Source organism: Pongo pygmaeus, chromosome 19 (genome assembly GCF_028885625.2).
Source record: "Pongo pygmaeus isolate AG05252 chromosome 19, NHGRI_mPonPyg2-v2.0_pri, whole genome shotgun sequence".
In the NCBI taxonomy this organism is placed as follows: Eukaryota; Metazoa; Chordata; class Mammalia; order Primates; family Hominidae; genus Pongo; species Pongo pygmaeus.
Window position 1 is genome coordinate 76,549,855 of NC_072392.2, and position 142,034 is coordinate 76,691,888.

At 46.8% G+C, this 142,034-nt stretch overlaps 2 protein-coding genes, 3 non-coding genes and 1 pseudogene across 22 annotated transcripts; 4 read left to right on the forward strand and 2 right to left on the reverse strand.

The window, feature by feature from the left end:
- Positions 1-7,375: 7,375 nt before the first annotated feature.
- Positions 7,376-7,482, forward strand: LOC129018440 (U6 spliceosomal RNA). Its single transcript, XR_008495270.1, has one exon. It is a non-coding gene; the product is annotated as a U6 spliceosomal RNA (small nuclear RNA).
- Positions 7,483-32,499: 25,017 nt separating this feature from the next.
- On the forward strand, positions 32,500-32,605 carry LOC129018435 (U6 spliceosomal RNA). The gene has a single exon (XR_008495266.1). It is a non-coding gene; the product is annotated as a U6 spliceosomal RNA (small nuclear RNA).
- Positions 32,606-35,105: 2,500 nt separating this feature from the next.
- LOC129017325 (large ribosomal subunit protein eL29-like) lies at positions 35,106-35,607 on the forward strand (annotated as a pseudogene).
- A 7,220-nt stretch (positions 35,608-42,827) lies between these two features.
- On the forward strand, positions 42,828-86,619 carry DHX8 (DEAH-box helicase 8). Of its 7 annotated transcripts, none has more exons than XM_063656394.1 (23): positions 42,828-43,105; positions 48,336-48,421; positions 49,285-49,357; positions 50,056-50,141; positions 51,088-51,197; positions 51,593-51,946; positions 52,351-52,495; positions 52,589-52,792; positions 55,104-55,191; positions 58,703-58,800; positions 59,794-59,941; positions 64,498-64,679; positions 66,857-67,051; positions 67,357-67,542; positions 67,663-67,873; positions 68,172-68,353; positions 73,171-73,311; positions 76,999-77,154; positions 79,964-80,101; positions 80,589-80,717; positions 81,197-81,393; positions 81,871-82,050; positions 86,046-86,619. In XM_063656394.1, the coding sequence occupies exons 1-23, from the start codon at positions 42,958-42,960 to the stop codon at positions 86,059-86,061; spliced, it is 3,453 nt and encodes a 1,150-aa protein (XP_063512464.1). In that variant the 5' UTR covers positions 42,828-42,957; the 3' UTR covers positions 86,062-86,619. The 7 variants fall into 7 exon arrangements, with proteins under 7 accessions (XP_063512464.1, XP_054313746.1, XP_054313742.1 ...); XM_054457771.2 differs by having other exon boundaries at positions 86,324-86,619; XM_054457767.2 differs by lacking the exon at positions 86,046-86,619 and adding an exon at positions 83,457-84,146.
- On the reverse strand, positions 45,314-45,374 carry LOC129018481 (U7 small nuclear RNA). Its single transcript, XR_008495303.1, has one exon. It is a non-coding gene; the product is annotated as a U7 small nuclear RNA (small nuclear RNA).
- A 1,055-nt stretch (positions 86,620-87,674) lies between the features above and the next one.
- ETV4 (ETS variant transcription factor 4) lies at positions 87,675-106,288 on the reverse strand. 12 transcript variants are annotated; one of them, XM_063656405.1, is made up of 14 exons: positions 106,080-106,288; positions 105,443-105,553; positions 105,160-105,253; positions 104,860-104,907; positions 98,042-98,107; positions 96,277-96,330; positions 93,752-93,878; positions 93,077-93,238; positions 92,561-92,826; positions 89,929-90,003; positions 89,708-89,776; positions 89,328-89,500; positions 88,960-89,061; positions 87,675-88,566 (listed from the first exon to the last, which is right to left on the reverse strand). In XM_063656405.1, the coding sequence occupies exons 2-14, from the start codon at positions 105,500-105,502 to the stop codon at positions 88,342-88,344; spliced, it is 1,521 nt and encodes a 506-aa protein (XP_063512475.1). In that variant the 5' UTR covers positions 105,503-105,553; positions 106,080-106,288; the 3' UTR covers positions 87,675-88,341. The 12 variants fall into 12 exon arrangements, with proteins under 12 accessions (XP_063512475.1, XP_063512467.1, XP_063512466.1 ...); XM_063656397.1 differs by lacking the exon at positions 106,080-106,288 and adding an exon at positions 105,758-105,902 and having other exon boundaries at positions 89,944-90,003; XM_063656396.1 differs by lacking the exon at positions 106,080-106,288 and adding an exon at positions 105,758-105,901.
- Positions 106,289-142,034: the final 35,746 nt, after the last annotated feature.

Consider the following 142,034-nt stretch of genomic DNA (forward strand, 5'->3'; position numbering starts at 1 on the left):
AATTTTTATTCTCTTAACCTTGAATATTTAGTTCATTTCCATTTTTTAATATTACAGAGAATCACTGCAAGTAATATCTGTGTATCTTTGTTCCCTGCCCCTCCTAAGATAAATTTCTAGAAGTGTATTGATGGGCCATGGGGTTTGCCTAATTTTTAGAGCTTGTGACTCAAATTGCCCAGTGGCCCTTCAGGAAGTACAGGAGAGGGCTGCCCACTTCTTGCATCTTTGCCAAAACTGGGTATTAAAATTCCTTTTAATCTTTGTCAATATACTTTGTCAATATACTTTTTTTTTTTTTTTTTTTTTTGACACGGAGTCTTACTTTGTCACCAGGCTGGAGTGCAGTGGCGCGATCTCGGCTCACTGCAACCTCTGCCTCCCGGGTTCAAGCAATTCTTTCGCCTCAGCCCCCCAAGTACTGGGACTACAGGCGCACGCCACCATGCCCAGCTAATTTTTGTATTTTTAGTAGCGACAGGGTTTCACCAGGTTGGCCAGGATGGTCTCGATCTCTTGACCTCGTGATCCACCCTCCTTGGCCTCCCAAAGTGCTGGAATTACAGGCGTGAGCCACCGTGCCCAGCAGATATATACTTTAAAATATTTTTAACTGTAATTTTAATCCCATGGCATCTTAATTTAATGGTTTTTGTCACCACAAAACCGGTGTTTGCAGATCATGAAGCAAAGATACATGTGTCCTTTGTCTCCAAGGTGTTGGCTTTTGACATGCTGTGAAACTGCCCTAAGGGACAGTTAGATAAAACAAATTACTTGCTTCAGAAGCAAACCCTGTCTGTCAAGTTATTGGATACAGGCTGAGACCCCAGAGCCCTGCTCACAGATAAGTATTCAGTAGAGAAAGTAGGAAGATTACTGTAAGTCTGAAGTTAAATATCCTCTTTTTCCGACCTCCAGTAAAGGGAAATGTATTTTGGAACTTATGTAAAAATGTCTTTGTGATTTTTGCCCTAGAAAACAAACCTGACTCCTTTGTTTTAAGTCCAGGGGCTGATGGTCCACCCCCAGGGATGGGGGGTGTGTCCTGTCACACAGGAGGTGGTGCTTTGTGTGGCTTCCAGTCTCTGCTGGCTCTTTAGGAGTTCAATTTGGGAAAGGGAAAAATAAGGCAACTTAAGTTGCTGCCATCAGTTCCTGGGATGAATGGCTAAGTGATGATGCTGATGAACAATTTGCATCTAAGAGGCTGTTTGGGAGTTGGAGAATAGCCTATGATTGCAGATAAACACCACCTGCCATGCTGTCCACCGCAGCCCCCCTTCTGCTTGGGAGGCAGAGGTTCTCCTTTTCCTTCTCTCTCCATTGCTTTTATGCTAATGCTTTGGAGCTGGATGAGAAAACCGGATTTATAGAAAGTCTAGTTGGTTCCTCTGGCAAGAGCCATTTCCAATTGAAGCTTGTCTACATTTTAACTAAATCAGAAAAATGGTGGCTGCAGAGGCTCTTTAAAAAAAAAGAAAAAATTATTGGCAGGGCGCAGTGGCTCATGCCTGTAATCACAGCACTTTGGGAGGCCGAGGGGGGCAGATCATAAGGTCAGGAGATCAAGACCATCCTGGCTAGCATGGTGAAACCCCATCTCTACTAAAAATACAAAAAATTAGCTGGGCGTGGTGGCGGGCGCCTGTAGTCACAGCTACTCGGGAGGCTGAGGCAGGAGAATGGCGTGAAAACACAGGAGGTGGAGCTTGCAGTGAGCCGAGATCGCACCACTGCACTCCAGCCCTGGTGACAGAGCGAGACTCCATCTCAAAAAAAAAAAAAAAAAAAAATGTTTACCCTACTTTCAAGCCAATGAGTTAATTTTTTGTTTATTATTATTATTATTATTTTATTTATTTATTTGCTTTTTGCAGAGGCTCTTTCCTGGTCCTTGATGGTCCCCTTTGTGTGGACTGTGGACTGTGGACATCATGATTGTTGGAATGCAGATTCCATGGCCCTACACCGGCTCCCTGGTAGGCTGGGAATCTGCATTTTGACAAGCTTGCCTAGGTGATTTCATAAACTCTAAGGCAGTGGGTCCTAAACCTAGGTGAGCCTCATAATTAATTGGAGGTGTTAAAAACTATAGATCGTCAAGCCCTGGTCCCTGGAGATCCTGATTCCACAGGCCAGAATCTGTGCATGGGAAGAGTTCTCCCAAGGGACTCATGGAAGCAGCCAGGTCTAGGAATCACTACCTTAAGGAAATTACTGGAGGTGAAATATTCAGACTCTCTTATTCATTCTACAAGACCTAGAGCAGAAGAGGCCAGAAGGGGGCCGGAGGTGCCAGGATCCTTTCTGGGGCTGCCTTTGTGTTTATCTTTGGACTTGGGCTGATTGCTTGGAACCAGGCAAGCAGTAACTACAGAGTTTAGAAGCACTTTGGATCAGCCCCTCATTTGCTCGTGGGAGGGAATTGCAACCTCAGACACTCATTTCATCATGAGCATGTCTGAGCTGGGGGAGGATATGGGGTGGGATGGCAAGGGCATTGGACTAAGCAGGCCTAAAATATTTTGGGTTTTTTTTTGTTGTTGTTTTTTGAGATGGGGGTCTTGCTATGTTGCCCAGGTTGGTCTCAAACTCCTGGGCTCAAATGATCTGGCCTCAGACACCTGAGTAGCTGAGACTGCAGGTGCACACCACTGTGCCCGGCTAGAAAATGTTTATTCTAAGTTTAGTCAATTCTGTCAACTTGAGCAACTTTACCTAACGTCTCTGATCTTCAGAGTTTTTATTTGTAAAATGAATATAACTCTCATTGTAAACATTATATATGGCCAGGCGCGGTGGCTCACGCCTGTAATCCCAGCACTTTGGGAGGTTGAGACGGGCATATCACGAGGTCAGGAGATCGAGACCATCGTGGCTAACATGGTGAAACCCCGTCTCTACTAAAAATACAAAAAAAATTAGCCAGGCCTGGTAGCGGGTGCCTGTGGTCCAAGCTACTCGAGAGGCTGAGGCAGGAGAATGGCGTGAACCCAGGAGGTGGAGCTTGCAGTGAGCCGAGATCGCACCACTGCACTCCAGCCCTGGTGACAGAGCGAGACTCCATCTTAAAAAAAAATTATATACAATTTATTAATATAAGAAGAAATGGAAATAATAAATAGCACTATGGCAATGCACTAAATCACAGAAATGCAAATTCAAACCAACTTGAAGTACAATTTCACATATATGGACTTTTTTTTTTTTTGAAATGGAGTCTCACTCTGTCACCCAGGCTGGAGTGCAGTGGCATGATCACAGCTCACTGCAGCCTCTGCCTCCCAAGTTCCAGCGATTCTCCTGCCTCAGCCTCCCAACTAGCTAGGACTACAGGTGCCCACCACCACACCTGGCTAATTTTTGTATTTTTAGTAGAGACAGGGTTTCACCATGTTGGCCAGGCTGGTCTCAAACTCCTGACCTCAGGTGATCCCCCCGCCTCGGCCTCCCAAAGTGCTGGGATTACAGGCGTGAGCCACCGCACCCAGCCAAGATTTTTAATATTAAAGTAGTCTGGGTGTGGTTCATGCCACTGGATGGGTTACACTCTATACAAATGAAGGATTCTGCCCAGGACCAATAAGTGGCAGAGCTCTGCCCAGGACCAATCAGAGGCATCCCACCTATGACCTATGAGCAAATGAAGGTTTCAGAATGGACCATTTACAGAAATTCCCGTTTTTGACATAAGGGAGGGGAGGTTCAGAGAGGGAAGGGCCTATCCAGTGGCTCATGCCTGAAATTCCAGCGTTTTGAGAGGCTGAGGCTGAGGAGGATGGCTTGAGGCCAGGAGTTTGAGGCTGCAATTGAGGCAGGAGAATAGTGTCTGGCGGCAGGAAACCTAAGGCCAACCTACGGCTGCCTTCTTGGAATTGGACTGAAAGAAAAACCCCACCTTTCCATGACCAAGTAATGAGGGGCCAAAGGCCCCTCCCTCTCTGAACCTCCCCTCCCTTATGTCAAAAATGGGAATTTCTGTAAATGGTCCATTCTGAAATCTTCATTTGCTCATAGGTCACAAGTGGGATGCCTCTGACTGGTCCTGGGCAGAGTTCTGCATCTTATTGGTCCTGGGCAGAATCCTTCATTTGTATAGAGTGTAACTTATCAGACGCTGCTAAAGGGTGCTTAGGGGTGTTACCATGCTCATGAAAACCCCAAGAAACATTACAATCAGGGTTCTTGAGCCACTCTGTGGAGTGCACTTTCACTTCAATAAATGTATGCTTTCGTCTTCTATTGCTTTGTCTGTGCATTTTGTTCAATTCTTTGTTCAACACGCCAAAAACCTGGACAACTGTCAAGGCTTCCCATCCTATAACACAATGAGCTATGATTGTGCCACTGCACTCAGCCTGGGCGACAGAGTGAGACCCTGCCTCTACAATAATAATAATAATAAAAAAAAGTAGATTTGTGCAATGGAACACTATGCAGGCATTAAAAAAATCATTCATTATGAAGACCATGTAGCAACAAGGAAAACATTTATAAATGTTAAGTGAAAATAGCAGAACCCCAGATGGTACACTCTTTGACTATAACCGTGCACACTGAGAGAGAGCATGTAGACAGGGCCAGGAGGTAACATGCAAAACAGGGTAGTTGTGCAGAGGACAGGCTTATAGTTACTTTTTTCTTTGCCAAAATTAAAAACAATTTTACTGTTACATTCTTTTTTCATAATAGGAATGACTAATTCCTGCCCTTCCTACCGTGCTGGCTTGTTTGGGGGACCAAATGAAAAACTGAGAAAACTGTTGTGTCTTCCTGTAGGATGTTGGAGTGAATGTACCATGCATGACTTATGTTTCCATCCCTATCATCCTGGGTAGGGAAGCACCAAGCTGAGGACTCTGGGCCCTTTCAGGCTCTAATGACAATGCACATCCAGCATTTGTAGAGTATGTATACAGTTGTCTGGGCCAACTACTGTGGGAGAAGGAAAAGAAGTCACATTGCTACAGGCCATCAAGAGCTCACAAAATAGATGTAGACATCATTTGGGGCTATCTACTTATCCTAGTGATTCTCAACTGAGGTTGATACTTAAAAATTTTTTTTTCATTTTCTTTTTTTTTTAAGTTTCAAGAGGTTGATACTTTTGATTGTCACAATGATTGGCTTTTGATTGTCACAATGATTGGGAGTGTTACTACCACTCACATATAGTAAATGAAGGATGGGATAGTCCTACACAAAAAATTATCTAGCTCCAAATGTCCTCAGTGTCTCTGATGAGAAACACTGATCTAGTCCATAGTCAGGGCTGCCCAGGTATGGGTGTGCAGGTTGCCCACTGTACAACTCTTAAGGGAACCATTCACCTGGTGGCTAAGTGTGTGAATTCTGAAACCATACTGCCTGAGTTCCAGTGCCAACTGGAACCGCCCCCCACCCCTACTTCTTTTTCTTTTTGAGACTGAGTCTTGCTCCACCACCCGGGCTGCAGTCCAGTGGCACAATCATAGCTCACTGCAGACTCTACCTCCCAGGCTCAAGTGATTCTCCTACCTCAGCCTCCTGAATAGCTGGGACCACAGGCACCACCACCACACCTGGTTACTTTTTAAATTTTTTGTAGAGATAAGGTCTCCCTATGTTGCCCAGGCTGGACTCAAAACTCTGAGGCTCAGGTGATCCTCCTGCCTCGGCCTCCCAAAGTGCTGGGATTACAGGTATGAGCCACCGGACCTGGCCTGGAAGCTCTTGAACATACTGTTTCTCTTCTGTGGACCTCAGTTTCCTCATTTATAAAATCAGAAGAGTAATAGTAACATAACTCATAATGATAACATAAGAATATGTTATCAATAATATATGTGCCTGCACATACTAGACATTCAATTCATGTTCAATGATTATTATTCTCTGAGATCTGACCTCCCCATTGACTGGGGTGGGGCCCTGGTGTCTGCTCCCTAATAAAGACCACGTATGCCTGGATTCCTGCTCTCCCTGAGGCTTAACTTTCCTGGTTCCACCTGTAATCTTATTGAGAACTCCCATTGTTGCCTAAACTTGCTTGAGATGGTTTTTGTAATCTACAACCAGAAGTCTTAATTACTAAGACAAGGTGAAAAAACTCACCTGTAGGAAACACAGTAGATAATACAAAAGGGCTTTCAAGTTAGTGTGAGATTGCTTGGCATAGAAAGACCATAAATGCCATAGACAAAACCTAATCGTAACTCGAACAACAAATTGTTAAGTGAATGGAATGCAGCTAGGTAGGATCCCATGCTCTGTTCTAAGAAAACAGACAGGTCAAGCAATCAGGACCAGTCCAGACATGTGTCTGGAAAGTTAAAGGAAAGAGACCCCGTCCCTCAAAACCTTCCTTACTAGTACCTGAAATTTCATCATTAGTGATTCATGTCTTCGTTTACCAGGAGGTCTTCTTTGAAAATATGAATGTCTCTGGGAAGGGTAATCCAGAAACCTACTGAGGCTCACCCTACTAGGAATGTATTTACCATTTTTCTTTTCTTTCATGTCTGTTCATTGAGAACACAGAGAATGTATTTATTAAGTGACTTTCTCTCTCCTCCACTTCTCCACCCTAGCTACAAATGGGGACAGCAAGAGAGAGAAAACCTAGGGAGAACGGAAGAAACCATGCTTTGTAGAATGGATCCTGTTTCGGAATTGCTGATCTCATCAACCACATGTTTATAGAGAGAGCAGTGGCCCTTAAGGAACTGGAGAGAATGCTCTGATTTACTTCTGTCCGGCATGGTGAACAGCAGGAATGACTGTAGCTGTTCTCTTTGCCAAGGACAGATCTGATCTGATTGCCTTGAGGTGAAAGTGAGGTAAGGAGGGGCGGGGATTGGCTTTTGGCTCCCAAGAATGGTTGTTCATCAACCTTTTGCTAAGCCCGTGGTTCTCAAATTCTGCTGCATGTTAGAACCACCTGGGAAGCTTTAAAAAAACATCTCAGTACCCAGGTTGTACCTCAGACCAATTAAATCCGAATGCCTGGGGGTGGTTGCCAGGCATCAGAAGTTTTCAAAGACCTCCCCCAACCAGGTGGTTCCCGGATGTGGACTACTGTCCTCAGCATTTATTGTATGAGGCAACTTAGGTGACATACAACAGGTGAGAACCTGGCTCCTGCCTTTCAGACACAGGACTTAATTTTTTAAATATTTTTTAAATTATGCAGTAAAATTTTTTCTGTTGGTGTACAGGTCTATGAATGTTTTTATACTGAGTTTTTTACACTGCCTGAGTACAATTTAATGGTATACCATAACATTTTACATACCATAATTTTATTTTTATAAAGTATACCCACAATTTTATGGTATACCATAAAATTAGTATAGTATGCCATAAAATTTACCGTTTTAAATTATACAATTCAATGCTCACTTCAGCAGCACATGTACTAAAATTGGAATGATACAAAGAAAATTAGCATGACCCTTGCTCAAAGATGACACTGTAATTTGTGAAGTGTTCCATATTTTAAAAAAAGTTTTTTTTAAAGTGTACAACTCAGCCATATGCAGTGATTCCCACCTGTAATCCCAGGGTTTTGAGGCCAGGTGCGGTGGCTCACGCCTGTAATCTCAACATTTTGGGAAGCCGGGGTGGGTGGATCACCTGAGGTCAGGAGTTCAAGACCAGACTGGCCAACATGGTGAAACATCATCTCTACTAAAAATACAAAAACTAGCCGGGCATGGTGGTGTGCGCCTGTAATCCCAGCTACTCGGGAGCCTGAGGCGAGAGAATCGCTTGAACCCAGGAGGCGGAGGTTGCAGTGAGCCAGGATTGTGCCACTGCTCTCCAGCCTGGGTGACAGAGCAAGACTCTGTCTCAAAAAAAAAAAAAAAAAAAGGCTGGGTGTGGTGGCTCATGCCTATAATCCCCAGCACTTTGGGAGGCCAAGGCGGGCAGATCACCTGAGGTCGGGATTTCCAGACCAGCCTGACCAACATGGTGAAACCCCATCTCTACTAAAAATACAGAATTAGCCGGGCATGGTGGCGCATGCCTGTAATCCCAGCTACTCAGGAGGCTGAGGCAGGATAATTGCTTGAACCCGGGAGGTGGAGGTTGCGATGAGCCAAGATCTCGCCATTGCACTTCAGCCTAGGCAACAAGAGTGAAGCTCTGTCTCAAAAAAAACAATCCCAGGGTTTTGGGATGCCTAGGCGGGAGGCTCACTTGAGGCCAGGAGTTGAGACCAGCTTGGGCAATGCAGTGAGACCCTGTCTCTACCAGTAAATAAATAAATAAATAAATAAATAAATAAATAAATAAAATTAGCTGGGGATGGTGGCAAGTGCCTTTAATCCTAGCTGCTCAGGAGGCTGAGACAGGAGGATCACTTGAGCCCAAGAGTTTGGGGTTACAGTGAGCTATGATCACGTCACTACACTCTGGCTAGGGTGACAGAGAAAGACCTTGTCTCTAAAAAAAAAAAGGAAAACAAGTTACCAAATTATACAATTCTCTGTTCAGACCTAGATTTACAAGAAAAAAAATGTAAAATTTCGTGGTTTTTAGTATATTTGTAAAGTTGTGCCACCATCACCACTAATTCCAGAACATTTTTATCTTGTATCCCCAAAATACCCCGAATCCACAGTAGCTTCTCCCCATTTCCCCTTCCGCCCACCCCCTGGCAAATACGAGCCATAGAGACTCTCTCCCTCGATGGCTTTGCCTACTCTTGATATGTCACATAAATGAAATCACACAATCTGTGGCCTTTTATGTCAAGCTTATTTCACTTAGCATGCTGTTTTCAGGGTTTTCTGTGTTGTAGCATGTATTAGTACTTCATTCCTTCTTGTTGATGAATAATATTCCATTGTATGGATATACCACATTTCGTTTATCTATTCATCAGCTGATGGACATTTGGGTTGTTTGCACTTTTTGGCTATTGTGAATAACGCGGCTATAAACATTCTTGTACAAGTTTTTGTGTGAATGTATATTTTCATTATCTTGGTCTTGGATACTTTTTTTTTTTTTTTTTGAGACGGAGTCTTGCTCTGTTGCCTAGGCTGGAGTACAGTGGTGCAATCTTGGCTCACTGCAACCTCTGCCTGCTGAGTTCAAGCAATTCTCCTGCCTCAGCCCCCCAAGTAGCTGGGATTACAGATGTGCACCACCACACCCGGCTACTTTTTGTATTTTTATTAGAGACAGGGTTTTGCCATATTGGCCAGGCTGATCTCGAACTCCTGACCTCAAGTGATCTGCCTGCCTTGGCCTCCCAAAGTGCTGGGATTACAGGCATGAGCCACTGAATCCGGCCCATAAATCTTTTTATATAGGGGTGATTTCAGCTTAACATTAGTAAAAAAAAAATTCATAAATTTCTTTTCATTTGAGCTATTTTGCAATAGAATGAATGACTGGCTGCTTCACTGGGACTATTAATTCTACAAATATTTATTGAATGCCTACTATATGCCAAGCACTGTTTTTCTCCCATTTGGTGATTATTTATACTTTTACTTTTAGTTTACATGTAATGATTGTACATATTTATGGGATTCAGATTGATACTTCTGTTTTGTTTGTTTGTTTGAGACAGTCTTGCCCTGCCTCCCAGGCTGGAGTGCAGTGGCACAATTATGGCTCCCTGCAGCCTTGACCTCCCAGGCTCAAGCAATCCTCCCACCTCAACCCCCTGAGTAGTTGGGACCACAGATGTGTGCCACCATGCCCAGCTAATTAAAAAAAGTTTTGTAGAGACGAGGTCTCACTATGTTGCCCAGGCTGGTCTCCAACTCCCGGGGTCAAGCAATCCTCCTGCCTTGGCCTCCCAAAGTGTTGGGATTTCAGGTTTGAGTGACTCTACATGATGATTATTTCTTTTTTAAAAAATTATTTTTATTTTTTTGTAGAGATGAGGTCTTGCATATTGCCCAGGCTGGGCGAACTCCTGGCCTCAAGCAATCTTCTTGTCTCAGTAATTGTATTGGAAGTGACCCATTACAGGCATGAGCCACCTCGCCTGGCTGTTGAACATCTTTTCAGGTGCCTATCTGCCATATTAATATTCTCTTTGGTGAAGTATTTGTTTACGTCTTTTGCTCATTTTTAAAGTCAGTAATCTGTTTTCTTATTTAGGTATGAGAGTTCATTATAAATTCTGGTTTTTGTTTGTTTTTGTTTTGTTTTTGAGACAGAGTTCTGCTCTTGTTGCCCAGGCTGGAGTACAATGGCGTAATCTCGGCTCACTGCAATCTCCGCCTCCCAGATTCAAGCGATTCTCCTGCCTCAGCCTCTTGAGTAGCTGGGATTACAGGCAGCCGCCACCAAGCCCAGTTAATTTTTATATTTTTAGTAGAGATGGGGTTTTGCCATGTTGGCCAGGCTGGTCTCAAACTCCTGACCTCAGGTGATCCACTCACCTCGGCCTCTCAAAGTTCTGGGATTACAGGCATGAGCCACCACGCCTGGCACATTATAAATTCTGGATACAAATCCTGTGTTGCACATATGATTCATAAATATTTTCTCTTAGTCTGTGTTTTGAACACAATGCTTTTGTACATGTGTCTGATGAGAGAAAGGTATGGAATTAACATTTACTGAGCACCTACTATGTGCTGGACATTGTAGTGGATTGCTGGAGGAATAGGGATATAAGTAAGATAGAGTCCCTATCCTCAAGAGAGGTTTCCTGGAGGAGGGGTGAAGTTTGGACACTACTGTCTATACTACAGGCAGAAATTTTTGTAGAGACGTGGTCTCACTATGTTGTCTAGGCTGGTCTTGAGCTCTTGGGCTCAGGCGATCCTCTGAGCCACAATAAGGTAGAAGAAGAAAATGTAGAGCCAAGTGGTTACAAGTAAGGACTTTGGAGTCAGTTTGTCTGGTCCCAGCTGCAGCACTTACCACCTGTATGTCCTTGGGCAAGTTACTAAATCTCTCAGTACCTCGGTTTCTTCATTAGCAAAATTAGGGCCGTAATAATGCCCATGGAAGGGCTGGGGGGTACTAAATGAGAGGGTGTAGGTGGCAGATGGAAACTCTCCACTGTTAGCTACTGTATTATCATTTATTTGGGTAGCAACGTTGTTCTGTGGCAATCAGGGGAAGCTACCCTCCACCTCCTGGAGGAGGTGTCATTGGAGCTGAACCTCAAGGCCTGGAAAGACTTCCAGAAGCTGAGATGGGTGCATTGAAGAGGTGGAAGCTGCTCTTTAGAACCTATATTTTGCCCCAAACCATATATTCCTCCCCAAAGAGAGAAGTTTTCCTCTTTCTTGTTCCATCCCCTCCTCTCTTCATCCTGCGCTGTCCTCTCATCAAGTCTTTTTCTTTCTTTTCCCTATCTCTCCTTCTCACCTGCCAGAGGCTTCTATGGGCCCCTCTCGTGTCCTTGGCCTTATGAAGTCACCGACACCTGGGTTATGGGCTGCTGCTCTGAGGCTGCGGACTTTACACTCCACTCCAAACAGAAGCAGGATGCTGTCTTAGGGATTTTTTCCCCCTGCAGTCTGGTGCCCTGGTGCCAGTGCTCAGGGAATGAATTTAGTGCTGGGTCACTTCCAGTACAAATTATTGAGCAATTTTCTGTGTGGACATCAGGCCTATGTTGAGACAACAGCTCTGCCAGTTCGAGCTTATTCTGTTAATAATTTACTGTCGGAGAAATGGGAGTTAAATGAGCCAGGAGGCATATTTTGCATGAACTTTGGGGGTACCTCTAACAGCAGTTCATGTAATTTGTCCAGGAAGATACTAAAGCTGCCTGAAATCTGATGTCCTGCCTGCCACACTGACCCTTTGGATCCATTTTATTAACACGGTTGGCTTTGATTTATGTTTATTTTATTGCTTTGGTTTCTCTTCTGAACTCATAACCAGAGTGGTGGTGCATGTGGAAAATGGCTCTGTGAAGAATTAGGTTCCCAGGTGTGATTGTGGAAGGAAACCTAGCAGCAGCTGTGGGTTTTTCTCAGCTTTGCAGGACTGGGGTGTCTTGCGGCAAAACTGCCCCTTTCTGAGTGACTGGCCACTGTGTGTGCGCAAGGCCAGCACCATTGATGTGTGACCTGTGCAGTTAAGCAGGGCCCCATGTTTAGAAGGACCCCCTGCTTGATTTAATGCTCTGCTGTCACCATTTAAACTTCTTAATAATTTAGAAATAAGGAGTCATCCTTTTTTTTTTTTTTTTTTTTTGAGGCAGAGTTTTGCTCGTCGCCCAGGCTGGAGTGCAATGGCGCGATCTCAGCTCACTGAAACCTCTGCCTCCTGGGTTCAAGCAATTCTCCAGCCTCAGCTTCCCGAGTAGCTGGGATTACAGGCACCCACCACCACGCCTGGCTAATTTTTGTGTTTTTAGTAGAGAGGGGGTTTCACCATGTTGGCTGGGCTGGTCTCAAACTCCTGACCTCAAGTGATCCACCCACCTCGGCCTCTCAAAGTGCTGGGATTACAGGCGTGAGCCACCACACCTGGCCAGAGTCATACATTTTATACTGGCCCCTGAAAACTCTGTAACCAGCCCTGAGTGTGTGCCGTGGTCCACATTCCCAGTTCTTTATGTTGAACCTAGGTGATTCGCCAAGTTCATTCTGTTCTTTCTGGGGCCATCCCAAGATCCTTAAGGAGGCTATGGCAACTCTGTCCCAGTGTCTTACAGGCCCACCAGCCAAGATATCTGAAAACACATACAGATAAAAAGTTTGCTTTAAAAAAATCAGTTACTGCCTGGCTCAGTGGCTCACGCCTATAATCCCAGCACTTTGGGAGGCCAAGGAGGGTATAAAGAACGTGGCTGTGCATTGGTCAAGGATAGGCCGAGGTAGGATGTTTACATCCTGCATAACTCGCAGGTGTGTAACTCCACATATTATCACAGCCATATAGCCATAACGTGGGAAAGCCATCCCTTGGCCCTACGCCACTCTTGTTTGTAAAGGTATAATTGCCCTGCTGACACTGTACACGTGCTCACACCCAGACAGACAGAGAGAGTCAAAGCTGTCTATCTTGAGATGGACAGGAGGGAGCCAGGACACAGCTCGGCTCGCTCGTGCCCAGAGAGAGAAAGAGTTAAGCCACTAACCCTGAAGGCAAGGGAGAGCCAGCTGTGTGCAGCTGCGTGTGAGAGCCATTGTACTAAGCAGCCGAGACAGGGAGGATAGTGTGAGAAAGTTGTTAATGAAAGTTGCTGCTGAATAAAATAATCTTTCACCTGCCTACGGCCTCCTGAGTATTCTTTCTGCCCATCCACCCACTTCCCTCAGACCTCAGCATGACAATTGGTGTAGTCATAGACCTAACAGCGGGCAGATCACTTGAACTCAGGAGTTCGAGACCAGCCTGTCCAAGATGGTGAAACCCCATCTCTACCAAAAAGATACAAAAATTAGCCAGGCATGGTGGTGTGCGCCTGTAGTCCCAGCTACTCAGGAGGCTGAGGTAAGAGGATCACTTGAACCCGGGAGGCAAAAGTTGCAGTAAGCTGAGATCGTACTACTGCACTCCAGCCTGGGCAATAGAGTCCCTGTCTCAAAAAAAAAAAAAAAAAAAAAAAGAAAAGAAAAAAAATCAGTTAAGTATAGATATATTTCAAAATTCAAAAGGTACAGAAGGCCAGCCTGGGCAACATGGAAAACCCCCTACTCTACAAAAAATACAAAAATTAGCTGGGCATGGGGGTGCGCACCAGTAGTCCCTACTTGGGAAGCTGAGGTGGGAGGATCACCTGAGCCCAGAGGTCGAGGCTGCAGTGAGCCGAGATTGCGCCATTGCACTCCAGCGTGGGTGTAGATTAATGCTTCCCTATTATTCCCTAGTTTTCTTTTTCTTTATTTTTATTTTTATTTATTTATTTATTTATTTTTGAGACGGAGTTTCGCTCTTGTTGCCCAGGCTGGTGTGGAATGGTGCAATCTCGGCTCACTGTAGCCTCTGCCTCCTGGGTTCAAGTGATTCTCCTGCCTCAGCCTTCCGAGTAGCTGGGATTACAGGCATACGCCACCATGCCCAGCTCATTTTGTATTTTTAGTAGAGACGGGGTTTCTCCATGTTGGTCAGGCTGATCTCTAACTCCTGACCTCAGGTGATCTGCCTGCCTCGGGCTCCCAAAGTGCTGGGATTACAGGTGTGAACCACCACACCCGGCCTATTCCCTAGTTTTCTTGTTCCCTTTCTGCAGAAGCAAGCACTGCTACCCATCTCTGAGCATCTTGCAGAAAGTCTATGCTTTGATGAAATATATGTACATATCTCCATATTTATTGTTCTTTACCAGATGGTGGGATAAGTTGTACACTATTTTGAACCTTCCTCTTTTCACCTAACTATGCATTTTGGAAAGAATTCCAAGTCATCATATAAATCTATCTCATTATTTTTTTGGTAACAATTTCCTGTTGTTTGGATTTACCATAATTCACTTCACAGGTCCCCTATTGATGGACACTTAGGTTATTGCCTAACCTTTCCTTCTATAAACAATGCTCTTAGAATAGGCTTGCCAGATTGAGCAAATTAAAATACAAGCTGCCCAGTTTTGAATTTGAGATTCGATTTTTTAATTTGAAATTTCAATTTTGAATTTGAAATGCAGATAACAAGGAACACAGTAGAACCCCCTTATCCATAGTTTCACTTTCTGGGATTTCAGTTACCCACGGTCAGCTGCAGTCTGAAAACATTAAATGGAAAATTCCAGAAATAAACAACTCGTAATTTTTAAATTACATGCTGTTCTGACTAGTGTGATGAAATCTCACACCTTCCCACTGTGGCCTGCCTGGGACTTAAGTCACCCCTTTGTCCAACGTATCCATGCTATGTATGCTCTTTGCCCATTTGTCACTTTGTAGCTGTCTAGGTTATCAGATTGACTATTTCAGTATTGCAGTGCTTGTGTTCAAATAACCCTTATTTTACTTAATAATGACCCCAAAGTGCAAGAGTGGTGATGCTGGCATATTGTCATAATTGTTCTATTTTATTATTGTTGTCGCTAATCTCTCGTACTGTACCTAATTTAGAAATTAAACTTTATCATAGGTATGTATGGGAAAAAAAAACATAATGTATAGAGGGTTTGCTACTATCTGCAGTTTCAGGCATTTACTTGGGGTCTTGGAAAGTATCCCCCCACGATAACAGGGGACTACTGTAATTCCTTAGTATAAACACGTTTCATACTTTTGACCCAAAAGGGTAGGATATTTGAGGAATAGTAATACTAAACAAAATGTTGCTGTTTATCTGAAATCCAAATTTAACAGAGAGACCTGTATTTTATCCGACAACCCTATCCCAGAACTAAGCCTGGTACATAGTAGGGGCTCAGTAAAAATTTACTGAGACAGAGTGCTGTGGCTCAAAACCTCTGGGTACTTTGGGAGGCTGAAGTGGGAGAATTGCTTGAGCCTAGGAGTTTCAGACCAGCCTGGGCAACAAAGTGAGGCTCATCTCTACACAAAATTAAAAAAAAAGAATTAGCTGGGTATGCTGGCATACACCTGTAGTCCCAGCTACTTTGGAGGCTGAGGTGGGAGGATCGCTTGAACTCAGGAGTTTGAGGCTGCAGTGAGCTATGATTGTGCAACTGCACTCCAGCTTGGGCAACAGAGACCTTGTCTCTAGAAAAAAAAAAATGAATGAATGAATAAATGATCCCTCTCCTGAATGAAAGCCCGTGAGGGCAGCTACTTTGTTATGTCCTCTGTGCTTTCTTCAATGCTTCTTAGGCATTTGTTCAATACCTGGACAAATGCTGTAGTGAATGTCTTCATGAACGCTTCATTTGGCCCATGAGAGAATATGTTTGCAGAATAAATTCATTTGTTTGAATGCCTGATGGATTCTGCTGAATTGTCCCTCCACAGGCCTCCAACACTTCTTAGCCAAGTTGTCCAATTGTATTCCTGCTGTCACCTAAAGTCATTTAACCTTTGGGGAACTTCCTCCCTGAGGCTGCCCTAAACAGGGTTTGGAAAGGAACTGAAAGTGCCAAACCCATTATACCACCCCTTTGTGCCCCTTCCGTCAATCCACGCCAGGAAATGAGGAATTTTAGATGCAAATGGCAGGACATAACATCTGGCTCATCAGAGCCCCAGACGGTCTTGTCCCCAGAGATGCTGAGGAGCCCAGTGGGCTCTGCCAGCTCCTGATGATATATGGTTCATGTGGGTTGAGCCATCCCAGAGGCTCACTCAGTTCATTGTCCACCTGCCTCCAGTCTTACAATCTGTCACCAGCACAGGACGATTTAATCATCCTAATGAGGCTGTCACTGACAGCATGCTCCACCACCTCCCAAGGGAAAGTTGGTTCTCCCTCTTCCCCCAGCCAATCTAAGCACATGTGGTCTCTGTTTGCCAACCACAGAGATGTGGGTGGAGGAGCAGCTGAGGTTACACGGAGCAGAGGGGACACAGGGTTCAGCCTTTGAACTAGGAATTGAGAAGCTTGGATCCGGGTCCCTATTTCACCACTTCCTGTATTAGCTTGATGACTTTGGACAAGTTACTTAACCTCTCTGAGCATCAGTTTCCTCTGTACATTGTCCAGTGTACAGCATGGATACACTGGACAAAGGGTGACTTAAGTCCCAGGCAGGACACAGCAGGAAGGTGTGAGATTTCATCACGCTATTCAGAACAGGATGTAATTTAAAAATTATGAGTTGTTTATTTCTGGAATATTCCATTTATTTTACTACATTTATTTCTGTAGTAAAATGGGACTACTAGCCCTGAACTATTATCTCATGGGTTCATCATGAAATTACATCAATAACTTAAGGGGGAAAAGGATGTATAAATTATGAAGCATTCTATAAATACAAAATACTTTGGGGTTGAGAGTGTGGACGGCAGACGGTCTTAATCAGCTTCCAAGCTATTGCTATTATTATTTGTACTAGTGTGGCTTCAAAATTTCTATCCAGTAGGGCATAAAGGGTGAAAACATGTAGGGTAGGAGCAGGGCTTGCCCTTTACAAAAGACTAGGGAACAGTCAGTATCAATCAATAGCACCCATCAAAGTCAGGGAGCAGGGCTGGCTGATTACAGGACAGGGGGAAGCCTCTCTAAACCATCTTTTGGGGAACCCAATGTCTCTTCCCAGGACTAGGCATTGGGGTCCTGCTCTACTGGGGTCCTCTTTCTCTATGTAGAAGCCTCTCTCGAGGCTGTTCATGGAAACAGAAGATATTAACCCCATTAGCTTCTGAAAACCTGCTATTCTAAGAAGGCAGCTGTCCAACCTAATTTAAGATGGGGCTTCTCCTACATTCTCTTGCACTTTAAGAAGCCAGTTTCTCAGCACCCTTGGGGAAGGGAGAGCCTTCCCAGAAGTGGCTGGGAAGCAGAGGAAGTGCTGAGCCCTAGGGCAAGGGAGGGTGGGTCATTCTTACATCAGTGAATGTTGAAGAGAAGGCCCTGACCCACCCCGTTGTGCCTGCCAGCTCTGGGGTGTGGCTCTGAACTCCCTTTTCCCTCTAAAGTAAATGGAAAGGTGGCAATTCACAGTTGTGTGTGTGTGTGTGTGTGTGTGAGAGAGAGAGAGAGAGAGACAGAGAGAGAGATGCAAAAGGCATCAGTGACCTGGCCTAGAGGGGCCCCTTTCTGGGAGTACCACTGAGTTTTATCATTGTGTGAAATGCCAGCGAGCTGCAAATTAAGAATAACTTTCAACATGTCCTTTCAGTGCAAATTACCCCCAAAAGCATTATGTTACACCTTTGCAGGGTGGCTGCTGGCTGCCCTGTGGAGATGCCTTTGCCAGTTGTTGGCCCTCACACCCAGAGGTGGAAAATACACAAGACTGAAATGGGTTTGTCTAGGCTGCTTAGGGGGTGGGAGGAATTCCCTAAGTGGAGAAAACAAACAGACCTAACGAAAGCAGATCAAAACCCAGCTTATCGCACATTGTTCCGCACCTGGGGGCAGAAAAAAAATCAGAGCTCTAACAAAGCAGGGAAGTGAGAGGCGGTGTTCGGATGCTGGAAAAATTTAGTATACCTATTATAGCATGTGGCTGGGTGCCTCTACTCTCTCCAGAAAGGGAAAGGTAATGCACCCAGCAGAGGAAGCCTCTGTAGTTTGGAGAGGGATGACTGGCTCCCAACATGGCAGGCAGTAGCATACAAGTGTCTCCTCATCAGCACTCTCACTTCCCTGGGAGTTTGGGATTAGAGAACTGTTCTGTTCCTTTCAGGGTCCTGTCCCAGGCACAGGAACTAGGTAAGTAGAAGGAAGTGAAAGCTTTCCTCCTCCCCAGTGCCCCAGATCCTCCTGTCCAACTACAGTTTGAAAGTTTGGGGACCTGGGGCAGGAGCGGTGGCTCATGCCTGTAATCTCAGCACTTTGGGAGGCCGAGGTAGGAGAATTGCTTGAGTTCAGAGTTCAAGACCAGCCTCGGTGACATAGCAAGACCTTGTCTCTATTAAAAAATAAAAATAAATTATCCAGGCGTGGTGGTGCATGCCTGTAGTCCCAGCTACTAGGGAGGCTGAGGCAGGAAGCATCACTCAGGAAATCAAGGCTGTAGTGAGCTATGCTCATCCTACTGCACTCCAGCCTAGGTGACAGAGTGAGACTCTGTATCAAAATAAATAAATAAATAATAAAAGGGGGCAGGTGCAGTGGCTTGTGCCTGTAACACCAGCACTTTGGGAGGCCGAGGTGGTCAGATCACAAGGTCAGGAGTTCAAGACCAGCCTGGCCAATATGGTGAAACCCCGTCTCTACTAAAAATACAAAAATTAGCCAGGTGTGGTGGCGGGTGCCTGTAGTCCCAACTACTGGGGAGGCTGAGGCAGGAGAATCACTTGAACTGGGAGGCGGAGGTTGCAGTGAACCAAGATCATGTCCCTGCACTCCATCCCAGGCGACAGAACGAGACTCTGTCTCAAAAAAAAAAAAAAAAGAAAAGTTTGGGGGACTTGAGAATTTTTTTCACAAAGTATGAGTTCCGCGAAGCTTTGCTTCAGCTCCACTAGCCTCTTTTTTTTTTTTTTTTTTTTTTTTGAGATGGAGTCTTGCTCTGTCACCCAGGCTAGAGTGCAGTGGCATGATCTTGGCTCACTGCAATCTCCACCTCCTAGGTTCAAGCGATTCTCCTGCCTCAGCCTCCTGAGTAGCTGGGATTATAGGCATGCGCCACCACACCCGGCTAATTTTTGTATTTTTAGAAGAGACAGGGTTTCACCTGTTGGCCAGGCTGGTCTCAAACTCCTGACCTCAAGTGATCTGCCCACCTCGGCCTCCCAAAGTGCTGGGATTATAGGTGTGAGCCACTGCACCCTGCCCAGTAGCCTCCTTTCTATTCCTGGAAGCTGCCTTCCTGCCTCAGGGCCTTTGTACCTGCTGTTCTCCTTACCAGGCTCTTAGAGAGGCTCCCCCTTCAGCTAAAGTTCCTTTCTCAAAGAAGCATCCCCTGCCCACTGCTTCTAAAATAGGATTCCCACCTCCAACCCCACAACAACTGTCATCTATAGGAGCTGGAACATAAGGTCCAGTGAGCAGGGATCTCTGTCAGGCTTTGCTCATTGATGTGGCTCCACTATCTAGCACAGTGCCTGGCCCATTGTTGATGCTCACTACAGCTTATTTGAATGAATGTTGGATGGATGAATGAATGAATGAATAGCCATAACCATTATTGCTATTGTCAGGGCTCAGAAAGTGATACCCCCAAAATATGGCACTTTGGCATGCTGAGTGCATTGAATTAAAGGAGACTGGAAGGCCTCAGAGGCAAAGTCTGTCCGACTTTCTCCTGCCCTCCTGTCTTCCACCCCTTTTTCTCCCCTGAAGTGGAGAATTTCTCTTCCCGATGGCAACTCATAGAAGCTAGAACCCCTCTCTCCCAAAGTAAGACATAAAACTTAGAAAGATCACTCTCTTCCTTCTCCCTGGAAAACCCTCATTCCAGAAGGATCCTGCCTCATACGAATTGGGGAGGGAAGGGGGAAGAAATGCTACACAGAGAGGCCAGGAAGAATCTGAATGGATGGATCTTGCTGGGTTTTCTCCCTCAGTCTATTGCCATTAGATCATACTCTTTTCTTTCTTTCTTTTTTGAGAAAGTGTCTCACTTTATTGCCCAGGTTAGAGTGCAGTGACATGATCATGGCTTGCTACAGCCTCAACTTCCCGGACTTAAGCAATCCTCCCACCTAAGCCCCCTGAGTAGTTGGGACTACAGGCACACACCACCATGCCTAGCTAATTATTTATTTTTATTTTTTATTTTTGTAGAGACAAGAGTCTCACTATGTTGCGTAGGCTGGTCTTGAATTCCTGGGCTTAAGCAATCTCCCTGCCTCAGCCTCCCAAAATACTGGGATTACAGACATGAGCTACTACTCCCGGCTAGATCATATCTTTTGTGCAATCACTTCTACATGGCTATCCATTCTTCATAGAATCTAAGTGTCAAAATAGTTTTCCCTGGGTCTATGGGCCATTATTTCTGAAGGCAACCGTATCATGTAAAACTTTGATTAAATTCATTTGTTATCCTTTTCTCTTGTTAATCTATCTTTTGTTTTGAGTGTCAGCCATGACCCTTATGATAGAAGGTGAGGAAAGGTATCACACCTTTCCACCCCATGCTATCAAACACCATCCTGTTTACTTATTGATTTGTGGCCAGATTGGAAGCTCTATGAGAGCAGAGATATTTCTGTCTTGTTTTCCAATGCTTATCATCAGTGCCTGCAAGAAGAGTGCCTGAAACATAAAAAATTCTCAGTGTTTGCTGAATGCATGGTCCTGTTCAGGGACCATGTTTGTCACAGACAGATGTGTCCAGATTAAAGAGAATATCCTCTTTAGAAAAAAGGAAGAAAATGCTGATGCACAGATAGATTGCGATTGTGGTAGAGCTATTCCCATTAATCCAGAATCATTTTCTATACTACAGCATGGACTTAGGGTTTCTTTGGCTAAATTTTTTTTTTTAAAAAGCTTATATATGTTTGGGAATAGACGAAGTTCCAGATAATGGATTTTTCTGGTTAAAGGAGGGCTAACAAAAATCTCTTTTTTTAGACCAGGCCCAGTGGCTCACACCCATAATCCCAACACTTTGGGACACTGAGGCAGGTAGATCACCTGAGGTCAGGAGTTCGAGACCAGCCTGGCCAACATGGCGAAACCCCATCTCTACTAAAAATACAAAAATTAGCTGGGTGTGGTGGCAGGCACCTGTAATCGCAGCTAGTTGGGAGGCTGAGGCAGGAGACTCTCTTGAACTCAGGAGGCAGAGGTTGCAGTGAGCCGAGATGATGCCATTGCACTCCAGCCTGGGCAACAAGAGCAAAACTCTGTCCAAAAAAAAAAAAAAAAAACAAAACCCTCTTTTTTTAGAATGCTTCTTGTAAATTTTTATTTATTTTTATTTTTTATTTTTTTGAGACAGCATCTTGCTGTCACCCAGGCTGGAGTGCAGTGGTGCAATCAGGGCTTACTGCATGCAGCTTCGACCTCCCAAGCTCAAGTGATCCTCTCAGCTCAGCCTCCTGAGTAGCTGGGACTACATATCTGGCTAATTAGAATTTGTTTTTTTTTGTAAAGATGAGGTTTGTTTTTTTTTTATTATACTTTAAGTTTTAGGGTACCTGTGCACAATGTGCAGGTTAGTTACATATGTATACATGTGCCATGTTGGTGTGCTGCACCCATTAACTCGTCATTTAACATTAGATATATCTCCTAATGCTATCCCTCCCCACTCCTCCCATCCCACAACAGGCCCCGGTGTGTGATGTTCCCCTTCCTGTGTCCATGTGTTCTCATTGTTCAATTCCCACCTATGAGTGAGAACATGCGGTGTTTGGTTTTTTGTCCTTGCAATAGTTTGCTGAGAATGATGGTTTCCAGCTTCATCCATGTCCCTACAAAGGACATGAACTCATCATTTTTTATGGCTGCATAGTATTCCATGGTGTATATGTGCCACATTTTGTTAATCCAGTCTATCATTGTTGGACATTTGGCTTGGTTCCAAGTCTTTGCTATTGTGAATAGTGCCACAATAAACGTAAGGATGAGGTTTAACTTTGTCGCCCAAATTGTTGTTCTCAAGCTCCTGGCCTCAAGAGATCAAAGTGCTTAGATTATAGATGTGAGCCACCTGGCCTGGCCTACTGTAAATTTTTTTCTTTTTTTTTTTTTTTTGAGATGGAGTTTCACTCTTATTGCCCAGGCTGGATTGCAATAGTGCGATCTCGGCTCACCACAACCTCCGCCTCCTGGGTTCAAGAGATTCTCCTGCCTCAGCCTCCCAAGTAGCTGGGATTACAGGCATGTGCCACCACACTGGGCTAATTTTTTTGTATTTTTAGTAGAGATGGGGTTTCTCCATGTTGGTCAGGCTGGTCTCGAACTCCCGACCTCAGGTGATCTGCCCGCCTTGGCCTCCTAAAGTGCTGGGATTACAGGCGTAAGTCACCATGCCCGGCCTATTGTAAATCTTTCTACATTGTCCTGGCCCATGATTCTAGAAGAGTGTAGTAAAGATGATGGGATGGATACTTTTTGATTCAGTATCAAGGGGTTTGCTTCGGAGTGATTATGTTCAGCATCAGCAATGATATACATGACAGCAAATGTATGTAAGTGATTTGGGCTAAAACCATAGCAACACCTAAGACTAAGCCTGGACTTTACATTTGGGGAGAACAAACTATTGGCTTGTTCTGCTTTTGTACTTCCAGTTAAAAGGGAAGTACTAAAATAAAAAATATATATTTTTTTGGTTAAAAATACAAAAAAATTAGCTAGGCGTGGTGGCGGGCGCCTGTAATTCCAGCTATTCGGGAGGCTGAGGCAGAAGAATGGTGTGAACCAAAGAGGCGGAGCTTGCAGTGAGCAGAGATCGTGCCACTGCACTCCAGCCTGGGCATCAGAGCAAGACTCCACCTCAAAAAAAAAAAAAAAAGATACAAGTTAGAATGTGTCTGGTCAACAGAGATTTTATTTTATTTTTTTTAAGAGACAGGGTTTCAGCCCGGCGCGGTGGCTCACACCTGTAATCCCAACACTTTGGGAGGCCGAGGTGGGTGGATCACCTGAGGTCAGGAGTTTGAGGCCAGCCTAACCAACATGGTGAAACCCTGTCTCTACTAAAAATACAAAAATTAGCTGGGCATGGTGGCGGGCGCCCATAATCCCAACTACTCAGGAGGCTGAGGCAGGAGAATCGCTTGAACCTGGGAGGCGGAGTTTGCAATGAGCAGGGACCACACCATTGCACTCCAGCCTGGGCAATAAAAGCGAAATTCTGTCTCCAAAAAAAGGAAAAAAAAAAAAAAAGAGAGAGAGAGACAGGATCTCACTCTGTAACCCAAGCTGGAGTGCAGTAGCATGATCACAACTCACTGCAGGCTTGAACTCTTGGCCTGAAGAAATCCTCCCACCTCAGCCTCCAGAGTAGCTGGGATTATTGGTATGAGCCACTTCACCCAGCTAATAACAGGGATTTTATTGTACATTCAGATTGTGCTTTGATATTACACAACTTTAAATCAGTAATAGTGGGTGACATATGTCATGCAGATACCATGTCCCAGATAATATCCTGAGCTGTGTTTACATTTATTAACTCATTTAATTCTCATAACAATCCTGCGTAGGTACTTGTATTGTCTCCATTTTACAGATGAGAAAACTGAGGCTCAGAGAAGTTAAGTAATTTGTCCAAGGTTACACAGTTAAGAAACAGCAGAGTCAGAATTTGAATCCAGGAAGGCAGGACTAGGTGGGGTGGGGGCAGAGCTCGGACACTGGGCTCCTCCACAGCTCTGCCTCCTTCAGCCACCACGTCCCAAAAAAAAAAAAAGAATTTGAATCCAGTTTCCAGAGCCTACATTATGCTCTTCTGCCTATGGTGACCAATTTGTCCCAGTTTGCACAAGACTTCCCTGATTTGGGCACTGAAGATCCTGTGTCCTGGGAACCCAGTCAGTCCTAGGCAACCCAAGATGGTTGGTTACTTTGGTCTTTCAAATACAGCTCTTCAACGTCAGCTGTTTTGTAAATAAAGTCATAATTACCTCTAGCCTGTGTGACATTCAGTTCGCTGATCACTAACACAAGATAAGGGGGTTGTGAAAATGACCTTGTTAGGCTCTTGCTATTAAAGTAATATTTGGAAATAACATATGGATAATATATGGAAAAAATATGTGCAGAGGACAGAAACAGGAGCCATGGAAAATATTTCCAAATGAATAATAAATAGTGACTGAGAAAGAGTAGGATTGGCAAAGAACTGGCTGTGAGGGAGGCAAGGACAGTTGGAAATACCAGAAATAATGATGGTGATGGTGGTGTCATCTCTAACACTGGCTGAGTGTTATGTGCTAAGTTCTGTCCAATCACTTCACCAGCGTTAACACATTTAATCCTCAGGCAGCATGTGAGGTAAGCACTACCTACTATAATCTTACTGTGCAGGTGACATAATTGAGGCTCAAAGAAGTTAGGTTAGGCAAATCCTTTTAGCAGCAAAGGAAGCAACCAGCCTCAGCAGGGGATTGCTTGAGAAAGCGCCAGGTGCTGGGGCGGGGTGCAGTCGCTTACACCTGTAATCCCAACACTTTGGAAGGCCGAAGCGGGTGGATCACCTGGGGTCAGGAGTTTGAGACCAGCCTGGTCAACATGATGAAACCCCGTCTCTACTAAAAATACAAAAAATTAGCCAGGCGTGATGGCGGGCACCTATAATCCCAGCTACTCTGGAGGCTGAGGAAGAAGAATTGCTTGAACTCGGGAGGCGGAGATTGCAGTGAGCTGAGATCCCACCACTGTACTCCAGCCTGGGCAACAACAGCAAAACTCCATCTCGAAAAAAAAAAAAGAGAAAAGTCACCATAAAAAGGGATGTGGACTCAAGTTTGTTCTTGGCTCAAAGAGCTTTTTCAAAATGTTGCCTGCTTGCAATTTTTCCAGAATTTCTGAAGACAGACACATTTTTTCTAGCCCTGTAATCTTCTCAGATTTGAACTGGAAATCAGAATAAGGACTGAGTACTGCCCCTTTCACTCACCAAACAGATGACTTCCCTGCAATCAGTAAAAAACTTCTTCTTCTCCTTCTTCTTCTTCTTCTTTTTTTTGATGGAGTCTTGCTGCCACACCCCGGCTGGAGTGCAGTGGCACCATCTCGGCTCACTGCAATCTTTGCTTCCTGGGTTCAAGTGATTCTCTTGCCTCAGCCTCCTGAGTAGCTGGGACTACAGGCATGTGCCACCATGCCCAGCTAATTTTTGTATTTTTAGTGGAGACAGAGGTTTCACCATATTGGCCAGGCTGGTCTCCAACTCCTGACCTCAAGTGATCCGCCCGCCTCGGCCTCCTAAAGTGCAGGGATTACAGGCGTGAGCCACCATGCCCGGCCCAATAAACATCTTTTGCCTGCAGAGCTTGCCACATGTTCCAGGTTTTTCTGAGTTAGTAGGAGTCAGACATCTCCTGAGTGACTTGGCCAGACAAGTGGATGTTAATGAGTGACTGATGAGAAAACATGGGAACAATTGCCCCCGTTGGATGTCCCAGTGTGCAGGAGAAGCTGTTCTGATATGTGTGCTCAGGCCTCTTTGGAATGCCATTATGATTTTATGCACCAAGGTGTATTATTGTATTGTAAGGGTTTCGGTTACCCTTAAGGGTTTGCAATTAATTTTCATTTGTCCTAGTCTTTTACAAGAGGGTTACAAATGGCTCCTTTCCTAGTGTTCTACAAAAGTCTTTCCTTTTAAAATAGTGCCCTATGACAACCGACACGTGGTCCTAGAGCCTGTGTAATTTTTTTTTTTTTTTTTTTTAGGTGGAGTCTCGCTCTGTGCAGTGGCTAGATCTCGGCTCACTGCAAGCTCCGCCTCCCGGGTTCACGTCATTCTCCTGCCTCAGCCTCCCGAGTAGCTGGGACTACAGGCGCCCGCCACCATACCCGGCTAATTTTTTGTATTTTTAGTAGAGATGGGGTTTCATCGTGTTAGCCAGGATGGTCTTGATCTCCTGACCTCGTGATCCGCCCGCCTCAGCCTCCCAAAGTGCTGGGATTACAGGCGTGAGCCTGTAATCGACCGCGCCCGGCCGAGCCTGTGTAATTTTAGGCTGGAGTCCTGCTAGCACTGGAAAGCTTTGCCCTCATTATAAATGGTCAACTTGGCCTTCTGATTTCTAAGTTCGTCTCTTGATGATTTTGGCAAGTATCAATAAATTATCTGGAGACTGCTTACCAACCTAGGAGGACTGACATGATTTAAAATCCAGTCTCTTCACTTGAGGTTTGAGTGATCAACCAGAGTTTAGCTGTCTTAAGAAGCCCTGCTTGAAAATCCTTTCCTGGCTGGGCATGGTGGCTCAAGCCTGTAATGTCAGCACTTGAGGAGGCCAAGGCTGGAGGACTGCTTAAGCCCAGAAGTTTGAGACTAGCCTGGGCAACATAGTGAGACTCTGTCTCTACAAAAGATAAAAAAAAAATCCTTTCCAGCATGTTCTCATCTTTCCTAGTACTTGTTCTTGGAAATACTTGCCATTATGTGATTTGCCTCCTTTCTAGATTATAAAAAGAAGGCTTTTCCCAGACAGGCACAGAGGTGCACACCTGTAATCCCAGCACTTTGGGAGGCCAAGGCAGGCGGATCACTTGAGCCCAGGAGTTCGAGACCAGCCAGGGCAAAATAGTGAGACCCTGTCTCTACAAAAAAAAAAAAAAAAAAAAAAAATTAGTCAGGTGTGGTGGTGCATACCTGTAGTCTGTAGTCTCAGGTACTCCAGAGGCTAGGGTGGAAGGATTGCTTGAGCTCAGGAGGCAAGGGTTGCAGTGCACTCCAACCACCACTGCACTCCAACTTGGGTGGCAGCATAAGACTCTGTCTCAAAAAAAAAAAAAAAAAAAAAAAAAAGAAGACTTTTCTGGGAGGTTGCAGTTAGCCATGATTGTGCCACTGCACTCCAGCCTAGGCAACAGAGCAAGACCCTTGTCTCAAAAAAAAAAAAGAAGAAGAAGGCTTTTCGCCACTGTTGAATCTTCCACAGCACCTAGTACATACTGGGTGCTCAGTTGCTTTTCTCATTTGCTTGCTTGCTTGTATGACCAAATGCCTCCAGCCACCCTGTGACCTGGGATACATTTGAGTTCTCATTTTTCCCAAAGCTGACAGGGATCCCAGGCTGGTCTTGGTTGACCTGGAAGAGTCTGTCCAAAGGAGGAAATTATCTCCCCATGAGGATTATTCTATTTATTTCCTCAGGATTGGGTCTGGTTGGAATCTAGCCAGGAACTCAGATGGTCCAAGACAGATTTGAGTTAGATATTCACACCCAACTGATTCTGCCTGCCCAGGGAACAGGAGCATCTGTCAGGTGCCAGGAAAGTCAATGACAGATGTCTCCCCGTGGGTGCAGGGAGAGCTTCTGCAACTTCAGTCGAGGGAGATTCCCCAAGTGACAGCACTGCCTCCACCCCCATTTACATTTTGATCTAATTTCTGCATGTGATATCGGAACTGATATTCTTCTGGTGGGAAGGGAATAAAGCAACGACAGGCCTGAATCATCTTCATGTGCTCATCAGGAGAAATCATGTTTTTCTACTGCTGGGATTGCCTACTAATAGAAGGGCAGGGTTTTCCCCTCCATGGGTTTCAGGCAATGGAATGTCCTGCTGCCTCCTCAAATTAGCTTCAAATGCCACTAGGAGCAGCAAAAGGAGACTGGGCCGCGTGTCTGGTTCATAAATTATTTGCTAGCTCCTGTGGTATTCATTTTTTTTTTTTCTTGAGCGTTTTTGTGCTCGAGCCATCGGTTTCTGATACAGCTTGCTTGAGAATCAAGATCTTTCAATGCTGGAAGATCTAATAATTTCAAGGGCCAGCAAGCATTTATTTGAAGAATTTTCTGCAGGGCTGGCAGGCATGAGAAATGCATCTTTCATGCAGTGGGGAATTAAGGTCTCTGAACTTGCAGTGCATGAATTCAAGAAGCAGGTAGAAATGCTCACAGTTTGGGATGCAGCTTTGTGTAGTGTGGCCCAGGGTGAGATAATCCAAGTTTAAGTGCCTCCTCTGCCCCCTTATTAGCTGTGTCACATTGGATGAGTCACTTCATGCCACTGAGCCACATTTGTTCATGCATCGTATGGTCACTGAGCATCCAAACCGCATGGAATGGAGGAAGGAGTTTACTTTGCATCTGCTCTGCCCCTGGCACTGTGGCAACTGTTTTTTTCGTAGTTTTATTTTCTGTAAAATGTAGTTGATACTATATCTGCTCTTTGTCCCTCCAGGATTGCCATAAGATTCAAAACAAGATAACGTGGGAAAGTATATTGGGAGCAGCAAAGCATATAACCATGTAGAGGCCTGTTACCTTTGCCTTAATTCAGATTTTCCACATTCTCTCACTCTTCCAAGTATGTACGAACTTGCCTAGGTGTGGCTTTGTGGGACTGATTATTCACCATACCCCATCTAAGTTCAGTGTAGACACGCAGCTGGGAGTGTAGTATTTCCTTCTGAACCCATGCCCCTAGGTGCACGTGTCATCTTGAAATGTACAACACCAGTAAGAACAGCATCTTCCCACATGCTGTAGAAGATTGAGGCTGAAGTGGGTATGAGTCACGTGAAATTGAAGGGCTGGGTTTGGTACCTTTGTGCTGTTCATTCCCATGTTGTCAGGGATAAGATCTGAGTGATTAGATGAAACTTGGTCTCCTGCAGTGAAAACAGCATGGGCTCAGGAGTCAGACTTACCCATCCAGGCCTCTTTGCTCTGCCAGTTACTAGTTATATAAAGATGGCTTGACTCAGCTTGGGCAAAAAGGAGAATGTAGTGGTAGGATCCTAGGGCATCTAGAATAAGGGATAACTGGAATGACGACTAAAATGTCTCCAGGATACTTTCTCCTGGTTTTGTTTGTCCCCGCCCCCCCTCCCGACATGTTGGCTTTACTCTTTCAGTCCAGCTTTTTCCCCAGAGAGGGGATCATGGCTTTTGGTATCTGTCGTGTCTCATGGATCTAGCTTCACTATCAAAGAAGGCCTGGTTTCTTCCCTCAATTCCAGTTTCAAAAATCCTGGGGCTGAGTGTGGTGGTTTTTGCTTGTGATCCCAGTGCTTTGGGAGACCAAGGTGGGAGGATTGCTTGAGCCCAGGAGTCCAAGGCTGCAGTGAGCTGTGATCGTGCCGCTGCACTCCAGCCTGGGTGACAGAGTGAGTCCGTCTCAAAAACAAAACAAAACAAAACTTAGGCCAGGCAAGGTGGCTCACGCCTGCAATCTCAGCTCTTTGAGAGGCCAAGACGGGCAGATCACAAGGTCAGGAGATCGAGACCATCCTGGCTAACACAGCGAAACCCTGTCTCTACTAAAAATACAAAAAATTAGCAGGGCGTGGTGGCAGGCGCCTGTAGTCCCAGCTACTCGGGAGGCTGAGGCAAGAGAATGGTGTAGACCCAGGAGGCGGAGCTTGCAGTGAGGTGAGATTGTGCCACTGCACTCCAGCCTGGGCGACAGAGCAAGACTCCATCTCAAAAAACAACAACTGCAACAACAACAAAAAAACCCAAAACAACAACAACAACAAAGCAAAAAAAAACAAAAAACAAAAACAAATCAAACTTATCTTAATAATATTATTACAGAACTGAAAAGAAACCCAAAAATACTAGCATAAGTATATAAGAACATAATTGAATGTGAAATTGTTCTGTTTTATGTAAATTATGTATAAAGCAAATAAAGGGGAAATGTAGAAAATTATAAAGAATTTAAGAAATAAATCAGGAATTTCAAGCTATAATAAACCAATACATTAAAATAGATATCATTGTATATGCAACTTATAATATACAACAGTATGTGCAATTAATCAGTTTTTCTTTTATATTTATAGAAATAGCTGAATGACACCCAAAGAGCATATTTCTCTGTGTTCCGGAGGAAGAAAGTTATCATAAGCAGAAATTATAATAACTTTGAGCACTATGTCCTAAGTGGCCAAGGTAACAGTTTCTTGATCACAAACCCAGCTGGCATTTACAGGTACTGTGAAAGACTAGATCAGGCCTTGGCAACTGAGGGCAATATGGCTCTTAGAAAGAACTGAAGGATATAGTTCAAGGCTTAAACCAGCCCTGCTCAAATTTGCCGCTGAAAAGCAACCAAAATTGAGGCCCCATTATTTGAGGTCTGGCCAAATGGCCTTGCTGCCTGTCTCTCCACCTCCCTGTATCTTCTTGTAGTTCCTATCTACTTTCTAGGGTGATGGTAATAATGGTCAAAGTAGCTAGTCACATGCCTAAGTACGTACTCAATAAATACTGCTTCGCTTTCTTTCTCCTATGGCTCCACACATCTTTTTTAAAAAAATAATGAGCACACAAACAAGGTTGGCTGTAGACATTTCATTTTAAGAGCCAGCTACATGGCTCAAATATTGGTTGTGGTACCCTCTGATTTGTTTAAAATTCACCCAGGGATCCCACAATGATTCTCAATTTGATCTGAGCAAGCACAATTTGAAATATATCTTAGTATTCTAAATGGTTTCCTGGCCCATAAGGAATCAGGCAGGCTACAGCATGTTTGGATAAAGATTCACATCTAACCCATGAACATATATAAAATGCTTATATCAGTTATCTTGTGTTACACAGACACAGGGACAAAATTATAGTGTATGGTATGCCAAAGGCTCAAAATAGCAGGATGGTTATTTAAATTGTAGTTTAGAATTCCTCAAATCACTACCTTTTCCTAAGAAGTCCATATCCTTATGACATTGTAAGCCCAATAAAGAAAGGAGGAAATATAGTGCCTATCATCTGAATGTGCAGACTCCATCATATGGCAGAACATTTGTAACTAGCCACGTGGCTTGGGGCAAACCACTTTATTTCTTCAGTCTGAGAAACATTTGCATACCTACCTCATACAAGGCTTTGAGATGGACTTCTGAGGGATGACTCAGACATGACTTTAAAGAGAAGGGCCTACTGGGTATGGACTTTCAGTAGAGTTAAGTACAGAATCTGCAGTAGTTCTAGAAGCAGAATGGTATATTCAGGAATAGGGATAAGCAAGTGGTCTGATTTGGTTGAAGTATATGGGGCATGCAGAGAGTGCAGGGGACTAAGGTTGTTGGGGGGCTATTTATTGGATGTAGAGGTCATAAGAGGGGAGGCATCACAGATTTGGAGCCTAGGTGACTTGGAAGATGGGTTGCCCTTTTTAAATTTAATTTTTTTTTTTTTTTGAGATGGAGTCTCGCTCTGTCACGCAGGCTGGAGTGCAGTGATGCCATCTCGGTTCACTGCAACCTCCTCCTCCCGGATTCAAGTGATTCTCCTGCCTCAGCCTCCAGAGTAGCTGGGATTACAGGGACCCACCACCACACCTGGCTAATTTTTGTATTTTTAGTAAAGACGGGGTTTCACCATGTTGGCCAGGTTGGTCTTGAACTCCTGATCTCAGGTGGTCCGCCCACCTCAGCCTTCCAAAGTGCTGAGATTACAGGCATGAGCCACCGTGCCCGGCCGACTTTGGTTTTAAATGTACATCCTAGGTTTTAAGATTCTAGTTGGACATTCAGCTGGAGAGTCCAGAAGGTAGCTGAAATGTGGGATTGAATCTTGGGAGTATTTCAGTGGACATATAGATCTGAGAGCTGCTGAAAGTGAAAGTTGAACCTGATTGGGTCTACTTACCAGGATGTAGGTCCAGTTAATGCAGTCACGATACCCTATTAATGGTAGGCTTAAACCAGACAGAGGGTATTTTTTTTCTCTCTTTTTTTTTTCTTTTTTTTTTTTTTGAGAAGAAGTCTCACTCTGTCGCCCAGGCTGGAGTGCAGTGGCATGATCTCGGCTCACTGCAACCTCTGCCTCCCGGGTTCAAGCAATTCTCTGCCTCAGCCTCCCAAGTAGCTGGGATTACAGGTGCCCACCACCACACCTGGCTAATTTTTGTATTTTTAGTAGAGACAGGGTTTCATCATCTTGGCCAGGCTGGTCTTGAACTCGTGACCTCGTGATCCACCCACTTCGGGCTCCCAACGTGCTGGGATTACAGGTATGAGCCCCCGCGCATGGCCTTTTTTTTCTTTTTCACATAATTCAAGAGTAAGCAGTCTAGGGTTGGTGTGGTGGCTCTGGGATGTCAGAGACTCAGATTCCTCCTATCTTTTTGCTCCACCAAGCCCGGGGTCATGCCTTTTCTCACATTGTCCAAGATGGCTTAACACTACTGTACTTCCAGGCAGTGGGAAGGAGAAAACAAGTTAAAAGTATGACCTGGATGTACTGTAGGACTAGAACCCTGGTTTTTAGCTAAACTCATGCTAAACCCACAATAAAGATTACATTTCCAGTCTCCCTTACAGATAAGTGGCCAATCAGAGGTGAGCCAAATACACATGAGCAACTTCTAGATCCATTCTACAAACATCTTTTGAATATCACTATGTCCTTCCATACTGAGTCACAGAGAACAGTGCTGTGAAAGCCAAAGGAAAGGAGAGCGCTTGCTTCAGCAGCACATTTACTAAAATTGGAACCATACAGGAAGATTAGCATGTCCCCTGTGCAAGGATGATGTGCAAATTCGTGAAATGTTCCATATTTTTTAAAAAAGTCCAGGCACAGTGGCTCATGCCTGTGCTCCCAGCACTTTGGGAGGCTGAGGTTCAAGACCAGCCTGGGCAACATAGCAAGACCTCATCTCTATAAAAAATTTTTTTTAATAACGAGAGGCTTCTGAAAGAGGGGTTTCACAATGTTACAGACAGATCAAGGAGGAGGAGAACTGAAGACACGAGGGCAGAGCTACTCAATCAGGGCCTATTTTGCCACTTCCAGGGGACATCTGGCCATGTCTGGAGACATTTTTGGTTTGTGATGACTGAAAGGAAATGTGTGTGCTTCTATCATCTAGAAATTAGAGGACACAGGTGCTACTAAACACTCTGCAATGCATAGGAAAACCCCCAACAACGAAGAATAATCCTGGCCCAAAATAGCAATTGTGCTGAGGTTGAAAAACCCTGCATCAGGAGATTAGGACAGGCTGGGCCTGGTGGCTCACACCTGTAATCCCAGCATTTTGGGAGGCTGAGGCCGGCAGATCACTTGAGATCAGGAGATCGAGACCAGCCTGGCCAACATGGTGAAAACCTGTCTTTACTAAAAACACAAAAATTAGCCAGGCGTGGTGGCATGCACCTGTAATCCCAGCTACTAGGGAGGCTGAGGCAGGAGAATCACTTGAATTCATGAGGCAGAGGTTACAGTGAGCCAAGATCACGCCACTGCACTCCAGCCTGGGCAAAAGAGCTAGACTCTGTCAAAAAAAAAAAAAAAAAAAATCCTGAAGCCCAGGTCACACCCAGGCCAATTAATTCAGAATACCTCAGGGTGGGACTCAGGCATCAGTATTTTAAAAAAATACCAAGTGATTCCAATGCACAGCAAAGTTTGAGAACTATGAGATCAGGAGGTAACTGGTAAACTCTGAGGCAGAAGTTTTGACAATTACTGGCATACAGAGGGTTCTTGACAACTATCTGTTGAGTGAGCGAATACATAAATGAATAACACCACGAGGATAGAAGCAAATGGTCAGTGGTTGAGGAAATAAGTTGGAAGTGGAGGTTGGGGGAGAGCTTTAAGTACAAATTACTCTTCCCTAAACTCTGGTTGCATCAGGAAAAAGAGAAGGGTAGCACATTGAGGGAGAAGCAGATACCGAAAAGATTTTTGTATTTTTATTTTATTTTATTATGAGACAGAGTCTCACTCTGTCACCCAGGCTGGAGTGCAGTGGCACAATCACAGCTCACTGCAGCCTCAACCTCCCGGGCTCAGATGATCCTCCCACCTCAGACTCCTGAGTAGCTAGGACTACAGGTGCCCACACCACACCCAGCTAATTTTCGTATTTCTTATAGAGATGGGATTTCACCATGTTGCCTTGGCTGGTCTGGAACTCCTGTACTCAAGTGATTCACCTGCCTCAGCCTCCCAAAGTGCTAGGATTACATGTGTGAGCCACTGTGCCCAGGTGGGAAAAGATTTTCTATTTTTAGGTTGATACAGAATTGAGCATGTTTGTGGGAAGAGGGTAAGAAGTAAGGAGAGAGAAAAAGGGTAAGGACATGAGGGATAAGAGGAGTCATCAGTGGAGGGGATGAGATGAGGCATGTGCTTTCTGCAGGGGAAGAGATATTCCTAGAGACAGAAGGTAAAGATATGGACTAATTCTAAGATAAAGGTGATGGCAGGGGTGGGGGTGGGGTCTTGAATGACCTCCATCTTCCCTATAAGTAGAAAATGAGGTCTTATAATAAGTGTGGCAGGGGTGGATTTTGGGCTTGAGGGAGTTGAGAAGTCTTAGGCAACACTGTATAGAAAGCCATCGTCAAAAAGATCCCAGGCCAGGCGCGGTGGCTCATGCCTGTAATCCCAGCATTTTGGGAGGCCGAGGTGGGTATATCACCTGAGGTCAGAAGTTCGAAACCAGCCTGGCCAGCATGGTGAAACCCCCTCTCTACCAAAAATACAAAAAATTAGCCAGGCATGGTGGCAGGCACCTGTAATACCAGGTACTCGGGAGGCTGAGGCAGGAGAATCACTTGAACCTGGGAGGCGGAGGTTGTAGTGAGCCAGTTGCAGTGAGCTGAGATCACACCAATGCACTCCAGCCTGGGCAACAACAGGGAAACTCCGTCTAAAAAAAAAAAAAAAAAAAAAACCACAAGTGAAGCCCAGGTTTGGAATTGTGAATCTATATTGGGTCAAACCAGCGTGACCTTGGGACTTTCTCCAGCAATACCTTGCAGTGTGGGAGGGGAGAAACCGGGCAATAAGAGCCAGCTGGGGCTGGGAAAACACGGACAGTAGAAAACCAGTGAAGGGAAGAAATCTTTGGCATTTATGAGCAAATTTCAAAATGGCTGAGCATGAGATCTAGGCCAGGAGGAAATATGAGTGAAATGAAAAGAGTGCTTATAATTGAAGAGAAGAGCGTAGATGAATGACTTAGAGACACCATGAAATGTTCAGTGGTAGAGAAAAAGAAGAATATTTCCAGTTCTAGGTGCTTTGGGAGCCACAGCTTAAGGTGCAGACATGGCCAAGTCCAAGAACCACAGCACACACAACCAGTCCTGAAAAAGGCACAGAAATGGTATCAAGAAAACCCAGTCACAAAGATATGAATCTCTAAGGGGATGGACCCCAAGTTCCCGAGGAACATGTGCTTTGCCAAGAAGCAAAACAAGAAGGGCCTAAAGAAGATGCAGGCCAACAGTGACAAGGCCATGAGTGCACGCGCTGAGGCTATCAAGGCCCTCGTAAAACCCAAGGAGGTTAAGCCCAAGATCCCAAAGGGTGTCAGCTGCAAGCTCGATCAACTTGCCTACATTGCTCACCTCAAGCTTGGGAAGCGGGCTCGTGCCCACATTGCCAAGGGGATCAGGCTGTGCTGGCCAAAGGCCAAGGCCAGGGATCAAACCAAGGCCCAGGCTGCAGCTCCAGCTTCAGTTCCAGCTCAGGCTCCCAAAGGTGCCCAGGCCCCTACAAAGGCTTCAGAGTAGATATCTCTGTCTGCCAATGTGAGGACAGAAGGACTGGTGTGATAACCCACGAGCTGCCATCTGCATGGGGCTGGGGTCCTCAAATAAACCTGAGGCAGGAAAAAGAAAAAGAAGAATAAGTTGGGTCAGAGGGAATTTCATAGAATGAGATTTAGAAGTCAAGCCACTTTAAATAATGACAGAATCTAACGTGTGGGTTTGATTACATTATCTCTTAAACCTCTTCCAACTCTAAAACTCTATGAGAAATATGAGTGAGTGAATACTGCACTTACATCCAAATTTCCAAGTGGCTGACAGCGTGACCCCAATCGATCCTTGTTACATGTAAAGTCCCATCAAGTACAAGTCCATGGGGATAGACTTGGACTATTTTAGGAATTTCTGCATGTGCTCAATGCTAAGGATAATCAATCACTATTGGACCTACATGTCTTTCAGAAACAATTTTTTTTTTTTGAGACAGGATCTCACTCTATTACCCAGGCTGGAGTGCAGTGGTGACATCATATCTCACTGCAGCCTCAAACTCCTGGGCTCAACCAATTCTCCGGCCTCAGCCTCCTAAATAGCTGGGACTACAGACATGAGCTACATGCCCAGCTAATTTTTAAATTTTTTGTAGAGATGAGGGTTCTTACTATGTTGCCCAAGCTGGTCTTGAACTCCGGGCCTCAGGGAATCCTCCTGCCTCAGCCTCCCAAAGTGCTAAGAATGGCTGGGTGTGGTGGTTCATATCCGTAATCCCACCACTTTGGGAGGCCAAGGTGGTTGGATCCCTTAAGCCCAGGAGTTTGAGACCAGCCTGAGCAACATGGACTCCACCTCTACAAAAATTACAAAAATTAGCTGGGCATGGTGGCGCATGCCTGTAGTCCCAGCTACTCAGGAGTCTGAGGGAGGAGGATTGCTTGAGCCCAGGAGGTTGAGGTTGCAGTGAGCCATGATGGTGACACTGCACTCTAGCCTGGGACAGAGCAAGACTCTGTCTCTAAATAAATAAATAAATAAAACAAAGTGCTGGAATTACAGGTATGAGCCACCATGCTCAGCAAAACTTTTAATATAAATTCTACTGTCACCAGTATTTGAGAGTAGACTGTGGAAGTTAGGTAAGATCAGAGTCTGTGTCACATAAAAGCAAATGTATGACTAAAAAGAAAAAAAAACCTTTGCTTCACACGTATCCATGTGATAGAGGTTTATCCTCACTTCCCCCTTTCCCTTCCCTCAGTCAATTTGCAATAATAATAATTTAAAAAGGTAAAATGGTGATGTCGTGGAACAAATTACTTTGTTTGAAAGACAGAACCGCAGGTTGGTGTTTATGGGAGGACTCAGACTTGGCATGGTATTGTGAGGCAAAGAGGACGCTTGTTAGGAACTTGTGATCATTATTGAACCAGGCAGGGGAACCTGGGCCCCTGAACTCTGTCTCTTTATACTGCATTTTGAAAGCAGCACTTGGCTCTCCAATTGCCCCATATGCTGGTTTTATTCGGTGGCTCAGCTGGGTGGAGTGAACTCTGGGAAGAGATGCATTCATTTTTAGTTACCTCACCAGATTGCTAATTTTCACTCTGGAGGCATAAATCACCATAATTACTGTAATCCCAAGACGAAGGGGCTGCTATTCTGGCACAAGGGCAGCAGCTATTTGTACCGCCAAAGCTGTTCTACCTGAGAGCTGGGGAAAGAGTTGCATATGGCTGGTTCTGCAGGACACTCTTAGATTTGGGGTGGAGGGTGTGCTGGGAACCCATTCTCCTTTACCTGGGAGAAATGGAGATCCTGGAGGAGCAGTTTCTTCTGTGTTAGTGGCAAGCCTGTGGCTTAAGACAGAGCTTTGGCCCTCAGCTCACTGCACAGCCCACACTGCCCAGCTGTTGACATGTTTGACTTGCAAACAGAACGTCAACAGAACTTCAGAACTTCAGTTCCTCTTCTCTCATCTTTTCCCATCATCTCATTCCTTGGTTTGTCTTGGTTTTTGTTTTTGCATTTCTCCTGAGGAAATCCTCATTAATTTCTGAAGAAATTACCTCAAATAGAAACCAGAGGCTATAAAAATCCCTAGTCCCCTGGAGCAGAGGCTAAATATCATTAGAGAGGGGGAAAACAAAAAAAGGCCAATGTAACTTGTCACTTTGTCATTCATACTTATAATATTGATTAAAATTGTTTTCTTGTTCTTTATTATTTTTAATAGAGATGGAGCCTTGCTATATTGTTGAGGCTGGTCTCCAACTCCTGGCCCCAAGCAATCCTCCCACTTTGGCCTCCCAAAGTGCTGGGATTGCAGGTGTGAGCCACCATGCCTGGCCATTTTTTTTTTTTTTTTTTTTTTTTTTTTTGAGACAGAGTCTCATTCTGTTGCCCAGTCTGGAGTGCAGTGGCACGATCTCGGCTCACTGCAAACTCCACCTCTCAGGTTCCAGCGATTCTCCTGCCTCAGCCTCCCGAGTAGCTGGGATTCCAGGCGCCCGCCATCATGCCCGACTAATTTTGGTATTTTTAAAGTAGAGACTTGTTTTCACCATGTTGGCCAGGTTGGTCTCGGACTCCTGACCTCAGGTGATCCGCCTGCCTTGGCCTCCTAAAGTGCTGGGATTACAGGGGTGAGCCACCGTGCCCAGCCCAGTGTTTTTCTTTTTAAATAAAATCAACCTAAACTGAGTCTAAAAAATACCAACTAGATCCTGAATCAAGGTCGCTTAAAAGATGAGTAACTGGTGCAGTGGCTCATGCCTGTAATCCCAGCACTTTGGGAGTCTGAGGCGGGCAGATCACAAGGTCAGGAGATCAAGACCATCCTGGCTAACACGGGAAACCCCGTCTCTACTAAAAATACAAAAAATTAGCCGGGCGTGGTGGCAGGCGCCTGTAGTCCCAGCTACTCAGGAGGCTGAGGCAGGAGAATGGTGTGAACCTGGGATTCGGAGATTGCAGTGAGCCGAGATCGTGCCACTGCACTCCAGCCTGGGCAACAGAGCAAGACACCATCTCAAAAAAAAAAAAAAAAAAAAAAGAAAGAAGAAAAAAAGAAAAAAGATGAAAAACTGATAAATAAATATGAAAAAATTCCTTGCCATTTCCACAGAAGGTGGAGAGGCTGAGATGGGGGAATAACATTTTCTTGACAAGCTCACATCATAATGGTGTCTGGGTGCCTGGCTTTGTGTTTGTTTTTGCCTGACATTTTGAAGAGTCTTAAAATGCAAGAGAAAGGGGAAACTTGACTATACCAAAAAAGAAAAAATCTGCTTAGGAGGAACATTTTTTTTTTGCCTAATATTGTAAAGCCTTGGAGAATTTAGAATCTAAAGCATCTGTTATTGCTGATGGTAGGTTGATGGCCTAAAAAGAGAGGGAATTGTAGGTCAGGAATGTTTTGAGCAAAATGTTTTGCGCAAAAATGAGGCTGCGCTTGGGTATTAGAAAATCAGGCAAACAAATAACAGATTGCAACAGGATAAACTGCCCTGTGAAGTAGACTTGCCCCCCAACCCCAATCTGCCTGCCCTCGGATGACAGGAAACAGACCAGCTTTTTTTTTTTTTTTTTTTTTTTTCTGTCTTCTAATCACCTGCCCTCATGTTTAGGCAGCAGAGATCTAAGTTATAAACACAGCTCTGCCAGGAGACCCCTTGGCTGAGAATGGCATTTAGAGTATTCTAGTTCTTCCTTGATGTTTTTCACTTTCAGACCTCCTATCCTTTTTAGAACTTGCCACAGTGCCTGGTCACAAGGTTGATGTTTAATACAAATTTAATAAGTTTGTCCAAATTTGGAGATGAATTCTGGGGAAAAGTCAAACAGTGAAAAATAAGGAATTTTACTTTCTCTGGGGGCTCCCAGGCTCTCTGGTTGGGTCAGGGCCCAAGTGGAGCAGGGAAGAAGGGGCCACTCTTTCTGAAGTCTCCCTGCATGAATGACAATAACAGTTGAGTGGCAGTCATATGCTTAGAAGCAAACCATTCTGATTTTGCCTTCTAGAGCAGAGATGTCTCCCCTAAGATCCATTTTACCCCAGCAGAAAAAGCCAGGGTTGTCTGGGTTGTGGCAACACTGTTTTGACAGAAAGCCCTATGATTTTTCTCACAAACTTCCCTAAGGATGCTGTCTTTCAGCTACACATACTTAGATAATTTCTTCTCCCTCACCAACTCAACCTAATGTTGCTAAGAGTTTCAGTACTTTCTCTCTGCTTTCTACCTCATCCCAACCCCCAAGTTCTTTCCCAAATTCCAGCAGCTGGGACCAGTCTCTGGGACAGAGCAGAAATAACATGCAAATTGGGGGTAGGGTTAAACACATCTATCAGTCTAGGAACAGGCAGAAAAGCAACATCCCTGTTACTACAAGTTTGTTAGCGGGAAATAATTTCTTATCCATCATGAGTGGTGGTATGGGTAGTAACTGAGCATAAGTTATTTGTAGAGATAAATTATTTACTGGGCTGTTAAAGGGCCACATGGAGGCTGTCCAAGGAAAGTCATACAATAATAACGGAAATTTATTATTATTATTTTATTTTTTGAAACAGAGTATCACTCTGTCGCCCAGGCTAGAGTACATTGGCATGATCTTGGCTCACTGCAACCTCCGCCTCCTGGGTTCAAGCAATTCTCCTGACTCAGCCTCCCGAATAGCTGGGACTACAGGTGTGTGCCACCGCACCCAACTAATTTTTGTAGTTTTGGTAGAGTCGGGGTTTCACCATGTTGGCCAGGCTGGTCTCAAACTCCTGACCTCAGGCGATCCACCTGCTTCAGCCTCCCAAAGTGCTGGGATTACAGGTGTGAGCCACTGCACCCGGCCTAATAATGAAAATTAATTATATCTGACATTATGTTGAAAAATATTCTATCCAAAGGACAGTTAGGAAACATTCAGTTTTGCGCTGCGTTCGATTCACGGTCTCTTATGGGGAGGAAGAGTAGAAGGATTCCATGTGCATCTGTGTTTGGGCTGTCAAGTTATCCGTATCTACATAACTATTTGTTTTCCTTTGGCTTCAAAGAAATTTTTGGTGTTGCAAGAAATATGTATATTGCAGAAAAACTGTCACTTCTTAAAATGTGCAGTTAATGGCATACGTAAATAAAATGTAGTTTTGCAGTTAATATTTACTATCGATATATATGTTCAATAATTCCCAAACAATTCTAACATTTAGTATTAATTAATTCTAGTATTTATTGCTACTACTGCTGCTACATGTTATGGTTCCATAGCCCCTTTTCCGACAGAGCTTTGAAAACAAAACAAACTCCTTATCTGTTCCTCCTTCCAGTTAAATATTGGAGGAAAGCAGAATAGTAATATGAATTTTTAAAGGGAAAGAAGCACAGAGAATGAACATCAGATAGAATAAGCCCTTGAAATCGTAACTCCAAGCTGGCAAATTGAGCACATTGGATCAAGTGCAGAGTTTTCCATTCTATTCATGTGGAAAAAGAGAAAGCGAAATGGGGAGGAGTAAGAAGAACTCAGAGCGTACAGTAATGATTCCTTAGGAACCTGGAAACATGGAGCTTCTGGAGACAGTGAGAACAATCGCTGGGTTTTTCTCTGCCTGTCATTTTTCAGTCCATGATGAGATGTTGAAGAAACAGATTCCAAAGGTACACCAGTGTAAAAATGTTGCCAAAGTGAAAAGTAGGAGACTGATTTCCTCCTTCTGATTGATTGGAGAGCCATTCACTTTAGGGTGCTTCTGTTTCCTTACTCATCACACAGAGCACTGGAGTGTGGGAAAAATCCCCATCCTACTTTAAGGTTGCCACAAAGGTAAAAAAGACCTGAAGCAGAAGTTGGGAGACCTGAGCTTATGACCTTGGATTTACAGCACAGCTGATATTTGGGGGAATAAAGTTTGTTGTTGTTTTTGTGTGTGTGTTTTGTTTGTTTGTTTGTTTGAGACGGAATTTCACTGTGTCACACAGGCTAGAGTGCAGTGGTGAGATCTCGGCTCACTGCAACATCCACCTCCCGGGTTCAAGCGATTCTCCCGCCTCAGCCTCCCTAGTAGCTGGGACTACAGGCACATACCACCACGCCCAACTAATTTTTGTATTTTTAGTACAGACGAGGTTTCACCATGTTGGCCAGAGTGGTCTTGAACTCCTGACCTCAAGTGATCCATCCATCTCGGCCTCCCAAAGTGCTGGGATTACAGGAGTGAGCCACTGCACCCGGCCTCTGGGGGAATAAGTTCTGAGAGGACACAGGAAAACTGGGGATTGAAAAGCAGGTTTTCACAAGAGTGGAGGCAGCTGGCTCTGTGGGTTCCCAGACTAAGGGGATCTGTGCTTGACAGACCAGAGGCCAGCTCTACTGTGACCATCATCTCAGCCTTTAATTTTTTTTTTTTCTTTTTTTTTGAGACAGAGTCTCACTCTGTTGCCCATGCTGGAGTGCAGTGGTGCGAACTCAGGTCACTCCAACCTCTGCCTCCTGGGTTCAAGCGATTCTCGTGCCTCAGCCTCCCGAGTAGCTGAGACTACAGGCGCCCACCACCACCACGCCCGGCTAAGTTTTCTATTTTTAGTAGAGATGGAGTTTTGCCACGTTGGCCAGGCTGGTCTGGAACTCCTGACCTCAAGTGATCCACCAGCCTCGGCCTCCCAAAGTGCTGGCATTACAGGCGTGAGCCACTGCACCCGGCCTAGCTTTGTGATATTAACAGTAACTGCCATTTGCGGTGTGCCTACTCTGTGTCACACTCCTTGCAGTTATTCCATTTAGGGTAGAGCAACATTATTCTAGTTTACAGATGAGAAAACTAAGGCCCCAGAGATTGATTTGCCCAAGCACCCAACTGGCAGTGGAAGTGCCAGTTTCCTCGTGTGTAAAACAAGAGAAGTCAATCTACTGCCCACTGGCTTGTCAAGGGTCACTTGAGATCGGACGACAGGAACCACAAAGAAGTGAGGCCGGGAATTTGCGGATCCACAGTAAAGCAAGTTTGTCTTTTTCCAGACGTGTATTAAGATTCCTTTTTCAAGTGTTCTAAAGCGCAGGCGCAGGCTGTTTTGCGGGTGCCGCCCGGCGCCTCTTGTGCAGGCCGGGGTCGCCCTCTGCCGACCCAGGGCGGGAGCGCGCTGAGTGAACGTTTCCAGGCCTGAGGGCGGGCGGAGATTTTTTTCGCCTGTAGAGGGCGCAAATCGGCGTGCAGAGTAACCCACTCTAGTTGTCCCTTCCTTAAGCACTTCCTGTTTGATCTCTATGATCCATCCAGTTGCGACTTGATTTGTTCCTCAAATTTTCAATTTACCGTAAACACAGGGTACGCGCGCTGACCCGGAAGTGAAAGCTGGAACCCGGCCGGAGTAGCTCTGAGCGCAGGCTGTGAGGAAGGAGGTACTGGGCAAGCTATAGCCATGGCTGTGGCTGTAGCCATGGCGGGAGCCTTTATCGGGTCGGAGCCAGGCCCCGCGGAAGAACTTGCCAAACTCGAGTACCTGTCTTTGGTGTCAAAGGTTTGCACTGAACTGGACAATCACTTGGGGATCAACGACAAGGACCTTGGTGAGCCCGGGGAGGTCCCTGTGGCCTCAGTTTGGGATTGAGGGAAGCGGAAGGAGAAAGGTGGTTGATGGACCGAAAGTATGTTCGTGTGAATCTGTCTCTCTGTGTCGCAGACACCCGTGCCCAGGGTACCCGCTGCCGTGGCCTCGGCTTGAGAGCCCTCGAGAAACTTTAGAAACTTTCCCGGAGCTGTCAGTGAAGCCCGGGGCGGTCATCTCTGCTTGATTGTTTTTTTTTGTTTGTTTGTTTGTTTTTTCAGCCTCAAACATGTTTAACAACAACAGCAGCAGGTGCTGCGATGACGACGATGATGGCTGACGTTTATTGGGTGCTCACTATGTGCTAGATGCGATGCTCAGCTCTTTATTGACATTGTTTTATTTGGTCTTCACGCCACTCTATGACATAGTAGTTAGCGTCTGTGCTTTTAACTGTGTTCTTTGACCGTTCATCCTGTACTCTTTTTTGAGGCAGGGCCTCGCTCTGTTTCCCGGGCTGGAGTGCAGTGGCACGATCTCGGCTCACTGCAGCCTCCACCTCCTGGGCTGAAGCAATCCTCCCACCTCAGCCTCCCGAGTAGATGGGACTACAGGCGGGCGCCGCCAAGCTCGACTCGTTTTTAAATTTTTTGTAGAGACAGGGGTCTCACTGTATTGCCCAGGCTGGTCTCGAACTTCTGGGCTTAAGCAGTCCTCTTCCCTCGGCCTCCCAAAGTGTTGGGATTACAGGCGTGAGCCATTGCGTCCTGTACTGTCTTAAACACCAGTCACTAGATGTTTTGGGGCAAAGTATATCTGGGGAGCCCAAACTGAGGAATTAGAAAAGGCTAGGGTCCTAAAGCTAAAGCCATAGACAGAGCCTTTATGAAGGTAAAGAGGATGGATGGGATCAAGGGCAACCAATGGAGGGATTGACCTTTGGTAAGTACAGCAAGACTTCTTCAGTTGTAACAGGAGCGAGGACAGAGAATACAGTTGCAGATTCAGGTGAGTTTAGAGACTGGTGGTGGGAAGATGAGTGAGAGAGTTCCAGCCCACTCTTCACTTTCCTAAATGAAGATGAAGTCATCAACCGGAGGGATGGAAGGGAAGGGGCAGGTGACAGGAGGGGTTAGGGAAGTTAGACGAGTGACCTTTGGTAAGATTCATACTTTCTCTGAAGCTGTTTTTCTCATCTGTGAAGTGGGACGATGTCTTCACAGGGTCACCATGTAGCATTTAGGAAGATGCCCTGCAGCCAGTATATTTTAGTTTACTTTTTTCTCTTGCCTCCCAGCCAAGATGTGTCTGTCCTATATAATTTTTCCCGCAGGATTCTTCTCTTTTAGTTGATAATGAGGTGGTAATTTCGTCGGTTTTGCTCTCTCGTTGATATGTTTCCTTTATTCAGCAAATATTGAGCGGGGGTAGGCATACCACAGAGAACAAGACAGATTTCTGCTTTCAGGGAGCTTACCTTTCTCTCTGTTTTCATTTTAACTCCTAATACCTTGGCCTTTTAGAGGAAACAAAAAAGTTATTGACATTAACCCCCAGTGTTTAATTGTTTTGAAGTTAACTTCATTTGTGTACAAAAATAGAGCAAAGTATAAACTCCATAATCTTTTAGTTTATTTATAGCTAAAGATCTCAATTAATTTGCAGAAAAACTACAAATATGCTTTTTCTGTTACACACAGAATTATAAAACCAGTAACATTAAAAGTACTAACATTGGCTGGGCGCGGTGGCTCACGCCTGTAATCCAAGCACTTTGGAAGGCTAAGACAGGCCGATCCCCTGAGGTCAGGAGTTTGAGACCAGCCTGGCCAACATGGCAAAACCCCATTTCTACTAAAAAAAAATACAAAAATTAGCTGGCCATGGTGACTGGTGCCTGTAATCCCAGCTACGCGGGAGGCTGAGGCAGGAGAATTGCTTGAACTCAGGAGACGGAGGTTTCAGTGAGCTGAAATCATGTCACTGCACTCCAGCCTGGACGAAAAGAGCAAGACTTTTATTTAAAAAAAAAAAAAAAAAAGTACTAATATTGGTTTAATGCAATAGACAGTGTCTTTTGTTGAAACTAAATTGGCAGAGTTGGGTTTAATAACAGAAAGGCATATATTTGCTTCTTTTATGTTTTGTTTGCTGACTTGATGCTTTTGCTTTTGACTCTGATGGATGACTTATTAATTTATGTATTTAATTTTTGGGGCAGTTGAGATAGTAGAGTTTCCGATGAAAACTGGAAAACCTGCTAGACAAATTCTAAAAGAACTGTAATACTGGATTATCATTTAAATTAGTGTTATTTTTACTGTTTTCACCAATGAATTTTTTTAACTATAAATTAATTTTTTATAATGGATTCAGTTAATTTAACGATTCCCCTGTATAATTGTGAAAATTTAAAATACTGATTAATGGGACCAGGCGCCGTGGCTCACACCTGTAATCCCAGCACTTTGGGAGGCTGAGGCAGGTGGATCACGAGGTCAGGAGTTCGAGACCAGCCTGACCAACATGGTGAAACCCTGTCTCTACTAAAAATACAAAAATTAGCTGGGCGTGGTGGCACACACCTGTAATCCCAGCTACTCGGGAGGCTGAGTCAGGAGAATCGCTTGAACCTGGGATGGGGAGGTTGCAGTGAGAGGATCGTGCCACTGCACTCCAGCCTGAGTGACAGAGCAAGACTCCGTGTCAAAAACAAAACAAAACAAAACAAAAAACTGATTAATGATGGCTGGCAGTGAGAATGTGCTGCTGACTGCTTTGGGAGGGGCTCTTTTGAGCATGACATGCCTAGCACCATGGGACTTAGTTCTCCCTCCACATTTCTTGAAAGAGTGTAGGCTCTGAAGTTAGATTGCCTGGGTTTTATTCCTAGTTCCCCGCAGTTATTATTGGGTAGGTCAGTGTCTCAAACCGTCAGCTTCCTCATTGTAAAACATGACAGTAATAGCACCTACTTATGAGAGTTGTTTTGGGGATCATGAAGTAACCCATAAAAAGCACTTAGCATAGTGCCTGGCATATAGTGATGTTCAAAAAGTATTAACCATTGACATTATCGTTACTAACTTATTATGCATAAGATGTGTTCGTGTAGCCTGATGGCATTTGGCTTTCACTTCATCAGAAAGATAAAGGCACATTCCAGGATGGAAATTGTATGGTAGTACTACTTTATGACTTACTCATCTAGATCTTTCATGTTATTTATTCATTTACTTTTCTAGGATTAGCATTCCAATGAAAGCATTACAGTTTTTTTGTGGGTCTCATAGTACGAGGCTTATTATCTCAGTCTACTCCCAAGTAGCTAGGACTACAGATGCATACCACCACCCCCGGCTGATTTTTGTATTTTTTGTAGAGATGGGGTTTTGCCATGTTGCCCAGGCTGGTCTTTAACTCCTGGGCTCAAGCAATCTGCCCACCACAACCTCCCAAAGTGCTGGGATTACAGGCGTGCGCCACTGTCTGAAAGTCGCTTAATTAATAAATAGCTCTAATATTAGAAGTTTCAAGAACTAGGCTGGGCACAGTGGCTCATGCCTGTAATCCCAGCACTTCAGGAGGCTGAGGCAGGAGGATTACCTGAGGTCAGGAGTTCAAGACCAGCCTGGCCAATGTGGCGAAACCCCATCTCTACTAAAACTACAAAAATTAGCCAGGCATGGTGGAGGGCACCTGTAATCCCAGCTACTTAGGAGGCAGAGACAGGAGAATTGCTTGAACCCGAGAGGTGGAGGTTGCAATGAGCCAAGATCGTACCACTGTACTCCAGCCTGAGAGACAGAGCGAGACTTTAAAAAAAAAAAAAAAAAGGCCAGGTGCAGTGGCTCATGCCTGTAATCCCAGAACTTTGGGAGGCCGAAGCAGGCAAATCACAAGGTCAGAGGTTCGAGACCAGCCTGACCAATATGGTGAAATCCTGTCTGTACTAAAAATATAAAAATTAGCCGGGCATGGTGGCACGCGCCTGTAGCCCCAGCTACTTGGGAGGCTGAGGCAGAAGAATCGCTTGAACTCAGGAGGCAGAGGTTGCGGTGAGCCAAGATCATGCCACTGCACTCCATCCTAGGTGACAGAGCAAGACTCCACCTCAAAAAAAAAAAAGAAAGTTTCAAGAACTAGGCAGGTATGCCAGGCACAGTGGCTTATGCCTGTAATCCCAGCACTTTGGGAGGCTGAGGCAGGCGGATCACGAGGTCAGGAGATCAAGACCATCCTGGCTAACATGGTGAAACCCTGTCTCTACTAAAAATACAAAAAATTAGCCAGGTGTGGTGGCGGGCGCCTGTAGTCCCAGCTACTCGGGAGGCTGAGGCAGGAGAATGGCGTGAACCCAGGAGGTGGAGGTTGCAGTGAGCTGATGGCACCACTGCACTCCAGCCAGACTCTGTCAAAAAAAAAAAAAAAAAAAGAACTAGGCAGGTTTGTGGAGAAAAATTTGGCAAAAAAGTAAGTCTTTCATCAATGTGGAGATTGCACCACCCAGCAGCTGCCTGGCCCTCATATACAGATTGGGTCTATCCTTCTGTTGTGTGCCTCTGTGTGTCTGCATGGGCTCATGCTTTTTATTGTCACCTTTACAGTCTAGTCTAGGTGGCAGCGTGCCCAGGTAGTAGTTTTGTGAGAAGAGGGTACCATGATGTGGGTCAAATAGGTCTTCCTAGTTTTAAATGCACTCAAGGGCTACATTGAGCCATTTTGTAGTAATATCTTCCTTTCATTTGTATAAATTCACTAGAATGTGTGTGGATAATTTCAGCAGTCTAGATTTTCTCTCTTGTTTTCTTGTTTTTTTGTTTTTTTAGACGGAGTCTCACTCTCTTGCCCAGGCTGGAGTGCAGTGGCTCAATCCCGGCTTACTGCAACCTCTGCCTCCTGGGTTCAAGTGATTCTCCTGCCTCAGCCTCCCAAGTAGCTGGGATTACAGGCGCCTGCCACCACACCCAGCTAATTTTTGTATTTTTAATAGAGATGGGGTTTCACTGTGTTAGCCAGGCTCATCTTGAACTCCTGACCTCAAGTGATCCGCCTGCCTTGGCCTCCCAGAGTGTTAGGATTACAGGCATGAGCCACCGCACCTGGCCAGATTTTCTCTCTTTACCCTTATCAGATGGTGGTCTTTGTTTTTTATTACTGTTGGATAACCTAATTAGTTTTGTTTTCACCATACTTGAAACTGATTTCTTGCTCATGTCTCTTCTTTTCTGAATTCTGTTTCTTATTTGCAGCTGAATTTGTGATCAGTCTTGCTGAGAAAAATACCACCTTTGATACTTTTAAGGCTTCTCTTGTCAAAAATGGTGCAGAATTTACGGTATGTATATCTGGAGAAGACAATCTGTAGATATTAATGTTTTAATTTATGTTTTTTGTTTGTTTGTTTTTGTTTTTTTGAGACAGAGTTTTGCTCTGTTGCCCAGGCTGGAGTACAGTGGTGCCATCTCAGCTCACTGCAAGCTCCGCCTCCTGGGTTCATGCCATTCTCTTGCCTCAGCCTCCCGAGTAGCTGAGACTATAGGTGCCTGCCACCATGCCTGGCTAATTTTTTGTATTTTTAGTAGAGACGGGGTTTCACCGTGTTAGCCAGGATGGTCTCGATCTCCTGACCTTGTGATCCACCCGCCTCGGCCTTCCAAAGTGCTGGGATTACATAATTTATGTTTTAATGTCACTATTGAATTTAAATTTTGATAGGGTTTAATATAGGATTTTGATATAGGAAGGAGCCAATTTTATACATATCAATTAAATAAGCCATTAAGTGTGTAATGTTTTCATGCCATTAAGTAATGATGATGTAGCCAGATTTTCTGTGATACCTCTCTAGGAAAACAGGGCAGGATTTTCATCATTAAGTCTTTGTAGGTATTTACATTCTTGTTCTGTGAGTCAGGAAGTTGGAAACGAGTTTTGGGGGTAGTTCTAAACCTTGGGAAATAAAATGGTTGCAGGGAGCCTAATAACTTTTCTCCCCAAAGAGTCCTAAATATCGGCTTTCTCTGAAGCTATTATACTAGGTTCATGCTACACCAGGTTGACACACTATGTTTCATTTATTCCAATTAGCTAAATTCAAGTGCGTAACCACCCTTCCCTACAGGACATTCTTTGCCTTTTAAGTGTATTTAAGCACTGATACGGGAGCTGACAATTTTCGTTCCATGTTTCTTTTCAAAGGATTCTCTTATTAGTAACTTGCTGCGTCTCATACAAACCATGCGGCCTCCAGCGAAGCCTTCCACTAGCAAAGGTAAGCAGAGCTTCCAGCTGAGCTTAGCTTCTAGAATGGTGTAGGTTTTGAACATCCTGTAAATTGCATTTGTTTTCCTCTCAGCAGTTGCTGAGCAAGGAAATATTCCAGTAAGATTTTTCAGATGGGCTGGGCGTAGCAGCTCACTGCTGGAATCCTAGCACTTTGGGAGGCCAAGGTGGGAGGATCACTTGAGCCCAGGAGTTTTAGACCAGCCTGGGCAACATAGAGAGACCTCGTCTCTTCAAAAAAATTAAAAAATTAGCCAAGCATGATGGCGTTCCTCTGTAGTTCCAGCTACTTGGGAGGCTAGGGAAGGAGTGTTGCTTGAGTCCAAAAGGGTGAAGCTGCAGTAAGCCATAGTTGCACCAATGTACTTCAGCCTGAGTGACAGAGGTTTTTTTCCCCTGTTTCAAGGGGAAAAAAAATTTCAAACAACTTAAGACAAAATCAAAAAGATAAGACATAACCCAATGGGTATTGCTACACTCCTCTTTCTGCTACATTTTGAGATAGTTTGTGATCAATGTATTTAGAAAATTAAATTACATTTATAGTAACAGGTATGATTAATATATAGCAAAATGCCATGTTTTGTTTCAGTTTGATACAAATCTAATGTTGAAGTTATTTTGTTAATCATTAATAATATTAAATATATCTTTTTTTAACCCTTTCATGCTCTTTAATGAAACAAGATCCAGTTGTTAAACCTAAAACAGAAAAAGAAAAGCTGAAGGAACTCTTCCCAGTCCTTTGCCAACCGGACAACCCTTCTGTTCGGGTACTGATACCATTTTAAGAATGTCTACTATAAATATATATTCCCAACCCCTTTTCTTTGTCTCACAGTAATTTTATTAATTTTAAGTTTGCCTTTGTTGTAACTTATTTTAAGAATGAAAGTGTTTGATCACTCCCTGAGCATGTACTATGTATTGAATATGTTAAGGGGTTCTGAGAATGATATCCAAGGGAAATGAGATTGGGAATTTGGGGAAGTAGTGATTAGGAATATGAAATAAGGTTCTGGAACAGATGCCTGATGTATGAAATTAGATTTTTTTTTTTTTTTTTTTTTTTTTTTTTGCTCTGTTAGTTGTTAAAGGTCTAATTTTTAAAGCATTTTGATTTTTAAATCTCATTTTAATAAATATTTATTGAGTACTTACTGTATGCCAAACACTGTTCTAAGTACCTGGGTAACAGCAGTGAACAGAACAGACAAGAGTTTCAGCCTTTGGAGATTATATCCTAATTTTGGGGTAGGGAGCAGGAAATAAACGTGAACATTCTGATGGGGAGGAGATAGGCAATAAACAAACAAATAGTTATGTAACATAGCAGATAGCAATAAGGGCTATGGAAAAAAATAAAGCTGGAGTGGGGGGAGGGAGGAACAGTGCAGAGGGAGAGTTGCTTTTTAAAATTTTTAACACCTGTTTTCTATTTATATAATCATCACTTGCATTCTTTCATGGCAGGGATGATTAATATCTAACTGCCTTTCATAGAATTCTATTAAGGATAAAGGGGATTTGTCAAATGTAGCAGTAATTCTCAAGAGCCTTTTTCCCATTTCTTCTGCATCTATCCTGAATCAAGTTGAAAATCTCTGCCCCTCTTCTGTTTCCCTCACATAGTGGTTAGTGATTTATAGATGTACCTGAGGTACATACAGATTCTTGAGTAGTTTTTTTGCCTAACTTTGCTGGCCTCTACCTCTGCAGACCATGTTGGATGAAGATGATGTGAAAGTTGCTGTGGATGTCCTGAAAGAACTGGAAGCTTTAATGCCCAGCGCAGCAGGCCAGGAGAAGCAAAGAGATGCTGAACACCGGTTTGTCCTTAGTGTCCTGTCCTTTGGAAGTTTAGGGTACTGTGACAGTTGAATATTATGGACCAGCCAAGCAAAATTTTGGGCAAGTTTACAAAATCTGGACTGGTCATATATCATATTGTTGGATCTGTTTTCATTGCTTCCTGCTTAAGTGTATGTAGCAAATGCTAGGATGTTCAGAATATAGAAATCAGGGTTGAAAGAGGCTGAACATGTTTGTGGCTCGATTCTTTATTGGCTTATACGGATGTCGTAGTTATTGAAACTCTAATTCAGTTCAAAACCTAGTGGGCACCTACCATGTGCATGGCACTGTACTGGGTGCTTGGGGATGCAAAGATGAAATCAGATTGGTTTCTTTTTTAAACAGGTGCTTATTGATTTGTTAGGGACAGGACAAAGAAGAAGAAGCGGAGTCGAAGCCGAGATCGAAACCGAGATCGAGACAGAGATAGGGAACGAAACCGAGATAGAGACCACAAGCGGAGACACCGATCTCGCTCTCGATCACGTTCCAGGACCCGGGAGAGGAATAAAGTGAAGTCTAGATATCGGTCCAGGAGCAGGAGTCAGAGTCCCCCCAAAGACCGGAAGGACCGGGACAAATATGGAGAGCGGAATCTGGATAGATGGCGGGATAAGCATGTGGACCGCCCTCCTCCAGAAGAGCCCACCATTGGTGACATTTATAATGGCAAAGTTACCAGCATCATGCAGTTTGGTTGCTTTGTGCAGCTGGAAGGACTAAGGTAATGACTGGTGCTCTTCTGTTCACACCAGTGATGGGCAGAATTTCTTTTATCATTGAGGATTTTCACATTCTAAAAAGTTACTTTGATTAATGACACTTTAGTCAAATCAGCCATACATGGTTCTTAGAAATTGACTCTTTTGAAATGTTACAGAGCCATTTATTCCTTTCTCTGTCTTCAGGAGATCTGTCCTTTGCTTGTTGGGACAGATAGAATTTGCTTCCCCACCCCATGTCTCCCCATGAGGAGAGTGATAATATTATTTTATTGTTTGACCACCTTCATGGTACTTTTCTCTTGAGTTTAAGACCATTTTCTTTCGTTAGTTTCAGTAAGGGTAGAAATTGGTTGGGGGAAAAATATTTTTTGGCATGTTCCAGATGTGTCTGGCTCTCCCTCAGGAAGCGGTGGGAAGGCCTGGTGCACATCTCTGAGCTCCGGCGGGAGGGTCGTGTGGCCAATGTAGCTGATGTGGTGAGCAAAGGCCAGAGGGTCAAAGTCAAAGTGCTGTCCTTCACTGGGACCAAGACCAGCCTGAGCATGAAGGTAGGTGAGATGGTCAGCCTGTTCTTACATCTGATGGCCAAGGGAATGGAAGAGGACAGCAAGTGAGACAGCTCCCTTGTTTTTGTGCCTTAGGATGTGGATCAAGAGACTGGAGAAGATCTAAACCCAAATAGACGGCGAAATCTTGTCGGGGAGACCAATGAGGAGACCTCAATGCGGAATCCTGATAGACCCACTCACTTGTCCCTTGTCAGTGCTCCTGAAGTAGAGGACGACTCACTGGAACGCAAGCGCCTCACCCGAATCTCTGACCCAGAGAAGTGGGAGATCAAACAGGTTGGGGCCTTTAGTTTTCATGACCAGATAGTCATTCAGCATGTAGCATGGTGCTTAGGGGTGTGCCCTGGAGCACAGTGGCCTGGGATAACTTTTGACCACTATATTAGTCTGTTTTCACGCTGCTGATAAAGACGTACCTGAGACTGGGCAATTTACTAAAGAAAGAGGTTTATTGGACTTAGAATTCCACTTGGTTGGGGAGGCCTCACAATCATGGAGGAAGATGAAAGGCACATCTCACATGGCAGTAGACAAGAGAAGAGAGCTTGTGCAGGGAAATGCCCCTTTTTAAAACCATCAGATTTCATGAGACTTACTATCATGACAACAGCGTGGGAAAGAGCTGCCTCCATGATTCAGTTACCTTCCACTGGGTCCCTCCCACACACGTGGAAATTCAAGATGAGATTTGGGTGGGGACACAGCCAAACCATGTCAGCCACTTATTAGCCGTGTAATCCTTAGCTAAGCTACTCTACCTCATGCCTCAGTACCCTTATCTATAAAACAGGACCAGTGGTGGTGGTGTGAGGATTAAATGAGTTAATAAAGGTGAAAGTCGCTGGGCGTGATGGCTCACGCCTGTAATCCCAGCACTTTGGGAAGCTGAGGCTGGCGGATCACGAGCTCAGGAGTTCGAGACCAGCCTGACCAGTATGGTGAAACCCCATCTCCACTAAAAATACAAAAGATTAGACGGGCGTCATGGTGTGCACCTATAATCCCAGCTACTCAGGACGCTGAGGCAGGAGAATCGCTTGAACCCGGGAGGCAGAGGTTACAGTGAGCTGAGATCACGCCACTGCACTCCAGCCTGGGCGACAGAACAAGACTCTGTCTCAAAAAAAAAAAAAAAAATTAGTGAAACTCTCAGGTTAGTGCTTAGCATATGGTAATTGCTATGTAAGTCTTCATTATTTTGTTTTGTTTTCTTTTCTTTTTTTTTTTTTTATTGAGACGGAGTCTCACTCTGTCACCCAGGCTGGAGTACAGTGGTGCAATCTCAGCTCACTGCAACCTCTGCCTCCCGGGTTCAAGTGATTGTCGTGCCTCAGCCTCCGGAGTAGCTGGGATTACAGGCGCCCTACACCACACCCGGCTAATTTTTTTTGAATTTTTAGTAGAGACGGGGTTTCACCATGTTGGCCGGGCTGGTCTTGAACTCCTGGCCTCAGGTGATTCTCCCACCTCGGCCTCCCAAAGTGCTGGGATTACAGGCGTGAGCCACTGTGCCCAGCCTATTGTTTTCATCTTTCTTCACTAAATAACATAACCGTGGTGTGTCAAGCACCATGCAGAGCTAGGGCTATAAACACAAATATATCATGGTTCCTATGCTTAAGGAACTCAAAGTCCAGCAGAGGAGACAGATCTAAACAAATAATTGTGAGGGGTTACGTATTTTTTACTTTATTTTTGAGGCAAGTTCTTACCTGCACTATCGCCCAGGCAAGAGTGCAGTGGCATGACCATGGCTCACTGCAGCCTCAACCTTTCAGGCTCAAGCCATCCTCTCACCTCAGCTTCCCAATTAGCTGTGACCCCAGGCACATGCCACCATGCCTGGCTAATTTTTTAATTTTTTATAGAGACAGTCTTGCCGTGTTAACAGGGCTCGTCTCAAACTCCTGGGCTCCAAGTGATTCTCTTGTCTCAGCCTCCCAAAGTGTTGAGATGACAGGCATGAGCTGCCATGTCTAGCCTACATATTATACAATAAATGTACCAGAGTGCTGTGGAAACAAGGGAAAGAGCAGATGACTCTTCCTGGGGATGATACTTTTGAGCTTATACTTTATAGCACCATGTTGGAGAACCGCCTCCGCAACCCTGGAATGGGATATATGACATTTGAGCTCCCGACATCGTGGGTCAGAGGAGAAAAAAACTGGGTTTCCTACATGAAACCTCTGTAATTAACTCTCCTAGAAAAGAAGAGTTTTGGCTGGGCATGTCGCTGACACATGTAATCTCAGCACTTTGGGAGGCCAAGGCAGGAGGATTACTTGAGGCCAGGAGTTTGAGACCAGCCTGGACAAATAGTGAGACCCTGTTTCTAGAAAAAATTTAAAAATTAGCCAGATATTATGGTGTGCGCCAGTAGTGTCAGCTATTCAGGAGGCTGAGGTAGGAGGATTGGTTGAGCCCAGGAGTTTGAGGTTGCAGTGAGCTTTGATCAGGTCACTGCACTTCAGCCTGGGTGACAGAGCAAGGTCCTGTCTCAAAAAAACAAAACAAAACCAAAAAACAACAAAAAAAAGTTTTGATCTTAGCAGGTTACAAATGCTGTCTTCTCTTCTTTGGCTAGATGATTGCTGCCAATGTCCTTTCCAAAGAAGAATTTCCAGACTTTGATGAAGAGACTGGCATTCTCCCTAAGGTGGATGATGAAGAAGGTAACTAGTCAGTTGGATCAAGAAGGATGATTGGCAAGTTGAGCCACTGAATTGGGTGATTTGCTTGTAGTTTAACCCAGTGGCTATTAATCATTTGTTCTTTGGATCTCACTACTCATCTCTCAAAAAAAAAGGATCTCACCATGATGGAAGCAAGAAATTCACTTTTCTGACAAGTGCTTATGCATTATTACTATACTCGTTGCTTATAATAAGCTCTCAGGGCCAGGTGTGGTGGCTCACGCCTGTAATCCCAGCACTTTGGGAGGCCGAGGCCAGCAGTGTTGCAGGAAGTCAGGGACCCCGAACAGAGAGACCAGCTGAAGCCATGGCAGAAGAACGTGGATTGTGAAGATTTTATGGACATTTATTAGTTCCCCAAATTAATACTTTTGTAATTTCTTATGCCTGTCTTTAATGCAGTCTCTAAACATAAATTGTAAAGATTTCATGGACACTTATCACTTCCCCAGTCAATACCCTTGTGATTTCCTATGCCTGTCTTTACTTTAATCTCTTAATCCTGTCAGCCGAGAAGGACGTATATCGTCTCAGGACCCTGTAATAATTGCCTTAACTACAAAAATTGTACAGCATGTGTGTTTGAGCAATATGAAATGTGGGCACCCTGAAAAATGGGATATATGACATTTGAGCTCCCGACATCGTGGGTCAGAGGAGAAAAAAACTGGGTTTCCTACATGAAACCTCTGTAATTAAACCTCTGAAAAAAGAACAGGATAACAGCAATTGTTCAGGGAATAAGAGAGATAACCTTAAACTCTGAGAGTTTAAGGTTCTTTTTTCCTGTTCCTTTTTCAGGGTGCCCACATTTCATATTGCTCAAACACACATGTTGTACAATTTTTGTAGTTAACGCAATTATTACAGGGTCCTGAGATGATATACATCCTTCTCGGCTGACAGGATTAAGAGATTAAAGTAAAGACAGGCATAGGAAATCACAAGGGTATTGATTGGGGAAGTGATAAGTGTCCATGAAATCTTTACAGTTTATGTTTAGAGACTGCAGTAAAGACAGGCATAAGAAATTACAAAAGTATTAATTTGGGGAACTAATAAATGTCCATAAAATCTTCACAATCCACGTTCTTCTGCCATGGCTTCAGCTGGTCTCTCTGTTTGGGGTCCCTGACTTCCCGCAACTGGGGTCCCTGACTTCCCACAACACAGCAGATCACCTGAGGTTAGGAGTTTGAAACCAGCCTGGCCAACATGGTGAAACCCTGTCTCTACTAAAAAAATACAAAGATTAGCTGGGTGTGGTGGCACACGCCTATTGTCCCAGCTACTCGGGAGTCTGAGACAGGAGGATTGCTTGAACCCGGGAGACGGAGGTTGCCGTGAGCCGAGATCGCGCCACTGTACTCCAGCCTGAGTGACAGAGTGAGACTCTATCAAAAAAAAAAAAGCTCTCAGGATATAAAAAGTTATAATTGTATTTTTGGGAGTAAATTTGATCTCATATTCTTAGTAATTCTGAAAACCTGGATCCACCTAGATTACCTCTGAGTTCCCCTGGAAACAACTTTTAACTCAGCCCATAATGACTTTTTTGAAATTATGAAATCTTATAATAGAATTCTGTAACTTATATTGTAGTAGTAAGTGAGCACCTACGTACTCACCACCCAGCTTAAGAAGTAGAATTTTACAAGCACCTCTGAAGCCCCTACGTGCTCCCCTCTGCTTAGATCTTCTTTCTTCCTCCTAGGAGTAACCACCATCCCACGTTTGTGTTAATTACTCCTTTGCTTTTCTTTAGTTTTACCATCTACATATCTATCCCTAAACATTATATTGTGTTGTCTATTTTTGAACTTAACTCATTTTTCTTTTTTTTTTTTGACTTACATATTTTTGATATTTATGTTGATATTTATATTGGTATTTCACTCATTTTCATTGCTATAGAGTGTTTATATATAAATTGTCTATAATTTATCCATTTTACTTTTGATGGACATATGAGTTGTTTCTTGGTTTTTGGTTAATCTTTGTGAATAATAGTATTTTGAAATTGCTATATTGTCTCTTAGTGCTTATGTGCAAAACGTTCTTTTTTCCCTAAATGCATAGAATTACTGGGTAGGCCAAGTGTCATGGCTCAGCCCTGTAATCCCAGCACTTTGGGAGGCTGGCTGAGATGGTAGAATTGCATGAGCCTAGGAGTTTGAGACCAGCCCTGGCAACATAGCTAGGCCCTGTCTTTACAACAAAAAAAAATTAGCCAGGTGTAGTGATGTGTGCCTGTACTCCCAGCCACTGGGGAGGCTGAAGTGGGGGAATTGCTTGAGCCTGGGAGGTCGAGGGTGCAGTGAGCCGTCGTCATGCCACTGTGCTGTAGCCTGGGCAACAGAGCAAGACCCTGTCTTAAAAAAACAAAAATTACTGGGTAGTAAGAAATGTGTGTGTTTGACTTTGCTGGGCAGTTCCAAATTGTTTTCTGTTGGTTTCTGTACCGTTTATACTTCTGCCACAAGTGTAAGCAAGTTCCGCTTAGTATTATTCAATTGTCGAACTAATTTTTTACAAATTTATTATGGGTTAAGAATTATTCCACAATGAAGTTGGATGGCAAATGCCCTAGTACCATTTAGAATGTCAGGAGAGCATTTTCTCACAGGCTTAACTTCTTTTCAAAGTAGTTCTTATCAGTTCTTGGGCTGGAGCACAAATGCTCTAGAAATGGCTGGTGATAGCGAGAATAGTCACCTGGGTTAGAGTTTTACTTGCACTGCTGTCCTTTGACCTGGGAAGGTTTTTTTTGTTGTTGTTGTTGTTGTTTTTTGAGACGGGGTTTCGTTCTTGTTGCCCAGGCTGGAGTGCAGTGGCGCGGTCTTGGCTCACTGAAACCTCCGCCTCCTGGGTTCAAGCGATCCTCCTGCCTCAGCCTCCCAAGTAGCTGGGATTACAGGTCTGCACCACCAAGCCCAGCTAATTTTTTTGTATTTTTAGTAGAGATGGGGTTTCACCATGTTGACCAGGCTGGTCTGGAACTCTTGACCTCAGGCGATCCACCCGCCTTAGCCTCCCAAAGTGCTGGGATTACAGGTGAGAGCCACTGCACCCGGCCTTTTTTTTTTTTTTTTTTTTTTAAGACAGAGTCTCACTCTGTCGCCCAGGCTGGAGTGCAATGGCTTGATCTTAGCTCACTGCAACCTCTGCCTCCTGGGTGCAAGCTGTTCTGTCTCAGCCTCTTGAGTAGCTGGGACTACAGGTGCCCACCACCAAGCCGGGATAATTTTTGAATTTTTAATAGAGATGGGGTTTCACTATGTTGACCAGTCTGATCTCAAACTCTTGACCTCAAGTGATCCTCCTGCCTCGGCCTGCCAAAGTGCTGAGATTACAGGCATGTGCCACCATGCCCCGCCAGGGGAAGCTGTTTTTGATAAAGATTGTTGATGCCTATGGAAATTAATTGTTTTGGTGAAAATTGTTATTTTCTCTTGTTTATGGCTAATTCTTCTTTTGGGGGGACTTTTAGATGAGGACCTTGAGATTGAATTGGTTGAGGAAGAGCCTCCATTCCTGAGAGGGCACACTAAGCAAAGCATGGACATGAGCCCCATTAAAATCGTCAAGGTGAGAATTACTGGACCTTTAACTGGAAATGTCAAGTGGACTTCTTTTTCTAAAGTAATGGGTCAGGTTATTAGATCTGCATAAGTAGAACTTGGGCCATAGAAAGTATTATTGGCTGTTAGCCAGGGTCTATAATAGTTTTGTTTTAAATGGAGGTTGGGTTGGCTTTATTGCTTTTGACTGTTGAATTCTTTTGTGCTCCTTTTGTGTATTTTGGGTGGTAGCAGAGATAGATAGGAATGCTTAATCTACCATCATTGCCTTTGCCTGGATTCCTTAGGGCTTGAATCTTGCAGATTCAAAGGCAATTTTGAAGGATTTACTTGAGCACTTGGGGCTGGCCACCATAGAAAGCTGTAGCACTGGGTGTTGGAGAGGGCAGAGCTGTGAGGGGAATCCAAACCAGAATTCATAGAACAATAAACATTTTAGGTATGGAAAAGGGTATATTAAAGGTCTCCCAGCCCAGCACATATGAAATGCTTATAATCCACGCATATCATTCTTCTGCAGTGTTCTTCTCATATGTTCATCTCATAGCTGCATGACATTGTTAGTGACAGGGAATTCACCAGCCCTTAAGGAGGTACATTTCATCATGAGATGGATGTGATCGTCAGTTCTTCTTTAGGCATACCTGAAACCTCACTCACTGAAGTGTCCACAATGGTCTTGATTTTGGTTCCCGGGGTCATACAGAAAAATTCTTATACCTTTCTTATGTCCTTCATACATTTAAAGGTAGCACATCATTCCTATCTCTTTTGGGGTTCTCATCTTCAAACTAAACATCCAATTCCTTCAGTGATTTACCATTGTCCTTGTTCATTTTATCTGAATAGCTACGGTTTATCCATTTCTTTCATATAGTCTGTTACACTGATAAGAACTTTATTCCAGATGTGGTCTTATGTTTTAGATTACAGGAGCTTAACTTCTACCTATTATTTCCTGGACATTTAATCCATGTTGTTTTTTCTTCTGTTGCACCAGAACCCAGATGGCTCGCTCTCCCAAGCAGCAATGATGCAGAGTGCCTTGGCCAAAGAAAGGCGGGAACTCAAACAGGCCCAGCGGGAAGCTGAGATGGATTCTATTCCCATGGGACTTAACAAACACTGGGTTGACCCTCTCCCTGATGGTAGGACCCTTGGAGGGGTGTATGGACCTTGTTTAAAAATCTGAGCCTTTCACAACACAGGGAGGGGTCACTCCCAGCACACACTAAAAATTTACCCTTGGGCCAGGGGCAGTGGCTCACGCCTGTAATCCCAGCACTTTGGGAGGCCAAGGCAGGTGGATCACCTGGGGTCAGGAGTTCGAGACCAACCTGGCCAACATGGTGAAACCAAGTCTCTACTAAAAAAATACAAAAGTTAGCCAGGCATGGTGGCACACACCTGTAACCCCAGCTACTCGGGAGGCTGAGGCAGGAGAATCGCTTGAACCCAGGAGGTGGAAGTTGCAGTGAGCTGAGATCAGGCAAGTGTACTCCAGCCTAGGTGATAGAATGACACTGTCTGGAAAAAAAAAATTTACCCTTGGTGTTTCACTTCAGTTAGAGCATGTTTGGTTTTTTCTTAAACACATGTTTAAAACCAAAGATGTTTTAATAGCCATGGTCAAATTGTTAGACTGAGTTTTTCTTCTGAATCACTTTAAAAATGTTATTCTAGCCGGGCGCGGTGTCTCATGCTGTAATCCCAGCACTTTGGGAGGCTGAGGCGGGCGGATCACAAGGTCAGGAGATCGAGACCATCCTGGCCAACATGGTGAAACCCCGTCTCTACTAAAAATACAAAAAATTAGCCGGGCATGGTGGTGCACGCCTGTAGTCCCAGCTACTCGGGAGACTGAGGCAGGGGAATCGCTTGAACCCTGGAGGCGGAGGTTGCAGTGAGCCAAGATCGTGCCACTGCACTCCAGCCTGGCTGCAGAGTGAGACTCCGTCTCAAAAAAAAAAAAAATTTTTATTCTAAAGATAATACAGCTTTGAAACTTCCTTTTTCATATAATTCTCTGTGCAGTAAATATTAGCTGCTAGATATAGTCATAACAAATACTTATTAATTTAATTTGTGTTTGGCAACTGGGGATATAGATGTGAATTAAACAGATGTGATCCCTGCTTTTATGCACTACAGCTTAGTCGGGGAAATGGATATTAATTAAATAATTACCAAATAATTAAATTATGATCAGTGCCATGTGAAGAAGTACAGGCAGTGTAATTGACTGTGGTGGGTCACTTCCCTGGGGAAATTGAGACCCAAAGGGTAAATTGGACTCAGTCTGTCAAGTGGAGATATGATGGAGGTTGGGGAGTATGTTCCAGCCTGAGGAGTAGCCCGTGTTGGGTTTGTGGGGTGGGAAAGAAGGAACTGAAAGAAGGCCTGTGTGGATGGAATAGAGAGAGCAATGGGCAGTGGTAGGGGATGAGATAAGAACATCAGGCCAGGGCTTTGTAGGTGGCATTAGGAAGCTGGGCTCAATTCTAATAGCACTGGGAGATGTTGAAAAGTTCTTTTGTTGTTGTTGTTTTTGTTTCTGAGACGGAGTTTTGCTCTTGTTGCCTAGGCTGGAGTGCAACGCCATGATCTCGACTCACGGCAACCTCCACCTCCCTGATTCAAGTGATTCTCCTGCCTCAGCCTCCCAAGTAGCTGGGATTACAGGCATGCGCTTCCACGCCTAGCTAATTTTTTGTATTTTTAGTAGAGACGAGGGTCCTCCATGTTGGTCAGGCTGGTCTTGAACTCACGACCTCAGGTGATCCCCCCCATCTCGGCCTCCCAAAGTGCTGGGATTACAAGTGTGAGCTACCATGCCCAGCCAGATGTTGAAAGTTTGCAGCTGGCACATGGCATGACCAGAGTTGCATTTCCAAAGGATGATTCAGGGTGCCCTGCAGAATGAGTTGGATGGGGCACATGTGATGATTTAGGAAGCTTTTATAATAATTCAGAAGAGAGAGGATGGTGGCTTGAACATGGAGGTGTCAAAGAGGAGGGATGTACTTGAGAAAAGTAATTTATTGAATGTGGGGCAACAGGAATGGTCAAAGATGACTTCCAGGTTTCTGGTATGAGCACTAGGATGAATGATGGGAACACTGGAGGAGAAATGGGTTTGTGGGGAAAGATGGTGAATTCTGTTTTGGACTTGTATCCAAGGCAACTAGAGGACATCTTAGGTTGAGGTATCCAGTGTAGAATTGAGTATAAGAGCTCAGAAGAGAGGTCTGGGCTGGAGACAGAAGTTTGGGAATTGTGTTAATTTAGATATCAGTTTGGCTGCATGTAATAGAGATTCAAATATTAGATTAGGTTCGGCATGATGGCTCACACCTGTAATCCCAACACTTTGGGAGGCTGAGGCAGGAAAATTGCTTGAGGCCAGGAGTTCAAGACCAGTCTGGGCAACATAGTAAGACCTTATCTCTATTTTATTTTATTTTATTTTGTTTTGTTTTGTTTTGTTAGTTTAGTTTAGTTTAATTTTTGAGATGGAGTCTCACTATGTTGCCCCAGCTGGAGTGCAGTGGTGCAATCTTGGCTCACTGCAGCCTCTGCCTCACGGGTTCAAGCGATTCTCCTGCCTCAGCCTCCCAAGTAGCTGGGACTACAGGTGCCCGCCACCACACCCGAGTAATTATTTTGTATTTTTGGTAGAGACAGGGTTTCACCATGTTAGTCAGGCTGGTCTCGAACTTCTGACCTCAAATGATCTTGCCCCCCTTGGCCTCCCAAAGTGCTAGGATTACTGGTGAGCCACCATGCCTGGCCCTTGTCTCTATTTTAAAAACGACAAAAATAAAAACCAAAATATTAGATTTACAGTAGAAGGTTGGACATATTCGTTCATTGTTTAACAATATCATCTTCCATTTCCTCAGAATAAACCCATTCATTCCCTTTTACCCTTTAGTGAAATGTTCTCATGACCCACCTTTGGCCTCTGCCAAAGCTCACTTATTTGGTTAGTAGGCATAAGTATTTTTTCATAGCCAGCTTTTGGCATCAAATTTGTAAAATGTTTGCATATGCTAGAGAGCCACTAAAATTCTGCTCATTTTTTTTTTTGCTCCTCAAGCCACAATTCCAAGATGAATCTTGAAAATATAAGCTAGGTCTGGGCAAGGTGGCTCACACCTGTAATCCCAGCACTTTGGAAGGCTGAGGCAGACAGATCGCTTGAGTTGGGGAATTTGAAACCAAGCTGGGCAATGTGGTGAAACCCTGTCTCTGAAAAAAATACAAAAATTAGTCCGGGCATGGTGGCTCATGCCTGTAATCCCAGCAGTTTGGGAGGCTGAGGCAGTTGGATCACCTGAGGTCAGGAGTTTGAGACCAGCCTAGCCAACATAGTGAAACCCCATCTGTGCTAAAAATAGAAAAATTAACAGATGTGGTGGCACGCACCTGTAATCCCAGCTGCTAGGGAGGCTGAGGCAAGAGAATCACTTGAACCTGGGAGGCGGAGGTTGCAGTGAGCTGAGATCACGCCATTGCAGTCCAGCCTGGGCAACAATTGCAAAACTCCGTCTAAAAAAAAAAAAAAACGTTTAGCCAGGTGTGATCACATGCACCTGTAATCCCAGCTACTCAGGAGGCTAACATGGGAGGATTGCTTGAGCCCAGGAGGTGGAGGTTGCTGAGCTGAGATCTCGCCACTGCACTCCAGCCTGCTGGGCATCAGAGCCAGACCCTGTCTCAAAAAAAAAAAAAAAAATTAATCTGAGAGAAGCCAGGCACAACAGACCACATATTGTATGAAATATGCAGAATAGGACCCATAGACATAGAAAGTAGACTAATGGTTGCCAAGGGAAAGGAAAAGGGAGGAATGGGGAGTAACTGCTAATGGGTACAGGGTTTCTTTTTGGGATGATGAAAATACACTAAAATTAAATAGTGGGGATAGTTGCACAACTTAATGAATATACGGTAAAACACTGAGTTAAACACTCAAAAAGAGTGACACAGAGGCCTGGCTTGGTGGCTCATACCTGTAATCCCAGCACCTTGGGAGGCCAAGGAGAGACGGTTCCTTGAGCCCAGGAATTTGAGGCTGCAGTGAGCCGTGATTGCGTCACTGCACTCCAGCCTGGGAAACAGAGCAAGATCCTGTCTCAAAAAAATAAAATTAAATTTAAAAAGTGTGACATGGTTTGTGAATTACATCTCGATATAGCAGTTATTTAAAAAGGGGAGTGCTGTGCATGGTGGCCACACCTGTAATTCCATTACTTTGGGAGGGTGAGATGGGTGGATTGCTTTAGCCCAGGAGTTCGAGACCAGCCTGGCAACATAGAGTGACCTGTTCTCGCTTGAGCCCAGGAGGTCGGGGCTGCAGTGAGCCAGGATTGCACCACTGCACTCCCACTTGGATGACAGAGTAAGACCCTACCTAAAAAAAAAAATTACAGTGTCAAACAATCAGGTTTTCACTTCTCTCAACTAACCTTTTTTCTGACATCACAGGTGTGTAGCACCACTTGTTACAGTCTCTTTCCCATTCGCTGCTGCCCCTTCTATATTCTTTTCTTCACATTAATTTGTTTCTTTGAGTACTTTTGATCACGGGTCGCTGAATTGAGATGCTGCATGTGCAGTGCCCACGTGCCATTTTATTTTTTTCCTGGTACATCTTGAGGTAGCTTGAGGACAATACTAAGTTGCCTGTTTTCCTTTCCAGCGGAAGGCAGACAGATTGCTGCCAACATGAGGGGTATTGGGATGATGCCCAATGATATTCCTGAGTGGAAGAAGCATGCCTTTGGGGGCAACAAAGCCTCTTACGGAAAAAAGACCCAGATGTCAATCCTTGAGCAGAGGGAGAGCCTGCCCATCTACAAACTGAAGGAGCAGTTGGTCCAGGTGAGAAGACTTTTATGATGTATTGGTGGGGAGTAGGGTTATTGTCTAAAAGAGGGGCGATATTTTTAAATTGAAACTAACGGGACAAGTATGTGCCTACTTGAAGTGGCTCATCCAAAAGGGTTAAGAAAGAAGGAGAAGACTTTCTAAATACTTTTTTTTAAAATGGGGCTGGGCGCGGTAGCGCATGCCTATAATCCCAGCACATCGGAGGCCAAGGCAGGAGGATCACTTGAGCCTAGGAGTTTGAAACCAGCCTGGGGTGACATAGGGAATCTTGTCTCTACAAAAAATAAAAAATTTGGTGGGGCGTGGTGGCTCACACCTGTAATCCGGCACTTTGGGAGGCAAAGGTGGGTGGATCACAAGTTCAGGAGTTCGAGACCATCCTGGCCAACACGGTGAAACCCCGTCTCTACTAAAAATACAAAAAATTAGCTGGGCATGGTGGCGCATGCCTATAATCCCAGCTACTCTGGAGGCTGAGGCAAGAGAATCGCTTGAATCAGGGAGTCGGAGGTTGCAGTGAGTCAAGATCACGCCACTGCACTCCAGCCTGTCTACAGAGAGAGACTCCGTCTAAAAAAAAAAAAAATTACCTGGGTGTGGTGGTCCATGCCTGTAGTCCCAGCTATTCGGGAGGCTGAGATAAGAGGGTTTCTTGAGCCTGAGAGGTCGAGGCTGCAGTGAACTGCAATCACACCACTGCACTCCAGCCTGGGCGACCGAGTGAGACCCCATATCACGAATGATTGTGTGTGCGTGTACAGACACACATACTTATGTATGTGTCTGTATATTTTCTTTTTCCTGGGGCCCCTAGAACAGTTCCAAGTGGGCAGAGTATTGTGTTGCATGGACCAACAGCTCTGTTCAGTAATTAAAAATGAGGATACTCAGTCAATAAACTCATATGGGAAACTCATAGAGTGCTTCGATACTCTATATTCTGGAGTTCTGATTTTAAGACCACCGAGTCTTCCTTGAGGTAATCAGGTTTACTAGTTTCCGGTGAATCCTTTCAACAATATCTTATATGTATACAAGCAAGTACAAATATATGCACACACATGCACACACATTTTATATGAGTACTGTATGTGTTTACAGGTGACAGTGATTTTATATACACTGTTCTACATCTTTTTCCACTTAATGATACATCTCAGAGATTTGTGTGTGTGTGTGTGTGTGTATGTGTGTGTGACAGAGTCTTGCTTTGTGCAGGCTGGAGTACAGTGGCATGATCTCAGCTCACTGCAACCTCTACCTCCTGGGCTCAAGTGATCTTCCCACCTCAGACACCCAAGTAGATGGGACTACAACGCATGCACCATCATGCTCAGCTAGTTTTTTGTATTTTTTGTAGAGATGAGGTCTCACTATATTGTCCAGGCTGGTCTTGAACTCCTGGACTCAAGCAGTCCTCCCTCCTTGGCCTCCCAAAGTGCTAGGATTACAGGCACGAGCCACTGCGCCTGGCCTTCTTAAAAAAAAAAAAAAAAAGCCAAGCCAGGCACAGTGGCTCACGCCTGTAATCCCAATACTTTGGGAGGCCAAGGCAGGCGGATCACCTGAGGTCAGGAGTTCGAGACCAGCCTGGCCAACATGGTGAAACCCTGTCTCTACTAAAAGTACAAAAATTAGCCGGGCGTGCTGGTGGGCACTTGCAGTCCCAGCTACTTGGGAGGCTGAAACAAGAGAATCGCTTGAATCCGGGAGGTGGAGGTTGCAATGAACTGAGATCATGCCACTGCACTCCAGCGTGGGCGACAGAGTGAGACTTCGTCTCAAAAAAAAAAAAAAAAAAAGCCTTTTTTTATGGGCTGTGTTATTTGGATAGGCTCTGGTTTATTTAAGTAGTCCTATATCCATAGCAACATCGATTGTAATCCTTGGCTGTTACAAACAACGTAGAAATAAGAAATAACTTTTGGGGAAAGATACTAGAAATTTGGGAGTTACAGTGGGAAGGAACACTTTTTATGTATCTTTTAAATTCATTGTGACTTCTTTAACTATATATGTATATTCCTCTTTTCTTTGGTGTTAGAATATAGTAATTATTTTATTCCAGAGTAATGTAGATTTTAATGACCATATTTATATTCTGTTTAATGACCATATTTATATTCTGGCAGATTTTAATGACCATATTTATATTCTGTTGCTTTCAGGCCGTTCATGACAATCAGATCCTGATTGTCATTGGTGAGACAGGATCTGGAAAGACAACACAGATCACCCAGTACCTGGCGGAAGCAGGCTACACTTCCAGGGGCAAGATTGGGTGTACCCAGCCCAGAAGAGTGGCAGCTATGTCGGTGGCCAAAAGAGTGTCAGAGGAGTTTGGTTGTTGCTTAGGCCAAGAGGTAAGTAGATAGTGGAGTCGCTCTAAAAATACCAGAAGCAAAGGCCCAGATCTCTTAATCTATCAAATGGAAATATTAATAATACTCTCTTTTTTCAGGTTTCTCCTGAGGGAGAGAGGGTTCCCATTGTCATAATCAGTCTGTTCAGGGTATAGTCTAAGACATACCTTACTGTGAGGAAATTACTGTACATCTTGATCAGATTCTTAAGATTATGAGTGACAGTGACTGGGCTGAAATCTTGCCTGGTGATTGGGAAAAGGAGACATTTGTATCCTAGGTTTTCCCCTTCTGTTCTGCTTTAGGTGGGCTACACCATTCGATTTGAGGACTGCACTAGCCCTGAAACAGTCATCAAGTACATGACAGATGGGATGTTGCTTAGAGAGTGCTTGATTGACCCTGACCTCACTCAGTACGCGATCATCATGTTGGACGAGGCGCATGAGAGGACAATTCACACCGATGTGCTCTTTGGATTGTTGAAAAAGGTAACTAGATGCTCTTTAATGACCCCTCTACCTGTTGGAAACTGAATTCTGGCAGTTGGATTTGAGTACCTGTGTCTCTGGGTAGTCCTTTTCAGTAAGCCACATAATATTTCTCTTCAGACAGTTCAGAAACGGCAGGACATGAAGCTGATTGTCACCTCAGCCACCTTGGACGCAGTGAAGTTTTCTCAATACTTCTATGAAGCTCCCATTTTCACCATCCCAGGTCGAACATATCCAGTGGAAATACTGTACACAAAGGAACCTGAGACAGATTATCTGGATGCCAGCCTGATTACTGTTATGCAGATCCATTTAACAGAACCACCAGGTAAAGGGAAAAAGCAATTTTTTCCCTCTTAGGCCAAAAGTCCTCATATGGGTATCTTTTTTGCTAATCTTTTTAAAAACACCTTCTAAATATTCATCTCTCTGCAAGCCTCAGGCTTGTATGTTTGAGATGATGGTGGTTATAATGTCAATATATAAACAAACTTCTATTGTTTACTTACTGGTCAGAATATGAATGTATATGTTCTGTTATTTGAAGTTTTATTAATATCACCATAGCCTTTGTATAGAACACACACACACACAGAAAGTAGATGAATGCTCTATTCTGCTCGTAGGTGATATCCTGGTCTTCCTGACTGGTCAGGAAGAAATTGATACTGCTTGTGAGATCCTGTATGAAAGAATGAAATCCCTGGGACCTGATGTTCCAGAGTTAATTATCCTCCCAGTGTACTCTGCTCTTCCCAGTGAGATGCAGACCCGAATCTTTGACCCAGCTCCACCAGGCAGCAGAAAGGTAACATGGGCAAAAATGAATCTTCCATGTGCCCTGAAACCATGTGTTGTGTGCAGCCTGCCAGCCATAGTAGGGACTGCTTAGGGTGTATGCAAGTCTTTTTTTTTTTTTTTTTTTTCTTAAGACAGAGTCTTGCTCTCACCCAGGCAGGAGTGCAGTGGTGCGATCTCAGCTCACTGCAAGCTCCGCCTCCCGGGTTCATGCCATTCTCCTGCCTCAGCCTCCCGAGTAGCTGGGACTACAGGCACCCGCCACCACGCCTGGCTAATTTTTTGTATTTTTAATAGAGACGAGGTTTCACTGTGTTAGCCAGTATGGTCTCGATCTCCTGACCTCGTGATCCGCCCGCCTCGACCTCCCAAAGTGCTGGGATTACAGGCGTGAGCCACCGCGCCCGGCCAGGTGTATGCAAGTCTTGTTTGTTAGGCTTCAGAGAGTGGTCCAACCAATTTGTTTAGGAATGAGGGTCTAGTATGCGACCTCTCCTCTTCTTCCTCTTCTCCTTCATTTGACAAATATTTTTTGAGCATCTACCAGGCTTTGGGCTACACATGGGAGCTGCATTGTGAGAACAAGCCTCTATCTGCTGTGGGGCATCCCCAGTCAACAGACTTTCAGCGTTTAGTGTGAAAATGCCACTCATACTTGGATACCCAGGTGGGAGCACCCAACCCTGTCTTCCTAGAGGAAATAAGGATCTAAGGTAGTCCTGGAGAACTCTTGAAAGGCAAGGGGACAAGCATTCTGAGGACACAGAACTATCTGTGATGGCCTGGAGATGAGTAAGTGGGGCCAGTTCAGGGAATGGCATAGTTCCAGTGGCTGGAACCAAGTATATGACTGTGTGTATGAGACAACAGGAAAGGAGACAGATGGATGTAGGTATCTTTTTAATAACAGTTTTATTGAGATATAATTTACATACCTTTCAATTAACTCTTTCCACCCCCCACTTTTTTTTTTTGTTTCTGAGGTGGGGTCTCACTCTGTCACCCAAGCTGGAGTGCAGTAGTGTGATCTCAGCTCACTGCAACCTCTGCCTTTCAGGCTCAAGTGATCCTCCTGCCTCAGCCTCCTAAGCAGCTGGGACTACAGGTGCATGCCACCATTCTTGGCTAATTTTTGTTTTTGTTTTTGTTTTCTTTTTTGAGACAGAGTTTCACTCTTGTTGCCCAGGCTGGCGTGCAACGGCACAATCTCGGCTCACTGCAACCTTCACCTCCTAGGTTCAAGCAATTCCCCTGCCTCAGCCTCCCGAGTAGCTGGGACTATAGGCACCCACTACCACTCCTGGCTTATTTTTGTATTTTTAGTAGAGATGGAGTTTCCCCACGTTGGCCGGGCTGGTCTCGAACTCCTGACCTCATGTGATCTGCCGGCCTCGGCCTCCCAAAGTGCTGGGATTACCGGGGTGAGCCACCACACCCAGCCAATTTTTGTATTTTTTTTGTAGAGACACAATTTCGCCATGTTGCCCAGATTGGAATTTACCTTTTTTTGTTTGTTTGTTTTGAGACGGAGTTTCGCTCTTGTTCGAGGCTGGAGTGCAATGGTGCGATCTTGGCTCACCGCAACCTCCATCTCCCGGATTCAAGCGATTCTCCTGCCTCAGCCTCCCAAGTAGCTGGGATTACAGGCATGTGCCACCATGCCCGGCTACTTTTGTGTTTTTAGTAGAGACAGGGTTTCTCCATGTTGGTCAGGCTGGTCTCGAACTCCTGACCTCAGATGATCTGCCCCCCTCGGCCTCCCAAAGTGCTGGGGTTACAGGCGTGAGCCACTGTGCCCAGCCAGAATTTACCCTTTTAAAGTGTACAGTTCAAAGGCTTTTACCCATGGTATGTAGGGATTGGTTCCAGGACCCCTGGGGATACCAAAATCTAAGTATGCTCAAGTCTGTTATATAAAATGCCGTAGTATTTGCATGTAACCTATGCACATCTTCCTGTGTGATACTTTATCTCTAGATTACCTGTAATACCTCATACAGTGTAAATGCTATATAAGTAGTTGTTTTACTGTATTTTTTATTTGTATTTTTTTATTGTTGTATTTTTTTCCTCAAATATTTTTAATCTGCTGTTGGTTGAATCCACAGATGGGGAATCAGCAGATACAGAGGGCTAACCGTATTCACAGAATTGTGCAGCCATCACCACAATTATATTTAGAACAATTTTATCTCCCTAAAAAGAAATGCTGTACCCTTTAGCAGTCATCTATCCCCATTTACTCGTCTGCTCAGCCCCTGGAAACCACTAACCTATACCTTCTATCTCTGTGGATTTGCCTATTCTGGACATTTCATATAAATGAAATCATATATTTGTGGCTGGCTTATTTCCAGTGATTTTTCCAGACTTAGCATGTTTTCAGAGTTCATCAACATTGTAGTATGTATCAATACTTGATTTCTTTTTCTTGCTGAATACTGTTGTGTTGTATGGGCACAACACATTTTGTTTATCCATTTATCAGTTGATGGACATTGGAGCTGAGCGCAGTGGCTCACGCCTGTAATTTCATCACTTTGGGAGGCTGAGGCAGATGGATCACCTGAGGTCAGGAGTTCAAGACCAGCCTGGCCAATATGGTGAAACCCTGTCTCTACTAAAAATACAAAAACTAGCCAGGCGTGGTGGTGGGCGCCTGTAATCCCAGCTACCTGGGAGGCTGAGGCAGGAGAATCACCTGAACCCAGGAGGCAGAGGTTTCAGTGAGCCGAGATTGTGCCATTGCACTCCAGCCTGGGCAACGAGCAAAACTATCTCAAAAGAAAGAAAAAGATAGACATAGGAGTCATTTTCACTTTTGGGATTTCTTGAATAATGCTGCTGTGAACATTTGTTTACACATTTTTGTGTGAGCCAGGCACAGTGGCTTATGCCTGTTATCCCAGCATTTTTTTTTTTTTTTTTTTTTTTGAGACAGAGTCTTGCTCTGTCATCCAGGCTGGAATGCAGTGGCATGATCTCGGTTCACTGCAACCTCTGCCTCCCAGGTTCAGGTGATTCTTCTGCCTCAGCCTCCCGAGTAGCTGGGATTACAGGCATGTGCCACCACGCCCGGCTAATTTTTGAATTTTTAGTAGAGACAGGGTTTCACCATGTTGGCCTGGCTGGTCTCAAACTCCTGACCTCAGATGATCCATCCGCCTCAGGCTCCCAAAGTGCTAGGATTACAGACGTGAGCCACTGCACCTGGCAGATCCCAGCATTTTTGGAGGCCAAAGTGGGAGGATCCCTTGAGCCCAGAAGTTCAAGATCAGCCTGGGCAACATGGCGAGACCCCTATCTCTACCAAAAAAAAAAAAAGAAAAAAAAAATCAGCCAGGCGTGGTGGCACATGCCTGTAGTCCCAGCTACTCAAGAGATTGAGGTGGGAGGATCACTTGAGCCTGGGAGGGTGAGGCTGCTATGAGCCATGATCACACGACTACTCCAGCCAGGGCTACAGAGCAAACCAGACCCTGTCTCTAAAAAGAAAACGAAGTTTTTGTGTGGATGTATGTTTTCATCTCTCTTGGACATATACCTAAGAGTAGAAGGCAGATGGACTTGGCCAGGCGTGGTGGCTTACACCTGTAATCCCAGCACTTTGGGAGGCCGAAGCGGGTGGATCACGAGGTCAGGAGTTCAAGACCAGCCTGGCCAACATAATGAAACCCAGTCTGTACTAAAAAATACAAAAATTAGCCAGGCATGGTGGCGTGTGCCTGTAATCCCAGCTACTCAGGAGGCTGAGGCAGGAGAATCGCTTGAACCCGGGAGGTGGAGGTTGCAGTGAGCCGAGATCGTACCACTGCACTCCAGCTTGGGCAACAGAGTGAGACTCCATCTCAAAAAAAAAAAAAAAGAAGGCAGATGGACTTGAGTAATGTTAAAGAGTTAAAATGGACAAGACTTGGTGGGTACTAACAGGTAAAGGGGAGAAGGGTGAGGGAAGTCAGGCATGACTCTCAGGTTTCTGGCTTGGGCAGCCGGATGGAAGATGGCGCTGAGGAGGGAAACATGGGAGGAGGCTTGAGTGGAAAGATGGTGAATTTCTCCCCTATTCTATTCCTAATAATGAGAGTTCTTTCTAAGCAGAGCTTCTGTAGTTCTGTAGCAGGTAGAAGCCTTTCAGGACCACTAAGATGCTGGCATGATGCGTGATATTCCAGTGCCCCCAGTGATGATTTTTCCAAGCAATTGTATTTTATTAGCTGAACCTCTGGGTGGAAGAACAGTGACAGTGCCAAGCTGAGACTAATAATCCTCCAGATCACATAGACTGCTACACACACACAAACTGTGAAATTCCTGTTTCATCTCATGGTTCATTTTATGATCAGTAAAAGGAAGCAATCTCCCTCTTGTTCCACATACATATTCCACAAAATACAAGCAGCCCATTTTTTAGTCCAGATGTCTCGGTAGGGGAAAGAAAAATCTCATTTTGCATTGGCACATGTGATGCCAGGAAATCTCTGCTTTCCCAGGGTGCTAGAAAATTAAAATTGTAGTAATCAACATTGGATCTAGAAAATGAGATATACAGTAGCTATTTGCACCAAATGAAATTGGCTTTTATTGGCCGTAGCTTTTTCCTGTTCCACTCACCTCTCAGGTACCATCCCTTTTCCAACTTAACCGTTAAGCGGAAGGCACCTCCCTTCTGCTGTTGGAGGCTGAGCTGGGATTAAGTGTCATTTTAACCATCTAGAGACAGAGATAGCCACATATTCCTTCAGGAAGATATCTGGGTTCAGAAGACCATTTCATACCTCAGGGCTGAGCCTGGGCACCTCACTCCAGCTTTGTCCCTCTTGCCTTCAGGTTGTGATTGCCACCAATATCGCAGAGACATCGCTGACTATTGATGGTATCTACTATGTGGTGGACCCAGGATTCGTGAAGCAGAAAGTTTACAATTCCAAGACAGGGATTGACCAGCTTGTGGTGACGCCTATTTCTCAGGTATGACGGCTTGTATCAACAGTTTTCCTGATAATCCTGGTTAGGGCCTTTCTGAAATTTTTTTGTGGTTATATATTTCAAACTTGTTTTCAAAGATGAACTTTTATGATACTGGGTACTATAATGACATGAGGGAAGGGTTTTTTGTTATTTGTTTTTAATCTTTTTTTATCCCCGAAGTCTGATTGATCCTTGAAGTTTTTAATCTTTTTTTTTTTTTTTTGAGACTAAGTTTCACTCTTGTTGCCCAGGCTGGAGTGCAGTGGCGCGATCTCGGCTCACTGCAACCTCTGCCTCCCGGGTTCAAGCGATTCTCCTGGCCTAGCCTCCCAAGTAGCTGGGATTACAGGCATGCGCCACCACACCCAGCTAATTTTCTATTTTTAGTAGAGACAGGGTTTCACCATGTTGGTCAGGCTGGTCTTGAACTCCCAACCTCAGATGATCCACCCGTCTTGGCCTCCCAAAGTGCTGGGATTACAGGCGTGAGCCACCATGCCTGGCCCTTTTTAATCTTTAAAATAGTATTTCACCATTAAAATGCCCCCATAAGGCCAGACACCTTGGCTCACACCTGTAATCCCAGCACTTTGGAATGCTGAAGTGGGAGGATTACTTGAGGCCAGGAGTTCTAAACTAGCCTGGGCAACATAGCAAGACCCTGTCACTATAAAAAATAAAAAATAAAAATTAGCCTGGCATGGGGGCATGTGCCACCAGTCCCAGCTGCTTAAGAGTCTGAGGTGGGAGGATCACTTGAGCCCAGGAGTCTGAGGCTGCAGTGAGCTAGGATAGCATCACTGCACTCTAGCTGGGGCAAGAGAGCAAGACCCTGTCTCTAAAATAATAATAATAATTTGTTTAAATGCCCCATAAAACTAGAACATAAAAAAAGTTAGAATCCTAGTACCCTATATTACCTATTTTAGATGGAAAGATCAGTACTTTATTTTCTAGTACCTTGCTTAGCTACGAGATAGATATCTGAGATAATAAATTACATGACTTTCTGGTTTTTTGGGTAATTATGGAATAATTTCCTGCCTAAATTATATTTAAAAATGAATTACCCGATCACTTTTTTGAGAGAAGTTTGGCAATAGTATATCCAAAACTTAAAGGTTCATCTCTTTAACCTAACTGTTCTGCTTCTAGAAATATATCTGAAAGTTAGAAATGATTAAATACATGTCCAAAGGTAATGGAAAAGGATGTTCATCGAAGCATTGTTTATATCAGAGGAAACCTGGAAAAAATTCTAAATGTATTCCAAAAGGGAAGTAGTTTAATAAATTATGGTATATTCATGGCATAGAATGTTGGTGGCGTTAACATGGTGGCGTGTATCTATATTTAATGACATAAGCATGTAACTATAATATTTTATTTGAAAAAGTGAGCCTGCAAAACAGCATGAATGGTATAATCCAATTTTTGTTTAAAAATAGATGGTGAGCATTTCTGCAGTGTGTGTGAGCAAGCTGTGCCCAAGATTGAAAGCATGTAGTCTAAATGTTAGCCAAGATTATTTATAGGTGGTGCTACTAGATGATGTGCATTTTCTTTCATACTTTTATATGTTGTCTTAATCTTTTACGGTGGGTGTGTATTATTTTCATAATTTGTGAAAGCTGTAAGGCTATTTTTATTTTGAAACTTAAGTAATAATAATAGCTAACACTTGTTTTGTTTTGTTTTGTTTTTCGAGATGGAGCCTCGCTCTGTTGCCCAGGCTGGAGTGCAATGGTGCGATCTCGGCTCACTGCAACCTCAGCCTCCTGGGTTCAAGTGATTCTCCTGCCTCAGCCTCCCAAGTAGCTGGGATTACAGGCGCATGCCACCATGACCACCTAATTTTTGTGGTTTTGGTAGAGACGGGGTTTCACTGTCTTAGCCAGGATGGTCTCGCTCTCCTGACCTCATGATCCACCCGCCTCGGCCTCCCAAAGTGCTGGGATTACAGGCATGAGCCACTGTGCCTGGCCCAATAATAGCTCACACTTATAGTGTACTTAACGTCCTAGATACATGCATTGACTCAGTGCATTCTCGCATTGATCCTATGTGGTAGATATTATTTTCACAGATGAGGAGCCTGAGGCACAGAGGGGTTAGGTGATTTGCCTAACATCACAGAGCTAGTGGAGCCAAGATTTGAACCTGGGTAGCCTGGCTCCAGCTTGTATGCTCTATACTACTTGTCAGGGTGGTGGTGATCAAAAAATTAGTTACACATGCCTTTCCTGATTTGGAGAGAGATATCTGTAGAATGCTGTGGAGTCCAGCCACTGTGTGTGATTGCTGCCTGGATTTGTGTGGTTAGTTGTCCTTTCATAACCTATCCTTTGGTTTGGAGCTGGCATAGTAATTTGTAAATCCTGGTACTGTTTGTAACAACAGATGGTTTGTCTGAAAATGGCCCTCTTCAGATTGCTATTCATTGTTTCCTAGCAACCTATGGCTAAACTACATTTTTTTTTAATTAAAAAAAAAATTAGTGTTTTCGAAGTAGTGTTATATTATTTTTGAAAAATAGAAGAAAAGAATTTACCCATCATCCTACTACCTCTACTGTTATCGTTTTGCTGTTTTTCTTTTCATGTTTTTTTTTTTATGTTTCTTTCTTTTTTCATGTTTCTTTCTTTCATGGTTGCAATTTTAGTAGTCAAGTAAATATGCAGTTTTGTATATTTTTTTGAGTACTTAATTTTCCTATTAGAATAATACATGTTCAATATTTGGTAAAGTCTAAAGAAAATAGACCTCATCTGCAAGCCTACTATCAGAGTTAGCCACTGTTAACATTTTAGGGTTTTTTTCCCCTAGTCATTTCCTTCTAGTAGTTGATATATAAAGACTTTTACTAAAATTATTTTACATTGTTTCGTAACTTGCATTTTGCATTTAATGCGAATGAACATTTTCTTCTGTCATTTAACATTGCAAACATGATTTTTATTTTTATTTTTTATTTTATTTTGAGTCAGGGTCAGTCTCTGTTGTTGCCCAGGCTGTAGTGCAGTGGTGTGATTACGGCTTACTGCAGCCAGCCTCGACCTCCCCAGGGTCAGGTGATCCTCCCATCTGAGCCTCCTGAATACTGGGACTACAGGCGTGAGCCACCACACCAAGCTAATTTTTGTATTTTTTGTAGAGATGGAGTTTCAACATATTGCCCTGGCTGGTCTCGAACTCCTGGGCTCAGGCGATCTACCCACCTTGGCCTCCTAAAGTGCTGGGATTATAGGCGTGAGCCATGACGCCTGGCCTGCAAACATAATTTTTAAAATGACTGCAGAGTCATCATTGGGATGATTGACATAATATATTTACTTCACTTACATTTTTGGTCATAACTGTGGGGATGGTGTTCTGTCATCTTGTTTTATGCTTTCTCTTTTATATTGCGCCACACTATTTTGAAGATGTATGTCTGAGATCTGTATAATATTTCTTCCATTAACCCTGCTTGTATTGCCTCCCTTGAACAAACTTCCCCGAAGTGCTGAGTATGGAAAGGGGAAGATAAGAGCATTGGTAGTCTTGGAAATGGTCCCAAAGGAAGTGAAATCAACCCCATTTCTGATTTTGCTAGTTGCTAATTGTCCCCCTTTTAACATATATCCTGGGTAAAGCTGTTAAGCAGTGTTTAACAGATATGTTGCTTTTATATGCCCAACCCTCTAGGCTCAGGCAAAGCAACGAGCTGGCAGAGCTGGGAGAACAGGCCCAGGGAAGTGTTACAGGCTGTACACAGAACGTGCCTACCGAGATGAAATGCTGACCACCAACGTGCCGGAAATCCAGAGAACCAACTTAGCAAGCACAGTGCTGTCACTCAAGGTAGAAATCACTGTCTTGTTAAAATGGGTTGGTGGAACAGTCCAATCCTGGCCTTCATAAATAAATCTCAGTTTTATGAACCTTGTTAAATACTTTAGTAACCTCATGAAACTAGTCCCTTTGAGTGAAATGCAAATGGCTGTGATAACAGCCTCTCACGGCAGGTCTGGGGCTAAGTTGGCATGTCTGCTGTGAACACACATTTTTTCTTACCATAACAACCAGCAGGATATTAGGTTGTAAAAGGTTCTAGTTAGGAGCATTTTCTAAAAGGAAATTAGAAAAATATAATCAATGCCAAACTGTGGACAAACACACCTAACCTCAACCACTTTAGTGCTCAGATCCAATTCTGTTCTTTTAGAACGAGAGAAAAACCCCCTGTTCAAAAACTTTGCAAGGGAACTGTCAGTACAGATTTCAGACTGGCTCTCAGGGGCTTGGTTTTCATTCTGAATCATTGTTCTTCCTCTCTCAGTCCCCAGTGAGGACTTCATTCTCTTTTGGCAGGAGGAGCTGTATGAGTAATTTCCCAGCTGATGGCGTTTCCCCCGACACTGATGCTACCCTGGAGCCCTGGCACTTTCTGGTGCAGAGTGCTCTGTTGTCATTTATTATTTATTCCCTGTAAAAGAGGCTGAAACAGAACTTTGGAAAGAAAAAAGAAACCTACTCCAGTCTCTGAAGTGCCAACAGAGAGGCATCTGTGGCTCGGACTTCAGCTCCAAACTGTGACTTTGGGCAAGTTTATTTACTTTGCCCTCTGCTCTGTGTTCTCCTCTGAAAAAGGGGCTGTTAATAGTATTTGTTGGAAAGATAAGTGAGATAATGTAGGTAAAGGCACTTGGCACAGTGCTTGGTGATTGCTAACATAATTCCTCATAGTTATTATTCACACAATAAACATTTATTGAACACCTGCTGTGTTTATGGTCACGATCACTTTATGAGAAAAAAATAGAAAGCTTAGGTCCTACCACATCACACTTTATATACACTTGAATCGTGCATCATTCAGTCGTTTCTTTTATTCATCGAATTAGCTAATGTATTGAACACCTGCTACGTACCAGGCATGTAGATTGCACTGTGGTGGTTTTGTGAACATAGTTCTCACCCAGTGTGAACTCTGAAAGCAGGGGCCATATCCTGGCCATCTTTATATCCCTCCCACCTAACATGGTATGAGATCCCTCATAGATATATAGTAGAAATGATGTATGCAAGAGACAGGACAAGTTGGTAGACTATATTATTATTATTATTGTAAAATACATAACAACATTTACTATTGTAAGCTTTTTAAAGTATACAATTCAGTGGCATTAAATACATTCAAGATGTTGTACAACCATCACCAACATCCATTTCTAGAACTTTTTCATTGTCCCAAACAGAAACTCTGTACCCATTAAACAGTGACTCCCCTTTCCCCCTTCCTCTATCCCTTGGTAACTACTCTTCTACTTTCTACCTCTCTGAATTTGTCTATTCTAGATAGCCTCATTTAAGTGGAATCATACAATATTCTTTTGTATCTGACCTGTTTCTCTTAGAATAATGTTTTCAAGATTTATTCATGTTATTTTCAAGGTTTATCCATTTATTTCATTCCTTTCTAAGGGTGAATAGTATTCTGTTGTACGTATATACCACATTTTGTTTATCCATTCATCAGCAGATGGACATTTGGATTGTTTCTACCTTTTGGCTATTATCAATAATGCTGCTGTGAACATTAGTGTGCAGGTATCTGTTTGAGTCTGCTTTCAGTTCTTTTGGGTGTATACCTAGAAGTGTAATTGCTGGGTCATGTGCTAATTCTGTATTTAGCCTATTAAGGAACCACCAAACTTTTCTACAGTGGCTGCAACATCTTACATTCCCACCAACAATGCATGAGGTTTCTGATGTCTCCCGTCCTCACCGACATTTGTTAGTTTCTGTTTTTTAAAAAACTTAAACCCATCCTAGTGGGTATGAAGTGATATCTCATTGTAGTTTTGATTTGCGTTTCCCTAATTACTACTGATGTTGTGTATCTGTGCATCTTTTTATGTGCTTGTTGGCCATTTGTATATCTTCTTTGAAGAAATGTCTATTCAAGCTCTTTGCCTATTTTTTAAACTGAGTTGTTTGTCCTTTTGTTGTTGAGTTGTACGTATTGTCATTTTGAGAGAGTGTTAGGGTTTTGTTTTTGTTTTTTTTTTTTTTTTTGGAAGATGTTTTATCATGTTGCCCAGGCTGGTCTCAACTCCCGGGCTCAAGCGATTTTCCCTCCTTGGCCTCCCAAACTGCTGGGATTACAGGTGTGAGCCACCATGCCCAACTGAGAGAGTATTTTCAAAAAGTTTCCTGAGAAATTATGTGCTTTCCTTTGGGAGGCCGAGGCAGGCGGATCACTTGAGGTCAGGAGTTCAAGACCAGCCCAGCCAACATGGTAAAACGCCATCTCTACTGAAAATACAAAAATTAGCTGGGCATGATGGCGGGTGCCTATAATCCCAGCTACTTGGGATGCTGAGGCAGGGGAATCACTTGAAGGTAGAAGGTGGAGGTTGCAGTGAGCTGAGATTGGGCCACTGCACTCCAGCCTGGGCGACAGAGTGAGACTCATCTCAAGTATGTGCTTTCTATTATAATAGTCTGAGTTTTATGTGGCCCAGCCCTGGAAGTTACTGCCAGTCTCACTGGTGGCTTCCTAATTGCAATTGAAGAAATGGGAAATAAAGTAACAAGTAGCTTCCCCACATGCTGACACTGGCTAGACTGACCCTCTTGTCACATGCCTTCTTCCTTTATGTTCTAGGCCATGGGTATCAATGATCTGCTGTCCTTTGATTTCATGGATGCCCCACCTATGGAAACTTTGATCACAGCCATGGAGCAGCTGTACACACTGGGGGCCCTGGATGACGAGGGCCTGCTCACTCGCTTGGGCCGCCGGGTAAGGGACAGACTTAACTTCCTGTGCTTTTGGGAAGATTCCCTGGTCAGCCTTTCACATCCTTCAGTCTGTACAAAATCAGGCTGAGGCCGTGGATAAGCTTTGAGTAGAATTCTAAATGTTTGTTTTTAACCTGAATTTCTCCACTATCACTTTAAACTGTTTCTTCTTTATACAAAAAGGTGTTCTGTTCATAGTTAATTTTGCCTGAGGATGTATTACTGAATGTAGCCTTAATTAGAAACGGCATCTGCAAAATTCTCATCTACCCCAACAGTAGTTATATGCTTGGTCACATACATCCCGTTGGAGTTTATTTGGGAAAAGAATAAACAACAGCGTTCTTCTGATAGAGAAAGGCATCCCAAGGCATCATTATGCTTTGGGAAAATCTGTGTTGTTACCCACTCTGACCAAGGTCTTGCTATGGTGAATCCAAATGTGTCTTCCACAGGGAAGCAGTTGTAGTCTTTTTTTCTCCCTCTAGATGGCAGAGTTCCCTCTGGAGCCAATGCTATGCAAAATGCTCATCATGTCTGTGCATCTGGGCTGCAGTGAGGAAATGCTGACCATTGTATCCATGCTGTCTGTGCAGAATGTCTTCTATAGGCCCAAGGTAGGAAGTTCAGATCCAAGTTTAGATGGGGGTGCCATGAAGTTGGGGTAGTTGGCCTGTTGCCATTCCAATGCTTGATGTGGACTTTTTTTTTTTTTTGAGATGGAGTCTCACTCTGTTGCCCAGGCTGGAGTGCACTGGAATGATCTTGCAATCTCTACCTCCCGGGTTCAAGCAGTTCTCCTGCCTCAGCCTCCAGAGCAGCTGGGATTACAGGCATGTGCCACCATGCCCTGCTAATTTTTGTATTTTTAGTAGAGACAGGGTTGCACCATGTTGGCCAGGCTGGTCTCAAACTCCTGGCCTCAAGTGAACCTCTTGCCTCAGCCTCCCAAAATGCTGGGATTACAGGCCTGAGCCATCATGCCTAGCCTGATGTGGACACTTTTGATAGGGTCTTGTAGGGCTCCCTAGAATTGCTCCATGTTCAGTTAGTAGCTGTTGAGTCGGAAATGTTCCTCTGTCCCACTGCTTGGCAGGATAAACAAGCCCTTGCAGATCAGAAGAAGGCCAAATTCCACCAGACTGAAGGGGACCACCTCACCCTGCTAGCTGTGTACAACTCCTGGAAGAACAACAAGTTCTCCAACCCATGGTGCTATGAGAACTTTATCCAGGCTCGTTCCCTGCGCCGGGCCCAGGACATTCGCAAGCAGATGTTAGGCATAATGGACAGGTAAGCCGGAATCTGATGACTCTGCATGTTTGAGTTGAACCACCTTGAGTATCATGTCTGTTCATCTCTGTGTGTACCTATAAAGCTATAGGCACCTTTTCTCTTGCTCCTCACATAACCCTTTTCCTCCAGCTTTTCCATCTTTGTTATATTCCTTCTCCCCAAGTAAGGGTATGCCTGAGAATTACCTCAGATACCTAAGAGGAAGATTATTTGTTGTTGAAAAAAATGCTGTTTGTTTGCAACCCTCATGAACATTATTACTGTGGAATTGAATACCTGTCTAAACAAAGTGTCCGTCTCTGAGTGCCTCCGTCTGCCTACTGTGTAGAGCTGCCTCTGTAGTACACTTAGGGCTGGAAGGAAGATCCTGGTGACTACTCTGGGCACCCCAAGATGGATGTATTGGGCACTGTCATTGTGAAAATAGACTTGTGAAAGCCGAGTGGGCTCATATCTTTTGTCCTATCTTGATAGACACAAGCTGGATGTTGTTTCCTGTGGCAAGTCCACAGTCCGAGTGCAGAAGGCCATCTGCAGTGGGTTCTTCCGTAATGCTGCCAAGAAAGACCCGCAGGAGGGTTACCGGACACTGATCGACCAGCAGGTGGTCTATATCCATCCTTCCAGTGCCCTCTTCAACAGACAGCCAGAATGGTAGGTGGACATGTCCCAGGGTCTAGGGGCTTTTCTGGGCAGAGAAAAACCTGTAAATCTCCTGGTATTTTGTGATTGTGTCTTCACTACTCCCAGTATGTCCTAGTATAACACTGCCTGCCTTTCTAGAGCAGCAGAAACCTGAATTAGGCACAATGTATCAAACCCTATGAAAGAATTAAAATCATAGGGGTGAGACCTAGTTGAAAAAAAAAATTGTGGTTTAAAAAAACTACCTATTGGCCAGGCACGGTGGCTCACACCTGTAATCCCAGCACTTTGGGAGGCTGAGGCGGGCAGATCAGCCGAGGTCGGGAGTTCAAGACCAGCCTGACCAACATGGAGAAACCCTGTCTCTACTAAAAATACAAAATTAGCCAGGTGTGGTGGCGCATGCCTGTAATCCCAGCTACTTGGGAGGCTGAGACAGGACAATCGCTTGAACCCAGGAGGTGGAGGTTGCGGTGAGCCGAGATCACCCATTGCACTCCAGCCTGGGCAACAAGAGCAAAACTCCATCTCAAAAAAAAAAAAAAACAACTACCTAGTGGCCGGGCATGGTGGCTCACGTCTGTAATCCCTGCACTTTGGGAGGCCGAGGCAGGTGGATCACCAGAGGTCAGGAATTCCAGGCCAACCTGACCAACATAGTGAAACCATGTCTCTACTAAAAATACAAAGTTAGCCAGGCGTGGTGGCAGGCACCTGTAATCCCAGCTACTTGGGAGGCTGAGACATGAGAATAGCTTGAACCCGGGAGGCGGAGGTTGCAGTGAGCCGAGATTGTGCCATTGCACTCCAGCCTGGGAGACAGAGTGAGACTCTGTCTCAAAAAAAAAAAAAAAAAGAAAGAAAAAGAAAAAAACAACTACCTAGTGATGTTTTTAAAAAAAAAAAAAAACTTGTTTTAAAGTAGCATTTTTAAAAAATTGGACTCTTATCTAGAACCGTAATATAAAACTGATTTAAAACCACGATGTTATCACAGTAGAAGGGTTAGAAATGTGGCTTCTTGCATGTTTGGCCTTCTCCATCCCTTGTGGCAGTGTGAGGCCCCTCTTCAGAGCCCTAGAATTCTGTGGAAACATTCTAATAAACCACCCTCACATTTTATAGAGCAAGAAACAGATTAGAGAAGGGATGTGATTGGCTCCATGTCACTTAACTAGTTAGAGCCAGAGCCAGGACTAGAACACATTTTCCTGAGACCTTTCTTGTGGTTAGAGGTGTGCGGGTGCTTCAGTATTGGGGTGTGGCTGTCATAAACAGACTGCAGTCTTATAGATGTCAGGCAGGAGAGGTAATAGTATAAAATGTAAGCTCAGCTGAGGCCTACTAGGGACCAGGTCGACTGTAGAGTGGGGCCTATATCCAGAGGCTTGAGTCCTATCTCTGTCCCCCCTCAGGGTGGTGTACCATGAGCTGGTGCTGACCACCAAGGAATACATGCGTGAAGTTACCACCATCGACCCTCGGTGGCTTGTGGAGTTTGCCCCAGCCTTCTTCAAGGTCTCAGACCCAACTAAGCTAAGCAAACAGAAGAAGCAACAGCGTCTTGAACCCTTGTACAACCGCTATGAGGAACCCAACGCCTGGAGAATATCTCGAGCCTTCCGACGGCGCTGAAAGGCAAGATTGTTCATTTGCCTCTCCAGCAGCAGTAGCCGGAGCTTGGACTTATCGATGACAGGCTGGTCCTGAGGATACAGCTGTCCTGTGACTGTCTTAACTGAGCATTTTCTCAACTCGACTCTCATTTCTTCCCTGCTGGTAAAATAGAAACAGGGATTTAAGCCTGGCTTTGGCAAGAGCCTCCAGCCTCCATCACCCCAAGTCCTTGGGCCCAGTTGGGAGCTCATATCTAACACAGAGACACATTGCATCAACTTCAAGAAAGGGACAATTTGTGCAGCCCCAGGATGGGAAGGTGGAGTGGGCGAGCATCTTGTGCAGGGACATGGTGAGGGCCCTGATGCCCCAGCTAGCAGGAGCTACTGTGCTCATCTAAAGTGTTTGCCCCACTTCCCACCCCCTTCCCAGCCCCTGTACTTTGGCTTGACCTCCTGGAAATATTTATTTTCTTAAGGAAACAAAAATCGTTTTCTGTGACTGTTTTCTTTTAGCCGAAAGATTAGGATATTGGCCTGGGCTCAGGGTGAGGGAGATTTAGTGTCTGTGCTCTGGCACACATGATGAGAATCCCCTGAATCCCCTAAAACCACAGCACAGGGCCTCTTTGCACTCGGAAACGACATACAGCCCAGACTTCCAGCCTTGTCTTTCAGCATCAGCACTAGCCGGGCCGTGCTGGGGGATCGCCCGATGATCAACCATGTCCTCTCCACAGAGCACTTCAGTCTGGAGGCCTGAGTGGCTACAGATGGCACATATTAAATACAGAAGGTTTCCCCTTGCTCCCTCTACCTCCCACCACATTCGCAATGTGCAGCATATCCCATTTCCTTTTGAAACATAGTAAGTAACAACACAGCTTTTATTTTATTTTGTTTTTATTTTTTTCCCCTGAGGTCCTGGATAGACCTTAACAAAGGGATTTTATGGTCAAAACCTCCCTTTCCCCACTCCAAACAGAAAACAAACATAACACCCCTCCTCTCAGCTGGTTTGTGCTGCCAGTATCTGTGCTGCAGGGCTTGTTCTTAGTGGTTTTTTCCTAGCACTTGCTTGGGGAATGGCCACCTCCTTGTGCCCTCCTCACAGCTCCTGAGGAGGGTTTTTTTTTTTCTTCCCATAGAGATGGGTTCCCACTATGCTGCCCAGGCTGCTCTCCAATCCCTGGCCTCAAGCAGTCCACCTGCCTCTGCCTCCCAAAGTGCTGGGATTACAGTCCAGAGCCACTGTCCTCTGCACTGAGGAGGCTCCTTACCTGGCGGAACATCAGGCAGGTCTTGCCAGGCCAGGTTGTGGAACTTGGGGAAAGCTGGTCTGGATGTAGTACTTGTAGAGAAGCTTCTGAGAGATTGGGCACATCCTGTTACGGTGCTGCTTTTCCTGTCCTTATGTTGTTAGTAAGTTCTGAAGTGATGTAAATGCTAGAACTACTGTAGAACTGTATGCCAGACACTAAGAGAGACTATATAACATTCCAGGATATAAAGGAATGTATGTTGTCACTGGGCAGCAAACCACACCCTAAAGACACAATTCAGAAAGAGTCCGAGGGAGAGGAATATAGGCCAGGCAGTCTGCTGACTGCAGATCCCTGCCCCTTCATTAAGCTGAGTGAGTGCCTCCTGATTCTGAGTATGCGCCTTCGTAAGCCCAGGCCAGTAATCAAGGGGCAGGGCATTGTTGTGTGTTAACCTTGAAGGCCTTCTCGGGAGAGACAGTACAGGGACCTCAAATGAAACCAAAGGGGAAACGGGGACTGGGCACCCACCTCCCCAATCTCGTTTTGTTTTGTTTTTGTTTTTGTTAAGACAGGGTCTTGCCATCTTGCCTAGGCTGGTGTCAAACTCCTGGGCTCAAGTGATCTTCCTGCCTCAGCCTCCTGAGTAGCTGGGATTACAGGTGCATGCCACCACACCTGGCTCCCAGTCCTAATTCCAGCCTGAATTTTCCCCATTCAGAAACACTCCTGGATATAGTGGCCTAGCCTGTCCTGACTGAGTGCCCAGCACTGACAATGTTGACACCTGGGAAGGGAGGGTTGGGTTTCAAGCTGAGGTTGAAAAGGGATGTTGAATGGGCCAAGGATGAGACAGCAGGGTTGGTTATCTTTCTGGCTCAGGTGGAGGAAAAAGAAGGATCCCCATTCTGTGGGTGTTCCTTGACCATCTCTACCCTAGAGCTGAGGTCACTTCTCTGCTATGACAACATAGCTGGGTTCTGACCTTTTGACCATCAGGAAAGCAATGTCAGCAGCTGAGCTGAGCCTGCTCTGAGGGAGAAGGGGGGGTCTTGTCCAGATGTAGAAGGGGAGCTTGCCTGCTGCTCTCACACAATGGAGCCCTTGTTTCTCTTCCTTGAACCAGTATTTCCCAAGATTGAGTGACAGCCCAGGAGAGGATGTGGGTCTCATGCAGAGAGCTGGGATCTTCTTGGCCATTGAAGTATATTGTTCACCCCCACCCAGTGAGAACCAAGTTCAGGAGTTGCCTGCCTCTGCACACATGCTGAGTGTGCTGTTTGTGTATATGGGGGGACCGTCCCTATGGGGCATGTGTGAGCTCCGCAGCTGGGTCAGGCTCCTCGGTCCAGGTTTACTTCATCCCGCCTGGACGTGATTTGGCTTTGACTGTCTCTCCTGCAGCCCAAAGCACTTCCTCCCCGTGGTTTCTGTAGCTGTCTCATTGGAGCAGTGCCTCTCCAAGTTTGAGGATTTGAACAAAGAACTGGGACTGGTGACTTGTTAATGAACAGTTCAGAGGGCAGAGGGCAATCATCTCAGCTTGTGGAGACCTTTCTTTCCCTGGATGCTGCTTCTCAGCTAAATCCCTCTCTCTTTGTGTGTGTACTTGGCCCTCAGGGTTTCCACCCGATTTTTATACCTTCTTCCCACCATGATAGCTTGGCTTTAATGTGGAATTAAATTATATATTTTTAAAACCTGTTTTTAAAATGTTCTGTTTCTTGCACTAAATTGTGTCAGTACATTGATATTTTGTGTTTCTAGGAAGAAGTAATGTTGCCTTTTATTTGTGGGTAGTGGTCGAGGGGCATCCCTTCCTGCAAGGGATGGTCTCAGGTTGGTGCTGGGCCAACCTGAGACATGAATAGAGTTGGGCTGGCCCAACCTCAGCACAGCTGCAGTTTCTATTTAACAGGAGAGCACCGGTTTTTACCTGAGCATGTCTCCTGGGCAGCGGTTTACATAGGAGCTGGCTCTAGAACCACCCATTCTGCCCCTCCCACCTGTTGTCACATCTTGGTCATACTTCCTCCGTAGGTGTCACCATGTTGTCTGCTTTGCCATTTCTACCTACCCCCAAAAAACTCAGCCACAGGACTCTGATCTCTCCCAAATTTGGGCAAGGAGAATCTAGGCGTTTCCCACTCCCCCGAAGATCTAATCACTGGCCAGAATCCAGGGCCTGCTCTAGCCTCTCTCTGTACCATCTGGCCTGGGAGCCTTTCTCCTTTGCCCCATTCTCCAGACAAACACTTGTCCCCAACCCCAGCAAAAGTAGCAACCTAGAGCTGAGGTAGGATGGAGGACATGCAATTGGGGTCTACGTGGGGCAGCAGGGTCATGGGAACAATTGGGATCACAGAAACCAAAGACCAAAACCCTGTCTGAGGAAGTCTCAGGAGGGAGAGCCTTGCCACTCAGTAGCCCACCTGACCCGCCCGCAGGGGCAGGGAGACTGCTGCCGGAAGCGGGCCCAAAGTGCACAAGGGGTGCCTGTCCAGGTTATCAAGTACCCCCGTCCATTATTTCTGAATCCTCACACAGTAATGCTGGGAAGGGGGAAGGGCAGGTATCATTAAACCCATTTTTCAGAAGAGAAACGGTCAGGTGAACTGCCTTTTTTCAAATCCACAGGGGGATTTAAGCGTCAGGGCCTGGCCCCAAACCAGTCAGCTCTGCTTCAAGGCCAGAGCTCTTTCTACCCCCAGGTCTGTTCCCACATGGCAGCAAAGAGGACACAGGAGAACTAATGGGAGAAGTGGGGATCTTTATTAAGGTCTGGCAGATGTGGTGGAGGTGGAAGTGGAAACCCAGGCCTGGGCCTAGGAAAGGGCAGAAGAAAGGCAAAGGGTCCCTTGGAGCAGGAACCCATCCGTCTCTGCTTATACCCAGCACCACCCATCCCAGGTTCCTTTAACCTCCCCCTGCCTCTGGGAACACAGAGCACCAAGAACTGACAAACCGGGACCCTCCAGGGCCACAGCGTGGGGCAGAGTCCAGGCTTCTGTCTCCCTGCAGTGGGAGATCTGGGGAGCTCAGTGAACCTCCTCACCCTCCTGCCAGTATAAAGTTGGGAAGCACCTTCTCTGTCCCCCAGAACAGAACAAACTCTTGTTCTCTGTGGTTGGGGAAAAGGTGTGGGGGGCTTGGACCTAGGAAGAAGCTGAGCTGAATTCCTCCAGGGCCCAGGTGAAACCCCCAGGGGAGTTTCTGAGACTCTAGACTTGCCATTTCTCCACTTTTCCTTCCCAATGACTCCGGTGAGCAGCTCAGAGTCTGGGCTACGGCAACTGGTAGGACAGTGGGGATCTGCCCCAGAGACATCTGTGGGTTTCAGATGAAGGTTTCCCCAACACCAGATTCATTTATATGTACACAGGGCAGCACCCACCTGCGGCAGGGGGAACAGCCGCTGGGGGCTAGTAAGAGTAGCCACCCTTGGGGCCAAACGGCTGGGCAGGGCCAGCCAGCTCTGGGAGGTAGGCGGGGCTCTCGTCCAAGTGGGACAAAGGGACTGTGTCCTCCTCACTGACAGGCCGGTCAAACTCAGCCTTGAGAGCTGGACGTTGATTGTCCGGGAAGGCCAAAGAGAAGAGGGCCTCAGGCTCACACACAAACTTGTACACGTAACGCTCACCAGCCACCTATGGGAAGAGAGAAGGTCTGGTCAGCCTGGCTAGCCGCCCAGCCTTTGTATGGAGTAAGGTGGGGGAGTGGAGAATGCAGCCCTTCTACCAGTACAGGCAGATGCTTGGGGCATTTCTCTCCCATGCTGGTTCCCCTGAGAAGCTGACTCTCCCTTCACAGTTCTTACTCCTTTTTCATCTCAACTTCTCCATGCTTGGGCTTCTCAGTTACAGTGTTGCACTTTTTTGGGAGAGGAGAACCTTGGGATTCTCCACAATTTCTTGTCTCTCTGACTGATTCATTATCTGATCCTACAAAGTTGCTGAGAACTGCTCTGCTGACCCTCTCCCCAATCAGCTTCTCACAGCCACTGCCCCCCACCACCTTGTCCCTAGACCCACAGCCCCCACCTTCTGCATGATGCCTTTCTCATAATAGTATCGGAGCGAGCGGCTCAGCTTGTCGTAATTCATGGCTGGCCGGTTCTTCTGGATGCCCCAGAGCCTGGCGACCTGGGGACAAAACAGTTTTGGGGTAGAGATGCTACTTTGGCAGAGGAAAAAATGGGGTAAGGTCAGAAAGAGCACTTGAGATTCTTGGTGCAAAGTGCTAAGCTAGCCCTGCAACAAGGCATCAGCCCGCAAACTTAGGCTTGGCAAGAATTCAGGTTAGGTAAAGCAAGAATCATGGTGGAGGCATGTGCCACCATTTCCCAGGTTCTCCCACCTCCAGGCCGTAAACTTTGGAAAGGAGGGCTGGGGACATCCGAGAGGCCCACCTCCTCAGGCTCAATGAGCTTGAACTCCATTCCCCGGCCCGTCCAGGCAATGAAATGGGCATTTGTTGGGTCATCCAGCAGGGCCACCAGAAATTGCCACAGCTGCAGGGCACCCCGGCGCTGGTAGGGTGGCCCCTCTCGAAATGCACCGACCCCTTCCTGCTTGATGTCTCCTGGGGAACATGAAAATAGGAGGTGTTGGGTTTGTGTCTTTTGGTCCCCCAGGCAACCGCCTCCCACCCCAGGGATTTCTCGAAGGGGTCTCCCCAGGTACTTTTCTATGGGTCCCTCCCTCTTGCAACAATGAAACGTGATGTGACTCCTGCAGGGACACAGTGTGATAAGACCTTGACCCTCCCATGAACAGTCACTTCTCTGACCTTCAAATTTCTCCGGGACAACGCAGACATCATCTGGGAATGGTCGCAGAGGTTTCTCATAGCCATAGCCTTGTGGAGGAAGTTGGGGGTTGCTCAGATCTGGGGGTTCACCGTGAGACCCCAGAGAGTCCAGAGGGACTCCTGGCCAGGGAGACCTCCCCCATGGCAGCGCTCCCTCCCCCAACATGGAGGGCTTGGCAGGGGAAGGGGGGCTGCCTTACCCATGGCCCCGTCACCTGGAGAGGGCCCGGAGAAGCCCTCTGTATGGAGGTACATTGATGAGCACCCGGTGACATCTGTGGGGGAAGAAAGGGTGATGTGAGAGGTGGCTTGGGGTGGAGCTGGAGGGCAGGGGAGGAGGAAGTCCTATCCACATTCAAGAAGTTCTTCCTTCCAGCCTGCTTCCTGGTGACTGTTCTTTGCCCAGGTTGCCTGCCAACCACAAAATCGCAGGGAAAGTTCACCCAGAGGGAGTGTGATGCTGGAACCCCTCCTCAACTTGAGGGCTGGGGCTGAGGCCATGGAAGGCAGCAGCGGGGGCTGGGCAAGCTGTTCTGCAGGGCCCAAGCTACCAGGGAGCAGCTGTTTCCTGCGAGTTCAGGGGGAGGAGGGAGGGTGAGATGAACGTCCGGGGGGAAAGGGTTCGGTGTCCACGCCTAAGACTCCCTCAGAATGGACAAAAATGTCCGGTCAGCAGGTCAGGTTCCCAGCCCTGTGCGCGCGCGCGCGTGTGTGTGTGTGTGTGTGTGTGTGTGTGTGTGTGTGTGTGACAGAAACTGAGAGCGTGCGCCTGCATGCATCTGGGGAAGAGGCAGTGGGCACTGGGCCTTGTTTTTTCAGGTCTAACAGAGCACATTCCACTTCATTTCATTCCATTGCATAGGATACAAACCTCCCCACTCCACATCAGGGAGGTGGCTGTGTGAAGCCACCCGTTTAAGTTCCAACTCCTTCCCGCCCTCCCCCAACTCTACTCCCACCTATGAATAAGAAGATGGTGAAACATGACACCACCGGGAGGAGGCGGGAGGGTGGGCTCATTCATGCCTCCATTTTGTGAATGGAATTCCTGACTCCATTCAGGAGTAGCTGGGGGGAGGGGCAGGAGTTCAAGGGCATGTAACACAATCCCCTCCGGTCTACAGCCTTTGAAGGTCAGCGGCAACAGTGCCTCCCTCCTCCTCTCCCCAGCTCACTGCCAAGCCTGGCTCAAGCTTATGCCCTGGATTTGAGGACAGGAGCACCATCCGGTTCTCAGTTGGACAGCCTAGGGGGTTGTGGTTCATCCCCCTGCCCTTGAACGGTTGTGGGCACCACAAAAAGGGAAATTCTAAAGTTCTAGCTAGCTCTGGGCCTACTCTAATAAACTCAGATCTAGGGCTACTAACGTAACAAAAGCCTGGAGGAAAGAAGAAAAGGCAGGGTTTTCTGGACCCTTCCTGGGACTGGCCCTCCTTCGGCCCTTGGGGCTTTGAACTGTAGCTATTTATGAACATAGGTGAGTGCATCTCACTCCAGTCAACAGCCAGGTGGAATTAGAATTTAAGGAAGTCCCTACTTCCAGTGCCCAGCCTCTGGCCAGGGCATACATCAACCGGGAGGCTCAAACAGGATGTGTAAACCACATATTAATCTGTGCTCCTACCAGCCTGATCAACATGGTGAAACCCCGTCTCTACTAAAAATACAAAAATTAGCTGGGGGTGGTGATGGGCACCTGTAACCCCAGCTACTTGGGAGGCTGAGGCATGAGAATCGCTTGAACCCAGTGGCACTCCAGCCTGGGCGACAGAGCAAGACTCCGTCTCAAAACAAACAAACAGAGCAAGACTCCGTCTCAAAACAAACAAAACAAAACAAAACAACAACAAAACCCTGCCCTCAATAGCAACAAACCCTTGCTTTGAGAACTAGCAAGAACCATGAGCCTGGCTAGTTTCAAATTCATGTTTCTCTTCATTCAAATCCCTTTGTATTTTTAAGCCTCTGTGGGGGTAGGGACCAGACACATCCTATTGATCTTCGTATTTCCCAACTCTGCACACTCATGTTTCTGTCACAGTAGTTTGGTCTTAATAGGTAATTAAAACCTCAAACACCTGTTAAATAGAAATAAATGCCTTAACTTTCCTATTAAGTCACAAGCTACCTGAGGGCAGGATCTACATCCCCCTTTATTTTAGTTTTATTTTACTTTTTTATAAATAGACACGGGGTCTCACTTTGTTGCCTAAACTGGCCTTGAACTAATTCCTGGGCTCAAGCGATCCTCCCGACATGGCCTCCTAAAGTGCTGGGATTACAGATGACTCACCATGCCCTGGGGGGGCCCCCCTTATCTTTTAATCTGAATGTAGGTTTGCTCATTGAAAAGTAACAATTTGTCCGGGAGAGGTGGCTCATGCCTATAATCACAGCACTTTGGGAGGCCGAGGCAATGGATCACATGAAGTCAGGAGTTCGAGACCATCCTGGCCAACATGGCGAAACTCCATCTCTACTAAAAATACAAAAATTAGCCGGGCATGGTGGCTGGTGCCTGTAATCCCAGGTACTCGGGAGGCTGAGGCACGAGAATCGCTTGAACCTGGTAGGCGGAGGTTGCAGTGAGCAGAGATCGTGCCACTGCACTCTAGCCTGGGCCAGAGCAGGACCCTGTCTCAAAAAAAAAAAAAAAGAAAAAGAAAGAAAGAAAAATAACAATTCTTTTGAAATTATGAAGAAAAAAAGTGGGTGGGTGGGTTGGATGTATGAAATGGTAAACAGCAATGTAAAAAAACTCGGGAGACATTGTGGGCTTAACTGAACTCTTCACTTGATCACATGCCAGCCTGCCCCACCCCAGTCTCTTACCTGAGTCGTAGGCGAAGTCCGTCTGTTCCTGTTTGATCACCACCCCCGCCCCTGGGTACCTGTGCCCGTTGACCCCACCCTGGTCCACGGCTGGCTGGCCCGCTTGTTCATACAGGGGATCGTGGTATTCTTGCTTAAAGCTCTGCTGGGGGTAGGGTGGGCAGGGCTCTGACAGCTGGTGTTGGTAGGGGGCTGGGAGGGGTTCCCGGCCCCCTCCCTGAGATGTGAAGGAGTGGCAAATGTCCAGGGGCTGCTGGAAGATGGAGCTGGATGTGGTTGGATGGAGAAGGAAGAGAAGAGAACTTTAAATTTATCCTTCCTCGAGCCTGTTACGCCTAGGCTTTTAGAGTGGGCTCTGGCATGGGGGGTAGGGGACTGGGGTGTCAGTATTTCTCCCTCTCTATTCCGCCGCCCCCCGCCTCTACCACCCCACAGCTCAAGTCTTTAGGGAGAACACTCAGGAATTGAAGAAAAAACACCTGGGCCCATGAGCAGTGGGTTTCCCTGTCTCCTTACCTATGTTCCCCGAGGTACCCATGGCCAGGGTGGGTCTGGGAGGTGCCAGAGGATCTCAGGAAATTCCGTTGCTCTGCCCGGGGAAAGGGCTGTAGGGGTGACTGTCCAAGGGCACCAGGGGCAGGGGACTTGATGGCGATTTGTCTGGGGGGGTCATAGGCACTGGAGTTGAGAAGGAGACAGAGGTGAGGGGGCAGAGAGGCTGGCAAGCGTCTTTGAACCCTTCATTCCTAGGAAAGCGAGGTCACAGGGATTATAGGAGAAGGAAGGACAGAGGGGGCTGAGAAGGGAACGGCAGGAGCCACAGACTCAGCCCTAGCCAATTCTTTTCTTTTTTCAGACAGTCTCCCTCTGTTGCCCAGGCTGGTCTTGAACCCCTTGGATTCATACAGGGGGGATTCGTTGCTCAGAGCAATGGTTTAGGTGGGACAGTGGGCCTCTCGGTGGAAACAGAATCTGCTCTGGACTCAGTATGTATTCCTGAGGCCCTCTGCTGCGTTTTCCGTCTGACTATTTAGAGGAAATCCTTAGCTGTATTGCTTCCTTACAGGAGCTAGAAAATCCTTTCTGTTGTCTAATTTGCATCTCAGCTGCTGCCTCTGCTCATGGGTGCCCCCTGCCTCCCTCCTCTGGAACGCTTCTCCTACCCTTCACCAGGTCCAGGCTGGGGCTCACCTGGAGTAAAGGCACTGCTCGCCATGGTGGTACGGGAGTGGCGGCTTCCTGCTGCAGGACAGGGCCGGGTCTGTGCGGGGACTCTGGGGCTCCTTCTTGATCCTGGTGGTGGGGCTGTGGAAAGCTACTGTAGGGGTGGAGGGGGCAGAGCAAGGCCAGAGCCTGTCACACGAGAGGCAGGCAGGGCTTCTGATACCTTCTGAGCTTTAAGGACCAGCTGGGTGACTGGTACAGCCTCCTTCCCTCTCTGGGTATCGATTTTCTGAGATCCGCAGTGAGACAAGAACATTTTGGCTATTTACATTATGTCTAGTTTATACATCAGACTAGTGTCTGATTATTAACCAAATAAACCATCTAAAGTTCAAGATTTAGGCTGGGCACGGTAGCTCACACCTGTAATCCCAGCACTTTGGGAGGCAGGAGTCCAAGACCAGCCTGGCCAACATGGTGAAACCCCGTCTCTACTAAAAATACAAAAAAAAATTAGCCGGGCATGGTGGCGGATGCCTGTAGTCCCAGCTACTCAGGAGGCTGGGACAAGGGAATTGCTTGAACCCGGGAGGCGGAGATTGCAGTGAGCCAAGATCATGCCACTGCACTCCAGCCTGGGTGACAGAGCGAGACTCTGTCTCAAAAAGAAACAAAAAACAGAAATATTTAATGCAACCCCAGGCCCCAGAAAACACTTTCAAGGAGTGAGCACCTCCAACCTAGGGCCTGTAGTTTTCCTGAGTGCCCTGGAAAATTCCAAGGGAGTGACATGTTTTCTTATTTGAGGATATAAAGAATCTTTCTTGGCCGGGCACAGTGGCTTACACCTGTAATCCCAGCACTTTGGGAGGCCAAGGCGGGCATATCACCTGAAGTCAGAAGTTCGAGACCAGCCTGACCAACATAGAGAAACCCCATCTCTACTAAAATACAAAAAAATTAGCCAGGCGTGGTGGCACATCCCTATAATCCCAGCTACTCGGGAAGCTGAGGCAGGAGAATCGCTTGAACCTGGGAGGCAGCGGTTGCAGTGAGCCAAGATCACACCATTGTACTCCAGCCTGAGCAACAAGAGTGAAACTCTGTCTCTAAATAAATAAATAAATAAATAAATCTTTCTTTTTCTGGTTGAGGTTGGATATTGGCCCACTTGAATGTCAGCTAACATTATACACATGCTCCTACTTATCTGTGAAGAACATTGGCCTTTCCTGTGGCCCCTGCTGGGTTCCCAAACTCTGGCCACGAGGCTGAGCAGCAAAGAGTTGGTTCCAAGCCAGTGTGAGTGAGATTCAGTTTTAACCGCAGTCCAGTCAAATGCCGTTTGTAACCAACTATTCTCTGCTGTTTTTGACAGCAAAGTATCTGACATTAAAGCAGGGTTTCTTTGTTTTTTGGTTTTTGTTTTTTTTGAGATGGAGCCTCGCTCTGTCACCCAGGCTGGAGTGCAGTGGCTCAATCTTGCCTCACTGCATCCTCCGCCTCCCAGGTTCAAGCGATTCTCATGCCTCAGCCTCCTGAGTAGCTGGGATTACAGGTACATGCCACCATGCCCGGCTAATTTTTTTATTTTAGTAAAGACGGAATTTCATCATGTTGGCCAGGTTGGTCTCAAACTCCTGACCTCATGTGATTCACGCACCTCAGCCTCCCAAAGTGCTGGGATTACAGGCGTAAGCCAGCATACCCAGCCTAAAGCAGGGTTTCTCAACAGTGGCACTACTGACATGTGGGCCAGATAGTGTTTTATTAATATATTGTAAGGAGCTGTCCTGAGCATCATAGGATGCTTTTAGCAGTATCCCTGGCCCCTCTATCCACTAGACACCAGTAGCACCCCACCCTCAATTGTGACAACCAAAAATGTCTACAGATATTACCAAATGTCTCTTGGGAGGCAAAATTGTCCCCAGTTTATGAAAGTAACTTAGAATACTAGAACTGGGGCCGGGCGCAGTGGCTCACGCCTGTAATCCCAACACTTTGGGAGGCCGAGGTGGGCGGATCACAAGGTCAGGAGTTCGAGACCATCCTGGCCAACATGGTGAAACCCCATCTCTACTAAAAATACAAAAATTAGCTGGGTGTGGTGGTGCATGCCTGTAATCCCAGCTACTCCGGAGGCTGAGGCAGGAGAATGGCTTAAACCCGGGAGGCGGAGGTTGCAGTGAGCCGAGATTGTGCCACTGCACTCCAGCCTGGGTGACAGAGCAAGACTCTGTCTTGGGGGGAAAAACAAACAAACAAAACACTAGAACTTGACTCTGCTGAACTGGCCCGGGCCCCTCACTTCAGATATAAGGCAATGGAGAACCAGAAGGATAGTGTCTGCTCTAAGGTCACACAGGAAGAACATGGCAAGCCCCAGATTTCAACCAAGGTTTTCATTCCAGTTATTGCCTTGGTCTTTGAGATCAAACACCACTGTTTTTTAGGAGAGAACAAGCTGCTCTCCTGTGCTTCTCTATCCTATGACTCACTTCCTGCCATCCTCCACTCCCTATACCCTCTCCCCAGGGACCTCTACTCACGGTTTTCTGAATGGAAATCAGGAACAAACTGCTCATCACTGTCTGGTACCTGAGCTGCAGAGAGAGGTCAGAGGTGAGTTTGGGGCGGGGCCCTGGTTGTCCCCTGGGAGGCTCCATTATTGCAGCCCTGCAGATTAGCAACAGCCAAGAAAGGACCAACAGCCTTTAGACCAGGGGTGTCCACATTGTAAGAATTGTCTTTGGCCACACATAAAATACACAAATACACTAACACTAACGATAGCTGATGAACTTAAAAAAAAAATCACAAACAAATCTCAAACAAATCTCATAATGTTTTAAGAAATTTTACAAGGAATTTATGTTGGGCCTGGGCCGCATTCAAAGCTACCCTGGGCTGAAAGTGGCCCGCAGGCCCACGGGTTGGACAAGCTTGCTTGAGACTAAAGGCTGCTCCACCCTAGGTCCTAGTGTCCTCCACCTCTGGGCTCCACTAAGACCAAGGAGGGAAGACTGTTCTCAGAACCTGTCTGAGCAGATTCCAGTCTTTCTTTTTCTAGATGCTTTGTCTTTATTTCCTCCATTTTTCTGAAGTGAAATAGCCTCGCCCCTCAGAGTTTACAAAACTCCCTTAAAGCTCACAGCAGTCATGTCTAGGATGGGCAGGCATTACAAGCAGTGGGATCCTGTGGATTTAAAATCACATAGGAGGCGGCCGGGCGTGGTGGCTCACGCCTGTAATCCCAGCACTTTGAGAAGTCAAGGCGGGTGGATCACCTGAGGTCAGGAGTTCGAGACCAGCCTGGCCAACATGGCGAAACCCCATCTTTACTAAAAGTACAAAACTTAGCTGGTCGTGGTGGCGGGAGCCTATAATACCAGCTACTCAGGAGGCTGAGACAGAAGAATCGCTTGAACCTGGGAGGCAGAGGTTGCAGTGAGCTGAGATCGCACCACTGCACTCCAGCCTGGGCAACAAGAGTGAAACTCCATCTCAAAAGAAAAATAAAATTAAATAATAAATAAAATCACACGGTGGGTGGCTGGGCGCAGTGATTCATGCCTGTAATCCCAGCACTTTGAGAGGCTGAGGCGGGAGGATCACTTGAGGTCAGGAGTTTGAGACCAGCCTGGCCAACAAGGTGAAACTCCCATCTCTACTAAAAAATTAAAAAATTAGCCAGGTATGGTGTTGGGCGCCTGTAATCCCAGCTACTCGGAAGGCTGAGGCAGGAGAATTGCTTGAACCCAGGAGGCAGAGGTTGCAGTGAGCTGAGATCATGCCACTGCACTCCAGCCTGGGTGACAAAGTGAGACTCTGTCCAAAAAAATGAAAAATAAAGGCCAGGCATGGTGGCTAATGCCTGTAATCCCAGCACTTTGGGAGGCCGAGGTGGGCGGATCACGAGGTCAGGAGTTTGAGACCAACCTGACCAGCATGGTGAAATCCTGTCTCTACTAAAAATACAAAAATTAGGCCGGGCGCGGTGGCTCACGCCTGTAATCCCAGCACTTTGGGAGGCCGAGGCAGGCGGATCACCAGGTCAGGAGATCGAGACCATCCTGGCTAACAGAGTGAAACCCTGTCTCTACTAAAAATACAAAAAAAATTAGCCAGGTGTGGTGGCGGGTGCCTGTAGTCCCAGCTACTCCTGAGGCAGGAGTACGCCTGAGGCAGGAGAATGGCGTGAACCTGGGAGGCGGAGCTTGCAGTGAGCCAAGATCACGCCACTGCACTCCAGCCTGGGTGACAGAGCAAGACTCCATCTCAACAAAAAAAAAAAAAAAAAAAAAAAAAAATTACCTGAACGTGGTGGCACGCCTGTAATCCCAGCTACTCCGGAGGCTGAGACAGGAGAGTAACTTGAGCCTGGGAGGTGGAGGTTGCAGTGAGCTGAGATTGCACCACTGCACTCCAGCCTGGCGACAGAGCAAGACTCCATCTCAAAAATAAATAAATAAAATAAAATAAAAATGGAGGATGACAGTGGGAGAGCAGGAGGCTTGTGACTGGGACCATTGCAGAAGGCAAAGGACACTGGCTGAGTACATAAGTGCCTCATCCCTTTAATGTGCAGCTAAGGAGGGGAGGGATTCCCAAGGTTGGCGATCTGAAGAGCTCTCCCAGGATGCCAGGATGGGTGGAGCTGGGTTGGGGAATAGGCAGGAAAACTGAAATACAGCAGCAGCTCATCCATGGCTTCTAACCTGAACATCAAACTCAGATTTCTAGTTCTTATTCTGGCCTCCCCAGAGGGCGGCTTCTCAGGTGGTTACACAGCTAAGTATCTCCCTTGATCCCAGAGTCTTGGCCCACTTTTGCCCCTCTCTCAAAAATAAATGGATCACAGCAGGAAGTGTAGACACCAAGAAGAACTTCCTGATATTATTCCAGGAAGACAGTGGTTCTAGGGTGATGCGGTGGAACCTGTAGCCCGAGGAGGCTGGGCTCTCCTTCCCTGAAGACTGCTCTCAGATTGGACAACGGGGAAACTGATTGATAAAATGCCCAGAGAGGTCATAATGGCTGGTGAGGGGTATGAGATGGCTAGAAAAAACCTCCACACCCCCGGCCTATACAAATACATATCCCATCTCTTTTGCTTCTCTCTAGGCTAAGGCTCCATCATTTCTTACTTGGATTTCACCCACAGCCTCTTACAGGATACCCTACTTTTATTCTTACCTCCTATAGTCCCTTGCTTTCCACCTAGCTGTCACAGTGATCTTTTTACACCAGAAATCGAATCATTTCTCTCTGTTATTTAAAGCATGAAATCCAAACGCTTGCCCTTGGCCTCCAAGGCTCTGCATGACTTGGCCTTGCCTACCTCTCTGACCTGCCTCTCCGACCTGCCTCTCCTTGCCTGTGAATCTGCGGCACTCCGGTCTCCTTTCTAGCCCTCAAACCTGCTGAGCTTATTCCTTCTTCCCCAGATGCTTTCTTGCCTTTTTCTTTTTTTCCTTGCCATCAGAGTCTCAGCTCACTTTGACATCTCTGGAGAGGCCTTCTCTGACCACCCCTAAACCAAAGTGGTTCCTCCTGGCTCTTTATTGCATCTCTGTTTTGTTTTCTCCCTGGCACATATTGCCACCTGAACATATTAATTTATGTTTACCTGTTTGTTATCTATCTATCTCCTCCACCAGGAAGTTAAGCTCTGTGAGGGCAAGAGCTTTATCTTTCTTGTCATCTGATGCCCCAGCACCCAGCACAGGGTTAGAGTAGACACTCAGTGCTGTTATTTCTTGACTACATGAATAAACATGCAATAATCGTTTGTCCTCAGGCTGGCAGGAGTCAGCACTGTGGGCCTGAGGGCATGCACTGAAGAGATCCTGACCATCCTAGCCCTTCCCTGCAGGCTCCCCCTCTCCACACACAAGGCAACACTAGAGGCAGGTCCTCTCCAGGAAAGCACATCTCACAGGGGATACTTTAGGTTGTGATATGTTGCTTGGGGAGAATACTCTTCAACAATTTGCTTTAAATATCAGAGGTGCCAAGTGTTTATAAACATAGGCTTATGTTAATAGATAGTTGATTTCTTGATAGAAGCATTAGGGAGAGGGAGTTTAAGAATCAGGAACCCACCAGCAGCTAAACGAGAACTTAGGACAAGTCAACATAATAATACTTTGGTCTGAAGTGACCAAAGAAATCAATGAGACATGAAATCCGCTGGCAAGAACAAACAGAAACACACAGCCAGCACACATCTTTTCAGGAGCACAAACACGGCAAAAAGATAACCATTCCCAAACTGGCCTGATTCAAGAGTCACCAGGACATTGTTAAAAACATGATTACAGCCAGGTGTGGTGGCTCACGCCTGTAATCCCAGCACTTTAGGAGGCTAAGCCGGCAGAGAGTCTGAGGTCTGGAGTTCTACACCAGCCTGGCCAATGTGGTGAAACCCCATCTCTACTAAAAATACAAAAATTAGCCCAGCAAGGTGGCGGGCGCCTGTAATCCCAGCTACTCTGGAGGCTGAGACAGGAGAATCGCTTGAACCCGGGAGGTGGAGGTTGCAGCGAGCCGAGATCGCACCAATGCACTCCAGCCTGGGTAACAGAGTGAGACCCTGTCTCAAATAATAGTAATAATAATAATAAAATAAAAACACGATTCCCAGTCCCCTCCTCCAGAGAATCCCATTCCATAGGACTGGGGTGGGGCCCAGGCATCTGCATTTTAAAATCTATTATAAGGAAGTCTCCTCTGTCACTCAGGCTTGAGTGCAGTGGCACAATCAGAGCTCACTGCAGCCTCGAACTCCTGGGCTCAGGTACTCCTTTCACTTCAGCCACCACAACCTTAAAAACAGGCACATTTGGATAGAGGGTAAGAGGCCAAATCTGTCCACCTGCCCAGGGATGCAAAGCCAGGCTCATCCCTGCTGTGCCCTCTGGTCCATTCAGAGGCAACATCCCCCAAGGTGGCAGGAAGCCGGGGTGATGGGAGCAGAGTGACCAACATTTCCCTCCCTCCTACTAGGCAAGAAGGGTCCCAAGGGAAAGGGTGGTGCAGAACTCAGGGGTGGCTGACGCACTCCGGCCCCACTCCTGGGGCCTCATTAACTGCTACTTTCCATTGAGGTAATGGGCTGGGGGTATCTCCTGCTGGCGTCACTGGTGCTGGAGAGCAGAGAACCCTCAGCATCATCTTACCTTTCTTCCTGCCTCGGGCCTGACAGTTTAACCAGGGACCTGTCCAGCCCAGCAGTCCAGGAGGCTTCCTCCAGCACACAGACCACCCCCCAAAAGAGGTGGCGCCATCCTCTTCCCAGAGCCAGGAGAAATCTGTCCTAGCTCAGCCCCTCCCCCAAACACTGGCCTTCTCCCAAAGGGGTAGGCCAGGGCCCTCAGTCATCCAGAGACTGTCAACAGGATAGAAATAGGAACACTGAGCCTCCCGTTCCTGGAAAGCAGGAGAATTTTTAATTACCATGTTTGGTCTTAAGTGTACACCACTCTCTTTATTTATTTGTTAACTTGGCTGAGTCTTGGCTGCCAAGCCAGTGTGCCAGGGTCTGTCCCCAGCTCCATCCCGGTACTAAGATGGAGTTTATCTTTCTGGGGAAGAGGCAGATGATTAAGGAGGGGGTGGGAAAAGTGCCAAGACAGCATAATGCCCAGAGAGAGAGAAAGAATTTTAGGGACTCTCCTTTCGAAAAGGGGGGTCAGTAAAAAAAAAGGAGGGGCTTGGAGGTCTCCCAAGCTGGATTCTGGAAGAATTGAGAAGTTAAAACAGAGACACACTGAAGCCCACCATAGGTTAGCCACCCACACTATATATGCTCGGTCACCCTCTTCCCAGGATCCAGTCATAGGGTGAAGGGGGTAGAGGCGTTCTCCAGAGCTTCTGCTCCATTGTGTCACCGCTGTCCCTTACCCTGCCCCCATCCTGGCAGCCTCTGTACTGGAAGGAACCAGTTCACTAGTTGTGGAGGGGACATATTTGTCCCCAGGAGTCTTCAGGAAGGGGAAGAGACAGAAAGATGGAGAAGAAGGCATTGTATCTGGGAAAGATTAGGGAGGGGATTAACCTCATCCCTCCCCACAGACATGCCGAGGCACCAGTGTACATGCACTCCGACACATATTCAGGGACGCACACACCCTAATTCCTTTTACTTCACTCTTGCGGCAGCACGACAGCACGACAGCACAGGGTGAAATGTGCCCTCCCACACATGGGGTCTTTTTTTGAACCTACAAATATGATTGGGACAGCCAAAGGGCAAAGGGACTGGAGCCCTTGGAGGAGGGTTGGGGAGCAGTGATTCCTGTGAAAAGGGGAGCGCAGATCGATCCCTTCAAGAATCTGATAAAATCTATGGGTCATTCTCTTCCTAAAAAAATCCATACACCTTTATGTATGGTGCACTTCCAGCAATTTTACACACAGTATCAGAGGGATCAAGGATCCCAGCAACCTATCCATAGGGCTTCTGGGAATCCACAGACCCCAGCCTCACACAAAGGGGTCATGGCCTAGAGTCAATTGCCCTTACTACCAAATAGACAACAAAGTCATTTTCCCCAAGGGTTCAGGGCTCCTGACAAGCCTGGAAAGGAACCTTCGACAAGAAACCAGCATATCTTTTACCATAGCCAGACACATATTGGGCTCAGCCTGCGTGAGCCTGGTTCTCCCTGTAGCAGCCTGATTCTTTCCCCAACATCTCAACAGATCCCAGACACCCCCAAATCAGACACGCCCTCCTAGCCTCACATCATTCCCCCCTGTGTACAAAAACCCAACCCCAAGGATATGTGAGCTGCCTCCATAAAGCCGCAGTCACAATCACCCTTCAACGCCCAGACATAGGACACCGAACCTGCAACCACATCGGAATCTCCCTGTATCTGCCCGGCTCCAACCTGTGCCTTCTCCAAATGCTAAGTCTTCGCAGACCCACCCACACTACCCTTGCTGCTTCTCTCCAAATTGGGGCTTTGGAAAAAATCAAACTGAGAGAGGGAGGTTGGGCTCTGGTCCCCATTCCTCCTAATGCGTCCCACCACTGGCAAGTTTCCAAAGAAGCTAGTCCCTCCCTGCCACCCCAAAGCTCCCCATGGGTTGCCGGGGTCACTGACCTGGTGGGAAGAGACAGGAGAGGAGGCTGGGGTGGTGTTGGGATGGTGCAGGGGGACAGGGCCCCGGGAGCTGCATCTGTCTCCGCAGAGAAAGTGAGAAGGAGCGATCGGCCTCAGCATCCCCCCCTCAGGCCTGGCCATCCATCGCCAGCTGGGAACCTGAGCTGCTCCCTCAGAAGGAAGGAGAGGGAACCAAGGAGATCCCAGTGCCCACCCCCCTCACCTCCGCCTTGCAATCCCCACCCCCACCTCCCCACCCACTGGATTTAAATGTACAGGGCAGCAGCATGTAACTAACACACACACACACACACACACACACACACACTCTCTCTCTCTCTCTGTCTCTCTCTCTCACACACACACACTTGCTGTCACACTGACACTGACACAGACAGACATTCGTACCCTCTCCAGACCCCTGGCCAAGGGGTGGGACTTCCAAGGTAGAGAGATGAGAGCATTTTCCTCCCCCTCCCATCTCAAACCCAGGCACAGATGGACCAGCTGCTGCCAAAATGCCAACCTCGGCCCACCCCTAGTTCACAGCCCTAGGAGCTGCCCACTGTGGGGACTCTCAGCTGACAGGCAAGGAATGAAGCCCGGTGAGCCAGAGAGAAATCAGGCGCTGGGAAAGGAAGTCTTTGAGAGCCCATGGAAACTGACACCTCTGCGTTCTTCACCTCTAGCCCAGCTCCGGAACCTCAGGAGGTGGATGGGGAGACAGGACAAAGCTCCGCCTGTAAATTGGAGCTGGGCATGCAGGACTTGCAGGGTCGGGGATGATGCACACGATACCCTCAGAACCTCCAGATCCCTCCAGCACTCACACTGCCGTTCAGCCATTAATTCCACAAAATGTCTTGAGTGCTTGCTCTATGCTAAACAGTCATTCTGTCAACATATATATTTTTAGAATATCGTAGTAGGCAAGACAGACCTAGTCTCACTCCAAGGATCTAGTCAGGGGTCATTTTCTTTTTACTCCAAGCTTCTATGGAGAGTTCCAGGATAGTTGGATTTGAGCTTTAAAAAAATTAGATACCCAGGGTGGAGGGATGAGGAGATCCTAAGGAAAATACCTCCAAAAGACCTCAAAAAAGGAGTTCCTAGTGTTTTGGCTTCTTCATTTTCATAGCATTAAAATAAACCCTAAGATGGGGGTAGTTAACCCTTCCCTCTCAGAGACTGGCTAAACCACCATTTTCCCTCCCACCTGCAGCCCCACCAGCGACACCCTCAGGCCCCACCAAAACGCACTGAAGAATCCAACCAGGAAACCTCCTGAACACACCACTTCCCCATCAGGCCCAGCCACGGACCCCACCCCAGCCAGCTCACAGCTAACTCCCCAGCACACAGGAAGGGGGAAATTTGCCTGGAGGCAGAGGTATTCAAGCGGGATGGAGGAGGGAGGAACACTTGCTATTAGAATTACAATCAAGGCTATTTGGGGAGGGAGCCCTGGGCTCTCTGTGCCAAAGGACTGCAGAAAAGAATTATTTAAACTTTTGTTGTTCTTTTGGCTTGGACAGTAAATTGTTTGGTGCTGGGGGTCGGGAAGAAGAGAAATCCAGGGGATAAGAATCAATGCTTGGGCAACTCCGGAGGATAGGTGACGAATTAATTGCTCCCCCCCCCACCAACAACACCCCAACACGCACCTTGGCCTGGCAGCTTCTGCAAAACAAACTTTGCAAATGAAAATTTCAACCAGGAAAATGGGCCTGGGGCCAAGTTCCATTCAAATAAGCAAATACCCCACACAATGGTCTGATTCATCCTCAAGCCTAGTTACACAAGCCTGGCTCAGGGTAGAGAAAATAAATATCAATATAAGTGTCCACGCTGGGCGCTGGGGTGAGTAGAGTGGCAAGGGACCTGGGGAGAGGGCCTTGGAGAACTCCTTGAGGCAGGGAAGGGAGAGGAGAAGTGTAGGGCTTAGGGTGGAATACCAGGGGCTACGGAGTGTCCCCCTGTCCAGCCTCCCAAAATAGAAAATGTCACAAAACTACTCACCTTCAGCGAGCCACGTCTCCTGGAAGTGACTTAGATCCTGGAAGAGATCTGAGGGGTAAATAGTGGAATTGGAGGTGAGATGGAGGGGATGGTAAGAAACAAGGGGCCCTAGCAAGCCCCGATGACTCCCCTGCCTTGGGAGTAGGGACCGAGAAGAATGACCAGAATCCCTTGGAGGCGAGTTTTTTGGGGAAACAGGCGGGGGTTCCAGAATCGGCCGTGTGTGTGTGTGTGTGTGTGTGTGTGTGTGTGTGTGTGTGTGGCGGAGGAGGGTCGCGGTTTGTCTCTCTTGCTCTTTACCTTCAGAGTCGAGGGGCGGCAGGGAGCCCGGGTCCATGAGCTTCCCCTGCGGGACGATCAGCGCTTCGCGCAAGCTCCCATTTCCGGGCGATTTCTGCGAGAAGCGGGGAGAATGCCCCGAGTCACCCTGAGGCGCTTAGTCTGGGGGACGAGGTTGGGGTCCTCGGGTGACTCAGGGGCGGGGCAGCCCAGGACTCCGCTGGGACTGCGGGGAGGGGGGCTGTGGTGAGAGTAAGGGCTGGGTGCGGGGCGGGGCGGGCGTGGAGGCCGGCGCGGCGCTCACGCTGCTGAAGGTGTAGGGCACTTGCTGGTCCAAGTATCCGGCTTTCATCCTCCGCTCCATCCGGCCGCTCCCTCCGGCCGCACGGCCGGGGCCCCAAGCGGGGGCCGAGACCTGGTGGGGGAGGGGGCTGCGTTCGCACACCATCCAAGGAGGGCTGCGATGGGGGCGGGGAGGGGTGGCGGGAGGGGGCAGTCCCAAGGCTCTGGGTCCGACGGCGAAACTTCTCCGACTCACTGGGGCGATGGGGAGGTTTCCGCCTGCCAGGCGGAGCGCCACCACCACTCCCCTCCCGCCAAAGGCCAAAGGAGGTCCCACCTGCTCCCAGGAGCCGGGCTCGCCGTTTCTGCTTTCTGCAGCCCTGCTTTACCCGGGCTCGATTACATAAGACGTGTGTGTCTGTGTGTGTGTGTGTGTGTGTGTGTGTGTATGTGTACGCGCGCGCGCGGAGGAGCAGGCGAGGCGCACACCATCATCGCATGCCCACAACTCCCGCGCCCCCTCCAACCCTGAATCCCAGCGCCTCCCACCCCCGCCCTGGAATCTGCGGAGGCGGGTGGTGAGAGTGAGTGTGGTGTGCGTTGGACGCGAAGCGGAGAATCACAGACAATCTCCCTCCCTTTCCCTCCCGCAGCCTCACCTGAGGCCGGGGCGTCTGGGCTGGAGCCGCGGGGGGTCCCGAGCATGCCCTGGGGCCCGCACCGAGGGCCGCGGGGCTAGGCCGGAGTAAGGCGGCCCTGGCCCCGGGTCCCCAGCGCACCGACTTGTTTTTCGGGCGCCGCAGACAGTTGTGAGCCCGGGGGAGCAGCTGATTGGTGCATTTCCTTCGCTCGGCCTCGGGTCTCCACCTCCCCCCCGCCACACCGCCCCCCGTTTCCCTTTGTTTCATTGACTTTTGTGAATGGAACCCCAGGGCTGGGCACGCCCGCCAATCCGGAGAGTCGTCCGGCCCGGCCGGGGGGCGGAGTTTCCCAGCCGCGGGGACCAATCAGAATGTAGGGGTTGGCTCCCGGCTTCATTCAGTTCTCCGGCTCCCATTCATAAAAAAATAAAACTCGCGGCCGGAGTTCATTCATAAAGAACCGAGAGAAAAAGAGAGAAGCCGAGGACCCCGCGGCTTCTCCACCGTCTCGCCACGGTCTTGGGTCTGATGCGCCGCGTGCTCCTCCGGCTGGCGTCTGCACACGTCTCTGCATCTGCGTGTACGTGGGAGTATGAACATGTCTGTGTGCGCCCAGGAGGGAGGTGACCGGGCTTGTGTGCCCAGAGGAACAATAATAACTAGCATTTATGAAGCGCTCCGCTTCCACGTGCTCATTTCGTTTCCATAACCCGGCGAAATGGATCGTTTGTATCTTACAGATATATTAAAAATGAAACTCAGAGAGGGATGGTAACTCGCCTGAGATCACTCAGCTAGTCAGCACCTCTGGGGTTTACAGCCTCAAATCCCTCACACTGTCCTGTACACCTCTCTGAAGCCATGATTAAATGAGTTAAGCTATGTGACAACTGATACACAGTAGGTGATCAATAAATGCAAACTGGCACAGAATCCAGGCTTTTCCTCAAGGGTCTGTTCTCTGCAGAGCTGTTTTGTGACCCACTTTCTACTGATTGCAGCAGAAACCAGAAGCCCCACGGTAGATGAGTTCTGAAAGTGTAGCTCCCTCTCAGCCATCTTCCCTCTAATCTGAGAGCCAGCAAAAGGAGAAAAGCCCCAAAGGATCTGATGATCTGGAGGCAGGATGGGTTTCAGTTTTAGCTAAGAAGCTGGTCATAGTCTCTATCATCTCATCCATTCACCACTTCTTTCAATAAACATTTATCATGTCAGATACAGTGATGGGTTCCAGGCAAGCAGCTATGTCCAAGACAGACATCTGACAGGAGCTGGGGTGCTTGGGCTGTGGCCATGGGGGCACAAAGGACATGAACCCTCAAAGGCCTTTTTGCTGAGACAATTTTCTGTGTCTCCAGCCTATGCACTCCTTTGAGGACAGCCTGATTTTTTATCCTGCCTGTTTGTGATAAACACAAAAGAATGTTCAAATGCCAGGCCCGCAGGAGTGGCTTCCCAAATTCATCTAACCTAACACCTGCCACTTTACAGATGAGGCAGTGGAGTTTCAGAGAAGGAAATGACACATGTAAGCTCTTTGGGCCTGTCTGGCCAGAACTAAGGCTAAAACATAAAATTGCTGTTTAGTGTTCATAAGGGCTCAGTCCATGAGATCTGCTTGTGCAAATGAAAATAAACTTCCCTTTCTATAGGTGCTGTAATATTCTATAAAGGCTCATGTCTATTGTCCCTCTCCTCCAGGAAGCCTTCCACGATAGCCTGAATCAGTTCCTTTAGCCACATACAACATTCTTGACTATATCTCTGGTGTGGATGCTTTTCATCCTGCCTCATGGTATAGACATCCTTATCTATGGAGAGCTCTCCAGAGCTCATCTGCCTCTGTAAGTCGTCCTCAGCCTGTTAGCATGCTTATGAGGGTGGCGTGAAATGCTTGTGTAGTGAATAGATACAATAAAGACCAAATTAATTGAGCTTAGCAGGAACCCTGCCCAAGGAAGGAGAAACAAGCCCAAGCAAATCCCAGCTTTGGGCTGGATGGAACCAGTTTAAAGACAAGTGTGAGTTCTGGCCAAGAGAAGTGGAGAGGAGGACAGAGGGTTCTTCCTGGAAGGCAGCTTTGATGTGGTCTTCATAACAACGAAGAAGAGTCCAGTAGGTCTTTAAGTCGATACTGGGCACTTCAGTAGGATGGGGCCTCTCTAGGGATGCCAGTGCCCCTCTGGTTCTGAGTTTTTTTGTTTTTGTTTTTGAGACAGAGTTTCACTCTTGTTGCCCAGACTGGAGTGCAAAGGTGCAATCTGGGCTCACTGCAACCTCCGCCTCCCGAGTTCAAGTGATTCTCCTGCCTCAGCCTCCCGAGCAGCTGGGATTACAGGTACCCGCCACCATACCTGGCTAATTTTTTGTATTTTTAGTACAGACAGGGTTTCACCATATTGGTCAGGCTGGTCTTGAACTCCTGACCTCAGGTGATCCACTTGGCTTCCTAAAGTGCTGGGATTACAGGCATGAGCCACCAAGCCCAGCCTTTTTTTTTTTTTTTTTTTTTTTTTGAGAGACAGGAGGGTCTCCCTCTGTCACCCAGGTTGGAGTACAGTGGTGCCATCATAGCTTACTGTAACCTCAAACTCCTGGCTTCAAGCTATCCTCCCGCCTCAGCCTCCCAAGCAGCTGGGACTACAGGCATGCACTATCATGCCTGGCTAATGTGTTTGTTCATTTGTTTGTTTGTTTTTCTAGAGACAGGGTCTCACAATGTTGCCCAGGCTGCAGGTTCTGAGTTCTTATATTCTTCTGGAGGGCCCCTGGCTCCCTGGTGAGTAAGTGCCCCCTCAACATTCCCAATCCTCTCCAGCCCTGGCAGAGGCTGAGGGGCCTTCCTCCCTCAGGCTAAGAGAAGATACTGCTGCTGTCACTGACCTCTGATTGAATGTCCAGGCTCAGAACAGTGATATTTCCAAGGGGAACATTAGCCTCTTACGCCACTGGAAGTAGTTGGGGGGGAGGGTATAGAGGGGCTGGAATTTCTGTTGGGAATCGAGTCACAATAACCGACATGTACCGAGCCATGCCCTGCTGTAAGTGCGTGACCTGCATTAACTCAGGCAACCTCATAACGATCCTGTGAGGTAAGTATTAGGATTTTCATTACCATTTTACAAATGAGGAAACAGAGTCTTCACAAACACACATCTACCCCAAGGCCCCCCACAACAGACTGAGGACACCCCAAACAGACTCACAAGCATGCAGACACTTTGAAGGACCACACAACAGGCCAGATGGAGGCCACACCTGAGCCAGAGATACACAGGAACACTCTTGGATGCAGGATGCTCACAGTCCCTTCCTGGACACACAGCTTCATGGACACATGCAGCGTACTCCCTGACACCCTCCAACACATCTTTGGTGGGGGTTGCACAGGTAAATGCTTCTTTCCCGGCTACGCTAGTAGATTGGGGGCTGAGCTCTGACCTGTTTCCCAGGAGCCTAAGTTATAAAATGTAAATGTGAGGCTTTGATATGCAAATATTCATATAAAGGCAGGCTGTGGCTTACTCAGGAGGCTGGAAGATCAGAGCACTGTGATGAGTAGGGAGAGGAAGCTATAGATTCACCTGGATCAGACTTGATCAAGGTGGCTCAGGAGCCATCAGAGAAGCAGGCTTTCCCCAGGGAAGGTTTCAAAGAATGAGCGGCATAGGGCTGGATTTTGTTCTCTGGGTTGGGTTAGCTGGGGACATCCTGTGGGTGACCTATGCCATGTGACTGTGAGAGGAGGATGGGAGTATCCTCAAGGCCTAGCTCCCTCATGGTCTGGAAGAGCTGAGTTCCAGAGCCTTAAAGGGTGGAATCCAGTGGGGTAACCTTGGGAGACAGCTCTGCAAGGTCGCGTGGACGAGATAAATAGGGTCAAGTAATGTCCTATGTCCCTTTAGTGTCTCCCAGACTGGAGACACTAGAGGAATGAACCAGACAGAGGGGTCAGGTGGTGGGGATGAAAGAGGGGGAGTCTGGGGTCCTCCCCATGGGCTGGTGGGTCAGGATGACCAAAACATGCCACTCTTTGACTTCCTTTTGTCTTGTGTCATTGTCCCCCTTTCACATTGCTTCCTCTAAACTACAGGGCTTCTGAATGATGGGTACATGGATATGTACCCCTGAAATTAACTGCCTGCACCAAGATGCCTGGTGCACATTTTTCTTTTTCTTATTTGTTTATTATTTTAATGTTATAGAACTAAGCAGATTTTTTCTGTGGAGGAGGCGCAGGGACAAGTTGTCACTATGTCACCCAGGCTGGAGTGCAGTGGAACGATCATGTCTCATTTGCTGCAGCCTCGACCTCTTGGGCTCAAGCGATTCTCCCTCCTCAGTCTCCTGAGTAGCTAGGCCTACAGGTGCTCGCCACCACAACTGGCTAATTTTTAAATTTTTTGTAGAGATGGGGTCCCACTATGTTGCCCAGGATTGTCTCAAACTCCTAGGCTCAAATGATTTTCTGGCCTTGGCCTCCCAAAGTGCTGGGGTTACAGGCATGACCCATCACACCCAGCCTGGTTTTTATTTTTTAATCATAGATGTCTTTACAAATATCTTGTCAATAGATATTACCTTCAACATGGTTGGAAAGGCACCACTTTTGGAGAACCTGCTGGGGAGGGAGGTAAAACAATTACTTCCCTTGTTCCTCTCCATCTTTTACTTAGCCTGAGATCTCTCTTGAGACTCCAAAGAAATGGGGCTCTCCTTCAGCCTGCTAGCTGGGAGTATATTGGGCTAAAGAGGAGGCGCACAGATAAAGCTGATGTCTTGCTCAGTTCCTAGGGGCACCCTGTGGAGGAGGAGAGCAGTCTCCATATAAAAGTTCTAAAGATGAGGACTCTTTTTCCCTTGGGTGGTGCAGGCATTGGACGTCCTCAAGAATCTTGGGAGAAACAGAAGAAGATCAGATTGTCCCAGCCTGACTCATGAAGGATTTCTTCTGGCAGACAGAGCAGACCGAGATGCAGTTAAGAGTTTGAGATGGGAGGCCGGGCACGGTGGCTCACACCTGTAATCGCAGCATTTTGGGAGGCCGAGGCGGGTGGATCACGATGTCAGGAGATCGAGACCACGGTGAAACCCCGTCTCTACTAAAAATAAAAAATGGCTGCGCGCAGTGGCTCACGCCTGTAATCCCAGCACTTCGGGAGGCCGAGGCGGGTGGATCACGAGGTCAGGAGATCGAGACCATCCTGGCTAACACGGTGAAACCCCGTCTCTACTAAAAATACAACATATTAGCCGGGCGTGGTGGCGGGCGCCTGTAGTCCCAGCTACTCGGGAGGCTGAGACAGGAAAATGGCGGGAACCCGGGAGGCGGAGCTTGCAGTGAGCCGAGATCGCCCCACTGCACTCCAGCCTGGGCGACAGAGCGAGACTGTCTTCAAAAAAAAAAAAAAAAACAGTTTCAGGTGGGAGATTCTGGTTCCCTCCTCACCCCCACTTGTGTGTGACATTCCCAGGAGTAAAAGAATGAACACATTGACCTCTGTGGAGCCAAGTCCACAAGGGATTGTTTTAGAATTATTTATTGGGGAAGGAGTGTTACCTTCTGGGGAGCTGTAAATTGAACTTGTCAGGATCCCAGTGAAAACCATCTTAATTTTTTTTTTTTTTGAGACAGAGTCTCGCTCTGTCGCCTAGGCTGGAGTGCAGTGGCGTGATCTCGGCTCACTGCAAGCTCCGCCTCCCGGGTTCATGCCATTCTCCTGCCTCAGCCTCCCGAGTAGCTGGGACAACAGGCGTCCGCCACCACTCCCGGCTAATTTTTTGTATTTTTAGTAGAGATGGGGTTTCACCCTGTTAGCCAGGATGGTCTCGATCTCCTGACCTCGTGATCCACCAGTCTCAGCCTCCCAAAGTGCTGGGATTACAGGCGGGAGCCACCGCGCCCGGCCACATCTTAATATTTTTAAACAAGGCTAAATAAATGCATCGTCCTTTCTTCTGGAATATTGTCCCGGGACGAAATGTTGGAGCCCAGTGCTTGGAAGGCCAGCAAACAAGGATGCCCCAAGGAGAGCAAGTTTTATTTTTAGAAGGTGCTGGTGACTAGCTTTTCATACTTGCTATTTGCAGTAGCTCAGGGCTGTCTCCCAAATGCAAAGCATTCCTTGTCCTGTTCTGTCTCCTCCTGTTAGATTTCAACCCTCTCTGCTTCTAGATGAAGCGCCCCAGCTCAAGGACGGGGCCTCTCAGAAAGCTGCAGGATATAACATTTTCTTTTCCTTTTGATTTTTTTCTCTTTCTGTCGAAGAGAGACAAACGGACAAACGTCAGCAGGCTGAAGGATGAGAATGGAATTGGTGCCAGTTGGGGAGAGTCCAGGATGCTCCCCTTTTTAATTAAGTACGGACTTGAATTATGAGGGGCCACAGCGCCTGCTGGGTGGGGCTCTGCTAAGAGAAGGCAATTTCTCTCGTTAAAGATTAAACACTGTTTATTCCACTTAGCCTCTCCTCAGCCCTCTGAGAGTGTCTATATTTGCTCTTGTTGTCAGGAATAATGGGCAACCGAGTGGACGCCCCAGCTTGATAAGGCAGGGACAGGGACAGCTCTGTCAGCACTGGCAGAAGCCTGGGGACTTGACTCTTACCTGAATCTTTTTGGGGGAATGGTGGTAATGGGTGGTGGGGAGAATTCCTGCTTTTATTTCTGAGATTTTTAAAAAATTATTTATTATTATTATTATTATTATTATTATTATTATAGAGTCAGGGTCTTGCTCTGTTGCCCAGGTTGGTCTTGAACTCCTGGCCTCAAGGGATCCTCCTGCCTTGGCTTTCCGAAGTGTTGGGATTACAGGTGTGAGCTACCACACTGGCCTTGATTTTTTTTTTTTTTTCTAAGAGGGTCTCGCTCTGTCACTCAGGCTGCAGTACAGTGGTGCAATCTCAGTAGGCAGGTGCCACCACTCCTAGCTAATTTTTGTATTTATTGTTTTTGTTTTTGTTTTTCTGAGACGGAGTCTCGCTCTGTTGCCTAAGCTGGAGTACAGTGGCATGATCTCGGCTAACTGCAACCTCCACCTCCCTGGTTCAAGCAATTCCCCTGCCTCAGCCTCCCGAGTAGCTGGGATTACAGGGACACGCCACCACGCCCGGCTAATTTTTTTGTATTTTTAGTAGAGACGGGGTTTCACCATGTTGGCCAGACTGGTCTTGAACTCCTGACCTCAGGCAATCTGCCCACCTCGGCCTCCCAAAGTGCTGGATTACAGACATGAGCCACCGTGCCCAGCCATAATTTTTGTATTTTTTGTAGAGTCAAGGTTTTGCTATGTTGCCCAGGCTGCTCTCGAACTCCCGAACTCCCGAACTCCCGAGCTCAGGCAATCAAGCCCTGAGCCACCGTGCCTAGCCTTGTTTTTGTTTTTATCCAAAACAGAAACTCTTCTCTCTCACTAGTCCCTGACTGCCCCCAGGCTGTAGGGTTTTCCTGAAACTCAGGGAGCTGCTGCTGTAGATTTATTTTTCTTGTTGATTCTCATCTATCCTACTGGCGACCCCAGCCCAGATTTATCTGGTAATTTACAACCACGGTTGTTAATTAATGATCTGGAGCCACAGAGCACAGAGCCCAGGAAATGATGCTCCTTCTGGGTAGGCGCTGCTTTCCTCTTGCTTTGTGGGGACGATGTGCCTGGGTGGAGAAGAGGATGGCAGAAAGAAAGGATGTTAGGGGGACACAGGCTGAGAGGACATAATACCTAACCAGAGGGGGACCAGGCATTCTGGACCCCAACTTGAGTTTCCAAAATATAGTGTTTGGGCCGGGCACAGTGGCTCATGCCTGTAATCTCAGCACTTTAGGAGGCAGAGGTAGATGGATCATTTGAGGTCAGGAGTTTGAGACCAGCCTGACCAGTATGGCAAAACCCTGCCTCTACTAAAAATACAAAATTAGCCGGGCGTAGTGGTGCATACCTATAATCCCAGCTACTTGGGAGGCTGAGGCAAGAGAATTGCTTGAACCCAGGAGGCGGAGGTTGCAGTGAGCCGAGATCACATCATTGCACTCCAGCCTGGGCAACAAGAGCAAAACTCCGTCTCAAAAAAAAAAAAAAAAATACAGTGTTTGTATATGTGCTTTACACTTTATTGTTTTCCCAAGCCTTTTAAGATATCTTGTCTTATTACATTTTCCCAGCGTTCCTCAAAGTAGGTATATTTAGTTCCATTTTATAGTTGAGCATTCTGAAGTCCAGAGAGCAATTTGCTTTATGTCACCCAGGGAGAGGGAACCAACCAAACCACCTGCTTCAGACTCCCCCGCTCCACGCTCCACGGAGTTCCAGAGATAGTGACTTCTGAGGGCTGAGTGAAGACAATAGCACGTTGTTCTTACTAGCCTGATCCCCAGTTCTCTGGGATCCTACCCACCTGACCCTCCCCTTCTTGACATTTCCTTTTTATGTTCTTCCCCCGCCCCACCAAACCCCACTTTCCTGTTAAGAAATACCTGTTAGGATCTTGTTAATTGTGTGTCTTACAATGTGGTTTGGCATTTTCTTAAATTGCGTGTCAGACATGAATGTCTTCCACAAAGGGAAAACTGATGGAGGGGGGAGCATTTTGCTCCCTAGAAATTGAGAATGTAAAGTATATTTAATTAAAATGATAAATCTGATATTCAGTTTTGTTTTTACTACTACTAAAACTAATCTATTTTATGCACATTTGCAGAAGGCTGCAGCCATCAAATCAGAGAATATTAGAGCTGTGAGGCACCTTGGAGATCTGTCTGGGCCAAATCCTTCATTGTAGAGACAAAGAAACTGAGTCTCAGACTGGGGAAGTGCCGGGGATGCGTGAGTGGCTGAGGTGGAGCCAGGCACTGCAGCTTGTTTTCCTCGCGCCACCTTCTCTCTCTGGCTTCAACTTCTGTGCATCACAGGGTGGGAGTCACCAGGCTCCGACTCCTCTCTCTTTAAATGTCTTCCCCCTCCCCATGCAAACTCATGCTGGGAGGGGGATGGGCCTCTGGAGCTCTCCTTCCTCACCTCCCCAGTGGGTACTGTTTATTCTCTGTCAATTCTCTCCCTCTGGCTTCTCTGACTCCCATCTTTTCCCAGGCAGGATCCTTGTGTGGCATGATCATTTGGTGAGATTTTATTTTATTTTATTTTATTTTATGTATTTATTTTTGAGATGGAGTTTCACTCTTGTGGCCCAGGCTGGAGTGCAGTGGTGCAATCTCGGCTCACTGCAACCTCCACCTCCCAGGTTCAAGTGATTCTCCTTCCTCAGCCTCCCGAGTAGCTGGGATTATAGGCATGAGCCACCACACCGGGCTAATTTTTGTATTTTTAGTAGAGTCAGGGTTTCACCATGTTGGTCAGACTGGTCTTGAACTCCTGACCTCAGGTGATTCACCTGCCTCGGCCTCCCAAAGTGCTGGGATTACAGGTGTGAGCCACCACGCCCGGCCTGGTGAGATTTTAAATGGCATTTGGTTCTCTGTGTTTTCCCCTCTGTCCTTCTACGAGGTAGTAACCAGATCTCTGCTTTTATTGTCCCAGCTGTGCCTGCAGAGTTGAAAACAAGCTATTGAATCCACATTTTATGTTGCATTTGCTTAAGACAACATCGTGCATGTTGTAAAACATTTATTTATTTGAATAGATAAGATATCCACATGGCGGCCAGGCGCGGTGGCTCACGCCTGTAATCCCAGCACTTTGGGAGGTCGAGGCGGGCAGATCACTAGGTCAGGAGATTGAGGCCATCCTGGCTAACACGGTGAAACCCTGTCTCTACCAAAAATACCAAAAAATTAGCTGGGCGTGGTGGCGCGCCCCTGTAGTCCCAGCTACTCGGGGGGCTGAGGCAGGAGAATGGTGCGAACCAGGAGGAGGAGCTGAGATCGCACCACTGCACTCCAGCCTGGGCGACAGAGCGAGACTCCGTCTCAAAAAAAAAAAAAAAAAAAAAAAGATACCCACATGGCACAAAATTCAAAACTAATGTAGTGCTCGCCAGTGAAATTTTTAAATCTCTCCTCTGTCTGTCCTCTAGCAGCTCAGTTTGCCTTCCTGGAGGCAGCCATGATGTTCAGTTTCTGGTGTATCGTTGGTGAGACGATCCATACGTGTATATCCAAGCCAATTCATACCTCACATACATACATTAATTAATTCCTTTCCCTTTGGTTACAACTTCTCCTGCATGATGTTGTCTTGGGGAAGCATCAACAACTGCTTAGTCATGGTTTGGGACGTGCCAGGTTAGAGGCAATGACCTTTCTGATTTACCAGGTGGTGATGACCGAGGTGGTGCTGGCAGCACTCGTTTGGGTTCTGTGGGGAGGTGGCTTTGAGTTCCTCGGGGCCCAGTCTGCAGTGGCTATTGGGACAAAAGGCCCCACCTTCCTGGGCAGAGAAGTGGAGTTTCCACTTAAAGAGGCAGAAGGGGGCTGTCAGAAGAGGGAAGGGGGTGTGTGTGTGTGTGTGTGTGTGTGTGTGTGTGTGTGTGTGTGTGTGTGTGTGTGTGTGTGCGCGCGCGCGCAGGTTATACCTTCACATCTCATTTTTAAGAAGTCAGAAGGTTGTGGTAAGAAGTCAGAATGAGGAGTCCTCTTTAAGGTGGTCTAAGGTTGCAGTCTAAGGGAGGGTACAGGTCTAAGGTGCCCAAGACAGTTGGCTTATTCCTTGGGAAATGTCTTTCAGGGCCTGAGGGGCTGGATAAAACGGAGGGAATGACCTAATCCATTTGGTCCAATTGATTTTTTTTTTTTTTTTTTTTTTTTTGAGACAGAATCTCACTCTGTTGCCCAGGCTGGAGTTCAGTGGCGGGATCTCAGCTCACTACAACCTCTGCCTCCTGGGTTCAAGTGATTCTTCTGCCTCAACCTCCCGAGTAGCTGGGATTACAGGCACACACCACCAGGCCCAGTTAATTTTGGTATTTTTAGTAGAGAAGGGATTTCACCATATTGGCCAGGCTGGTCTCGAACTTCTGACCTCAAGTGATCCACCCGCCTCGGCCTTCCAAAGTGCTGGGATTACAGGCGTGAGCCACCATGCCCAACCTCATTTGGTCCAATTTCTATCAGGAATCTTCTTTGTCATCATCTCCCCTAACTCCAACTTCAATTCAGTCTCAACAAGCATTTACAGAAATACACTCTGCAAAAAAACATGTGCTAGGCTCAGAAACATGTCCAGAGGCTCAGAAATGAGGAAGGCCCTTGCCCCTGCCCAAGGAGCCCGCCATCTGGTGATGGCATTATAGGTGTGTGGGGCTATAAGTCTTCAATGTTTTTGTGCAAAAGCCAGGGGCTGCCTTTCAGGAGGAAACAGTGAAGGGTGACGGCTTCAGTCCTGGAATTCCTATTCTTTTTTTCTATTTTTTTGAGACGAAGTCTCACTCTGTTGCCAGGCAGGAGTGCAGTGGCGCAATCTCGGCTCACTGCAACCTCTGCCTCCTGGGTTCAAGTGATTCTCCTGCCTCAGCCTCCCGAGTAGCTGGGACTACAGGCGCCTGCCACCACACCCGGCTAATTTTTGTATTTTTAGTAGAGACGGGGTTTCACCATGTTGGCCAGGATGGTCTCTATCTCTTGACCTCATGATATACCCGCCTCGGCCTCCCAAAGTGTTGGGATTACAGGCATGAGCCACCGCACCCGGCCAGAATTCCTATTCTTTTAAGTCCATGTCTAATGCCATTTCCTCCATGAAGTCTCTCCTGGTGCATTTCTTCTCCCAGGGAGCCAGCGCTGTCCTTCAGCTTTGTCGATGTAAGTTGTGAAGAAAGTATTTGTTGGTCGGGCGTGGTGGCTCACGCCTGTAATCCCAGCACTTTGGGAGGCCGAGGCAGGAGGATCACAAGGTCAGGAGATAGAGACCATCCTGGCTAACACAGTGAAACCCCGTCTCTACTAAAAAAAAATGCAAAAAATTAGCCGGGCGTGGTGGCGGATGCCTGTAGTCCTAGCTACTTGGGAGGCTGAGGCAGGAGAATGAAGTGAACCCGGGAGGCAGAGCTTGCAGTGAGCCAAGATCGCACCACTGCACTCCAGCCTGGGTGACAGAGCAAGACTCTGTCTCAAAAAAAAAAAGAAAGTATTTGTTCCTTGGAAAAGATAAGGTCTCTTTCATGATGCTGATCTTCCCCAACCTTGTGTTACTATGAAATCCTCTGTGGATCTGGCTTTAGTCTCCCCACTGGATTAGAAGTTCCTAGAGAGCAGGCTGGGTGCCTCACTTCTGTGCTCCCTGTGGCACCCAAGCCTGCCCCTGGAACAGTCAGGGCTTTGCAAACTCCCTGCTGAAGCTGAATCAGAGGGAGGAGCTTTGTGCAGCCTCTGGAACTGAGTTCACAGCCAAGGAGTGCTCTCAGGAGAGATATGGAAGGACGTGTATGGCCTGTAAGCTACAAAGTGCTTTTTTTCAGTGATTGAAAGAAAGTTTTTTAAACACAGTATTTTTTGACATGTGAAAATATGAGAAATTCATTTTTTTTTCTTTTTGGAGTTTCACTCTGTCACCCAGGCTGGAGTGCACTGGCGTGATCTCAGCTCACTACAACCTCCGCCTCCTGGGTTCAAGTGATTCTTATGCCTCAGTCTCCCGAGAAGCTGGGACTACAGGTGCATGCCACCACGCCTGGCTAATTTTTTGTATTTTTAGTAGAGATGGGGTTTTGCCACATTACCCAGGCTGGTCTCCAACTCATGTGTTCAGGCAATCCACCTGCCTTGGCTTCCCAAAGTGCTAGGATCACAGGAATGAGCCACTGCTCCTGGCCGACAAATTCAAATTTTACTGTGCAAAAATAGTTTTATTAGGACACAGCCATGCTTATTTACTATTTTAGGTTGCTTTGTGTTACAACAGGACACTTTAGTATTTGCAAGAGCGACAGCATGGCTTGAAAAGCCTAAAATATTTACTCTCTGGCCCTGAACAGAAGAAGTTTGCAGGCAGAGAACCTAATTCACAAATACTAGGAATCCATGTTGAAGGTTGGGCAGCCCAAGGGAGGTGGTCAAGTGTCTCTGGACAAGGCAGGGGCAAGGGCAGCCCAGCAGGAAGCAGGAAGGGAACTTGCCTAAGGTTGCCCTGCTGGGAAGGGGTAGAGCTAGCCTGTGAACCCAGGCTTGTTTGCTTTCAGAAGCCAAATACCTGTCCACAGCCACAGAAGAGGCCTGGACTTTGGTATTTAAAGGAGAGAGAGAGAGACCCTCCTCACTGAGAGGATCAGAGAAGACTTCTTGGAGGAGATGGCATTGGAGCTAGCACTGAGGTGGGTAGGATTTGGGTGTGGGGCTAGAGGCAGGATATTCTGGGCTTAGGGAATATCAGGACCAAGGGCAGGAGTCTGGGAAGCACAAGGTTAAATTAGGGGAGGGGGAAGACTCTAGGGTGCTGTGGAAAGGAGTTTTGGGAAGTGGGGAGACAGTCCTTGGACACTCTTGAGATATTTGCCTTGGAATTTTCTCTTTGGAATCTTGGCTCTGTGGCCCCAGGCCTGATGTCTTTGCCGGCTGGCCACGAAGCTGAGAGTAATTCCAGGCCAGCGTGAGAGGCCCTGGTAGGTCAGAGTCTCTGGTTGCCTAAGCCTTTGTACATCGGTGGCCTTGGACATGTTTCCCTGGATGCAGGCCTGGTCTCGATGGCAGGGCTTTCCCTGAGTGGAGCCTGGGCTAACTCCCCGGTAGAGATTCCAAGACCCGCCTGTGAATTTTCCATGGGGCCATCACACCCCTGGAACTGAGGAAAGAAAAACGGGGAAGTGGTTTTCCTTTGCAAGCATGAAGCTGGTGGCTTCTCCTTACAGGCCCTAGCTGGACCCCATTCTCCCTTCTGGGATGGAGTGGAGGAAATTTTACCTTTGGGAACCTGGGAGGCCAAAGTTCTGGAGATTTAGCAGCTGACACCCCTAAAGGATAAGCCTTAGGCCTCCTGACAACTACATCAGTGCTTAATAAATGTTTGTGAGTGAAGGAATGAGTGAGTGGGTGCTGGGGGAAGGGGTTTGTCCACAGGGGTGCGAAACAGGCCTCTACCTGCCAGACACTTCCTGTTTAGTCGGGGAGGTGGGTGGGAGGTGGTACTGTGCTGTTATAATAACAACATTTTTCATAACTGAGGTTTAAGCACTAAAGGCAACCCAGGATAGGTACATATCAACAGGAGGGTGGAGGAAGCCACTCCTGGAGGTGTTCCCGTTCTAGCCCACAGAGGCTCCGAGTTCCTGCCCTGCTTAGTACTGGCTTGTCCTGGAAGTTCCATCATTCTAGGTGCTAGACCCTCACTTGGTCTCTGCTGCTCTCTACTGAGGATGGAGACTTCAGAACCATGACCTCGTGCAGAGGGGTCACTGGTATACGTGGGTCTCCTGGGGGTAGAGGAAGGGGGCTTTTGTGACTTTGGGTCCTGCTGGCCCCCCTCTGGGAGTTACAAAGCTTACTTTCTCTGCTCAGACAGGACTGGGGGAGTGAGTTGTTCTTTTTGCCCAACCCAATTTCAGCAACTGCATGTGAGGGGGAACCACGGCAGCTTCGAGTCACACTACTAGTGCCCTGCTTGTCCCATGGTAGGAGGGTGTCTGCTCATGCCTCCAAGTCACTCACTTTTCCAGGGCTCTGCAGCCCACCCCTCTTCGCTGGTCCCCTCAGGATTTCAAACTCTGGAGACCTCAAGTCATTCAGCTTTGACCCTGCTCTATTCCCTCTCCCAGGGCAGGCCACTGCTACAGGGAATGGAGCCCAACAGAATCGTCTCTGTGCAGCTTTGCACCATGGAGTCTCACCCAGCCCTCTATATTATTGTACCAAAACCTGGAGGCTCAGAAAGGTTAAGTGACTTGCCTGACTCACACAGCCAAGAAAGGCAGTTGGAGCCTGAATGCCTGTGAACTTCTGTCTAGTGTATCAGTAGATTCAATGGACTGAAAACAGGAGACCGGAGGTCTGACCCAGACACCCATGTCCAGAGGTGCAGGGCAAGAAGGCAGAGGCCCAGTTGAGGAATCCTAGTTCCTGATAACAGAGATGACAGCTAAAGCCAGAGAAAGGAAGGTAAGAAAGAAAGGGATTGCTGGTGGTGAAGCCCTGGCTTCTCTATGCCTAACGGCTGTTGATTCAAGATGCCCTCTGTTGCCGAACCTTTGGGGTCAGGTGAGGAGGAGGATAGGGCCTTAATTTAGACAGAACCCTTGGGCCCCTGCCTTCCAGAGGAAATACCAGGATAATGGAAACTGCAAATAGGTGTTGTTATACCTGGGGTTTCAACTAGGGTTCCAAACAGGAATATTCCTGGGGCTGGGGTAGAGGGAGGAGGTAGTTAGTAATTGTTTCCATTTTATTCATTTATTGAGCAATTGCTACATGCCAGGCACTGTGTTAGGAGATGAGAATACAGGGTCAACGACAGTCAAGAACAACAGCAAATCTTTCAGCGTTCATCATGTGCCAGGCTAAATGTTTTGCATGTGCTACTCATTTATTCCACATCATATATGTGTACAGCGTAGAGAAGTTTCTTTCTAACTTCTCTGTTAGAAAGTTTCTAAGTGGCCAGGTGCAGTGGCTCACGCCTGTAATCCCAGCACTTTGGGAGGCCGAGGTGGGTGAATCACCTGAGGTCAGGAGTTTGAGACCATCCTGGCCAACATGGAGAAACCCTGTCTCTACTAAAAATACAAAATTCGCCAGGCGTGGTGGCGCATGCCTATAGTCCCAGCTACTTGGGAGGCTGAGGCAGGAGAATCGCTTGAACCCGGGAGGCGGAGGTTGTGGTGAGCTGAGATGGCGCCATTGCACTTCAGCCTGGGCAACAAGAGCGAAACTCCTTCTCAAAAAAAAAAAAAAAAAGAAAGAAAGAAAAGAAAAGAAAGTTTCCCAAAGTCACAGAGCTAGTGAATAGCAAGGGGAGTCAATGAGTAAGCTCAGGCCAGCAACCCTGCAAATCAGCTCTCTCTCCAGCAGAGGTGTGCTCTGAATGTCCCAGAGATTTGAGAGAGGGGCTCTGCTTGGGGAAGTGGGGAGGCAGCATTTGATCCAGTCCTCATGGGATGAATGAAATTTCATCCTAGGAGAGGGGAGAAGGTTCCAGGTTTAAAGAAGCAGCATTTGCCAAGGTGCAGGAGCCAGAAAGGAAATCCTAGGGGAGAGACAAATTTGGGGGTAGTCCTCAAAATTCCTGCCCTCAGGCTAGGGAGTGTGAGCATTTTGAAGACCTTGTTTAGGAGCTTGTATTATATCCTATAGATCATGGGAGTCACTGGGGTCGGGGGCAGGGTGGCGGAGCATGGGTAGGTTAAAGCAGTTCTGACTGAATCAGACCCTAGGCAAGAGGAAGGAGGTCACTGCCTTGGAATCTTCAAGAGTCGCTCATCCCTGATCCTGTCCCCCTTTTGCCACATAAGATGTGATGCCATCACTCAACTCATCATTCACCAACAAGCTATGGGGCCTGGAACCTTTCTATGCCTTGGTGTCCTCATCTGTAAAACAGCAATACTAGTAATACCTGCCTCAGGGACCTGGGTGTGCAGCTAAATTGAGATGCTCTAGGGAAGCTCAGGCTTTCAGTAAGGGATCAATAAAGGCTAGTTCCTGTTATCAGATGTCACCTCCCCACCCTGTCCCGAGTCCAGTCAGCATCTCGAAGTCCTGACTGTCAGGAATGCCCCCACTCCGCCTACCAGTCTGATCTAAATCCCTCCTGCTGCAGATGGAGCCCAGCTTCCCTGACAGCCTTTCAGGACGGGAAGCTCCATGTTCAATGCTCCCCACCCTCGTCCAGCCTTTCTAATCTCAGCTCTTCCCTTTCCCCTCCCCTGTGATTATCATAAACCCTCTCGAGTTAGGCAGGCTTGGCTGGGCCCCATGCCCCTTTGAAGTCCCAAGCCAGGTTCCCAGCCTCACATACTGACTTCTGAGAAAGCTGCTTCCCATCAAATCCTGCCGCCAAAAAGACTCTCCTCTTAGGTATTCCTGCCAACTCCGTTTTATAATCTCCATGCCGGGGAGGGAGGACAGTTCAGGCACTTTGTCTGCAGGAAGGAAGCAATTAAATTATTAGCACTTTGAGAAATTAAACGACATAACTTACGGCGGAATAAGTTTAGCCAAAAAAAAAAAAAAAAAAAAAAAAAAAACCTTGTAATGTGAGAAAACAATTAAAAAGAATTATATAAGGTTGGGCTCGCTCCTTTATTGCAATAGAGTTAGCAGTTCATTGATTATCGTCCTGTTATAATGCAGCAGGATGGTGCGGGCTGCTGCGGAGGCAGCGACATTCAGGAAGCAAAGCGCTTAGTTGGGTCCTGCAAGAGGAAGAGGTGGGGGAGCTGAAAGGTTTTCCTGGAGGGCAAGGGGGAGGGGAGAGTGGGGTCAGAGGAGGATCACCAAAGCAGCTCTTCTTTCCTTCTCCCTGCTCCTGCCTTGGTAGACATGGAAAAGAGTTGGTCAATTTCAGCAGTTTGTCAGTTGCTGGGGCAGTCAATTCCCTGTGCCATTCTTTTCCTAGGTATTCATCCAGTGAAATGTTCACACAGCTCCATAAGGAGATGTGGATGAGGATGATGAGAGCAGCCTCATAGGAGGCATCCTGGGTGCCCCTCACTGGGAGAGTGGAAAGGTCAAGTGGGTGGAAGCACCAAGGGGCGCCAGGTAGCAGCAAGAAGCACTGACGCCTGTACACACAGCCCCGCGATACATCTCAAAAACGTAGTGCTCCGCAACAGCAAAAAATACAAATTCTCTCTACCCACAACGACATAGGGGAGTCTCCCAGACAAGTTGAGCAAAAGAAGCAAGACATGAAAGACAGGTACGATTCCATGCAGAGGAAGTTCAAGAAAAAATTTAATGAATGGGTGGAGACAGGAGCTGGAAGAGTGGGTACCTCAGGCAGGGAAGGGGGCAGTTTATTGACTGTGAAGGGGCACAAGAGAAACTTGCTGGGGTACTGGAAATGTTCTATATTTTGATCTCAGTGATGATTACACAGATGTATAGGCTAAAAATCGAGTTTCATATTTCAGATCAGTGCACATTACTCACTTTACTGTATATGTTGTTATACCTCAACAGGAAAGGAAAGAGCAAACAAATGTTGTAGAGGAAAAAAATTGTAGGAAACGAGATATATAACACAATGCTATTTAGGTAAATAAACCCCATGCCTACGAACTAACTACCCATCCTGAAAGAACTCAGCAAACAGATTGGGTGCAGTGGCTCATGCCTATAATCCCAGCACTTTTGGATGCTGAGGTGGGGTGATCGCTTGAGCCCAGGAGTTCAAGACCAGCCCAGACAACACAGCGAGACCCCATCTCTACAAAAAATGAAAAAAATTACAGTGGCGTGTCCTTGTAGTACCAGCAAGTTAGGAGGCTGAGGTGAGAGGATTGCTTGAGCCCATGAGGTCAAGGCTGAGGTGAACTCTGATTTCACCATTTCACTCCAGCCTGGGTGACAGAGAAGACCCTGTCTCAAAAAAAAAAAAAAGGGGGGGGGGAATGTATGAATGAATGAAACCAAGAGCGGGGCACTACACAGACCAGTTATGACAACAGGCCATGAACGGAGAGTATGGTAGACTCAACCCTCTCCTTCCAAAGTAGAAGTTTGTAGAAAAAGTGCTAATTAATCATATCAGGAGGTCTTTGGGCTGGGTGTGGCATGTGTAGGGTGTTGGGGCATTTTGATCTGGGGAGTGAGTGTAGATTCAGTCACTGATGCCTACCAGGAGGTAAGGGAGGTACGGATCTCGCATTTGTAAACTTCTCTGCAGTTTGCAAAGCAATGCCATGTCTACCACCTCAGAGAGCCTCACATAGGGTGTTTCCTGGAGGGAGCGAACTGGAGCCAGCCCGCCTGCTACCACCCCAAGATGGGTTTCCCTGGCAGGTAATCTAACCTCTCTGCATCTGGGCTATGGGGATGATAAAAAGAATGTCTAGAGTGAGAGGGGAGTTAGAACACAGTTTAGAGAAGGGGTCAGCCACCTTTTTCTTTTCTTTTTTGAGACGGAGTTTCGCTCCTGTCACCCAGGCTGGAGTCCAATGGCGCGATCTTGGCTCACTGCAACCTCTGCCTCCTGGGTTCAAGTGATTCTCCTGCCTCAGCCTTCGGAGTAGCTGGGATTACAGGTGCCCACCACTGCGCCCAGCTAATTTTTGTACTTTTAGTAGAGACAGGGTTTCACCATGTTGGCCAGGCTGGTCTTGAACTCCTAACCTCAGGTGATCCACCTGCCTTGGCCTCCTAAAGTGCTGGGATTACAGGCACTACCCACCGTGCCCGGCCCAGCCACCTTTTTCTGTAGAAGATCAGATGGTAAATATTTTAGCCTTTGAGGGCCATGAGGTCTCTGTCATACCTACTCTGGAAGCAGCCATAGATGTAAATGAATGAGCATGACTGTGTTCCAACAAAACTTTATTTATGGACACTGACATTTGAATTTCATGTAATTTTCATATGTCACAAAGTATTATTCCTTTTTTTAACTTTTAGGTTCAGGGGTACATGTGCAGGTTTGTTATATAGGTAAACTTGTGTCACGGGGTTTTGTTGTACAGATTATTTCATCACCCAGGTACTAAGCCCAGTACCCAATATTGTTTATTTATTTATTTTTTTAGAAATAGGGTCAGCTGGGTATGGTGGCTCACGCCTGTAATCCGAACACTTTGGGAGGCCAAGGTGGGCAGATCACTTGAGGTAATGAGTTTGAGACCAGCCTGGCCAACATGGTGAAAATCCATCTCTACTAAAAATACAAAAATTAGCCGGGTGTGGTGGCACAGGCCTATAGTGTCAGCTACTTGGGAGGCTGAGGGAGGAGAATAGATTGAACCCGGGAGGCAGAGGTTGCAGTGAGCTGAGATCGCACCACTGCACTCCAGCCTGGGTGACAGAGCGATACTCCGTCTCAAAGAAAAAAAAAAGAGAGAGACAGGGCCTCACTCTGTTGCCCAGACTAGAGCACAGTGGCACCATCATGCTCACTGCTGGCTGGAACTCTTGGGCTCAAGTGATCCTCCTGCCTCAGCCTCCCAAGTAGCTAGGGCTACAGGCACATGCCATCACACCTGGATAATTTTTTAATTTTTTGTTGAGTCAGAAGTCTTGCTACATTGCCCAGGCTGGTCTCGACTCCTAGCCTCAAGGGATTCTCCCACCTAGGCTTCCCAAAGTGCTGGGATTACAGGTTGAGCCACCACGCCCAGTTGTGAAGTATTATTCTGATTTTTTTTCAAACCTTTTAAAAATGTAAGAATGATTCTCAGCTTGCAGGCTGTACACAAACAGGTAGGAGGCCATAACTGCTGACCTCTGGTCTAGAGGATAAATGAGTTGGCATATAGCAAGTGCATATAGCAAGTGCTCAAGAAACCTCAGTTATTATCATTCTCACCCCTGTTGTACAGATGAGAGGCAAAGTGACTTATCCAGGGTTACCAAGGAGTTCACGGCAGAACTGGGCCTCTCATCTGGATCTCCTGAGTCTCAATCCACTTTGAACAAATGCTCAAGAAGGAAAGAGTCTAAGTTGTACATGACGTCCCTTTTTCCAGGGCCCACATCTTGCAGCACGAAGTCTGGCTTCTAGAGAGACTAGAGCTCCTCTATACTCTTGTTTCCTGCAGCAGCAGTGTGCTGAATTTCCTGATGTGGATGTCATTATGGGTCATCCAAGTGCACTTCTAGTTACATTTATATAAAGTTCAAAACCAGGCAAAGCTAATCTGTGCTATTATTATTAGAAGCCAGGAGAGTGGGCCGGGCACGGTGGCTCATGCCTGTAATCCCAACACTTTGGGAGGCCGAGGCAGGCAGATCACCTGAGGTCAGGAGTTCAAGACCAGCCTGGCCTACATGGTGAGACCCCTGTCTCTACAAAAGTACAAAAATTAGCTGAGCGTGATGGCGGGTGCCTGTAATCCCAGCTACTCGGGAGGCTGAGGCAGGAGAATCGCTTGAACCCGGAAGGCAGAGGTTGCAGCCAGCCGAGATGGCGCCATTGCACTCCACCCTGGGCAACAGAGTGAAACTCCGTCTCAAAAATAAAGAAAGAAAGAAGCCAGGAGAATGGTTACCTCTGGAAGGAGGCACATGGGGGCTTCTGGGGTTGAGGAAACGTTCTGTCTCTTGATCTGGGAATGGTCTTTGTGAAAAGGCATCAGACCTACACCGGGTACGTTTCTGGGCAGATGTTCTAATCCAATAAAATGTACATAGAAATAGCCCCAGCCGGGCGCGGTGGCTCATGCCTGTAATCCCAGCACTTTGGGAGGCCGAGGCAGGCGGATCACGAAGTCAGGAGATCGAGACCATCCTGGCTAACATGGTGAAACCCCATCTCTACTAAAAATACACACACACACACACACACACACACACACACACACACACACACACACACACACAAATTAGCCGGGCATGGTGGCGCGCCTGTAGTCCCAGCTACTCGGGAGGCTGAGGCAGGAGAATGGCGTGAACTCGGGAGGCAGAGCTTGCAGTGAGCCAAGATTGAGCCACTGCACTCCAGCCTGGGCGACAGTGCGGGACTCCGTCTCAAAAAAAAAAAAAAGAAAAAGAAAAAAAGAAAAGGAATAGCCCTAAAGGCATCTTGGTGAAGCAGTAAACTTTTAGTGTTCACTTTTAGTTTTAGGGACAGGAAGCAGAACTGATGTTATCCAAGCACTATTGCTGTGCTGAGCAGCAAAGGACATCACCCACAAGCCTTGCAGGTGGGACAGAAGGTCCTCTCATCCATACACATCTGGCACCTTGACATAGAAAGTGCCAGTTTTGCCGGGCGCGGTGGCTCACGCTTGTAATCCCAGCACTTTGGGAGGCCGAGGCGGGTGGATCACGAGGTCAGGAGTTCGAGATCAGCCTGACCAACATGATGAAACCCCATCTCTACTAAAAATACAAAAATTAGCCGGGCGTGGTGATGTGCGCCTGTGATCCCAGCTACTCAGGAGGCTGAGGCAGGAGAATCGCTTGAACCAAGGAGGTGGAGGTTGCAGTGAGCCAAGATTGTGCTACTGCACTCCAGCCTGGGCGACACAGTGAGACTCCATCTCAAAAAAAAAAAAAAAGAAAGTGCCAGTTTTGGTTGGCCGGGTGCAGTTGCTCATGCTTGTAATCCCAGCACTTTGGGAGGCCGAGATGGGCGGATCACTTGAGGTCAGGACTTAAAGACCAACCTGTCCAACATGGTGAAACCCTGTCTCTACTAAAAATATTTAAAAATTAGCTGAGCATAGTGGTGCATGACTGTAGTCCCAGCTGCTTGGGAGGCTGAGGCAGGAAAATCGCTTGCACCCCGGAGGTGGAAGTTGCAGTGAGCCGAGATTGCACCACTGCACTCCAGCCTGGGCGACAGACCAAGACTGTCTCAAAAAAAAAAAAGAAAAAGTCTGCTTCCTTGGAGCACAGAAAATGTGTGAGTGTATGTGTGTGACAGTGTATATGTGTGGTGTGTCTATGAGATGTTTGTGTGGTGTTTATGTGTAAGTATGCATGTGTGAGATGTGTGTGCATGTGTGAGCAACGGTGATTGTGTGAGTGTAGGGTGTATTAATGGTGTGCTTGTAGGTGGGAAGTGTGTGTGAGTGAATTTGTTAATTTTGTGTATGCATGAGTGGATGTATTTGTGAGGATATGTGTGGTGTGAGCTGTGTGTATGTACAAGTGGTTATCATTGTGTTTGTGAGTGTGAGGTGTATGAGTATGTGTCAGTATATGTATGGGTTGTGTACGAGATGTGTATGTAGATATGATGGGTGTGTGTGTACCTTGCATGGGTATGAATGATTGTGTATATGTGTGTATATGTGTGATGTGTGAGATGTGTGTAAGTGGGTATGAGTGTGTGTGTGAGTCTGTGAAAACCACCCTAAAACAGAGCCCAGAAACTTTCCTCTCCCTTTGGAGTTGGGGTTTGGGACTTTCTGGGGGCCTGTGTGGGCACACGTGTGGAGTATGTGGTACGGCAGGGGTGCAGGGACTCATTTCTCTGGCGCAAGTGCCTGGCAAACACTTGCTGCTGCTCCTCCGGTGAGAACCTTTATGTGTTTTTGTAATGCACGTCCCTTGATTGCTGCAGATTTATGCAGAGAAAATGGGTTCTGGTAACGGGCTGACCCTTTTAGCTGTTGCTCATTTGGGTGGATCTCAGGCCCTCTATTTGTTTCTGAAGGGTTTGCTGGAATTCTCTCTGAAATGTGTCAAGCTTCCTGCCTACGAGAAGACATTTATTTTATTCAGATGATTTAATTCTCTCATTCAGAGGGAACAAAACACACATTTTGCATTACAGGGGACTGAAGGAGAGAGTGAGGAAGACAGAGGGATGCAGAAGGTTGAAATCTGGTGATTTCAGCTGGAGCTGGGAGAGGACTTCTGTCCAAGGGAACACATTTCACAACCGGGCCTAGTTATGATGGCCCAAAGAATAAGGGCCTGTCTTTGGGACTTTTCTGTGAAAAACAACTGGTCTCGTTGGTGAGATTTGAGAAAGAACATTCCCTCCTTCCACCATCTGTCACCCAGCTTGGCCCTTCTGGAGATCGGGCTTCCCCCAGTTTCAGCCTCCAGCAGCAGAGCCTGCCCAGCGCGATCTCCTGGCCCACCTCTGCGGGCTCCTCTCTCTCCCTCCCTTGAACTTGACTGTTCTCCTTCCAAGAACACACCACACCTCTGCATGTTTCTCTCTATTGCTTGGAACATCCTCCTTCACTCTTTTCTTTCTTTCTTTTTTTTTCTGAGACAGAGTCTCACACTGTCACCCAGGCTGGAATGAAATGGCACAATCTCAACTCACTGCAACCTCTACGTCCCAGGTTCAAGCGATTATCCTGCCTCAGCTTCCTGAGTAGCTGGGCTTACAGGCGCCGACCACCACACCTGGCTAATTTTTATATTTTTAGTAGGAACAGGGTTTCGCCATGCTGGCCAGTCTGGTTTCGAACTCCTGACCTCAAGTGATCCGCCCACCTCGGCCTCCCAAAGTGCTGAGATTATAGGCATGAGTCACCACACCCGGCCCTCCTTCACTCTTGGCCTACTTGTTGAACCCTTATTTGTCCTTGTTATGTCCTCAGCTCAGACTTTGTTTTTTATGATGTGCTTTCCCATTTCCTCTCCCTTGCAAATATCTTTTTTTTTTTTTTTTTTTGAGACGGAGTCTTGCTCTGCCGCCCATGTTGGAGTACAGTGGCACGATCTCAGCTCACTGCAGCCTCTGCCTCCCCAATTCAAGTGATTCTTGTGCCTCAGCTACCCGAATAGCTGGAATTATAGGTGTGCGCCACCACGCCTGGCTAATTTTTATATTTTTAGTACAGATGGGGTTTTGCCATGTTGTCCAGGCTGGTTTCAAACTCCTGGCCTCAAGTGATCCACTTGCCTCAGCCTCCCTAAGTGCTGGCATTACAGGCATGAGTCACCACGCCCAGCCATCCCTTGCAAATATCTTGACTGTGATGCTTACCACACTGAGCTATAATTCTTTGCACATGTGTTTTTCTCCCACATTCAGCCATCAGTTTCTCCTGGGTAGAGATTGTGTCTTATTCATCTCTGAATCATCAGATCCTAGTGCAGTCCTTGCCTCGCAGGAGATACTGGACTAGAAGCTTGCTGAATGAATGAATGAATGAATGAGCACACAATCAGGAGAATGGACAGGATGAACTGCACAGACACCCACATAGTTCCTCACCATCCCACCTCCTATGCCAGAGTCATTAAACAAATATTCACTCCTGCAAACGCGTACTTCTCACCCCTAACTCATGGCGGCTGAATTGATTTCTAACAATTGATTCTTGTTCTGCACACATTGGCATTTTGCTTTCAGAAGAGCTCTGATAGCTGTAGCGGTCCTTTAATTCTTTTATTTATTTATTTATTTTTATTATTTTATATATATTTTTTGAGACAGAGTTTTGCTCTTGTCACCCAGGCTGGAATGCAATGGTGCAATCTTGGCTCACAGCAACCTCTGCCTTCCAGGTTCAAGTGATTCTCCCACCTCAGCCTCCTGAGTAGCTGGGATTACAGGTGCCCACCACCATGCCCGACTAACTTTTTTTTTTTTTTTTGAGACAGAGTCTCGCTCTGTCACCCAAGCTGTAGTGCAGTGGCGCGATCTCGGCTCACTGCAACCTCCGCCTCCCAGGTTCACGCCATTCTCCTGCCTCAGCCTCCTGAGTAGCTGGGACTACAGGCGCCTGCCACCACGCCCCGCTATTTTTTTTGTATTTTTAGCAGAGACAGGGTTTCACCATGTTAGCCAGGATGGTCTCGATCTCCTGACTTCGTGATCTGCCCGCCTCAGCCTCCCAAAGTGCTGGGATTACAGGTGTGAGCCACCGTGCCTGGCCTAATTTTTGTGTTTTTAATAGAGACAGGGTTTCGCCATGTTAGCCAGGCTGGTCTCGAATTCCTGACCTCAGGTGATCTGCCCGCCTTGGCCTCTCAAAGTGTTGGGAATACAGGCATGAGCCACTGCACCCAGCCTTATTTTTATTTTTAATTATTATTATTTTTTTTTTTTGAGACAGAGTTTCACTCTCTCGCCCAGGCTGGAGTGCAGTGGTGCAATCTCGGCTCACTGCAAGCTCCGCCTCCCGGGTTCACGCCATTCTCCTGCCTCAGCCTCCCAAGTAGCTGGGACTACAGGCACCCGACACCACGCCTGGCTATTTTTTTTTTTTTAATTTTTTTTTTTAATTTTTAGTAGAGATGGGGTTTCACTGTGTTAACCAGGATGGTCTCAATCTCCTGACCTCGTGATCCGTCAGCCTCGGCCTCCCAAAGTGGTGGGATTACAGGCATGAGCCACCAAACCTGGCCCTATTTTTATTTTTTTGAGACAGAGTCTTGCTCTGTCGCCCAGGCTGGAGTGCAGTGGCGCAATCTCGGCTCACTGCAACCTCCGCCTTCCAGGTTCAAGTAATTCTGCTGCCTCAGCCTCCCACATAGCTGGGATTACAGGCGTGAGCCACCACACCCAGCTAATTTTTGCATTTTTAGTAGAGACAGGGTTTTACCACATTGGCCACACTGGTTTCAAACTCCTGACCTCAGGTGATCCTCCTACCTTGGCCTCCCAAAGTGCTGGGATTACAGGTGTGAGCCACTGCACCCAGCCTAATTTTTATATTTTTAGTAGAGATGGGGTTACACCTTGTTGGCCAGGCTAGTCTCAAACTCCTGACCTCAAGTGATCCACCTGCCTCAGCCTTCCCGAGTAAGCCACCATGCCCGGCCCAGCTGTCCTTTTAGACAAGGTTTACCTGAGCAGCACAGGATGAGGGAGAAAAGTGGGACTGGAGGGGCATTCCAATGTTGAACCAAGACCAAGTTGGGGGGCTTTGAGCTTTGGGGTCCTGGTAGGAAATGGGCTACTCTGAATGTGGTAATGGACTGGGATGGGAGGGCCTGTGGTGAAAAGAGATCAGTGACTCAGAGTAGAGAAGGATCAAAGGCTGCCTACAGATGCTATCTCTATATAGATGAGTGTTCCTGCAGGCAACCAGCCATCCTCTGCTGAACCCTCTTAGGCTCTAGTGAGATCAAATACAAGTATCTGGCACATTGAATGAATGAATGAATGAATGAATGAATGAATGCTGTTTAACCTTGAGCAAGCTCTTTTACATCTCTGGGACTCACTTTTTGTCACCTGTAAGTTGTGGGGGGTTGAACTAGATGCCTCCAGGGTTTCCACTGCCACTTCTCTCATCTCCCCTTTGTCAATTAGTGGTACATGCACTGTGCGTGCATCAATATCAAAGTATATGATATAATCATATACTTACATCAAATATGAATTTTGCCATCTGGGCGTGGTGGGTCATGCCTGTAATCCTAGTACTTTGGGAAGCCCAGGTGGGCGGATCACTTGAGGTTAGGAGTTCGAGACCAGCCTGGCCAACATGGTGAGAGCCATCTATACTAAAAAAATACAAAAATTAGCCAGGCATGGTGCCACACGCCTATAATCTCAGCTACTCTGGAGGCTCAGGCAGGAGAATCCCTTGAACCTGGGAGGCGGAGGTTGCAGCAAGACAAGATCGCACCACTGCACTCCAGCCTGGGCAGCAGAGTGAGACTCCATCTCAAAAAAAGGAAAGAATTTTGCCTAATTCCTCTCGGTAGCCCCTTGAACTCTTAGTAGAGGAGGATGGAGACTCTGGAGTCAAACAACCCTTGGTTTGAATTTTTGAGTTTGCCATTAGCTGGCTATGTGATTTAGGACAGGTTTCTTCTCTTTGCTTCTGGGCTGTCATCCACGAAGTGGGAATAATAATCATTCTGTTTATCACTCAATTACAAGCATCAAGTGAGATAATACGTTCAAAAGAGTTTTGAAACCTGCAAACGTCACTAAGGTGTTATTTATGATTATCCCACATAGTAGGTGATCAGGAAAGGCCCACTAAATGAATGGGTGACTTTCTGGACTTGCTTCTATTTTTACTCCAGCTCTGTGAACATAAATTCTTTAGAGTTTTTTTTTTTTTTAAATGGACTTTAACCTAACTCTGCAGAGACCTTGAGGCAAGGCAGCCAGGAGTTCCCCATCACTTCATAAAGCTCACCACCTAAGTGCTCCAACTTTGTCCCTCTCATAAGTCAACAGGGTGGGTGGGGGCTGGGAGGGGAAACAAAGGAGCTGTTAGCAGGTAGGAGCAAATCAGCCCATCTCTGTGCAAGTCACCACCAATAAAACCTAATCAATGCAACCCCTTTTAAGTTGGTTGGATCAGTGACCCAGAAAATAGCTCCCCTGCAGAAAAGGAAATGATAGTCAATAAACTGAGACGTCAATGGGAAAAATCTATTAAAGAGAGTGAGATATCAGGAGACCTCTGGTGTTAACGGAGACCCTTTGGAATGGAGCCATGGATCCAAGAGCAAGTTTTTAACCCTCTCGAGGCTCGGAGTAGCCTCTGCCCCAACTCAGTCGGCAGCAGAGCCTGCAGCTTCTGCAGCTTCACTGGGCCCCTGGGTCTCCCCACACCATATTGAGCAGTACATGCTGTCTAATTTCTTTGTGCTACTTTCCTGTTCAAACTGGTGCTTTGGGGTGCATGTGTTCCCTCCTAGGTGGTCAGCGGGTGGGGTTGGCCTGAGGCTTTGTTTGAGGTGCTGCCTAGAGATGACACCTCTCCGGCCCACAGAGAAATGAGCTGGAGGTCTCTGCCTCAGTTCCCTCCAAGTTATAACAGCTGCTCTGACCTGGGTGTTGGGAGCTAGAGGTCAATGCCTTGCCCTTGACCAGGCCTCCTGACACTGCCCTGCCAGTTAGCAGGAGCCACTCCTCTAGAGTTTAAAAGGAAGCAAAACCTGTCCCCAAGAAACCGGCTGAAGGTAAGGTAAAGCGCATGGCACAATAGCGTTCGCGTGGCACAGCGGTGTTCGCTTGGCCTGCACACTGCTTCAGCGACTCTTCCAGCTCGCTGCCATCAAGCAGGGCAGGGAACGAGGGACACTGTAGTGGGCTGGTGGGTTTCAGGGTAAAGCTATGTTAAACAGAAAAACTTGGGAGCACCTCGGTAGGAGAGCAGCTCTCACGATAGTGTGCTGGTTCTGGGAATGCTGCACAGCCTGTGCCATGCCTGTTGTCACCAGCAGCACCAGGCTGCACATACTGTGTCTGTCTGTGTCTGTGTCTCTGTGTGTAGCTGCTGAGTTTGTCTCACAGAGCCAAGGCTGCTGCTAAAGAACGTCACCAACAGACAGTGACAATGTCTTCAGTAAAGGACATTTGGACATGCTGATGCATTGCAAATAAATGTGAAAATTTTAGAGTAAGTTTAAGAGAGGGCATGTTTACATGGAATTGGGGTGAGCTTGACAGGGCCTGGCTTGGGCAGAGGGTTGCAGGGAGCAAGACTTGTGCCTTTCCTCCTTTCATTTGCTTTTGGACACAACCTTTTGCTGGTGAACTCTCTGTCCAGTGACTGTATGCACCCTTTATTATTATTATTGCTATTGTTTAATCTTTGAGTTTTACAGTCTCTCTTTAGAAACAGGGGAGTCATAGAGCCATGGTATTTATGCCGTCTAGATCAGCCTACTGTAGGGGAGATATTGACAATTTCCTGGTCTATTTGGGACAGTTCCAGGGCCCACAGGTGGGTGTCTATGCTTCAAGAAGCCAGAAAGCTCACACGAATCAGCTAAGATTAGCTAAGCTAAGATTAATTGATCACAGATGCGTATCCCCAGATAGAGGTAAAGGGCATCCTCACAGCTCCCTCCTTCCTTCTCTCCTGCCGCTGCCCATGTTGCTTATGGGAAGTCAGCTGTTATGGGGATAGGAGTGGTTAAATGCAGTGGGGATCGTGAAAGATGTTCTAATATGTCTGTGGGGGTTGCTTATAAGCAATTTTATGAATACATAATTTTTGGAACTGGGCTGGTCCTGTTCCTGTAACACAGGAACACATCAGGAGAATCACTTTTCCTAAGAGTATGAGAACCAGATGGGTCTTTGTCTTCATTCACCCCCTCAGATTGGCCATGGACTCTGGGAGGTTGATGGGGGGCGGCTTTAGTGGTAAAATAATAAATTGACAAATATGCCCCAGACACAGGAGTCGAGTCCCTGGTTCCTCTGAGTCATGGGTTTATGCCTTTTTTAGGGTCTGGTGGTTTTTCTTTAGCATTTCAGGGAGCATTCAGAAAGCACTGATGTGCCCCCAAGTCAGCATGGTGAGCCCAGAGGCTAGGGTGAGGCTTCCTAGACTCCCATCCCAAGAGTAGGGCAAGGGCGTTCCTTAGAGACCTCGCTCCCTCATCCCCTTCAACTCAGTGACCCCCTCAACTGCAGAGGCCTGTTAAGATGGAGTCTGATGTAGCTGAGGATAATGAACTACTCATTCCTGGGCAGGCCGCCTGAGCTCTAGAGTTAGGGGAGCTTTCTCAGAGTTTCACCGTGATCTCGTTCTGGCTGTTTGAAATTGGGCATTACTTTACCTCTCCGAGCCTCAGTCTCCTCATGTGTAAAATGAGGGCCGATAATATCGCCCTCACAGTGTTGCTTTTAGGATCAAACAAGACAAGGTATGTATAACATATTTATCGTGGTCACTGGCACAAAAAAGGAGCTTGGAAATGGTAGGTTTTTTATTTTTATTTATTTATTTATTTTGAGACAGAGTCTCACTCTGTCACCCAGGCTGGAGTGCAGAGGCGTGATCTCTGCTCACTGCAACCTCCGCCTCCTGGGTTCAAGCAATTCATTCGCCTCAGCCTCCCGAGTAGCTGGGACTACAGGCATGTGCCACCATGCCCTGCTAATTTTTGCAGGGTTTCACCATATTGGCCAGGCTGGTCTACGAACTCCTGACCTTGTGATCTGCCCACCTCGGCCTCCCAAAGTGCTGGGATTACAGGAGTGGGCCACAGCGCTGGGCTGGAAATGGTAGTTCTTTTACTCTTCCAAGACAGGGTCTCATTTGCAATAACGAGCGTCCTATGTTACAAGCTGTGAGTGAGGGATTTTTTGAAGCAGAGTCACTCTGCTGATAGGAATGCGTGTCCGTTGTAGAACGGGGGTGGGGCGGGCACGGGGCGTGTGTCCCTTGGGCTTTGACCTCAGGGTGCCAAGTCCAGAGGTCTGTCGGGAGTTGTGTGCTGCTGCCACAAGGTGGCAGTGTTGGCAAACAAACCACATCCTCCACTGCTACGAGGCCCAGATCGGAAGAATTTTACCTCCAGTTTAAATTCTTTTTAGAATGGGAATACTTAATTCCATGATTCTACACCTTGGGAATGGAGGCCCAGAGGGGGGAAGAGCTTTGCCCAATATCACAGAATGAGTTGGTGGCAGAGCTGTGCCCTTTATCCGGGACTCCTAACAGTTTATTCATGAAACACGCATTTGCCCTACTGCTCTTCCCTTAGCTTCATTCACATCCTTGGCTTGGGTTTGTGGGGTAGTGGGAATTACTTGGGGGCTCCAGAGTCCTTGGTTCAGTCTTTGCATCTCTGTTTTCAGTGGGGCCAATGGGACCCAAAAAGGTTTACATGATTACCTGAGATAAATTGTGGGATCCCAGAGTCCCCAAGATCTTGACTCTATATCCACACCTCACTTAACGGTTTATCAGTATCCTAGTGACAGAGGCAATGAGAAACCCATGATCTCCCGTCCACCACCCCCTCCCCAGCAATAGCTTGTTATTCCCTTAAGTCCAGGGTGAATGGGTGGGGTGGGCTGGGCTTGTGTGTCCGCTCAGTCCCAGGATTAAGAGGACCCCGTCTGGCTGTGTTTGTTAAGGAGGCGCAGCGTGAGGTGCATTTGGCTTCTGCTACACGTCAGGAACTAGGTGAGTGCTAATCTCCTGACCCTCGTTGAGTAACTGGGAGAAGATTACACCCAACTCCCAGCTGAGGACGTTGAGGCTCAGAGGGGCGAAGTAGCTCATCCAGGACTTCCTGATGCTGAGCCCCTTCTCTTCAGGAGCTGGCCCGATAGGGTGACGAGGGATGAGATGGCCCACCTTTATGATCTGTGTCCTCAGACCAGCTTCTTTGTCCTGCCACAGAAAGCCCCCTATGAATAGAACCTTCTTTGCACAAACTCCTTCCCTCCTGCCACTTCACTCCCTCCCCACTGCAGCTTCCCACGAGTTCCTTTCCAGAGCAGTCACTTGCTGAATGGGTTGCTAGTGGAAATGTGGTTTTCAAATTTGGGAAATCTCCATTAAGTCCTTTTATTTAAGGAGGATGTCATTATCGCGCCTCCCTGAGGACTATTACGGTTCTATTAGGCCAGGCCGCAGACTTCCTAGGTACTGTCTGGGGTCTGATTCCTGGGCAGGAAAGTGCAAGACAGGAAGAAGGGGAGGGGGGTTCAGAGAGAGAACAGAGGCTGGGGAGGGGGAGCAGAAAGAAGAAGGGAGGGGAAAGAATGAAAGAGAATGCGGGAGGGAAAGAGAAAGGAGTGAGGAAGTGACAGAGGGAGAGGCAGAGAGCCCCTCACCCCCCAGGCAGAGGAGACCCTGGGCCACTTGGCCATCCGATAGTCTAGAGGATTTACAATGAAACTGGACGCGAGCTGCCCAGAACTGGCTTCTCTCTTTCATTAGAGACACGGGCTCCTGAGGAGTTCTTCAGGCCTTCCAGCTGCCAGCCCACCTTGGGGCCTCCACGTTGAGATTTGGGAGGGGCCTCAGTGAGGGCTGGGAGGGAGGAAGAGGATGCCCAGGGAGGGCGGTTCTGGAAACTAGGTCTGAGTTCAGTTGGCCCAGAAGGGTGTTGGCCTGCCTGACCACTCTGGTGAACATAATGTTTTCCCATTCTCTGCTGCCCACTCTAGAAGGAGAGCTCCAGAAAAGCAGACCTTCTCTCTGTTCTGTGTTCTCTCTGCTCCCAGTCACTAGAACAGTGCCAGACGCATAGTAGGTGTTCCATAAGTGTTTGTGGAGTGAATAGTAAATAATGGAAGTGGAAACAATTCCACTGCTTCCCCATCGTCTCCCTTGCTGCATTCAGAGCAAAGGTGGATGGACCTTCTCTCTGTTCTCAGCAAAGTCTGGTGACCCTTTACATACACACACACACACACACACACACACACACACACACACACACACACACACACACACACACACACACACACACACACACACACACACACACACACACACACACACACACACACACACACACACACACACACACACCCCCTGGGCAGGAGAGTTAGGAATCGCATGGCAAGCAGCTGACACTGGCTTGGCCAAATGAGAAAGGAAAATATATATGCCCTTCCTGGGACCTTCTTGTTAGGGGATTACCATCTGTGGGCTGCCTGCTGGAAGTGCTTTAGCCTCTGGGCAGGAAGGCTGATGTTCTGCGACAAACATCCCGGCTGGGAAATCCCCTGGCCCGCAGGTCCCTAGGGCCTGGGCAGCCTCCTTCCACATCATCCTGCCCTCTTCAGACCTTCCCCTGGCTCCTGGGCCTGAAGCCGGGCCCCCTCTTTCTGCCTCTGAGGGGCCCCCCGTGAGAGCTAGCCCAGTGCCCCTGGGGCGTCCCCTCCCTCGGAGCTCCTGTGCTGAAGTGATTAATGAGGCAGGGACAAAGCCTTTCTTACCAGCTGTGTCAACACGCCCCTTCCCCCGCGGCCCTGCTAGCTACAGGTACGGGGAAGCAGCCCCCCACCCCCACCCCACTGCCCTAGGCAATTGCCTCCTCCAGGCCTGTTTACCCCTTACCTGGGCTCTCTTCAGGGCCCCGGGCCTCCCACTGGGCCATCAGTGTCTGATGGTGATGATGATGATGATGATTTTATGATGCTTACGGCACCTGATGTTTGCTGAGAGCATGACTCTCCTTTTTCTCAGCTCCTCTTTCCAGCTGCCTGAGCCAGGGGATCAGGTGTGGCTGTCTTTGGGTCACGGGGAGCAACTGGGCTACAGTTGCTGGGACTGATACCACCTCCTCTGTGAAGCCTTCCCTGATCACCTCTAGCAGGCTTTGTGTCTATCCCTCTCCTCCAGTCCCTTTGTGTGTGAGGAGCTCATCTGTTCCCCTCACTGCTTCCTTAAGGGAGGAGATTCTTTCTGTGGGTATGCATCTTTGTACCTCATCCCTCTTTCTCCACACCTCCATTCTCAAGACAGCCTAGCACGGTGCTTGGCGCGTGGTATGTGCTATGATAAATACTTATGGAATGAACCAATGACCTGTAGATCTGGAATGATCTGGAATTCCATGGCGCAGGTCTGTGTTGTCTGTGGTTCTGCAGACTGATTACCTTGTGTTTGATCTGTCTCAGACCTGCCCAGGACCACACATCCTGCCTCTGGCCCCAGCTGGTCTTTGTGGGGTTTCTAGTGGTTGCTGCCCAAGGAACTCTGTTGGAGAGGACGGTGACCTTGTGCTGGGGAGGATGGTGACCTTGTGGGAGTGGTGAGGGTGTGGTGGGGATTCAGAAAGCTGGAAGCAGCCACATGCTTTTTTTTTTTTAATGAACGTTACATTTTAGAGTAATGTTAGACCTATAGAAAAGCTGCAATGATAGCACACAGTTCTCATATACCCTTTATCCAGTTTCCCCTCATGGTAACATATTATGTAATTCTGGTACTTTTGTCAAAACTGAGAAATTAACGTTGGTACATTACTAGTAATTAACTCCAGTCTTCATTTGGATTCCACCAGTTTTTCCATTAATATCTTTGTTCTGTTCCAGGATCTAATCCTGGATACAGCATTGTATTTAGCCTGCATGATTTTGAAGATGGTGTTTTATGTAATATGCATGCAAGTGTTGCTCTCTTCCTTATAACCTACCCGAGTTGTTTTTAGGTAAGAATAAAGGTTCTCCCTGCCAAACATTTCAGTAAAATATTGCCACCATGTTTATTTATTGTGGCTTTTTAGACTGTGCTGCATATTGCCACATGCCCTGTGGAAGGTGAAGCACCATTTTGAAAGGACAGTCTCAGGCCGGGCACGGTGGCTCACGCCTGTAATCCTACCACTTTGGGAGGCCAAGGTGGGCAGATCACTTGAGGTCAGGAGTTTGAAACCAGCTTGGCCAACATGGTGAAACCCCGTCTCTACTGAAAACATGCAAAAAAATTAGCTGGGCGTGGTGGCGGGTGCCTATAATCCTAGCTACTCGGGGGCCGAGGCAGGAGAATTGCTTGAACCCGGGAGACAAAGGTCGCAGTGAGCCGAGATCTGGAGTGCCACTGCACTCCAGCCTGAGTGACGGAGCAAGACTCCATCTCAAAAAAAAAAAAAAAGACAGACTCTAGGCATTTTTTGTATTCACAGCAGTAAAATCTCTGACTACAGGTCTGATCTGAGCAAGAAGTAGGGATCATTGGCTAGTGTAGGGCTGGGAAGAGCAGAGGGGCAGTGGGAAAGGATGTATATTTGGGGATGATTTGAGGGGTAGAAGGTTCTCCAGGTGGGAGGCGACATGGTGTTTCAGTTGTGAGTGGAATAAATGTCCCGGGGTCCCCTGGTTCACTGGTCCCAGCTTTGTCTCTTCCTATTTGCTTATCTATCTTTTCACGTGTATGTATTTGGTGCATCACAGTTGGTCCTGCTTTTGCTTGCATTCCTAGTAAACTGGAATAATTAGAGTTAAATTTTCAATTAAAATGTTACCAGATGTTCTGTTAATAATAACAGTGGTGAACATTCCACCTCACTTTAAGCTTGCTGTGGAGCTAGGTCTTTGGAGTCCAGAAGGGCTGGAGGAGAAAGAAGCCGGAATACAGGAGGGATGATGGGTCAGCTAGGGTCCCCACTCTTTGGCCTCCTCCACAGACTGGCTCCGTTTGTGGTTTGCACGTCTCTGAACAATGTCTGCTGACGTTGTCTTCCACACACACTGGCTTCTAATTCTCTCTCTCTGTTGCCTAGGCTAGTCTTGAGCTCCTGGGACCAAGGGATCCTCCTGCCTTGCCCTCCCAAAAGTGTTGAGGTTACAGGCGTGAGCCACTGCGCCTGACCCTGGTTTCTAATTATAATTGCCTCAAAAGGTTGGCAGGCTGGTGGGGGCTGGTGGGGCTATGGGAGGATGTGGGAGGTATAGCACTTGGAATTTGGTTTTGGAATTCTTCCTATTTTTGAAAAGACAGCCAGTGACATCTGGGAGAGTCCAGCTGAAGACTGGAGGGCAGGGAGAGGGGACTGAAGACCTTTCCACTGTGCTGGGGACAGGACACCCTGCTGGGTGGGCCTGTGGTCCAAGGTCCAGGACACTCCCCCGGGCTTACATCCAAGGTCTCCCCAGGCCTGGCACTTACTGGAGGAGGCGGGCTCCTAAAGGCCAGCACGCAGTCAGCACACCAGGAGGGCACTGAGCATGGGCATCTCCTGAGCCCTCTGGAGAGGAGGCAACGCCTTAGATCTCTGGGTGGAGGGAGCCATGATGTGTGTAGTGGGGGCAATGGGCATTCACCACCATCTTCTTCCTAATTCTCTGCTACAGATTCTCTT

Coding starts and splice junctions, on each gene's coding strand:
- ETV4 (XM_063656405.1), bottom strand. CDS start 105,502: ATGGAGCGGAGGATGAAAGCCGGATACTTGGACCAGCAAGTGCCCTAC. Junction 98,108..104,859: donor GGAGACGTGGCTCGCTGAAG/GTGAGTAGTTTT, acceptor TCCACCTCCCAG/GCTCAAGTTACTCTCCTGTC. Junction 89,777..89,928: donor TCCAGGTGACGGGGCCATGG/GTAAGGCAGCCC, acceptor TTCCTCCACAAG/GCTATGGCTATGAGAAACCT.
- DHX8 (XM_054457766.2), top strand. CDS start 42,958: ATGGCTGTGGCTGTAGCCATGGCGGGAGCCTTTATCGGGTCGGAGCCA. Junction 51,198..51,586: donor CAAAGAGATGCTGAACACCG/GTTTGTCCTTAG, acceptor TTGATTTGTTAG/GGACAGGACAAAGAAGAAGA. Junction 52,793..55,103: donor AGAAGTGGGAGATCAAACAG/GTTGGGGCCTTT, acceptor TTCTTTGGCTAG/ATGATTGCTGCCAATGTCCT.